General features: G+C 49.1%; 4 protein-coding genes and 1 pseudogene across 4 annotated transcripts; 3 read left to right on the top strand and 2 right to left on the bottom strand.

Moving 5' to 3' along the window:
• Window positions 1-36,908: 36,908 nt before the first annotated feature.
• LOC149337105 (uncharacterized) lies at window positions 36,909-41,595 on the top strand (annotated as a pseudogene).
• An 82-nt stretch (window positions 41,596-41,677) lies between these two features.
• LOC149337104 (uncharacterized) lies at window positions 41,678-43,960 on the top strand. Its single transcript, XM_089553322.1, has one exon. The coding sequence runs from the start codon at window positions 41,678-41,680 to the stop codon at window positions 43,874-43,876; it is 2,199 nt and encodes a 732-aa protein (XP_089409448.1). The 3' UTR covers window positions 43,877-43,960.
• A 1,698-nt stretch (window positions 43,961-45,658) lies between these two features.
• On the top strand, window positions 45,659-140,402 carry LOC149337101 (uncharacterized). The gene is made up of 4 exons (XM_089553323.1): window positions 45,659-45,921; window positions 51,668-51,739; window positions 126,314-126,419; window positions 137,990-140,402. Exons 1-4 carry the CDS (start codon window positions 45,807-45,809, stop codon window positions 138,201-138,203), a joined length of 507 nt encoding a protein of 168 aa, XP_089409449.1. The 5' UTR covers window positions 45,659-45,806; the 3' UTR covers window positions 138,204-140,402.
• LOC149337103 (uncharacterized) lies at window positions 85,331-99,612 on the bottom strand. Its single transcript, XM_089553320.1, has 2 exons — window positions 99,442-99,612; window positions 85,331-88,548 (listed from the first exon to the last, which is right to left on the bottom strand). Exons 1-2 carry the CDS (start codon window positions 99,610-99,612, stop codon window positions 88,120-88,122), a joined length of 600 nt encoding a protein of 199 aa, XP_089409446.1. The 3' UTR covers window positions 85,331-88,119.
• Window positions 108,838-119,022, bottom strand: LOC149337102 (uncharacterized). Its single transcript, XM_089553321.1, has 2 exons — window positions 113,279-119,022; window positions 108,838-111,692 (listed from the first exon to the last, which is right to left on the bottom strand). Exon 2 carries the CDS (start codon window positions 111,655-111,657, stop codon window positions 111,070-111,072), a length of 588 nt encoding a protein of 195 aa, XP_089409447.1. The 5' UTR covers window positions 111,658-111,692; window positions 113,279-119,022; the 3' UTR covers window positions 108,838-111,069.
• Window positions 140,403-144,179: the final 3,777 nt, after the last annotated feature.

Genomic DNA, 144,179 nt, shown 5'->3' with positions numbered 1-144,179 from the left:
AGCAAAATTTAGAATCGCAGTTTTTGAATCACTGAAAATGAACCGGGCTTCCGTGCGGGTGATAGCGAGTGCAATGGCGGCTTCCTCTGCAGCCTCTGGGGAGGTGTCTGGAGGGAGAGGTAGTGTGATGAGGGCAGATAAAGAGGAGTCCACCACAGCTGCTGTCGCTTCATCACCCGTGCAGGCAGCGTCCACCCATACAGCGTCCGGCTCGGAGCCGTACGCTCGATGGAGTGCCTTCGCACGGGCTCTGCGGCGCTGCTCATGGTTGGACGGGTGCATATTCCTCGGGAGCGGCCTGATGAGGAGCTCCCGGTGAAGGGATCGTGGGATGGCGAAGAGGGTTGGGTCGTTAGCTGGTATTCTGATTCTGAGGGAGTCCAGGATATACCGACCTGTGGAGGTTTTTGTGAGCCTCATGTATTGGGCCTGTCGGAGGGCCTCCACCAGTTCCCCGATCGTGTTGTGGAGGCCCAAGCCTAGTAATCTGTCTGTGGGTGTGTTGAGGGGAAGATCAAGTGCTACCTTGAATGCCTTGCGAATGAAAGCATCCAAAGCGTTTATGTCATGTTTGCATAGTTGTAAGTATGGGGTAGTGTACAGCGCACGGCTGAGAACAAAGGCATGAATGAGGCGACATAGGTCACGCTCCTTCATGCCTCTTTGATGTCCCGAAACCCTGCGGATGAGGTGCGATATCGCGCCTACAACCTGCTTGAGTTTCTTCAGAGTGGTGGTGTTTTTGCCATCGTTCTGGATGTGCAGTCCCAATACACGAAGGGTGCTAACCTCAGTTACCGGTTCACCATTCAGTTATTCTTAGGACGGATGAGGATCAGTTCTGACTTCTCTGGGGAGCAAGACAGTCCGATAGTCCGTGCGTAATTTTGGGTGAGGGTGGCTGCTTCCTGTAATGTGTTCTCTATGTCGCCGTCACTGCCGTGGGTGCTCCACAGGGTGACATCGTCGGCATAAAGAGCGTGCTTCAGGTGTGGAATAGTTGCCAATTTTCGGGCGAGGGGGATGAGGGTAATGTTAAAGAGAATGGGGGAAAGGACGAACCCTTGAGGGGTGCCGATACTCTGAAGCGTGTAGGAGGGGGAAGACAAAGGGCCGAAGTGTATCTCAGCCGTGCGGTCAGTGAGAAATGCTTGAATGTAGGCATACGTGCGTACGCCCACAGTCAATGGGGATAGGGCAGTCATGATCGCCTGATGTTCAATGCGATCAAAAGCTTTGGAAACATCCAAAGCTAAGACTGCCTCAATTGGTGTGACCTGGAAGAAGCGGGTCAAAAAGGTCGTGTGTGAGCTGCAGCATGGCGTCCTGTGCGGATAGATGGGGGCGGAATACCACCATGCTATGCGGGTAAAGATTGTTGTCCGCCATGTGACTTGTGAGTCTCGCTAACACAACATGCTCTAGGAGCTTCCCGAGGCATGAGGTTAGCGAAATCGGGCGAAGGTTTTGAATGGTAAGTGGTTTGTTGGGTTTGGGTATGAATATTACCTTCGCGTGGCGTCACGACTGCGGGAGGCTGCCCTCCCTCCAGCACTGGTTGAAGTATTTCGTAATCTGGGTGATCGATCATTCGTCCAGATTACGCAGCATGGAGTTTGTGATTTGGTCTGCACCAGATGCGGAGTTGGCGCGGAGAATCAGGAGGGCCGCTCTGACTTCCGTCTCCTTGATGTCGGTGTCGAGTGTGGGATTTGCTTGTCCTGTGTAGTGGGGTAGAGGTGTGGGTGCGCCTGGAGAGGTGTACATGGTTTGAGGTGTGTCTACGAGGGTGTCGGGATCGTCAATGTGTTCGTGTGTAAGCCGTGTAATGTGGTGCTGTGTAGCTGATTTGGTGTGTGTGGGGTCAATGAGGTGTCGGAGGAGTTGCCATGCGCGTTTGCTGGACAGGATTCCTGCGATGCCGTCACATATCTGTCCCCAGTTGGACCGGCAGAGCTCCTCAGAGTGTTGTTGCAATTGTTGTCTGCAGCGCGGCCAGCCGCTTATTAAGTGTCCTGTTAAGTTTGTTGCCTTTCCAGCGTTCCAGGAGGCTGTGATAAGCTTCCCAGAGGTGGGCTAGGCGTGTGTCGAGTGTAGGGGTTTCGGTTGTAGTTTCAATGTGTCGCGTGTTGTGGTGAACGTCATGCTTGAGTGATTGCACCCATGCGTCGATGTCCGCGATGGGAGTGTCTGGGAGGGCGGTGCGTAAAGCGCGAAAGGCATCCCAGTTAATGAGTTTGTATGTTGTATTTGCGTGACGGGGTGGTTTGTACGGGACAGTGATTTGTATAATGTAATGATCACTGCCCAGTGTATGTTGTGTTCTGTTCCAGGTAACGCCGCGCATACAGCGGCTCAGCGTGAGGTGCGGACTGGTGTCCATGCTGACACTGTTGCCGACCCTCGTAGGCGTCTGAAACGTGTTGTGCACAGTGAGTTGGAGATTAATTCATAAGTCAGGGTTGTCATTGCTAACTAATCACCCACCCAACCAAGCCTCAATCATCTGCTTTCCCGGTCACCTGGAACTACCAGGAGGAAACGAAGCCGCTCACAGGCATGCCCGAGCTCTTCTATACCGGGCGTCTCCCCCTGATGACCATGAAGGGTGCCGTGACCTGATAGGTTTAGCAGTGTATGCTGAAAATCTCGCGCCATACAGAACAGCCAGAAAGGAGTACCCAACACCACACAATTCCCTCAATAAGTTAGAAGAGAACATCCTTAGGAGACTACAAACCAACACATACCCAACACCAGCTAAATTACACCTGTGGTACCCTACACTATACTCTCCGCAGTGCCCACACTGTGGAGAGGTAGCTAACCTCTACCATATGGTGTGGGCATGCCAATTTAATCCCTTAGTTGAGCCCATTCCCAACCCCTCGGAGGAGCAGTGGGAGGCTATTCTGCTCAGCGATGATCCTGACCGTCAGCACTGGCTGGTGGGGAGGGCCAGCGCAGCAGCAGCAGCCAATGGACTACCGGACTAGGCGGCCCACCCACATGTTCTGAGAATACTGAATAAATAAAGATGTTTTCAATCAATCAATCAATGGAGGTTCTGCAGGAGCAGCCAGAGCCTGCGACCTCGAAGTGTAGTGGTTGTGTATCCCCAGTCAGTATGCTGACTGTTGAAGTCCCCGCCGATGAGTAGGGGATGTTTCCCTGCTAGATGATGTAGGTCTCGCAGAAGTGATTCTAGCGAGGCCATCGGCTGGCACGGGGGTGGTATATGTTTGCTATAAATATAGAAGGAAGTGAATGTGTGTGATGTATAAGTTCAGGGATCACGGAGGGCGTCTCAGAAGTGATGTGATGAGTTTTGTAGGTGAGGCTGCGGTGGACAAGTGTGGACGCCCTGGGTGTGTTAGTGGTATCTGAATGTGTAGATGTCTAGCTGGGGAGGGTTGCCCGGTGTGCAGTCTCCTGGAGCAGAAGTATGTGGGGCGTTTGTGTGATGGTAGGAAGAAGTTGTTGCAGAGGTGCGCACTTGGCCCGGAAGCCGCGGCAGTTCCAAGTAAAAATGGGGAGATAATTAGAGCTCCCCCCCGCCATATTGGATAGTAGGGGGATCGAGGATGGTAGTAAGACGGGTGTCAATTGGTATGTGTTGCTCAGGAAATGTGACTTGTGCTTGCGGAGGTAGGATGGGGGTAGTGGAGGGGGTTTGAAGTTGGGTGAACCGATGGGTAAGATTATTTCCAAGAGTTCCATCATCTTGGTAAGCATAGCATCCATACGCTGCTCAAGTTTTTCGGTGAGGGTGGCGGCAAGGTGATTGAATTTGGCCTCGAGGCGGGCGTTTAGGTCTTTGAGTTTGCGGTCAAATTTGGCTTCGATGGCTGCTAATTTAGCGTCTATTTCTCAGGGCACGGGAGGGGGTGTGGCGTCTGAGGTGCGCTGCTTCTTTGCAGGAGGGGTGTTCGAAGCGTCAGTTGATGATGAAGTCGGGTTAATGACAGGGGGCGCGGGTTGAGGGGGCATGGAGGGGGAGGGGGTGATTAGGAGGGAGGAAAGGCGGCTTACCTCGTCACGCAAGGCCTTGAGTTCCTGGTCTCTCGGATCTGCCCGAGAGGGCAGAGGGTGGTGGGGGTTGATGGGTGGTTTTACCGGAAGCACGGTCTGCCCAGGTGAGACGCGAGGCGTTCTTGCTGCCATTCTGCCGGCTTGTGGAAGGTGACCGGGAAGCCGTCGAGCTGCGTCCGTAGGCTGTGCTGGGTTGATCGCATCGGGAAAGCCGCGATGTATTCGGAGGAGGGAGAGCGTTCCTCGGGGACGCTAGTTTGCCGCCCCGTGCCTTGCAGTTCCCGGTGCCGGTCATATGAGGGCCTCCGCAGAGAATGCAGCTGGGGGTGCATGAGGGCACATCTACTTTCGGATGGGACTGGCCGCAGCGGGGGCACTTATTTGATCTTGGCTGGACACACATATCCGTCCGGTGGCCTGGGGCGCGGCAGTTCGTGCAGGCGTCTATATGCCCTCTGTAAGGGGTGCAGCGGAGGAGGGCTCCTCCATAAAGAACGGCGCGTGGGACAGGGCCAGCACGGAACGTGATTAAAATGGAACGCGTGGCGCCCATTCGGCGGGCGTCCTTGATGAGAGCGTCTGGGTTGCCGTTGATAAGATCTTGCAGGGGCTCTGTTGGGGTATCGTTCCAGTACGCGTTGGAGATGACTCCGCGTACCGCTCCGTCCGGCGGGGCTATGTAAGGTGCGACGGCGTACTCCGTACCTTGGTGTTTTATTTTGGTCACTCGAACCAGAGCGAGCGCGTCATCTTTTAGGAGCGTACTCAGGGTGAATGTGTTGTTGAGTGGGTGTACCCCAAGTTGGGTACGCGTTGTTTCGTGGTGCTGGGACGCCGCTTGGAGGATGGCCTCCCGTAGTAGTCTGGGTGGAAGCAGGTCGAGCTGCAGCCCGCCTCGTAATCTGAACACGACCTTGTAGTCCGCAGCAGGAAGCGGCGGCTGCTGCCGCGAACGCTGCGCAGCTGAGCGCGTTGCTTTCAGGTGCGCCGACTTGTCAGGGCATGCAGGCTTGGGGGTACTGGTAGCTGAGGCTGCGGCCTCCTGGCTTGGGGTTGCTGAACGAACGTCCCTGGCGCGGGCAGCCACACCAAGGATGTGAGTCCAATCGCTTGGGTCATAGTCGCGGGGGTTAATAACTTCTCCCTGCACCTGCACCTCCATGCTGGCGTTGGTGGTGGAAGCGTCCGTCGGAGTAGGCCTAACTCCCAGCGGAGCGAGGCCTAGCTCAGGAGAAGCGGTCACAGAGGGAAGAAGAGGGGGCCGTGGGTGCCCGAAAAATGCCATAGTCGGGCCAAAAACTGCTAGCGTGCGGTGCTCCCCTTCACAGATCAGTGGGTGGTGAAATCTGTGCCGATGATGCTCAGCTCAGCCACCCTCGTCCCAAATGCCTCTTAATCCCCAAATCGCTGTGCCGTGAACAAATCCACAAAGTAGCCGCGAAAGACACCAGCGATGTCTGCGGGAGCGGAGGACGTTGTGCTGTCCTCCAAAAGCACCTCCTAAACGAGGGCCGGGTGATCGCTTAGGCGGCTAGGACTAGGAGAGAAATTCAGAGGGCACTTTGGCTCTCTAAAGTGCTGCAAGACGGAAGCCTTTCCTGGTGTACTGTTTCTGTTTTTTACAGATTTTATTTTTTATTTTTTATTTTTCTTTCCTTAATTTATTTTTTATTTCTTCATTCTTTCATGAGACCATTGCACTCACTAGATGCGCCTTTATTCATGCCGAAACCCTGAGCCTTCTCGGTGGAGTGGTAGCGTCTCCACTTCAAATGCCAAAGGCCCTGGTCCGATTGCCAGCCTCGGAACAGTTTCTTTTTAAGTAGTGACGCCAAAACGCGGACACACTTGCTAACATTACTTAGTCACGACAGTAAGATGCGAAATTCAGGGGCACTTTGTTGACCTAAAGTGCGGTGAGGCGGAACCCTTAAGCGCGGTGTTGCTGCTTGTGTCACTGATGTGTTGTTAAGATGTTGAAACGCAACAGCGTCTTGCAACGCTGCCAGGGAGTCCACAGAACGCCATCGCCCGTTCGGTTCTAAGCCCTTCCTCGTCGGTAAACTGTTTTTTGAGGTCACCGGGCGGATGTGTGCATCCAACCAAGATCTCAGAAGTGCCCCCGCTGCGGGCAGTCCCATCCCAAAGAAGGTGTGCCCTCATGCACCCCCAGCTGCATTCTCTGCTGTGGCCCTCATTTTACCGGAACTGGCAACTGCAAGGCACGGGGCCGTAAACTAGCGCCCCCGAGGAACGCTGTCTTTCCCCCGTCTTCATCGCGGCTTTCCCGCTGCGACCAACACATCACAGGCAACGGACGCTGCTCGACGCCTTCCCGGTCATCGTCTAGAACCAGACGGAATGGCAGCAACAACTCCTTGGGTCTCACCTGGGCAGACCGCGTTTCTGGCAAGGCTACCCGTCATACCCCACCACCCCAGTCCTCCCAGGCAGATCCGAGAGACCAGGAACTAAAGGCCTTGCGTGACGAGGTAAGCCGCCTTTCCTCCCTCCTAAGCACCCCCGCCCCCTCTATGCCCCCTCAACCCGCACCCGCTGTCATTAACTCGACTTCAACATCCACAGACAATTCGAGCACCCCTCCTGCAAAGAAACAACGCACCACAGACGCCACACCCCCGCCTGTGCCCCCAGAAATAGACGCTAAATTAGCAGCGCTCGACGCCAAATTTGACCACAAACTAAAAGAGCTAGACGCCCGCCTCGAGGCCAGATTCAATCACCTTGCCGCCACCCTCACCGAAAAACTGGAGCAGCGCATGGACGCTATGTTTACCAAGATGATGGAGCTCTTGGAACATAATCTTACCCATCGCTTCACTCAACTTCCAACCCCCTACACTACCCCCATCCTACCTACGCAAGCACAAACCACCTTTCCTGAACAACACATACCAATTGACACCCGTCTTACTACCCTCCTCAATCCCCCCACCATCTAATATGGCGGGGGGAACACTAATTATATCCCCATTTTAACTTGGAACTGCCGAGGCATCCGGGCAAAGCGCGCACCTTTGCAACTTCTCCTTCCCACCATCACACCCAAGCCCCACATACTACTCCTACCGGAGACTGCACACCAGGACACCCTCCCCTGCTACACATCTACACACTCGGATACCACTAACACACCCAGGGCGTCCACACTCATCCACCGCAGCCTCACCTACAAAACTCATCACATCACGTCTGAGACGCCCTGCGTGATCACAGAACTTATACATCACACACATTCACTTCTTTCTATATTTATAGCAAACATATACCACCCCCCGTCCCAGCCGATGGCCTCGCTAGAATCACTTCTGCGAAAGCTACACCATCTACCAGGGAAACATCCCCTAATCATCGGTGGGGACTTCAACAGTCAGCATACTGACCGGGGATACACAACCACGACACATCCAGGTCGCAGGCTCTCGCTGCTCCTGCAGAACCTCCAACTCACTGTGCACAACACGTTTCAGACGCCTACACGGATCGGCAACAGTGTCAGCATGGACACCAGTCCGGACCTGACGCTGAGCCGCTGTATCCGAGGCGTTACCTACAACAGAACACAACATACACTGGGCAGTGATCATTACAATATACAAATCACTGTCCCGTACAAAACAACGCGTCTCGCAAATACCATACACAAACTCATTAACAGGGATGCATTTCGCACTGCACGCACCGCCCTCCCAGACACTCCCGTCGCATACATCGACGCATGGGTGCAGTCACTCAAGCATGACGTTCACCACAACACACGACACATTGAAACTACAACCGAAACACCTACCCTTTACACACGCCTAGCCCACCTCTGGGAGGCTTATCACAGCATCCTGGTACGCTGGAAAGGCAACAAACTCAACAGAGCGCTTGAAAAGCGGCTGGCCGCGCTGCAGACACAAAATCCAACAGCACTCTGAGGAGCTCTGCCGATCCAACTGTTGACAGATATGTGACAGCATCGCCGAAAACCTGTCCAGCAAACGCGCATGGCAACTCCTCCGACACCTCATTGACCCCACACGCACCAAATCAGCAACACAGCACCACGTGACACGCCTCGCACATGAACACATTGACGATCCCGACACCCTTCTGGACACACTTCAAACCATGTACACCTCTCCAGGCGCACCCACACCTCTACCCCACTACACAGGCCAAGAAAATCCCACGCTCAACACCGACATCACGGAGACGGAAGTCACAGCGGCCCTCCTGATGCTTCGCGCCAACTACGCACCTGGTGCAGACCAGATCACAAACTCGATGCTCGGTAATCTGGATGACCAATCGATCACCCACATTACGAAATACTTCAACCAGTGCTGGCGGGAGGGTAGCCTCCCGCAGTCCTGGCGCCACGCGAAGGTAATATTTATACCAAAACCCAACAAACCACTCACCATTCAAAACCTTCGGCCGATTTCGCTAACCTCATGCCTCGGGAAGCTCCTCGAGCATGTTGTGTTAGCGAGACTCACAAGTCACATGGCGGACAACAATCTCTACCCGCATAGCATGGTGGGATTCCGCCCTCATCTATCCGCACAGGATGCCATGCTGCAACTCACGCACGACCTTTTCGACCCGCTTCTTCCAGGTCACACCATGGCAGTCTTAGCTCTAAATCTCTCCAAAGCTTTTTGATCGCTTTGAACATCAGGCGATCATGACTCTATCCCCATTGAATGTGGGTGCGCGCACGTATGCCTACATTCAAGCATTCCTCACTGACCGCACGGCTGAGATACACTTCGGCCCTCTGTCTTCTCCCTCCTACACGCATCAGAGTATCGCAACCCCTCAAGGGTCCGTCCTTTTCCCCTTTCTCTTTAACATTACCCTCATCCCCCTTGCCCAAAAATTGGCAACTATTCCCCACCTGAAGCACACTCTTTATGCCGACGATATCACCCTGTAGACCACTCACGGAAGTGACGGCGACATAGAGAGCACCTTACAGGAAGCAGCCACCCTCACCCATAATTACGCACGGACCATCGGAATTTCTTGCTCCCCGGGGAAGTCCGAACTGCTCCTCATCCGTCCTAACAACCACCGCTGTCCCCGCTTCCCCATTGCCATTGAACTGGATGGTGATCCGGTAACTGTGGTTGACACCCTCCGTGTATTAAGGCGAAAGCCTTTAATGTCTCATCGTTGTAAGCAGCAGTTGTCGACAGAAATGTCACGCTTTTCAGTTGGTTGAAACGGTCGTGACATCACAGTGCGCCAATTTCAAACGGGGCCAATAGGTGAGGTGCGTTTCCGCCGTCAACGCAAAGAGTCATGGGAAAATCGTCTGCTAGCTACTTCCGGTTCCAAATTGCTCAGCTGATTGCATGTTTCGCCCTATTCACCGCGTAAGTTGACATCGTTTATGCGATAAATAACTCTTGGTACTAGTCACTGATTGCACTGAAGCATCGAAAGAGAAATTCAACTTCGCCTCATGAGCAGTCTGCAAGTTGATTCGCCTTGTAGCCTGCCGCAGTTGTGATTTTAGGGTGACGAAAGGAGCCTGGTACCTAACGCACTTTTCGCTCTAATGTGGTACGTTGCGCAGCGCAGGGCTAATCACACATGCGATTGAAGTAAGTAACGTGGTGACCTTGACTTCATGCAACGTATTTCCAACGGATCACTGAAAGCAGTAAGTACTCGATAAAATATTTCTGCTCCAGAACACGCGGGCAAGCCATTTCATTTTATTCACGCAGCTCCGTACAACACAGCATGACATATATAATCTAACGCATCTACTCTCCTTTGTGGCGTGTTCATGCGTGTTCTCACATGAAATGCCACCTGCACTGCATCTGGAATAACAAAAAGGCGTCAAGGCGATTTATTAATGCACCATGCGATGTGCTGAGACGCGCGCCGCGCGCAGTGGCATATATGGGTCGTCTGCTAGCACAGGCTTAGCACAGTTCTGCTAGCACAGAAAATACGAGCATCGTCTAATCAGCTGCACAGATTGCAGTTTACCAAAGTGCGGCAAAAAACGGCTGTATAATGACTTATGCGCTAAACATGTAGAAACGCACACGAAATAACCCTTAGCGCATATGCACAACAGACATGGACTACGGCAGCCGGCATATATCAACCATGAAAAAATGCGCTTACCTCTCTAGATTGTCCATTTCTGCGTTCAGGTCCTGCAGATACGTAGTACGGGCTTCTCGTTCGATGCTTCAGTGCAATCAGTGACTAGTACCATGAGTTATTTATCGCATAAACGATGTCAACTTACGCGGTGAATAGGGCGATGCATGCAATCAGTTGAGCAATTTGGAACCGGAAGTAGCTAGCAGACGATTTTCCCATGACTCTTTGCGTTGACGGCGGAAACGCACCTCACCTATTGTACTTTGGCTAGTAACCATGGAACCAATTGAAGGGATCATATAGTGATGCTCCAAGTAAGTGGGACTCAGCTTAGTTAATTGCTTAATTACCTAATTAGCCTAATTAGCTTTTCTAGTCAGGCCATCTAAATAAATAAAACCGAGTAAGAAACTGCTCGAGCTCTGGAATCGAACCCCGGTCTTCGGAGTGCGAGACGAGCATGCTATCCACTCCGCCATGCCAGCTCGATGGTTTGGAATGAACAAAGGCGCGTCTAGTGAATACGGTGTCTTCGCTCACTGCCATCCTCCTCCCTTCCATTCTGGAGAGGTTTAGGTGTCCACCGAGATATGAGAGACAGATACATTTCCTTTCCTCAAGAACCAATTTACCGACGAGCGAGGCGTAGAACCGAATGGGCGATGGCGTTCTATGGACTCCCTGGCAGCGTTGCAAGACGCTGTCGCGTTCCACTCTTACCCCCGTATTCACAAATGTTCCTTTCCTTAAAGCGTTAAGTGGGCCTTCGGCAAGGACGGCCTAAGTTGAAACGTAAGATAAGGCTGAAGTCAGCCTCAAAAACCAACCTTACGCGATTTTAAGGGCGCCTTACGAAAAGGGGCTCCTATCCGAAAATGTTGGTGAAATGGGAGCGAGGCTACTCGCGTTTTTATGTTGGAATCATCTGGAGATACACATATAATTTATTCCTACGACAAAAAGTGAATAAAAATTTCTCCTAGCACGCTTGCAAGTAAGCATCAGAGATTTTAGGCAAACAATTTTCCAATTTTGCCATTTTTTCTTCTTTTGCAGGCCACCCTGTAGTGTAGCCGTCACAATAATGTGCTTGTTGATTTCACGTCGCCCGCCTCTTTTGCGAGTGTTTGCTTCTCGACGTCGGTTCGACAATCATGTTCGACAATCGAGTTACAATCCGGGAAACTGTCGGCTGGGACACGTTTACAAGGTCTCCGGACGCTGACCAATTCCGAAGCGCCCTCAGCTGCGGCATCGATGAAAAACAGTTAGGCTTAGCGACGACTACGGCAGCCAGGGAGAAACGTTTGCCGGGGGGCAGCGCAGTTCGTCGCTCGGCGTGTCCGCGGGCGGCGTCGTTGCCGAAAGCTCGACTGTCTCGCTGATTGGTTCAGCGGCTTGCGTCTCGCAGTCGCAAGGCTGGAAAATCGAGCAGCGAGCAACTTGCCTGCGCGTCGTCCGCCACTTCTTTCGTGAACGGTAGGGACAGACCAACGTTTTTAGAAACGTTGGGACAGACTCACTGGCTCTCCGAAGACCGCGGCCGCATACTCGCGTGTTCACGGAGAGTGTACCATCCTGTACATACGCTTTGGTTTTGGTTTTACATTACGGCCTTCGTACTACCTCCTTTTTGTTTCGCCCAGACGGAGTCTGTCAACGCGGAGATCGCGCCTCTCGAAACTCCTGTCGCACTCGAACACGAAGCTAGCAGGGCGTCCGCTCCGGCGGCGCGCCTAGTTTCCGCGGCTCGCCGCTGCGGCGCTGGCATCGCGCTCCCGAGGGAGCACTGGCATTCCAATTGCAAAATGGGAGGTGGCAAATCTACGCGCTCCGACGCGCTCCGTATGCGATCCGACGGAGCGGTCTCGATCTGCCATTGGAATTCAGCATCACTGAAGTCGTCATCGTAGCACGCCGCCATGTTGAATTGTGGTAAGGAGCAGTTTAAGGTGCCTGGGTTGGCACCTTAAATGGCTCCCTTTACCTGAATTTTAAGTTCGGCTAAAGGGGACCGTTAAGGGTAAGGTCTGTTTCTGAAACGCGTTAAGGAGCAGAAAAGTGAAGGGGCGCTAAAGATAAGGGCAAGTGTGGTTTGTGAATACGGGGGTTAGAGGCGAAGCTTAACATCTTGACAACACATCAGTGACCGCACTTTAGGTGAAAAAAGTGCACCCCCCCCCTGTATTTTGACGGGTTTCCACCGAGATATATGAGACAGTTACTGCGTAATTTCCTTTCCTGAAATACAATTTTGATTTTATTCATTACGGGCCATCTTTGTCTTTCTTCTTTCACTCCCACTTCCTCCCTTCCTCTACGGTGCGGTTCAGGTGTCCACCGAGATGACACAGAATTACTGCGCCATTTCCTTTCCTCAAAAAGCGTTGCGTTCAAACTGTAAGGCATCGCGCCGAAGGGGTGGTGGCGTTCCTCATTTCCTTTACGGTGCGGTTCGGGTGTCCACCGAGACGACAGTAATTAGCTATTAATTAGTGATTTGTCATGAATTAGTAACTAGTACTCAATTACATGTGACGCCACCAGTGCCACAGAAGCAGTCAAAGTGGTGCGGAAAACACTTTCGCCTCTACGCACTTTAGACAGTCAAAGTGCCCCCTGACTTTTGGGCCTGCACATCCAGAACGATGGCAAAAACACCACTACCCTCAACAAACTCAAGCAGGTTGTAGGCGCGATATCGCACCTCATCCGCAGGGTTTCGGGACGTCATAGAGGCATGAAGGAGCGCGACCTATATCGCCTCATTCATGCCTTTGTCCTCAGCCGTGTGCTGTACACTACCCCATTCTTACAACTATCAAAACATGACATAAACGCTTTGGATGCTTTGATTCGCAAGGCATTCAAAGTAACACTTCATCTTCCCCTCAACACACCCACACAAAGATTGCTAGGCCTGGGCCTCCACAACACGAACGGGGAACTGGTGGAGGCCCACCGACAGGTCCAATACATCAGGCTCACACAAACTTCCACAGGTCGGTATATCCTGGACTCCCTCGGCATCAGAATACCGGCCAACGACCCAACCCTCCTCGCTATCCCACGACCCCTTCACCAGGAGCTTCTCATTAGGCCGCTCCCGAGGAATATGCACCCGTCCTACCATGAGCAGCGCCGCAGAGCCCGTGCGAAGGCACTCCATCGAGCGTACGGCCCCGAGCAGGACGCCGTATGGGTGGTGGTGGTGGTGAAAACATTTATTTCGAATGAACTGGAGGTATGTTTGGATCAGCCCGTAAGGGACCGATCCTTACAAACACTAGGTGGAGGTCCCTAGTATGGGACCCCAGTGGCGGTTGCCGCCGCCCGGGCGCGCCCGACTAAGGCTTGTTGGGCCTGTAAGTCGTGGCAGCCGAGCAGGGTCGCCTCCCAGTCCTCCCGGGTTGGGTTGGGGATGGGGGGAATAGCGGGGTTGGAGGGGCAGGCCCACACCATGTGATAAGTGTCAGAAGACACTGCACTACAGTGTGGGCAGCTGCCGCTAAAGGAGGGGTCAAAATGTTTTAGCGCTGCCGGGCACAGCAAAGTATTGGTGAGAAGGCGGAGAAGGAGCCGCTCATCCGCCTTCTTCAGGCCTTTACATGGGCTAGGGTAAAGGCGATGACAATTTTGATAATATGTTGTAATATCTTTGAATGTATAGACCGGATTAAAATCGGGTTCCTGATCGGATGGGGAGGAGAAAACAGCCCGGTGAGAGAGCGCGCGGGCGGCTGCGTCTGCTGCCTCGTTTCCTGCCAACCCCTGATGAGCAGGGGCCCATATGAGGTAACGGTGTGCGGGGTCCGTATCCCGTATGCAATTTTGGTATATTCGATAGGCTAGGAAGGGAGTGCAGCCTTGTGCGACGTTCCGACAGGCCCCTCGCGAGTCGGTGATTATGTATTTTGAATTGGAATGTGAGGCCGCGAGAGCAATCGCGACCTCTTCTGCTTGTGTTGCACTGCGAGCTCTAAAAGTTAGGCCGTTAACTATGTTGCTGTTGTGAACTACCGCGGCCGTGTACCATCCCCCGTGGTGAGGGCCGGAAGCGTCCACGTAGTATACACCTGTTTTGTTGCCATAATATCGGGCTAGCGCTTCCGCTCGTGCCAGGCGCCGACCATTATGGTCTTCATGTGACATGTTTGCTGGAAGAGGCCGCACGTGGAGGGCACGTCTCCACAGTTCCGGGATGCGAAACCTGTCTTCCATTGGAGGGGTGTGTTGGATATGGAGTCGAGCAAGAAGGCGGCGACCCGACTCCGTTAGCGACAAGCGCGTGTACTGGTTTGTAAGGTGCGCCTCCCGGAGCTCCCGGAAAGTATTCACCACCCCAAGAGGCATAAGCCGGCTGTTTGAAGTAGTGATAGGGAGGTCAAGGGCACTTTTAACAATTTTGCGAAGGATGACCTCAAGGGCGTCCTCCTCTTGTTTCCGTAGGTGGAGATAAGGAGTCGAATAGAGAATTCGACTAGTTACGAAGGCGTTTGCCAGCCGCAAGGCATCCTTACTTCGTAACCCTCCGCGTTTGTTGGAAACCCGGCGGACCATGCGGCGCACCTGGTCCCCCACCTTACGGAGTTTGGCCAATGTAGTGTCTGGCCGCCTGTGTTTGTGGATGTAGAGTCCGAGTACCCGTATCTCATCACTTTCGCGTATGGGACCACTCTCAAGAGAGAGATATATTTTAGTTGTGCACTTCTGTGAGGGGCGGAGGTGCACAAATTCCGATTTTTGAGGGGAACATTGAAGACCGCAGCGGCGGGCGTAGCGGTCTACTATCGTCGCCGCTGTTTGCAGGCTGGTTTCAATGTCTCCTGTGCTGCCCTGCGTGGCCCACAGAGTGATGTCATCAGCGTACAGGGCGTGCTGCACGCCGGCGACACCACTCAGCTGGGCCGGCAGGTGCATCATGGCCAGATTGAAGAGCAGCGGGGAAAGTACCGCGCCTTGAGGGGTTCCCCGCGTGCCGAGTAGGTAAGGACCATGGTCTCTATCTTGAATTCGAATGTAGGATTGACGATCCATTAAAAATTGGCTTATGTATTGGAATGTGTTGAGGCCACAGTCGGTCTGACTTAGGTTAGTGAGTATGATCTCATGTGTTACATTGTCAAATGCCCCTTTAAGATCCAAGGCGAGTACTACCCGGTCATTATGGGGGCATTCGAGGGGGTCAAGGACTTCCCGATTGAGTTGCAGGAGGACATCCTGTGCGGATCTGTGTGGGCGAAATCCGAACATGGTGCTCGCAAAGACTTGTTTGTGTTCAAGATATGTAGATAACCGATACCGCACCATCGTCTCCATTAGTTTGCCCACGCATGAGGTGAGAGAGATGGGGCGGAGGTTATCTGTGTCAATTGGTTTGCCAGCTTTAGGAATAAATGTGACCAAAGCCGTTTTCCATCCGATTGGCAGGGGGGTGTCCCCGCGCCAAATCGCATTTACGTATTCCAGGAGGGACTGGTATGCCAAGTCGGGCAGGTTCGTCAAAAGCTTGACGGTGACCTTATCCCGTCCTGGCGCAGTGCCCCGTTTCATTTTGGCAAGAGCCGCCCGCAGATCATGGAGCTGGAAAGGTTGATCCAGCTCCGTGTTCTCTCTGCCTGCATAAGAGTACGCAGATCCACGGGGGTCTTGGGCTGTACACAGATACTGGTCCCGAAGTTTCTGTGCCAGTTGAGTCGTGTTGCCAGGAAAAGCGTGCAGTGCTCGCTGCAAATGTTTTTGTGTTTCGGATCGTGTTTGGGTTGGGTCGATTAGGGCTCGAAAGAGACGCCACGTGTTTCGGCTGGACATTTGTCGCGCGGCCGTGTTGCATCTATCTACCCAGTTGGAGTCGGCGAGTTGGGCCGCGTACTCTGCCGCTTTCTGGGTAAGCTCGGCAATTCGAGCTTTAAGCTTTCTATTGTGTTTCTGCCGTCGCCAACGGCGGACGAGGCTGCGACGGGCTTCCCAGAGGTGTAGAAGGTGGTTATCCACGTCCGTGACCGCCTCTGAGAGCTGGATGTGTGTTTCATGCGAGGAAAGGTGTGCCAGCAGCTGTTGGGACCATGCTGTGTAGCCTTGCGCGGAAATGGGTGTATTATCAAGTGAGTTAAAATTTTGCCTGAATTTCGTCCAATCTGGGATATGGGCTTGTGTTCTTGGACGCTTGAGGGGGCGTGTGCGTAGTGTAGTGTTAATGATGCAGTGGTCGCTACCGAGGGTCTCCTCGGTGTTGAGCCAGTCTGCGTGTCGTATGTTGCGAGTGAAGGTTAAGTCCGGACACGTATCCCGTGTCACGGAATTTCCTAGCCGGGTTGGGTGGACAGGGTCCGTGTGGAGGGTGAGGCCCAACGTGGACGCAAGCTCCGCCAGCTTACGCCCGCGCGACTCCTCCTTGCGATACCCCCACTGCTGACTGGGAGCGTTAAAGTCGCCCACAATCAGCAGGGGATCGCGGCCCGCTACTCTTAGCGCGCGGCTAAAGAGGTCCGCAAAAGTCACCCGCTTTAGTTTGGGAGAGCAGTACACGTTGAGTATATGCAACGGTGGGTCCCTGCGGCGGACTGGTAGGAGGGTCACCATTACATAAGAGTACTCTAGTTGGAGGTCGAGATCCACTAGGTTGGCTGTGTAGTTTTTGTGAACGAGAAGACAAGACGCGGGGTCCTGTTGGAACGTCGTGTAATTTGAAATTGTGGCGCCCAGGCCTGGCTCTTGGAGGGCAACCACGGCTGGTAAGGACTCGAAAGTTTCAAGGTAGAGGCGGAAATTGGCCCGCTTAGTGCGGTCCTTAAAGCCTCTACAGTTCCACTGTGTTATTGAAGTTGACACGGCCGAATTGGATATGGCGGAACTCCTTTGATTAAGGTGTCTCGCCATGATTTAAAATTCTTGGGGGGGAGGAGGAGGGATTGGCTGCCTCAGAGCCAGCTACTTGCGCCATCAAGGGGGTGATGACGGAAGGAGCGGGGCAGCTGTCCTCATTGTCCGAATCAATAATCAGACGGTTGAATTTTGAAGGACGGGATACGTCCCTAATGGGCCCCGTCCGACGGAGGAGGCGGGGGTTGTCCAATATGTGTTTTGATACTACCGCGGGGATGGCAGATTTGACCTTGGTCAAGATTTGGTCCATGGCGGTCTCGATCATAGATCGTAATTTAGAGGTTAAGCGCTCCTCCATCGCGGAGATGGCTGTCACGAGGGCAGGCGAGATCTCCGCGTCGCTCTCCATTGCGTCCGAGTTCTGCGGGCTCGGAGCGGCGGACGCCAATTTTGATTCTAAATTTTGAATTTTGTTGAGCAAAAGCTCATTCTGTGCCCGGAGCACGTCGATCTGTTTTTTGTATTCCGCATCGAGTGCGGAGACGATAACTGGGGAGGAGGGGGAATGGGAGGAGGAGGAGGCGATCTCAGCCCAGCTGCTCACCTGTTGTTTGCCGTGTTGAGACGCTGATGCCCGGGCGCCGGCAGCGCCATTTGTCTTGAGCGCCGGGAAGTGGCCAGCGTCCCTGCCGCTGGGCGGTGGCGGTGGGGGCGTAGTCTTGTTCCCGGGTGGTGACTTCACCGAGGATGATGATGATGACGTTTTGTTGTCGATGCCGTCAGCTCCACGCGGCGTTCCGCCACCGGCACCTGAATTGGGATGACTTGCCTGCCGGCCAGGTCGCTGTTTTCCAGGGAGCTCTGGGCGCCTAGTCTTGCGGCCGGGCACCTTGAGCTGCCTGAATTTCCCCGTGCAGTCCCGGGAGTTGGTGGCGTGGGCTTGCCCACAGACTGCACAGGACGGTGTGCACTCATGCGGTGTCTTCACCCCGTCGACGGTCGACACCGCACTGCCACAAAGGCCACACTTTTGATCCGGGCAGGGGCATGTGTCCGCTCGGTGTCCCACGGTGCCGCACCGCACGCAGGCCGGGATTGTTTTCTTATATGTACGCACAAGGGTGACTTCCGAGTTGTAATGAACGTATCGCGGCACCACTTTGCCCACGAAGGTGAGCACCGCGACGTCTGATTTTCCAAGCTTGCGGATATCGGCAAGCTCTCCAGCACGCCACTGGATCTTGTTTTGCAGGGACTCACTGGTCTCGTGCTTGGCCACGGTGATGACGCCGCGGCACACGTCACCAGTGAGCTTCAACTGGCCGTACATAGAGAGCTGGCCTTTCGGTGTTGTTAGTTCGAAGTCCCGCAATAGCTTGTCTGCGACGTGCGGCTCTCGGGTGCCTGCCACGATCAGGTTTTGCTCCCATGTGGGGAGCAGGCTGAGCGATGCTGCGGCCTTGGCGCCCAGGTAGGCCGCGAACGCTGCTCCCAGCTCACCATGTTGAAAGACATCCTTCAGAGCGACGGTCACCCGGGGCTTCAGGATGATAACGATGTCTTCGGGATGAAGCCGCGGCAGCGGCTTTGGTTTCCAAGCAGGTCCCTGGGGCCCACCGTGAAGCGCTGCAGCGCGCGCAGCAGCGTTGTGCCGTGTTGAGCGGCCTGGCGACGTGGCGTCCGCTTTCTTGGAAGCGTTCCGCTTGCGGGAGCGGCGTTCCACTAGCTTGAATAACTTCAAGTTCTCGATGGGCGCAGAGGCCGGGCTATCAGGCGCTGGATTTGCTGGAACCTCGGACCAGGCCATGGCGTCCGGGTCGTAGCCACGTTGCAGGTTTGGCGAAGCCATCTTGCCGCGGGTGGGCGACTCACTCACGGCCGGGCGCCGCCGTAGGCGTTAGGCCTAGCGCCGCCGCCACGATACCTAAGTGAAGATCGGCCCTAAAAGGCCTAAATTTTGCCCCACCTGTGTGCGAGAGGTATGCACAGGTAGCTGACGACTTCGGGAAGCCAGACGCGGCTGTGTTGACGGGGTTGCGGTCGAAGATACGTGGCTCCAGCCGAAACTTGGCGGAGCCGATGCACTGACGTTCTCTCGCTCCGCGCGCTCACAGCGCCCCCCATCGTATGGGTGGACGCTGCCTGCACGGGTGATGAAGCGACAGCAGCTGTGGTGGAGTCCTCTTTATCCGCCCTCCTCACACTACCTCTCTCTTCAGAAACGTCCCCAGAGGCTGCAGAGGAAGCCGGCATTGCACTAGCTATCACTCGCACGGAAGCCCGGTATATATTAAGTGACTCCAAAACTGCGATTTTAAATTTTGCTCGAGGCCGAGTTCATGTCCCTGCTTTTGGCATACTGGACTCGCCCGATGCACCCCCGACCCGCCATGTGGAGCTGATATGGGTGCCTGCGCACTCCGGGAATCCCGGAAACGAGGCTGCCAACCTTTTAGCCCGAGGTTCTTTAAACCGGGCTCAGGTGGCCTCGGATCGCCGATTCACGAAGGAGGGCATGCACACATTCAGTGAGCTGACCCAGGCATACAAAGCCTCACGCCAGCTCTACCCCCCGCCCCACCACTCCCTAGATAACAAACACGCAACACTCTGACGCAGACTACAGACACACTCTCTCCCCTCACCGCTTACCCTAGCCCACTATCATCTATCTTTCCCTCTCCCGCATGTGCCCTATGCCAACACCACCTAGGTGGTGTTCCCTATGCCCAGAACCCTTCGCTTCTTCCCTCCACATCCTTTCCCTCTGCCCGGTGGACCCTCCCCCGCGGGACCTAGAGAACCTCAAGACCTGGGAGGACTGGGAGATCCTGCTGTGCTCGGAGGACCCGGCCGTGCAGACCATCGCCACGGGCCGTGCTGCCAGTGTTATGGACCTCAGGAACATAAACACTTGAGTGCAGTGGGGTCGTGCGGGGACCCTGGGGCGTGCCCCGAATTCCTGTGTAAATAAAGTTTTTTTTCTCACTCTCTTTTTGAGGAAAGGAAATTATCTGTCTCGCATACCTCGGTGGACACCTGAATTTCGCCGCAACGGGAAGGCAGGAAGCTGGGAGTGAACGAAGACACCGTATTCACAAGACGCGCCTTTGTTCATTCCAAACCATCGAGCTGGCATGGCGGAGTGGTTAGCAGGCTTGTTGCGCACTCCGGAGGACGGGGTTCGTTTCCCCAACTCGCTGGCACCGAAAAACTTGAGCAGCGCATGGACGCTATGCTTACCAAGATGATGGAGCTCTTGGAGCATAATCTTACCCATCGCTTCACCCAACTTCAAACCCCCTCCACTCCCCCCATCCTACCTCCACAAGCACAAAACACCTTCCCTGAGCCACACATACCAATTGACACCCGTCTTAATACCCTCCTCAATCCCCCCACCATCCAATATGGCGGGGGGGGAACACTAATTATCTCCCCATTATAACTTGGAACTGCCGCAGCTTCCGGGCAAAGCGCGCACCTCTGCAACTTCTCCTTCCCACCATCACACCCACGCCCCACATCTTCTCCAGGAGACTGCACACCGAGCAACCCTCCCCAGCTACACATCTACACACTCGGATACCACTAACACACCCAGGGCGTCCACACTCATCCACCGCAGCCTCACCTACAAAACTCATCACGTTACGTCTGAGACGCCCTGCGTGATCACGGAAATTATACATCACACACATTCACTTCCTTCTATATTTATAGCAAACATATACCACCCCCCGTCCCTGCCGATGGCCCCGCTAGAATCACTTCTGCGAAAGCTACACCATCTAGCAGGGAAACATCCCCTACTCATCGGTGGGGACTTCAACAGTCAGCATACTGACTGGGGATACACAACCACGACACATCGAGGTCGCAGGCTCTGGCTGCTCCTGCAGAACCTCCAACTCACTGTGCACAACACGTTTCAGACGCCTACGCGGATCGGCAACAGTGTCAGCATGGACACCAGTCCGGACCTGACGCTGAGCCGCTGTATCCGCGGCGTTACCTGGAACAGAACACAACATACACTGGGCAGTGATCATTACATTATACAAATCACTGTCCCATACAAACCACCCCGTCACGCAAATATGACACACGAACTCATTAACTGGGATGCCTTTCGCGCTGCACGCACCGCCCTCCCAGACACTCCCATCGCAGACATCGATGCATGGGTGCAATCACTCAAGCATGACGTTCACCACAACACGCGACACATTGATGGATGGATGGAAAAACTTTATTTTCGTCAGAGAGCATGTGTGGACGATTCCGTGTTAGATGGCCATCAACCCGTGGCTGACGGCGACCTGGGTGGCCCACTCCACGGCCCTGGTCTGGACGACCGGGTCTGAGCTGGCCAGCACGGCCTCCCACTGCTCGAGGGAAGGATCACGCATAATGTCCGCCGGTGGCGGTGCTATGCTACAGCTCCATAATACGTGGTCATAGGTTGCCAATTCGTGACACCATTTGCACTCCGGCTGAATGTCCGGGTAGATTTTGCTCAACACGTATGGGTTGAAGAAACATCTGGTCTGCAATCGGCGCCAGACGCATTCCTGCGCCTTCACCAATTGCTTGTCCGGGGGTGGGTAAATCCTCCGGTTAAGTCTGAAATGAGTAGTAATGTCATGAAAGGATACCAGCCCATCTCTCGTGGACCTTCCCGGGACGTCCGGCTCACCTACTCGGCTGACGAAACCTCGAGCATTCATGTGAGCCGTCTCGTTCCCAGGGTTCCCAGAGTGTGCAGGTACCCAGACAATTTCCGCCTCTGTAATCCCTCGCTCCGTGGCCCGATTCAACAACCGCGCCGCTGTGACAGATATTCTGCCCCTCGCCAAATTTCGGATGGCTGTTTTTGAATCGCTGAAGATCAGGTCAGCATTACTACTAGTCATAGCTAGTGCTATTGCCGCTTCCTCTGCAGTTTCTGGGGAGCGGGTTTTGACTGATCCAGAGGCGATCAAGTGGCCCCGCCCGTCCACCACCGCAATTGCAAATGCATCCTTGTTCTTATACTCGGCGACATCTACATAGACTGCCCCGTTGTACTTCCCGTACTTAGCATGTAAAGCTTTGGCTCTTGCCTTCCTGCGGTCCTCGTGATGTATTGGATGCATGTTCTTGGGCAAAGGTTTTATGTACAAGCCCTTGTGCATTTCCCGCCTCACCTGAATTTTCGTGTCACCGGCTGGAACGTCAACTCCAATGCCGATCCTTTCCAATATGTCCCTTCCTGCTTTTGTTTTTGAAAGCCTACCGAGCTGCATCACCAAGCGCGCCTCCCGTAGTTCTTCTAGGGTGTTGTGCACCCCTAATCCCAGCAGCCTTTCGGTAGACGCATTCTGAGGCAACCCAAGGGCCGCTTTATACGCCTGCCTAATCATAGCCTCCACCTTTCCTTTTTCCGCCGCGTCCAGCTTCAAATAAGGCGTCGCATACACTATTCTACTGAGCACAAATGCCTGCACTAGCTTACACAAGTCTTTTTCCTTAACACCTCTCTTACGATTGGCGATTCTCCTGATTAGCCGCACGGTAGCATTGACCGTATTTTTAAGCCTTTGCAATGACTCGCTATTCTTCCTGTTAGTCTGCAGATACATACCCAGGATCCTGATCGTTTGGACCTCGAAACTACAACCGAAACACCGACCCTTGACACACGCCTAGCCCACCTCTGGGAGGCTTATCACAGCATCCTGGAACGCTGGAAAGGCAACAAACACAACAGAACGCTTAAAAAGCGGCTGGCCGCGCTGCAGACACAAATCCAACAGCACTCTGAGGAGCTCTGTCGATCCAACTATGGACAGATATGTGACGGCATCGCCGGAAATCTGTCCAGCAAACGTGCATGGCAACTCCTCCGACACCTCATTGACCCCACACGCACCAAATCAGCAGCACAGCACCACGTGACACGCCTCACACATGAACACATTGACGATCCCGACACCCTTCTAGACACACTTCAAACCATGTACACATCTCCAGGCGGCCCCATACCTCTACCGCACTACACAGGACAAGCAAATCCAACACTCGACACCGACATCACGGAGACGGAAGTCAGAGCGGCCCTCCTGACTCTCCGCGCCAACTCCGCACCTGGTGCAGACCAAATCACAAACTCCATGCTCCGTAATCTGGATGACCACTCGATCACCCACATTACGAAATACTTCAACCAGTGCTGGAGGGAGGGTAACCTCCCGCAGTCCTGGCGCCACGCGAAGGTAATATTTATACCAAAACCCAACAAACCACTCACCATTCAAAACCTTCGGCCGATTTCGCTAACCTCATGCCTCGGGAAGCTCCTCGATCATGTTGTGTTAGTGAGACTCACAAGTCACATGGCGGACAACAATCTCTACCCGCATAGCATGGTGGGATTCAGCCCTCATCTATCCGCACAGGATGCCATGCTGCAACTCACACACGACCTTTTTGACCCGCTTCTTCCAGGTCACACCAAGGCAGTCTTAGCTTTGGATCTCTCCAAAGCTTTTGATCGCATTGAACATCAGGCGATCATGACTGCTCTATCCCTATTGAATGTGGGTGTGCGCACGTATGCCTACATTCAAGCATTCCTGACTGACCGCACGGCTGAGATACACTTCGGCCCTCTGTCTTCCACCTCTTACACACTTCAGAGTATCGGCACCCCTCAAGGGTCCGTCCTTTCCCCCTTTCTCTTTAACATAACCCTCATACCCCTCGCCCGGAAATTGGCAACTATTCCCCACCTCAAGCACACTCTTTATGCCGACGATATCACCCTGTGGACCACCCACGGCAGTGACGGCGACATAGAGAACACCTTACAGGGAGCAGCCACCCCTACCCAAAATTACGCACGGACCATCGGACTGTCTTGCTCCCCAGAGAAGTCCGAACTGCTCCTCATCCGGCCTAAGAACCACCGCTGTCCCCGCTCCCCCATTGCCATTGAATTGAATGGTTACCCGGTACCTGAGGTTGGCACCCTCCGTGTATTGGGCTTGCACATCCAGAACGATGGCAAAAACACCACTACCCTCAAGAAACTCAAGCAGGTTGCAGGCGCGATATCGCACCTCATCCGCAGGGTTTCGGGACATCATAGAGGCATGAAGGAGCGCGACCTATGTCGCCTCATTCATGCCTTTGTCTTCAGCCGTGTACTGTACACTACCCCATACTTACAACTATCCAAACATGACATAAACGCTTTGGATGCTTTGATTCGCAAGGCATTCAAGGTAGCACTTCATCTTCCCCTCAACACACCCACAGACAGATTACTAGGCCTGGGCCTCCACAACACGATCGGGGAACTGGTGGAGGCCCACCGACAGGCCCAATATATCAGGCTCACAAAAACTTCCACAGGTCGGTATATCCTGGACTCCCTGGGAATCAAAATACCGGCCAACGACCCAACCCTTCTCGCCATCCCACGATCCCTTCACCGAGAGCTTATCATCAGGCCGCTCCCGAGGAATATGCACCCGTCCCACCATGAGCAGCGCCGCAGAGCCCGTGCGAAGGCACTCCATCGAGCGTACGGCCCCCAGCCGGACGCCGTATGGGTGGACGCTGCCTGCACGGGTGATGAAGCGACAGCAGCTGCGGTGGACTCCTCTTCATCCACCCTCCTCACACTACCTCTTCCTCCAGATACATCCCCAGAGGCTGCAGAGGAAGCCGCCATTGCACTTGCTATAACCCGCACGAAAGCCCGGTATATTTTAACTGACTCTAAAACTGCGATTCTAAATTTTGCTCGAGGCCGAGTTCATGTCCCTGCTTTTGGCATACTGGACTCGCCCGATTCACCCCCGCCCCGCCAAGTGGAGCTGATATGGGTGCCTGCGCACTCCGGGAATCCCGGAAACGAGGCCGCCAACCTTTTAGCCCGAGGTTCTTTAAACCGGGCTCAGGTGGCCTCGGATCGGGGATTCACGAAGGATCGCATGCACTCATTCAGTGAGCTGACCCAGGCATACAGAGCCTCTCGCCTGCTCTACCCCCCGCCCCACCCCTCCCTAGATAACAGACACGCAACACTCTGGCGCAGATTACAAACACATACTCTCCCCTCGCCCCTTACCCTAACCCACTATCATCCCTCCTTCCCCACTCCTGCTTGCGCCCTATGCCCAGAACCCTTCGCTTCTTCCCTCCACATCCTTTCCCTCTGCCCGGAGGACCCTCCCCCGCGGGACCTAGAGAACCTCAAGACCTGGGAGGACTGGGAGACCCTGCTGCACTCGGAGGACCCGGCCGTGCAGACCATCGCCACCGGCCGTGCTGCCAGTGTTATGGACCTCAGGAACATAAACACTTGAGTGCAGTGGGGTCGTGCGGGGACCCTGGGACGTGCCCCGAATTCCTTTGTAAATAAAGTTTTCTCTCTCTCTCTCTGGCATGGCGGAGTGGTTAGCATGCTTGTCTCGCACTCCGGTGACCGGGGTTCCATTCCCAAATTCGACCAATTTCCTACACGGTTGTATTTATTTATCTGGCCTGATTATAAAGGTTTATAAGGCTAATTGGGTAAGTCAAGCAATTAACTAAACTCATTCCCACTTACTTGGAGCATCACTGTACGATCCCTTTAATTGGTTTCATGGTTACTAGCCGAAGTACAATTATCCCCTTTTCAAATTCGCGCACTGTGACGTCACGATAGTTTCGACCAATTTAAAAGCGGGACTTTTCTGTCGACAACTTCTGCTTACAACGATGAGGCATTAAAGCCTTCCGCCTTAATAAAGGCTTTCGCCGTGTCCCCGACAGGCAGGCGGAGATCGGCGTCGACGCGGGATGCACGTGAACTGTCCTCGAAAACGCGGTGGTATCGGATGCGCAGCGTCTTTATCCCGCAAATCAAGGGTAAGGTCTTCGCCCTCCCTAACAATGCGCATGCGACGCGGATTATCGTTGAGCGCGGCGGTGCGCCTGACGCGCCTCTCCTCTCAGACGCGCATAAGGATGTGACGCCACTCCACCTTAAAAGCGTCCCACACGTCGGTGGGTGAAGCACCGTACGCCCCGCAACAGGCTCGTATGGACAGTTACCGCCGTAAGACTTTTTTTTCCCGCCGAAATTCAGTGTGTCCTTCCACTAATACCCGTCTTGCAAGCGTCAAAGCCGATCCGCGTAGACCAAAAGTTCGTGTAAAATTCGTCGAATAACCGTTTGCCGCAAAATGTCTCGGATGTTATCATATCATCGAGTGTTTTGGGAAGCATAAACTTCGTAGTTAAGTTAGAGCCCAGCTCACGGCAGGGATTCCAACTGGTGACCTATGTACCCCCCAAATCCACGACTTTACAAATCTTCATATGACCGGTGCGGCTCAACCGCTTGTCGCAGTGTGTTCGGCATGAAGAAAGGAAAGAATTAAGGAGAGGCCCTGACGTAACATTTAAGGAAAAAGCCTTTATTGGCTCATGCTCATCGCAAAAAAAATGGCTGAGGCTTAGCTAAGGTTAAGCCTAGTCAGATGCGAAGCATATTGATGGCTAGGCTTGGTAATACATGGCTTTCCTTGGTTGAATACTTGCTCATTTTAATACAACCATTAGAAGTGTAGCAGGTCAAATGTTTAGGGGAATCCCCCAAGGTGGAGTAGATTTCCTTTGCAGCCGTATGGCTGCGCTCGGGTGGATGCCAATGAGTAATTACTCCCTTATTACAAATCTACTCCACCTTGGGGGATTCCCCTAAACATTTGACCAACACAGTTCCCACTTCGAATTATTGATCAATTCGCTCTCGCCCTACCATAAGCTTGCCGTCCTGGTTAGCTCATACAATAAGGAAAAAAAGTCCTGGTTAGCTCAATTGGTAGAGCGACTGCTCCGGTGAAGCGGTGGTCCTGGGTTCGAACCCCGGACCAGGACGAATTTTTCTTTACGAAGTTTCTGAGAAAGCTGTATAGCTTTCCTTTGTAGCCGTATGGCTGCGCTCGGGTGGATGCCAATGAGTAATTACTCCCTTATTACAAATCTACTCCACCTTGGGGGATTCCCCTAAACATTTGACCAACACAGTTTCCACTTCGAGTCATTGATCAATTCGCTCTCGCCCTACCATAAGCTTGCCGTCCTGGTTAGCTCAATTGGTAGAGCGACTGCTCCGGTGAAGCGGTGGTCCTGGGTTCGAACCCCGGACCAGGGCGAATTTTTCTTTAACTACGAAGTTTCTCAGAAAGCTGCATAGCTTTCCTTTGTAGCCGTATGGCTGCGCTCGGGTGGATGCCAATGAGTAATTACTCCCTTATTAGAAGTGTAGCAAGGATTGCCGTGGCAGCTATATACGGGATCATCGGTGAATTCAATGCAGAGTGTACAACCGCTGCCCCAGCACCGGCTACAACAGCATTCTTGGCACCCATGGAAAGTACATTGGAAACACCCTTAGTTATTCCACCACCGCCACCATTCCCTATAGACTGTATGGATGTACCCCCACCAGCAGCAGGCAGCGCCTCTGATGTGGAGCCTCCACCGCTGCTGTTCATGTTGTGTGAGTGTAGACGTGAGCGATCTGGACCAGGCGTCGTATCCCGCCTGGAGGGGGTCTACAATAGGTAGAGAGGTGCGGAAAGTCGTCCAGTCAGGGATACGAGCTTGTTTTAGTGGGCGTTTCAGGGGACGCATGTAAATGGTTGTGTTGATTATACAGTGATCACTACCTAGAGTGTCCTCTGTATTCAGCAAGTCGGCATGTCGTATGTTGCGTGTAAATGTGAGGTCCGGGCAAGTATCTCGTTGAATGGAATTGCCGACACGTGTTGGGTTGGCGGGGTCAGTGTGCAGGGTGAGTCCAAGTGAACAGCAGATACAGCTCACAGAAACACAGACAGACGTGGACAACCACCTTCTTCACCTTTGGGAGGCCCGTCGCAGCCTCACGAGGCGATGGAAGAAACAGAAACATAACAGACGCCTAAAGAACCGCATCCTCGAACTCACACAACAGGCAGCGGAATATGCTACTCAGCTAGCCGGCACTAACTGGGTGGACAGGTGCAACGCGACTGCTCGCCAGATGTCTGGCCGCAACACGTGGCGCCTGTTCCGCGCTCTCATCGATCCAATACAAACACGCACAGAAACCCAACGCCAATTACATAGGGCCTTGCACAACTTTACAGGAACGACAAAACAACTAGCGCACACGCTCAGGGATCGCTACTGTGCACCACTAAGGACCCCCGGCAGGCGGCGTACTCGTATGCAGGCGAAGAGAACACGGAGCTGGACAAGCCGTTCCAGCTCCACGACCTCCGGGCGGCCTTGAGCAAAATGAAGCGGGGCACTGCACCCGGGCGCGACAAGGTTACGGTCAAGCTCTTGGCCAACCTTCCCGACGCAGCCTACGCCGCGCTCCTCAAATACATCAATAGCATTTGGGACGGAGAGACTCCTCTCCCTCTCGATTGGAAATCGGCTCTCGTGACCTTTATTCCGAAGGCCGGCAAACCTATTGATGTGGAGAACCTTCGCCCCATCTCCCTCACGTCTTGTGTCGGCAAGCTGATGGAGACGATGGTGCGCGACAGACTCTCCGATTTTCTCGAAACACAGCACACTTTCGCGGACACCATGTTCGGTTTTCGCCCTCACAAGTCTGCACAGGATATACTTCTGCAGCTTCACCACGACATCTTAGATCCTGTCGAATGTCCCCACAACGACAAGGTGGTCCTGGCCTTGGATCTTAAGGCGCATTCGACAACGTCAAACACGAAGTAATCCTGGACCACCTCAGTAACACCAACTGTGGCCACAAAACATTCAACTACATAAAACAATTTCTTACAGACCGTCAAGCCTACATACGCATACAAGATGCGGAACACGGGCCATACACCATCGGCTCGAGGGGAACACCTCAAGGCGCGGTCCTGTCTCCCCTCCTCTTCAATTTGGCAATGCTTCATCTTCCCTCCAAATTGTCCTCTTTGCCCGGGATACATCACGCTCTTTATGCGGGTGACATTACAATCTGGGCCACGCAAGGTAACCTGGGCCACATGGAATCCTGCCTGCAAGCAGCGGCGACCCTAGTCGACGACTACGCGGCCTACTGCGGACTCCAGTGCGCCCCGTCTAAATCAGAATTTGTGCACATACGTCCCTTCCTTCGGGACACAACTCCGCTTTGCATCAGTCTCCCCTCGGGACCGATCCGGGAGTCCAAGGAGATCCGCGTCCTTGGTCTCTTCATACACCACCAACGCAGAGTCGACACCACCCTAGCCAAACTTCGCACGGTGGGAGACCAGGTGGGCCGCATGGTCCACCGGGTCTCCAACAAGCGGGGCGGATTACGAAGCAAGGATGCACTGCGGCTTGCCCATGCTTTCGTAACGAGTAGAATCCTCTACTCAACCCCCTACTTGCACCTGCGCAAACATGATGATGACCAACTGGAGGTCATCCACCGGAAAGTCATCAAGCGGGCTCTCGACCTCCCGGTCACCACGTCCAACCAGCGACTTCTGGCCTTGGGCGTGGTGAACACATTTCGGGAGCTTCGAGAGGCCCACTTAGTCAACCAATACACGCGTCTTGCACAGACCACGTCCGGTCGCCGCCTCTTGGACCGGCTACACATCAAACATGACTACCATATTGAGGAAAGGGAGAGAGTGCCAGAACCCTGGAGACGCGCCCTCCGGGTCCGACCCCTTCCCCGCAACATGTCCAGAGAAGACCATAGCGGTCGTCGCCAGGCGCGCGCGGAAGCGTTGGCGCGATACTATGGTAACCAAGAACATGTTTATTACGTAGACGTTGCCGGCCCACACCACGGGGTGTGGTACACGGCCGCAGTCGTACACAACACAAACACAGTCAACGGGCTCACTTTCAAAGCCTACAGCGCAACACACGCGGAGGAGATTGCCATTGCTCTTGCTCTCACTACTCCCAAGTCGAAACACATCATCACCGACTCGCGAGGGGCCTGTCGGAACTACGAGTTGGGCTGGGCTCCCCCGCTTGCCTGGCGCATACTGGAATATAGCTGTCGATCTGAAGATCCAACTCCACGCAACCTGATTTGGGCCCCCGGTCACCAGGGACTCCAGGGAAACGAACAGGCCGATCAGGCCGCCCGCGCACTCTCTCCCCGGGCTATCTCCCTGTCCTTGGAAGGGTACTCCCAATCAGACAATCTGGCCATTACATTCAAACAAATCACCGATTACTACAAGGAGGAGCACCGGCGCTACCCGGCCCCTTGTAAGGGTCTGGATCGCGCTGACGAGCGCCTCCTCATCAAAATTCTTACTAACACTGTACTGTGCCCGGCGGTGCTTAAACATTTCAATACATCCTTTGATGGCGCGTGCCAGTTCTGTGGGGAGGTGGCTGACACCTTCCACATGGTTTGGGCGTGTCAGTCAAACCCATCTATCCCCCCCAACCCCAACCCCACCAGAGAGGACTGGGAGGCGGCCCTGCTCGGCTGTCAGGACCTAAAGACTCAAAAGGCCTTGGTTCACAGGACGCGGGCGGCGTTGCTTGCCAGTGGGGCCCCGGAATAGGGGCTCCACCTAGTATTGTTAGGGGAAAGGGCCAATAGGGCCTACCCCAATCACCTCTCTGTAAATATTTATTGTATTATAAATGTTTTTCACCACCACCACCAGCACCGCTGCGGCCGACCGCGCGAGCCGGCAGCCCATCTCTCCTCTTCTGTGACGTCATGTTGTCACGTGGTCAGCCGCCGCGCCTCTGATGTGGAGCCTCCACCGCCGCGGCCGACCGCGCGAGCCGGCAGCCCATCTCTCCTCTGCTGTGACGTCATGTTGTCACGTGGTGTCACGTGGTCACGGTGGTAGCTCCACCGCCGCGCTCGACGGGCTGTAGTGTAGCTATAGTAATATGCTTCGCATAAAAAAACGCCGCGCTTGGGCGCGGCGCGATCGGACGCGTGGCGCAGTAGCTCCGTCGATTTTCGGCTAGTGTCACAAAATTTTGTTCATTTTTAAACAACGATACAAAAACAGCGCCCCAAGGACGCGTCTCGCCAGCGCGCGTCGTAAAACGAGGGAGAAGGAAGCCCCGGAGAGCTTGGCTGCCCCCTCCAAAACCGCTCACGTCGAATTTTCGAGACTATTCGAGTCATTTCAACGCGATGTTGACGGAGAGGGCGTAGTCTTGCGGACACTAAGAGATTCCCTCCTCCTCTTCACTCGCGCGTCGGCGGCGGCGCCACGAGAGAAAGTTCTAAATGTTCCTTGAAGACACTCCCGGCTTTTGACCAATCAGGGTCGCGCGCCCGGCGCGAGAAGGACACTCCACATCCGATACTGTGTGTATGTGCGCGCCTGTCTTGGCACATAGAACAAAGAGACGCGGTTCAAGCCTATACAGACTGTTGCGCAAATCAGAGAAAATCGAAGAAAAATTCTCTCGGCTTAACCGCGCGTTTGTTCAGGCTCAAATTTCGCACAGAGGTTGCATTTAGTGGTCAGTTTTGTTTTATACTACATTTAGGTGGGGTACTTGCCTGATTCGGGCAGAATTATTTGGAAATCCCCATCGTCTGTGGCGACGGAGACCCAAAATCGAAAGACTTCGCAGCAATGGTACGCGTGGCGCCATCTCGCAGCCATCGGAGAAACGAGGTCTCCACTTAGCACAGCTGGGTTTTTCCGGTGGGTGCGAGATGGCGCTACAGGCACCATTGCTGCTACATTAGTTGGCTACATTGCTGCGATGTCTTTCAGTTTTGGATCGTCGTCGCCACAGACGATGGGGATTTCCAAATAATTCTGCCCGAATCAGGCAAGTACCCCACCTAAATGTAGTATAAAACAAAACTGACCACCAAATGCAACCTGTGTGCGAAATTTGAGCCCAAACAAACGCGCGGTTAAGCCGAGAGAATTTTTTTTCGATTTTCTCTGATTTACGCAACGCGCGATACAAAAATTGGCGGGACTTAGCTTTGGTTAAGCCTGGTAGGTTGCGAAAGCGCGCAGCGCCTCCAACTGAAGGAACGCAGTGCGCCGCGTCTACGGGTCGCGCGTGGCTACCGGCTTTTTGAGGAAAGGAAATGGCGCAGTAATTCTCTGTCATCTCGGTGGACACCCTAACCGCACCGTAAAGGAAGGGCGCAACGCCACCACCCGTTCGGCGCGATGCCTTGTGGTTGCGACTGAAAGAAAGAGAACTTGTAGAACGCCGCCGGGCTCGCCATTCTGCGGAATAGGCGCGTTGCTTAGCCAACCGCTCTTGCCTTTCTCTTTCTTCATCTGTCTCCTCGGCCAACACCACCTAGCACGGCGCCTGCCAGCGACGCCTTGTACAACTCCTCAGACATGACTAAGCGGAGCACGCCTGCGGCGCCCCGTGTATCCTCTCCTAGCGAGCGCCCTCACGCGGCGGACCGAGGAGGCCGCCACCGCCGCCACGGCGGGCCGAGGAGGCCGCCACGTCGACCCCCGCCGACGGCAGAAAAGTGCTAGCAATATTGCTTTCGCAATAAAAACGGCGTTTACCACTGTCGGTTAGTCCGAGCCACCGTTTAAGCTTCAGTAAAGCGCGCCCACTCGACTCCTGGGACCACACCACTCGCACAGCCGCGGTTCAACGAGGCAGCGCGCGCCAGTCTACGGGACGGCATCGTCATGAACTCCTGCCCGTCGCACTGTCGCAATGCCCGGTGAATAAATTATTTTGTTTGTCTCCCTCATGTGTTAGTGCATTTTAGGTGCAATAGTTTTTATATTAAGGAGAAAGCCTTTAATGCCTCATACTGTCATTAGCAGCCGTGTCGGCAGCCGTATCGGCAGCCGTGTCGACAGCCGCGTCGGCAGATTTGTCCTCGTTTTGACGGCTGTCCACCGAGATAAGCGAGACAGTTACTGTGTAATTTCCTTTGCTCAAAATACAATAATCAGTTCCTACGTTACGGCCCCTCTTTCTTCTTTCACTCCCACTTCCTCCGTTCCTGTACGTTGTGGTTCGGGTGTCCACCGAGATGACAGAGAATTGCTCCTCCATTTCTTTTCCTCAAAAAGTGATGCGTTCAAAGGGCAAGGCATGGCGGCGAACGGGTGGTGGCGTTCCTCCTTCCTTTACGGTGCGGTTCGGGTGTCCACCGAGATGACAGACAATTACTGCGCCATTTCCTTTCCTCAAAAAGCGTTGCGTTCAAAGGGCAAGGTATCGCGCCGAACGGGTGGTGGCGTTCCTCGCTTCCTGTACGGTGCGGTTCGGGTGTCCACCGAGATGAGAGAATTAATGAGGTCGAAAATTGTGTCAGCCGTAGGGGCTTGCAATGCTCGCCGCAGAAGTGTGAACTTCTTTTTTATCGACCTCTGCATCAAGGGCAAACTAGAACCATCCCTAACATCAAATTACAAACGCAAGGGGCAGAGATTCCTCATGTTGAAAAAATCAGAATTTTAGGCATGATTATACAAGGCAACGGGTATAAGGGTGATGCAATAACTAAGATAGAAAACTGCGCGAAACAAACGATGCGACTCATAGAGCGGATTGCCAACAGGAGACACGGCATGAAAGAGCAGAATCTCCTACGGCTGGTACAGGCGTTCGTAGTTAGCCGTATCTCGTATGCTGCCCCCTTCCTTGATCTTAAAATTTCAGAAAAGGAAAAGATAAATAGAATTATCTGGCGGTGCACGAAACAAGCTCTAGGATTGCCCATCCGTTCACCCACTCACCGCCTCCTAGAGCTAGGCATGCATAATACCCTTGAAGAAGTTACGGAAGCAGTGAGAACGTCCCAAATCGAACGCATAGCCGGGACCACAACCGGCAGGGCCATTCTGGAAAAACTCCATCTGAGCCGAGATAATAGAACAACCGCCAAAGTTGACATGCTCGAAGGTGTGCCCTCATGCACCCCCAGCTGCATTCTCTGCGGAGGCCCTCACATGACCGGAACTGGGAACTGCAAGGCAAGGGGCCGTAAACTAGCGTCCCCGAGGAACGCTCTCTCTCCCCCGTCTACATCGCGGCTTTCCCGCTGCGATCAACCCAGCACAGCCAACGGACGCAGATCGACGGCTTCCCGGTCGCCTTCCGCACCCCGGCAGAATGGCAGCAAGAACGTCTCGCGTCTCACCTAGGCAGTCCGCGTTTCCGGCAGCGCCACCCGTCATCCCCCACCACCCCAGTCCTCCCAGGCAGATAGATCCCAGAGACCAGGAACTCAAGGCCTTGCGTGACGAGGTAAGCCGCATTTTTTCCCTCTTAAGCATCCCCGCCACCTCTATGTCCCCTCAACCCACGCCCCCTGTCACTAACCTGACCTCATCAACCCCAGACACTTCGAGCAACCCTCCTGCAAAGAAACAGCGCACCACAGACGCCACACCCCCTCCCGTGCCCCCAGAATTCGACGCTAAATTAGCAGCACTCGAAGCCAAATTTGACCAGAAACTAAAAGAGCTAGACGCCCGCCTCAAGGCCAGATTCAATCACCTTGCCGCCACCCTCACCGAAAAACTTGAGCAGCGCATGGCCCCTATGCTTTCCAAGATGATGGAGCTCTTGGAACATAGCCTTACCCATCGCTTCAACCGACTTCAAACACCCTCCACTCCACCATCCTACCTCCGCAAGCACAAACCACCTTTCCTGAGCAACACATACCGATTGACGCCCGTCTTACTACTCTCCTCAATCCACCCCCTATCCAATATGGCGGAAGGAGCACTAATTATCTCCCCATTTTAACTTGGAACTGGCGCAGCTTCCGGGCCAAGCGCGCACCTCTGCAACTTCTACTTCCCACCATCACACCCACGCCGCACATACTTCTTCTCCAGGAGACTGCACACCGGGCAACCCTAACCAGCTACACATCTGCGCACTCAGATACCACTAACACACCCAGGGCGTCCACACTAATCCACCGCAGCCTCACCTACAAAACTCATCACATCACGTCTCAGACGCCCTTGCGTGATCACAGAACTTATCCATCACACACATTCACTTCCTTCTATATATATAGCAAACATATACCACCCCCCGTCTCTGCCGATGACCCCGCTAGAATCACTTCTGCGAAAGGTACACCATCTAGCAGGGCAACATCCCCTACTCATCGGTGGGGACTTCAACAGTCATCATACTGACTGGGGATACACAACCACGACACATCGAGGTCGGAGGCTCTGGCTGCTCCTGCAGAACCTCCAGCTCACTGTGCACAACACGTTTCAGACGCCTACGCGGATCTCCAACAGTGGTAGCATGGACACCAGTCCGGACCTGACGCTGAGCCGCTGAATCCACGGCGTTACATGGAACAGAACACAACATACACTGGGCAGTGATCATTCTATTATACAAATCACTGTCCCGTACAAACCACCACGCCACGCAAATGCAACACACAAACTAATGAACTGGGATGCCTTTCGCGCTGCACGCACCGCACTCCCATCGCAGATATCGGCGCATGGGTGCAGTCACTCAAACATGACGTTCACCACAACACGCGACACATTGAAACTACAACCGAAACCCCTACCCTCGACACACGCCTAGCCCACCTCTGGGAGGCTTATCACAGCCTCTGGGAACGCTGGAAAGGCAACAAACTCAACAGAACGCTTAAAAAGCGGCTGGCCGCGCTGCAGACACAAATCCAACAGCACTCTGAGGAGCTCTGCCGATCCAACTGGGGACAGATATGTGACGGCATCGCAGGAAACCTGTCCAGCAAACGCGCATGGCAACTCCTCCGACACCTCATTGACCCCACACACACCAAATCAGCTACACAGCACCACATTACACGGCTTACACACGAACACATTGACGATCCCGACACCCTCGTAGACACACTTCAAACCACGTACACCTCTCCAGGCGCACCCACACCTCTACCCTACTACACAGGACAAGAAAATCCCACACTCGACACCGACATCACGGAGACGGAAGTCAGAGCGGCCCTCCTGATTCTCCGCGCCAACTCCGCACATGGTGCAGACTGTTACGACTCGCCTTCGTCCTGGGGAAGACGACGACATGGCAGCAGCGAAACGCCGACAAACCCCGAGACGCGCGTTGGGTGAACGCCTGGATGGCCACGGAAGCCGCGTCCGTCTGCCCGGTTGAGCGAGCGTTTCCCGTACACCGAGTGGGAACGCGCGTTCGAAATGCGCGCGAACGCCGCTCATGGACATTTCGGCGTCTGCGCTACGTGGTTGGCATCGTTCCCCTCTCCCAGCGCGTGACGACGGCGTTATCTCTCGGGAGTGAGTGAGTGCGTGCGTGTCGGTGATTGGTGCCAGTGAAACCCGGCCCCCATCTAGGGACCCTAGGGAAGAGAACTCTTAAAAAGCCGGCAGCGGCACGGCCGAAGAGCTTTTGTCATCATGGTCTCCTGTTGAGCTGTCGTGATGCAGCGTTCCTGCAGCTCACTTGTAAATATTCATGTATAAATTCCTCTTCATTGTCTTTTCCCAGCAGCCTCGTCACAGGCGTCCCTCATTTTGCTCTCCGGGGCACGTCCATGCTACCTCGTCCGTAACAAACTGGTGGCAGCGGTGGGATGTTGCTTCCTCGTCCCTAACAAACTGGTTGGCAGCGGTGGGACGCGAATCGTCGGACGCCGGCGGAGAGTTGCGGACAACGGGACGCTGAGCAGCAGAACGGCGAGTCGGGGGCAGTGCAACGAGCCCTGTGTGTTGACTGGTTGCCTGCAGCGGACCGACTGCGCTGGATTCTTGGCTGCGAGGTTTGGTGAGTGCGGAACTTTCTTCTGCTGAGTTTTGCCAGGCTTTTGTTAGTGTCGGGAACAGAGCTGGTAATTCGGTTGTCGTTGCTGCTGGGTTAGTTGCAGCAAGACAATAGCGGGCAGTAGAGAAGCAGTACTCGGAGCAGCCATGGATTGGAAGACGCTGCGCAAACCAAAGTTACTGGAGCTTGCGAAAGAGTTGGGTCTGGAGGTATCAGACAAACTCAGAAAACCAGAACTGCTGAAGGCTATTCTTGCGTTGGAGGCTGAAGATGACGAGCTTGCGGAATGCCTTGAGGCCATTGAGGAGAGGGAATTGGCAAAAAGAGAACAAGAGGAACGCGAACGTAAAGAAAAGCAAGAGGAACGCGAACGTAAAGAAAAACAAGAGAAAGAGGAACGCGAGTGTCAATACGCTTTGGAAATGAAGCGTCTCGACATAGAGATGGAACGCGTTCGTGGGTCAAGTCAGGCACACGGTGCAGGAGAGCGGGTATCGTACAAAATGACTGACTTAATGCGGCCGTTTCAGACTGGAGACGACATTGGTTTCTTCCTTGTTAACTTCGAGCGAACGTGCGAGTATCAGCGGTTTTCTAAAGAAACGTGGCCACGGCGTTTGCTCACTTTGTTGCCCGCTGAGGCGGCCGACGTAATCGCTCGCCTGAAGAAAGAGGAGGCGGAGGATTACGATCTTGTGAAATCGAGTCTGCTTAAAAAGTACAGGCTGTCGGCAGAAGCGTTCCGTCGGAAGTTTCGCGAAACGGAGAAAGACAAAAACGAGTCATATCCGGATTTCGCCTACAAGCTTATGTCAAACATGCAGGAATGGCTTAAAGAAGAGAAAGCGTTTGGCAATCACGAGAAAGTTCTGCAGTGCTTCGGGCTGGAGCAATTTTATAGACGATTACCGGAAAACGTGCGGTACTGGGTCTTGGACAGGCCAGACGTTAGTACCGTGGCGAGAGCCGCTGAGTTAGCAGAGGAGTTTGTGACTCGTCGGGCTCGCGGAGCCAGGGACGGTCAAAGGGGTGAATTCGGCTCGAAGTTTGCGAGGCCGAAGTTCACGCCCATCAGACCAAAGGAGGGCAAACATGGTGCGGATGCGAGTAAAAATGATCCGACCGAGCGCACAGACACGGCGGCAGCCGACAACGAACGCAGAAAGAGGTTCGAGGCGAGGCAAACGCGCGTGTGTTATACTTGCCAGAAGCCGGGACACTTTTGGGCGCAGTGTCCCGAAGCGAAAACTAAGCTCGTATTTTTGTCAGTATGCAGTAATGACGAGAACATGAAGCTTCTGTAGCCGTACATGCGAGACCTCGTCGTGAACGGGAAAGAGTGCCGAGTGCTTCGTGATTCCGCGGCGACGATGGATGTGGTTCACCCCTCTTTCGTAGAACCCGATATGTTCACGGGCGAGTGCGCATGGATCAAGCGAGCCGTGGAAGCACATAGCGTGTGTCTGCCCGTTGCAAAAGTGCGTATTGAAGGACCTTTCGGCGCACTTGAGACAGAGGCCGCGGTGTCATCTATGCTCCCCCCTCAGTATCCGTACCTATTTTCAAACAGGTCCGATCACCTCCTGCGCGAAAAGGGACTCGTGTTTGGTGAGGGTAGCGTTCAGGCCTTGACCAGTTCGAGAGCTCGGGAGCTTGCTGCAAAGGCGGTAGTTGCAGAGGCAGATTTGGAAGGCCAAATTGACGGTGGTAAGCTACACCGCGATAGTGTCAGGGACCGAGTTAGAAGCCCCGCTCAGTCGCCGGATGACACGAAGGCTGTGCAGAAGTGGCGGTATAGGACAGGTTTGGTCCAGGAAAGAAAGGCCACTTCGGCAGCGAGGACCGATGAGTTCGGTCGAAAAGCTAGCGAAGAGTGCAGATCCACAAGCCGTGAGGGCTCGGGGGATAATGTAGGCACTAAGGCTAGTAATGAGGAAGAGTGCAGATCCGCCAGCCGTGACGGCTCGGGCGATAATGTAGGCACTGCTAAAAATAAGGAAAGGGGCAATGCGTTGGTTTTGAGCCCAGAGAAGCATGCACTTTCCGGGACGGAGGCGGATTCCTGCGGTCGGGAGGATAATACCCAGGAGAAAGACGCCGAAGGTCTCCGTGACCAGGAAAAAGTAGTCCTTGGGTTATTTGAGGAAAGTCATGATGAAAGTTCTGTGAAGGCCGAGTTTAATGGGAATGAAGAGCAAACTGTGAGTTGCAGGATTCCCACCGAAAACAAAGCCGAGCGATCTGCTTCGTTAGTGAGCACAGACAACGCTAATAAGGGAGAAGCGACCGTCTCTAGCCCTGAGGCAAAACCTGCTTTGACAAGCGAGATTGATGCTTCTGCTCAGGAAGAGACTAGTGAGCTTGCGGGCCAGAGCAGTCAAGGAATCAAGGGAGACCCTCCTTCGATGCGGCTGGCGAACCTTAGTAGCCAAGTTTTGGACACAGCGCTTTGCTGTAAGGAGAGCGGCTGCGAGTCACCCGAGTGCACCGCTGAAACCCAAGGGCAGATCGCAACGTTAGCCATCGAGTGTGGTTTAGATCAAGTTGCAGGCCAGGGAGTTAGGGTCGCAGGGTCGATTAGCAAGCCTCAGGAGAGCAAGTTATGCTCAGCAGGAGATAAAGTGCTGTCGGAACAGCTGGCTACTGCGACCTGCGGTGACTCACCGAAAGCACGAGCCGATAATTCGAACTTAAGGGTGAAATACGGCTCGGTGCTGCGTCAGAGAAAAGATGCGGAGGGTGAGGACACCGCGAGCAAGGGAGGCGCGCAGGGCCGTTCTGCGAAGGCAGTTTTAGGAAAGCGGCCGCGCTCAGAGAGAGCCAAGCCAAGGGGTAGACCGCGGAAAAAGGACGAAGGACGGGCCCAAAACATTGTAGGGGTTAAGGCCGGTCAACAACGTAATCGTCGGATACTGCCACCGCGGTACTCCAGACGCGACAGGCGCCGAAAAAGGGCCAAGCTGACTAGGCGTTTACAGACAAAACGAAAGCCACCTGTCCCATCGCGGCGACCCCGCGGTAGTTCTTGCAGGACGGGGGAACCTCACAGCGGTTCGCAGAGAAGCACGCCCAGCTACCGCATGAAAGAAAGCCGCAATACGGGCTCCAGTCGAAGAACATTGCTGAATCGAGAAAGGAGTCCTCGTAGGCGTTTCTTTCATACGCGTCCGTCAACCCCTCGCATTCAAATGTTCAGACGCTACTTGGGTGTTGGAGACACGCGGCCGGTGTGCGAAACAAATCAATGTCGCGTGGCGTCTGAGGCTCGCAGGTGTCGAAGCGCAGTTAAGCCCTTCGAATTTCGTGAATTGTCGGCTGCTAAAGCCACTGTTGGTGTGCGTCCGCGCAGGGCGCGGTTGAAGAATAGGCGACCCCTTTGAGCCGCGGCGCGGCTCGCTAGCAGCGGATTCCGAGGATGTCTCTGCTGTTTGCTTTTTCTTGTTTTAAACCATTCCTGCAGAAAAAGCGTTTTGCAGAAAAAGCGTTTTGCAGAATAAAAAAAGTGAAAAAAAAGAAGTTTTGAGCAGGAATAGGTTTCGGACGCGTTGTTTGCATTGAAAGCGTTTCTTTTGACAAAGATTTTGAAAAACGCACTAGTGGTGCCCATGTGTAGCAGCGTCCGCTAAAACGCGAAGTGCAAGCCAGACGGGCCATTTAGGCAACTAGCATAAGCGCCTGGAGTCGCTTGATTTTATGGCATTAGGAAAATTACTGTGACTTTGGTTTGGATGTTGAGCTAAGCTTTGCATGGTTATGCAACGTCACGGCAGTATCCTCCCATGCAGAATGGAGTGGAAACAAGTGCGTTCGTAATTGTCATGGTCATTACGAATCAAAATCATCACAAAAAGGGGAGTCTCAAAGGTAATGCCGATAACTTTAATTGAGGTCCCTAACACAAGAGTCAGCATCACAGTTGCAGTTTGCTGGTGATTTTTCTTCCTGATGTAGGATTTTGCACCTATTGGTTTTGTTTATTGTTTTAAATTGAGATGCGCTTTGTGGTATAATGTGCCGATTTGCGGGCATTTTCTCAGTGCTGCGGAACTACTCCCAGGGATTGATTGGGTTGGTAAGAGGGAAAGAGCCTGGCATCGCTTAGTGGGGATTGTGTCGTGCTTGCGGACTGAGCGGTTGGGTTTTCGGCGTGGTTCTAACGCTAGCGGAGCACGAGTCACTTTGCAGTGCCCTTTGGGAACCTGCACATGCGAAGGCAGACTTCGGGGTGCGCTGAGCTCCAGAACCGCCGAGAGAGAACCGACTGCAGTTGAGACCAGCCTCAAGCGACATCCCTCCGGACAGCGGATGCTGTCCCCTGTCCATCGGGATCTCCTTCCCCCGGCGGGGCAGTCTGTTACGACTCGCCTTCGTCCTGGGGAAGACGACGACATGGCAGCAGCGAAACGCCGACAAACCCCGAGACGCGCGTTGGGTGAACGCCTGGATGGCCACGGAAGCCGCGTCCGTCTGCCCGGTTGAGCGAGCGTTTCCCGTACACCGAGTGGGAACGCGCGTTCGAAATGCGCGCGAACGCCGCTCATGGACATTTCGGCGTCTGCGCTACGTGGTTGGCATCGTTCCCCTCTCCCAGCGCGTGACGACGGCGTGATCTCTCGGGAGTGAGTGAGTGCGTGCGTGTCGGTGATTGGTGCCAGTGAAACCCGGCCCCCATCTAGGGACCCTAGGGAAGAGAACTCTTAAAAAGCCGGCAGCGGCACGGCCGAAGAGCTTTTGTGATCATGGTCTCCTGTTGAGCTGTCGTGATGCAGCGTTCCTGCAGCTCACTTGTAAATATTCATGTATAAATTCCTCTTCATTGTCTTTTCCCAGCAGCCTCGTCACAGGCGTCCCTCATTTTGCTCTCCGGGGCACGTCCATGCTACCTCGTCCGTAACAAGACCAAATCACAAACTCCATGCTCCGTAATTTGGACGAGCGATCGACCACCCAGATTACGAAATACTTCAACCAGTGCTGGCGGGAGGGTAGCCTCCCGCAGTCGTGGCGCCACGCGAAGGTAATATTCATACCCAAACCCAACAAACCACTTACCATACAGAACCTTCGCTCGATTTCGCTAACCTCATGCCTCGGGAAGCTCCGCGAGCATGCTGTGTTAGCGAGACTCACAAGTCACATGGCGGACAACAATCTTTACCCGCATAGCATGCTGGGATTTCGCCTCCATCTATCGGAACAAGACGCCATGCTGCAACTCACACACGACATTTTCGATCCGCTTCTTCCTGGTCTCACCAAGCCAGTCTTAGCTTTAGATCTTTCCAAAGCTTTTGATCGCGTTGAACATCAGGCGATCATGACTCTATCCCCATTGAATGTGGGTGTGCGCACGTACGCCTACATTCAGGCTTTCCTCACTGACCGCACGGCTGAGATACACTTCGGCCCTCTGTCTTCCCCGTCCTACACGGTTCAGAGCATAGGAACCCCTCAAGGGTCCGTCCTTTCCCCCTTTTTGTTTAACATTACCCTCATCACCCTCGCCCGAAAATTGGCAACTATTCCCGACCTGAAGCATACATTTTATGCCGACGATATCACCCTGTGGACCACCCACGGCAGTGACGGCGGCATAGAGAACACCTTACAGGAAGCAGCCACACTCACACAAACTTACGCACAGACGATCGGACTGTCTTGCTCCCCAGAGAAGTCCGAACTCTTCGTCATCCGGCCTAAAAACAACCGCTGCCCCCGCTCCCCCATTGCCATTGAACTGAATGGTGACCCGGTACCTGAGGTTGGCACCCTCCGTGTATTGGGCCTGCGCATCCAGAACGATGGCAAAAACACGACCACCCTCAAGAAACTCAAGCAGTTTGTAGGCGCGATATCGCACCTCATCCGCAGGGTTTCGGGACGTCATAGAGGCACGAAGGAGCGCGACCTATGTCGCCTCAGTCATTGCTTTGTCCTCAGCCGTGTGCTGTACACTACCCCATACTTACAACTATCCAAACATGACATAAACGCTTTGAATGCTTTGATTCGCAAGGCATTCAAGGTAGTACTTCATCTTCCCCTCAACACACCCACAGACAGATTACTAGGCCTGGGCCTCCACAACACGAACGGGGAACTGGTGGAGGCCCACCGACAGGTCCAATACATCAGGCTCACACAAACTTCCACAGGTCGGTATATCCTGGACACCCTCGCAATCAAAATACCGGCCAACGACCCAACCCTCCTCGCCATCCCACGATCCCTTCACCGAGAGCTCCTCATCAGGCCGCTCCCGAGGAATATGCACCCGCCCCACAATGAGCAGCGCCGCAGAGCTCGTGCGAAGGCACTTCATCGAGCGTACGGCCCCCAGCCCGACGCCGTGTGGGTGGACGCTGCCTGCACGGGTGATGAAGCGACAGCAGCTGTGGTGGACTCCTCTTTATCCGCCCTCCTCACACTACCTCTCCCTCCAGACACGTCCCCAGAGGCTGCAGAGGAAGCCGCCATTGCCCTTGCTATAACCCGCACGGAAGCCCGGTACATTTTAAGCGATTCTAAAACTGCGATTCTAAATTTTGCTCGAGGCCGAGTCCATGTCCCTGCTTTTGGCATACTGGACTCGCCCGATGCCTCCCCGCCCCGCCAAGTGGAGCTGATATGGGTGCCCGCGCACTCCGGGAATCCCGGAAACGAGGCCGCCAACCTTTTAGCCCGAGGTTCTTTAAACCGGGCTCAGGTGGCCTCTGATCAGGGATTCACGAAGGAGCGCATGCACTCATTCAGTGAGCTGACCCAGGCGCACAGAGCCTTACGCCAGCTCTACCCCCCGCCCCACCCCTCCCTAGATAACAAACACGCAACACTCTGGCGCAGACTACAGACACACACACTCCCTTCACCCCTTACCCTAGCCCATTATCATCCCTCCTTCCCCACTCCGGCATGCACTCTATGCCCAGAACCCGTCGCCTCTTCCCTCCACATTATTTCCCTCTGCCCGGCGGACCCTCCCCCGCGGGACCTAGAGAACCTCAAGACCTGGGAGGACTGGGAGACCCTGCTGCGCTCGGAGGACCCGGCCGTGCAGACCATCGCCACCGGCCGTGCTGCCAGTGTTATGGACCTTCGGAACATAAACACTTGAGTGCAGTGGGGTCGTGCGGGGACCCTGGGGCGTGCCCCGAATTCCTCTGTAAATAAAGTTTTCTCTCTCTCTCTCTCTCCAGAAGTTCACCGCCTGTGTCTTGGCCACTCCCCCGTAGTGGGTATGTGCCATTCTTATTGCGAAAGCAATACTACGCTCAAACGGCATTTCACGTAGCGGCGGCCGGTAGCCACGTTTGACATTTAGAATGACCTATGACGTCATGACATGCGTAGTGACGTCATAGCGTGACGTCACACAAGGGTGAGAGATGAGATACCAAGTCGAGTCAGGGCTGTGGCATGTTGCAAGTTGCGCGTCCGCGCCGAGGGTGGCGCCACGGTTGAAACGATTGCAGCGATCCTGGTATCGGCGGTAAACGCGGCTGCAGTTAAGCCTAATAAAAGTGAAAATTTTCGACCACTGTCAATAATAAAAACATGCTTACGAACTAAATTATAACCAGCCATAGGTATTAAAAATAAGATATCAAAGAAATTAGTTGCGAAGATGACGACGCGGGTAACGCGGCAGCAGACGTCAAGCAGACGACGCCCGGGGGCGTGTTCGCCAAATGCAGCCGGTACAGCCAGCGATGACAGCGCCGCCCACCGGCAGGTAGCAGCCACATTAAGGCTGGATATAAATATTCATTAAGAACGCCGGCTTGACATCGCCACTATGGCGCAGTGTCATGACTGCGCAGTGGCGCAGTCATTCTGCTTCCGGCAGCCGAGCTGAACGGATCGCAGGGTCATGGGCTCCAGCGGAGCAGCGATAGCGGCCTTTGACGGCCGCGGAAACAGGATCGATGACTGCGGTGATAAGGATTACCAGATTATTTTGCCGACACTGCCAACAGGACGTGTTGTTTTCAACACCGTTTTTCTTCACGGCGACGTGCGAGCGAGGCCGTTCCGGGTCGAGGATTTCCGTGACGCCCTGGCCGAGACTGGTACGCTCCCCGACGTGGTCGCGTTGGGGGCGTACCAAATCAAACACGTGTGGGCGGTTACCCTGCGGAACACGGAGGCAGCAAAGAAGTTGCTCGCCTTCAACGAGCTGCAAGTTAAGAAACGCCGCTGCCTCATTATCGACCCAGAAGACCAGCAGGTAAAGCTGCGGCTACACTGGATGCTTCACGGTGTGGCCGACAACGACATCAGGACGGCATTCGCGGCGTTTGGCAAAGTGACCGACGTTACGCGTGAGCGGTGGCGGACACAAGGCGTCAATGACAAGAGCTCAACGACAAGAACGGTCCTACTGAAGTTGAAGCCCGGCTTGAAAGTGGATGACCTGCCACACCAGGTACGTGTCGCCGGAGAGTTGGCTCTTGTCGTAGCGCCTGGGCGTCCAATGCAGTGCTTGCGCTGCCATGGTACAGGCCACGTGCGGCGTGAATGCAAGGTTCCCCGCTGTACGAAATGCCGGCAGTTCGGCCACGTGGATAATGAGTGTGTCCGCACTTATGCGGTGGTTACGGGCGGGGCGTCGAAAGACGACTCTGCGGAACTCCTGATGGATGTAGTCGAGGCTGAAGAATCTGCGAAAGGCATAGAGGAACCCGAAACGCAAGCAGGATCGACGGGCTCTTCGATGCCGGACGCAAGCCGATGCCGGACGCAGCAAGCCGATGCCGGACGCAGCGATGCCGGACGCAAGCCTGAAGGGGCAGAACCTACTAGAAAGGAGACGGAGGCGTCGAGCGGTGAAGTAAGCGTGCCAGCGCTCCAAGAAACCGAGCCAGCGACTCTGACCGAGGAGAACCTTGACCAGAGCGGCGCCCGCACGACCGGCGTCCCTGCCCCAGCGAAGCGGCCACACGCCCAGACCGGAACCGAAGACGACAAGGCGGAAGCCCCCAGCGTCGAAGAGCCGCCGGCAAAAACGACCCAAGGACGGCGGTCGTCCATCCGGACACGATCAAATGTGCCGACGGAGAGGAGAGCCCGTGACAAGCCGCCCCCGCTGCCAGGCCTGGCACCAGCACCGGATGGCTCCGGTGTCAATGATGTCGTCTAGCCAAGCGCTAGACGTGAAGGGTAAGCACCATGTTCCCGGCCTCTTTCTTCTGCATTAAAATGGCTCATGCGTTCCCCATGAAAGTCGGTACACTTAATGTCAGGGGAATGGCAAGTAAGAAGAAGCAGAGCCAGGTGTACCGCCTTTTAACTGAGCACGACATTGACGTCCTGGCAGTGCAGGAAACGAAAATTGACGGGGAAGAGGAGACCGGGAGCATGGTGAGACGTTTCACGTCTAGGTTTTTTGCAGTTGTCGCCCACGCTGTAGGAACGTCTGCGGGTTGTGTCATCTTTGTAAAGAATGTACCGGGACTTGAGGTTCAGGCATATACGGCGTGTCCTTCGGGTCGATTTGTTTTGGTTGACCTCCTGTGCGACAAAACATATTGGCGCATCATTTGTGTGTACGCCCCAAATGCGGTGGATGAGAGGACAGCGTTTTTTCAACGCGTACAAAAGCACATCAGTTGTGAGAAATGCCTGATCGTAATGGGTGACTTCAATTGCGTCCTGAGGGGCTGTGACAAAACCAGTGCAAGGGCATTTAGGGACAGAAGCACTGAAGTACTCTCAGAAATTATAGACACGTGCAACCTCGATGATGTGGCCGAATGTTTAGAAGGCGAGCGTTGTGTGAGACTCACCCATTTTCAACGGTCAAGCCATGCACGGCTAGATCGCATTTATGTGTCACAGAACGTTATTTCAAAATGCAGTAGCTACAATGTAGTACCGGTATCATTTTCGGATCATTGTTTAGTGAAGTGTGGGATAGGGACAAAGAAACGAGGATATCAGTTTTCTTGGGAGATGTGGAAATTAAATAATAAGCTCATTACAGACGACATCTTTAGCAGGAAAGTAAACGAAGAAATCAGTAAATTAAAGCCGAGCGGGGAACTGAAAGTATGGCAGCAGTGGGAACTTTGCAAACAACAAATAAAAATAGCAGCAATCGAAAGGTCAAGCTGCATACGACAAGAGGAGAAGCGTGAGGAGGACAATTTAAGATCTTTACTAGCTAGACTTCTCGAAAGAGAAAGCGAAGAGCCGGGCAAATGGATGGATGACATTAGGAAAATAAAAAATAAGATTGAACTCTTTGAAGAAGAACGCTATCGTGGCGCACTGGTGCGGGCTAGGGCGCAAGATATAGCTGATGGGGAGACACTTTCAAAACGAGCGCTAGGAATGGAAAAAACGCATGCTCAACGAAACCACATTGAACAGATTGAATGGGGCGGGGCGTTATCTGGAGAAAGCGGGCATATCCAGCAGGCATTTCTTGAATATTATCAGGCGCTGTTTGCAAAGCAAGAAGTGGATGTGAGCGCATTCAAGGAAAGTTTCTTGGCGCTTTGCCGCGATTAGATGACGAACAGAAAGAAATGCTGGAGCTGTCGATAACTGCGTCGGAGGTCGAGCAAGCGATAGAAAATTTGAACCTGGGAAAATCTCCTGGACCTGATGGGTTAAGCGCCGCTTTTTACAAAGCATATAAACACGAAATAGTGCCAGTACTGACAGCAGTTTTTAACGAAGCCTACAAAGAAAATGAATTGCCCCCGTCTTATGGTAAATCCCATACAGTGCTAATCCCTAAATCCGATGACGCAGAAAAGTTAAAGCAGGTCACAGCATATCGTCCTATCGCCCTCACAAACGTGGATTATAAAGTGTTCATGAAGATTTTAGCCCGTAGACTACAGTCAGTAATTCAGGATATAGTCGGTCCCCACCAGACGTGTGGGATCAAGGGACGCTCTATTGTTTCCAATATTCATAAAGCGAGGTGTGTGCTAGAATGTTGTGATTACACAAATAGCTGTGTAGCCATCCTTCAGCTAGATCTTGAGAAGGCATTCGATTGTGTTTCGCACGATATCCTGTTCTGCATACTCGACCATGTGAATTTAGGGTCCATTATTTGTGAGGGAGTGGCCTTGGCGTACCGGAGCTGCACGACAAGATTAATTGTAAATAAGAGTTTGGGGGCCCCCATTAGCCTGCAGCGGTCGGTGCGCCAGGGTTGTCCCCTCAGCCCTCTGCTATTCTGCATTTACATTGAAGCGTTGTGTTTGAATATCATGGAAAGTGAAAAAATTCGAGGATTCCAGCTACAGGCAGCAGAAGTTATGCTGATGGCTTATGCGGATGATGTCGCGGTGTTCACAGTGAACCGGGAAGGTATAACCGAGGCCGTGGCATGCGTAAAAGAATTCACCAAGATCACCGGTAGTAAAGTGAATTGGTCAAAGTCCCTGGGGCTTTGGCACGGAGAATGGCCAACGAAGCCCGGCATTTTTGCAAACGTGTCCTGGGTGACGACCCCAGTAAAGTACTTAGGCGTCCCACTGGACGGTTATCGCGATAGCGATTCGTACTGGAAAGCACAGACGCAAGCCACGCGTGAAAAGGTGGAAAGGTGGAAAGGGCGACACCTTTCAATTTTCGCAAGGGCCACAGTGTGCAATCTGTTTTTTATGTCTAGGCTGTGGTACGTGATGCAAGTGTTGCATTGTGCACGGATGAACGTACAGAGACTGCACCGGATCTTTGCCGTTTTTGTGTGGGCTGCGGACTGGGAACGCTGCAGCCGGACCAATTTGTTTAGGCGGGTGAAGGATGGCGGCCTGAGTCTGGGACACTTATTTCTGCGGCAGATTGTAAGCAGATTTTGTTTTGTGCGCGATGTAAGCGATCCGTTTTTGCGCACTGTGTGCCAATTAAGGCTCGGAAATGCACTGCCGGACTTTGTTGTCACAACCGAAAGTTTCTCGGGACGTATTTTTGGTTACTTTAGAGAGGTTGTCGCGAGTGTTCGATTCCTGACTGTTCGATTTTCGTATGAATATTTATCTTCTGTTAGCAGGAAGAAGTTGTATAAAGATTTGTGCGATGTAGTTCTTCCACAACCTATGTACAGGGCCTTATACAATGGAGGCCAGGGACGCGACGTACTTAAGCGTGTGAAGGCGATGCAGGTGCCGCCAAGTGCAAAAACTTTTTTCTTTAAATTACATACCGGAACACTACCAGTAAAGGAATTCTTGGAAAGGAAGCAGTTATTTCTACCTTGGGGATCACATTGTTTAATTTGTAAACAACCAGAAACAATAGACCACGTTTTTTTGCACTGTTGGGAGGGGGTATACTTTTGGGACATCTTGCAACGGACTTTAAAAAAGGAATTTCCGCTCGACGCTCATGGTATTCGGTACTTGCCTGTAGAGAGTGAGGATGGGACACCATTCGACCTCATTATGCTAATGGGCCTCCATTGTATTTGGCGCTCCAGAATGGCAGGATATCATTGCGATCCTGATGCACGGCCAGCACGGATCTATTTTCGGGAGTGCAGGCATAAGTATATTGAAGTTCAGAAACTTGCTCCTGAAGCTCCCGCGTGGCTCGAAAGAGTCGAGCCTTTGGTGACGCTTAAGGAGTTTTAATATGATGTAGCCACGCACCCCCGGACGGATAGTGTTGTTTATTATTGCTCATTGCGCTCTGTAAGTGTATTTGTGTACTGTGGTTCTTGCCGAAGTCAGGCAATAAATAAAAAAAAAGCCACTATGGCGCAGTGGATTAGTCGCACGTGTTGCGTATGGAAGGTCGGCCGTTCGACTCCGCTCTCTGTACTGTAATTTTATTGTTTTTTTAATTTTTTTTCTCCATTTTGTCCCTTTTAGGTCGCAAATCGTGATGCATAGTGGCATATAACGCCGTTTAAGAGGATTTGTTATCCCTTTTAGGTAAGCCGTTGTGACAATCTTCAGTCACCGTGATCAATTCACCGTGGTTTCATGCCTTGTGGCTGTACAGGCTGCAGTTGGCGAATACGCCGCCCGGGGTGGTATTCTCCCGGTGTCGCCTTTTGCGACATGTCGCATTCGCTCTTCGCTGATTGGCTCGAGCCGCGGGGACGGCGGCGTGACGACACGGACCCGCCTTCCTGCTACGTCATCGTGACGTCGCCCCAATTTACTACGCTTAGTCGAACAACGGAATGCGCTGAAGCGATTCGCGCTGGCGACGGGCTACCGTTAGCGTACGAACGCAATCGGCAGTTGCGGCTTTTGCGCCCTTGGCGTGAAAACATGGCGACCTCCTTTCAAGCGAGAGCCGCCCGCTTCAGCCAATTCAGCAGTCCTTGCGATTCCGGTCGGCATGTTTACCGGCAACTACTGGTGTTGTTACTTTTCGCTATGACTTACCTTGCTTCGACTATAAAGTCTAAGCTGCAATTCAGCCTAGTTTTTTAGATACGCTCTCGATTCTGGAGCGCGCAAGCCTAATGGGACCTCCAGCTACACTGCTACCGTCTGCAACTGCCCGAAACGCAGCCGAAACCTAGCACAACCGTCCGGAACGAAAGAAAAATAGATTTGGAGCTTTTTCGCGGTGTTTATAGACTTAAATGAAGTAAAGCGAGTTTATATTAAATTTGCAAATGTTTTTTTGAACATTAGACGTCATGTGATGGCAAATATTCTTGCTATAAAAGATACGAAACTGCTGCTGCTAGTGAATCAGCAGTGGTAAATTGTCGCTTCTCGGAGTGAATGAATGCACCGCAGACGAAAGTGCCGGCGGCTTTTTCCGTTTCTTCGAGCATCTGTAAGCACTTTTTTAGGCCCCGCCCATATGCGACATGTCGCAAAAGGCGACACCGGCAGAATACCACCCCCGGTCAGCCGCGCAAGCGAAAACGGCGACGTCGGCGACGTTCGCACTGCAGCACCGTCATTGGCGGCATGTCGAGTCACACAGTGAGCTTTTCTTTTACTCTTTATACTAAGAACTAGCACTGCAGCATATTATGTTGTCCCTAGCCTAACGCACTGTGATTTCCTCTACACGAGTCAAAGGTTGAAAATTTTCGCTGCCTTTCTCTGCGTGTGTTTATTCATAGCCTCAGACTGATGCGTTTCAATACATGTCAGATGTTTTACTTCCCTGCTATTTACCTAAATCTCTTACAAAGTCGCGTACAAACTTGTATTCAGTCATGTAGCATTTTATTATGTATACTGTACCTACCTTGATACCTTTTTTTATCCCCTATATATTCTCTGTGCGCTCATGTCTTCTAGGTTTACATAATGGCGTTTTTTTTATTTTTAGGATGCTTGTTACTGATACTGCAATGTCACTGATGCCTAAAATCACTTTTTGAACATCGACTGTCACTGCTGATGTTCTTTTAATAAATTGTGCTTTGTACAAAACCATTTACGCTTTTCGTTCTCGAGCGAGCGCAGCTGCTAAGCAGTCGCGTTGTTCGCCACCAGGCACCATATGCTACATCAACAGACACATCGAAATGCAAAAGCGAGTGAGCAGATTCCGTAAGTACTTAGAAAATCAAGCGTGAATGCAGCGCAGGAGCAGTTAATCACTAGCATGTACAAAGCTTGGATCGAGCTAGCGGCCGCCAGCACCAGGAACGTGCGAGTACAGTGCACTGTAGCGCGAGCAACCGGCCACAACCATCCGCCTAAAAGTGCGCCGCCATATTGGATTTTTGATGCGTTTACCGCCTCTCCCAGGTGCCGCCACCATCGCCTTCGAAAAAAAAACGTTCCCATTGGCTCTATGAGAATGTCACTCCCTTGGTCGAGTCGTCGCCCAGCGGCGGCCGGTAGCCACGCGTGACCTGTAGACGCGGCGCACTGCGTTCCTTCAGTTGGAGGCGTTGCGCTTTTGCTTTCGCAACCTACCAGGCTTAACTAAAGCTAAGCCCCCGCCAATTATATTTCAGGCCACCCAACGAACGGTCGATTATGGATGAAGCCGGTCCTTCGACAGATTGCGAAGCCGAACGACGTGCACGGTGAGCTGAACATTGCAAAACAGCAGTGCGCCAACACGAGTCAGTAAGTCGAAACGATTTATCGAGGCGGCAAGACTAAGCAGAGCAGCGAAGACAGTGTAACCTTACTATAACTAGAAAGAACGTCCAGTCGCGAGGTGCGTAAAAATGACTCGTGATCATCGAACTGACGGAAGGGTGACTTGAAACGCAACGAGCGGCTCAGGCGGCTTATCACAAGACGAAACCCCATAAATGACGACAAGTACCATTGGGTGCACCTAGATAGGTTACTTGCGGCGCACAGTACGGGATGCTCCTAAAGAAGCAAAATTGCTCATGTACAAAACTCTAATTCGCCCTATTCTTGAATACGCTTCTAATGTCTGGAATCCATACAAGCAATGTGAAATCGATCAAATAGAATCTGTGCAACGTAAAGCTGTAAGATTTATTTTTCGCCGCTACGACTTTCATTTTTCACCCTCATCTGCGATGTCTTCCCTAAACATAAGCCCGCTTGCATCCCGCCGAAAAACTGAGTCCTTAAAACTTCTTCACTCCATAGTCCATTCTGCTAATTGCCTTTCAGAGGGTAAGCATATCTCGTTTTCAAAACCATCTGCAACCAGGAGCCATCACGATCTTAATATCCAACCTTTTTTTGCCCGCACTAACGTTTTCAAATACAGTTTTTTTCCGCACTGTGGAGTGTTGGAATTCTTTGGACGGCAACATTCGTGCACTATCAATCTCTGATTTTGCGTCGGCAATTGAGTCGTTGCATTGTATGTTGTTTTTCTAGCGTTTATATTTGTAATGCTTGTATGTACTCTTGTATGCGTGGAATTGTTCCACATTTTTGTACCCACTCCTGCTATAGCCCCTTGAATAGGGCTGCAGTATTTTCAAATAAAATAAATAAATAAATATTTTAAGCTTATAAAAAGGTAAATAAAAATAAACTAAGCAAAACGAAGGCAGGTCGTCGTAGCGCACCAAGTTTCATTTATCTTAACCAGGAATATCGGGGACAAGTTGTCCTGCTGGATTAAAATCCGACTGGGTGAAGTATATTCTTGCCGAACACTCATGTGGAGCCTAAGAACGTTATCGGAAAATATTGGTTATTGAAGATGCACTGGAAGCGGAAGAAACAAAATTGCCTGTGATTACGTTGCACCCGCCGCGGTGGCTCAGTGGTACGGCAGATAGAGAGTAAAATTGTAAATTGGTTTTTGAGGAAAGGAAATGGCGCAGTAACTGTCTCACATATCTCGGCGGACACCTGAACCGCGCCGTAAGAGAAGGGAGGAAGGTAGGAGTGAAAGAAGAGAGAGAGAAAGAGGTGCCGTAGTGGAAGTCTCCGGAATAATTTCGACCAAACTTGATTTCAACAGGAATTCGGAGCATGCCCCAGGGCAATACCTCCTGCCCAGGGTCCCCGCACGACCCTACTGCACTCAAGTGTTTATGTTCCTAAGGTACATAACACTGGCAGCACGGCCGGTGGCGATGGTCTGCACGGCCGGGTCCTCCGAGCGCAGCAGGGTCTCCCAGTCCTCCCAGGTCTTGAGGTTCTCTAGGTTCCGCGGGGGAGGGTCCGCCGGGCTGAGGGAAAGGATGTGGAGGGAAGAAGCGAAGGGTTCTGGGCATATAGAGCGCATGCCGGAGTGGGGAAGGAGGGATGATAGTGGGCTAGATTAAGGGGTGAGGGGAGAGTGTGTGTCTGCAGTCTGCACCAGAGTGTTGCGTGTTTGTTATCTAGGGAGGGGTGGGGCGGGGACTCGTCTACCGAGCCGGAGTACCCGGATCCGAACCCGACCGCGGCGGCCGCGTTTCAATGGAGGCGAAACGCAAGAGGCGCCCGTGTGCTGTGCAGTGTCAGTGCACGTTAAAGATCCCCAGGTGGTCGAAATTATCCCGGAGACCTCCACTACGGCACCTCTTTCTCTCTTTATTCTTTCACTCCTACCTTCCTCTCTTCCCTTACGGCGCGGTTCAGGTGTTCGCCGAGATATGTGAGACAGACACTGCGCCATTTCCTTTCCTCAAAAATCAATTTACCTACGATTACGTTACATCCTAATGCGAAATTTGAGCGCAGCTCATAAGCACTTTCAGCTTTGCGGTAGATTGAGGCAAAGAATTCGAGTAAGACGTGTATGTACAATTACAGACAATTTCTTATTGTTGTGAAAGCGACACTACGCTAGTCGCTGAGCCATTTCGCGGAGCAGTGCAAAGGCCAAGCTGCGTATGCGCGAGGACAGGGTGACGTCACACGGCGCACAGTGGTCGACGGCCGCGGTGCCCCCGTATCGGCAGCCACCATTAGAAGCCGCAACGCGGAAACAGCTGAAGTTGCGATAGCGCTCGCTTGCGCTGGAACGGAAGCCAATTTTATAATTAGCGATAGCAAAACTGCCATCTATAATTTTGGAAAGGGTAGGATCTCGCCGGAAGCGGCAAGGATTCTGGCCAGTAGACAGCTAAACAGAAAAGTTAGCCTAATTGGGACTCCGCACAGGCGTCCATTCCTGGCAACGACGCGGCCCACGAGTTAGCCCGAGCTCTCTACTTCCGGGTAGCTGTGGAGCCGCCCGACTGCCGGAACATGGACGAGCGTCTGCAAAATTATACGGAAATTGTTGAAAATTATAGGTTACAGAGGAGACTGGTGCCACCACCGGATTAAAGCCTAAACAATATGGAGGCAATCGCATGGCGACGCCTCCAAGCCGGGAACTTCGTAAACCCGGTCTGGGCCTATCATGTTCATAGAGATAACAAAGAAAACGATCAGTGCAAGCCCTGTGGGGCGACAGGGACCCTCGACCACACAATCTGGGAATGCGCTAGCTCCCCAGGGGCTAACGAAAACATAAATTGTAGAGAAACCTGGGAAGCCCTGCTGCGGAGCGAGGCCCCTGCTTCACAGCAACAAGCCATCCGCCTGGCGGAAGAAGCCACGAGGAATCAAGACCTCTTCGCCCGCTTCTAACCGCGGAGGTCCCGGACCCTGTCACCAAGCCCTGTGTGCCGGGGACGGGGAGTAGGGGGCTTCCATATCTGGCGGAAAATAAAGTTGATATCATAATCATCAGCTGGCGCGCCGGGGCCGCCGCCGGAGCCGCCGCGCGCTCTCCATCGCCTGGCCGACAGTCTCCCACTCTCTCTCTCCCTCTTATTTCCTCAAATACAATTTTCATTTTCCTCATACCGGCCACTCTTTCTCTTTTCACTCCCACTTCCTCCCTTCCTCTAAGGTGCGGTTCGGGTGTCCATCGAGGTGACGGAGAAGTACTGTGCCATTTCCTTTCCTCAAAAAAATTCAGGGCACACTTTGTCCGAAGTGCGTAGAGGCGAAAGCGTTTTCCGCACCACTTTGCTTATGTGACACTGGTGACGTCACCACTGGATGACGTCACACAAATTGATGACAAAGTAGTGACTAATTACTGATTAATCACTGATTAATCACTTGCTGCTAATTAATGGCGCTTAAGCTTCGCTTTTAGGAGTGGAACGCGACAGCGTGTAGCGCTGCCAGGGAGTCCACGGAACGCCACCATCCGTTCGGCGCGATGCCTTGCCCTTTGAACGGAACGCTTTTTGAGGAAAGGAAATGGCGCTGTAATTCTCTGTCATCTCGGTGTACACCTGAACCGCACCGGAGAGGAAGGGAGGAAGTGGGAGTGAAAGAAGAAAGAGGGGCCGTAATGAAGAAACTGAAAATTGTATTTGAGGAAAGGAAATTACACAGTAACTGTCTCACATATCTCGGTGGACCCCCGTCAAAACGCGGACACATCTGCCGACACGGCTGTCGACACGGACACCTGAACCGCGCCGTAAGGGAAGGGAGGAAGGTAGGAGTGCTTTCCTCAAATCTGTCAACATGAACGCCAATGAACACAATGAACGCCGACTGCCTATAGCTTCGGTGGCGCTTTTCTGCCACAACGCTGTCAATTCAAACGCATGCAGCGCACATCTGTCCAGGAGGGGGCTGTCCCAGGAGGTGGTGGTGAAAAACTTTAATCAAAGAGAGCTTGAGGGTTAAAAAAAATAATAAATAACCCTGCTGCATGGTCGGTATCCTTAGTTCGGGACACCGCATGACGAGGCCCCGTCTCGCGCCCGCTTGACCAGAGCCCTTTGGGACTCCAGTGTGGAGCAGTTGAGGAGGGCAGTCTCCCATGCCTCTCGGGTGGGGGTGGGGGAGGGGGGAAGGTGAGGATTCTGAGTACATGCCCACACCATGTGAAAGATATCGCAGATCTCTCCACAGTGCGGGCAGCGCCCATCTGTGTTCGGATCGAAGTGTTTTGCTATTGCAGGACAGAGAAGGGTTCCTGTCTGCAGGCGCCGCAGAGTTCGCTCCTCCGCCTTACTCAGCCCCTTGGCAGGTGCCGGGTAGAGACGGTGGCTGTCGCAATAATAAATTAGGATTTCGCGGAACCGCAGAAGCGGTTTATGAGCTTCTGAGCCATGAGAGCTAGGATGAGGAGCCCGGTGTGTGAGCGCTCGGGCGGCCGCATCAGCGGCCTCATTGCCTCGTAGACCCTGGTGGCCAGGAGCCCAGATCACTTTTGTGCGAGTTGGATCGGCGAGAGCGCGTCTTAGAATTTGCGAGGCCAGAGGTGATATTTCGCCTGCAAGATAATGTTCACAGGCCCGGCGAGAGTCTGTAATAACCGTTTTCGATTTTGGATCGGCGGCAGCGAGAGCTATTGCGACTTCCTCCGCTCGTGTTGAATTTGGGGCCCGAAAAGATAGCCCATCGACATTCATTCCCCGGTGGACTACGGCAGCCGTGAAGAATCCCGCGGGCGACGGCCCTGTGATGTCCACGTAATAGACGCCCTCTTTATACCCATATTGCCTCTCAAGCGTGCGAACCCGCGCTTGCCGTCTGCCTTCATGTGAAGCCATGTCCATGTTACGCGGGAGCGGAGCGACCAAGAGCATGTGGCGCCACAGCACCGGGATGTTCTTCGTCCCCTCTGGTATGCATGTGTGTTGGATGTGTAAGCGGTTTAGCAGGCGGCGCCCAGGCACCGTCTGCGATAGCCGCGTATATTGGTTCACGAGGTGGGCCTCCCGCAACTCCTGATAGGAGTTTACCACTCCCAACGCCTTCAGTTTGGCGTTGGAGGTAGCCACCGGAAGGTCCAGTGCTCGCTTTGTTGCCTTCCTGATGATGGCGTCAATGCGCTCGTCTTGTTGTTTGGTGGTGCGTAGGTACGGCACGGCGTAGAGGATCCGGCTGGTCACGAAGGCATAGGCGAGCCGTAGCGCGTCCCTGCCCCGCAGACCACCCCGCTTGTTGGAAACACGGCGGATCATGCGCCCTACCTGTTCACATATGCTCTTGAGTTTCGCTATAGTAGAGTCCGGCCTAAGTTTGTTATTGATGAACAGACCCAGGATCCGGAGCTCCGCCACTTCTCTGATGGGACCGCCTGACAGAGATATGTGTAGAGATGTGTTGTCCTTGTGGTTTGTCCTGACGTGTAGAAGCTCTGATTTGGCGGGAGCACATTGGAGACCACAGTCGGCAGCATATGCTTCGACTATGGTGGCGGCCTGCTGAAGGCGGTCCTCTATCTCCCCAAGGCTCCCCTCGGTGGTCCAGATTGTAATGTCGTCTGCGTAGAGTGCGTGTTTTATGCCATCTACCTGAGCCAGTCGGCCGGGAAGGTGCATCATGGCGATGTTGAAAAGGAGCGGTGATAACACCGCCCCCTGTGGTGTACCTCGTGTACCCATAGCGTACGGGCCGTACTCCTCGTCCTCGATCCGGAGGAGTGCCTGACGCGCAGAGAGGAAGTCTCTGACATAGGCGAAGACCTTCGCCCCGCAGTTAGTGGTGTTCAAGTTAGAGAGTATGGTGGCATGTTTAACATTGTCAAACGCCCCCTTAAGATCGAGGGCGAGAATGGCCTTGTCGTTTTGTTGCATGGCTGTGGGTCGTATTATGTCCCTGTGTAGTTGGAGTAGGACATCCTGTGCAGACATGTGCGGGCGGAACCCGAACATAGTGTCTGCAAAGAGGCCCTTACCCTCCATGTATGGAGAGAGGCGATCCCGAACCATCGTCTCCATGAGCTTAACCGAAGCGTGGCCTTGTGGTAGAGCATCCGCCTCGCATTCGGGAGGTGCTGGATTCGATCCCCAGTGCCGCCGGGTACCCACCGGTTTCTTTAATGGGTACAAGGTTTCCCCTGGCCTGGTGCTCGGCTCTTCTAGGGTGAAATGCTTGGGAAAAGGGTCTTAGACCAAACAGTTGCCTTGGCGGATGAGTGATAAGTTCCCCTGCCAAGCAACCATAAGTCCGCCTCGTGCGGCATAAGCCCAATTTGTGGCCCTTTTTGGGACCGAAGCGTGGCCTTGTGGTAGAGCATCCGCCTCGCATTCGGGAGGTGCTGGGTTCGATCCCCAGTGCCGCCGGGTACCCACCGGTTTCTTTAATGGGTACAAGATTTCCCCTGGCCTGGTGCTCGGCTCTTCAAGGGTGAAATGCTTGGGAAAAGGGTCTTAGACCCATCTCATTAACACACGAGGTTAATGAGATGGGTCTCAAGTTGTCCGTAGTCACGGCTTTACCTGCTTTGGGGATGAACGTTACAAGGGATGTTTTCCATTCGAGTGGGAGCGGACACCCATCCCAGATCTGATTTATGTATTGTAGCAAATGGAGATATGCACAGTCGGAGAGGTTCGCCAACAGTTTCACTGTTATGCGATCCCGACCCGGTGCCCCACCTCGGCGCATTTTAGCCAGGGCCGCCTTAAGGTTAAGGCCTTAAGGCCTTAAGGCCCCTTTTGAGTTGGCCCAGGAGGGGGCGGACGTGGTTGTTGCGGCGCGCGTCTGTTCTTTCATCTTTCCTCTCACATCTTTCTCACTCTCCTCTGTCTGCACGTACCAGCGATTGTGGCTCAGCCCGAGCCAGTGGGCAGGCCCGTACACTTTCCTTTTCAGCCTTCTTCAGTCGCAAAAAAAACCACTGTCCCCGGGGGCCAGTTATGCCCAGTACTTTGCCTTCGAAGCTCCCGCTCTTCATCGGTTTCAGTTGCCCGTTTAGCGCGTTTACGCTCCCTACCGATTGCTAAATCCCTAGCACGGTTGGCAATGTCGACCGGATGATCAGACTCGGCCCGACGTCTGCGAGTACCCACTGTCGAGGACTTCAGCTCCGGCTGACTTGATTCGTCCATAGAGAGGCACTGATAGGCAGCACGCGGCTGCAGCTGCTGCGAGTCAAGTGGTCCGCCACGTGGTTACTTAAGCAGCTTCGCTGCTCTTGTTCAAAGGCATTCGTGCAGACACGGCGAAATCGGCGCCACTAGGCCAGTAAATCTTTCGTTTTTTTTAAAAAAAGGAGAAGATCTAAGCCTACCACTTAGCACAATCAACGAAAGAAGATTGGGATTAGTGGTGGACAGTTATGGAGTGGTAGACGCGTTTTGAGAGGGGGTACTGTTGCAAAGTTTTGAAATGTTTTGCTGATGCTGAAAGCCGCCGGCAAGCGGCTTTATCACTTCCTTTGTGACACGAGATGTCGCTAGGTTTAACTCGTCTTGGAGCCAAGCGCAGCTGCTTCTAGATTATTCCACGCAGTAGTATTTGCTTTTGGCGCTTTATTTAAAAGGTTATTAAGTCATTTGTGCCTTAAACTGAGCTCGGTCGAGAGCAGCGACGATTTTGTTAATCGTCGACCACCCAGCACATTTGCTGCTCTCGTTGCAGCCAAGTTGTTTAATTACTCGTGGCCGAAAGTGGTACAAATAAAAAATTATTTTCAGCATTACTTTGACGTGCCCGTCCATTTCAAGCGGCTTGTCTCCATCAAGTATTAGTACGAACTAACATCTTCGAAACATGATGCTTATTACGCTCTACGTTTGGCGGGACGAGCACAGAACAAAGGAACTGCGCTGAAAGGACGGAGCACGTCATGCACAGCCGACTAGGTCCCGTCCTCGCCCTCATAGAACCAAGGTTTGGAGGAAGGCAGAGCGTTGTACATGGGCGACCATAATGTACTCCATGTTCAAGTCGTTGATTCGTTTCCATTTGGCGCCCACATTATCTGTCCTTGTACTATGTAGTGTTGTTTTGAAGCGAAAGCCTTCAATTGCTCATACTAGCTGTCGCCCATTTCAATTCAATTCATTTTATTTTCCAGAAAAATTCTGGCGGATTTGCAGGCAAAAAGCTGTTCCTGACAGCTTGACAAAAGGCCTACAAAACCCCCAACGAGGCAGTAGGTGATGACCTGATGATGCAAAGTGCGTCCCACGCGTTTAACTCAAGAACTAAAAAAAAGAAAACCAGTGATTGCTTCAGATAGTGGAGGAAAAAATGAACCTAGCAGCCAAGTTTGACGACTGTAGGTTAAGTGGTTAATTAATTATAGGCAAAAATGTCGAAATCGCTTCGAAATACCGCGGACGTCGATACAGCCATGGGAACGGCGTGACGTCACATGCACCATCGTCACGGCATAGTGAAAATTAAGGCCGATTCACACGACGGACCGTTCGCCCGCGGCCCGCGCACTACGTGTGCATACGTCAGCACTTTGAGGGGCGCGCTGTCGGCCGCCATCCATCCATGCATCCAGCGCGCCTCTCAAAGTGCTGACGTATGCACACGTAGTGCGCGGGCCGCGGGCGAACGGTCCGTCGTGTGAATCGGCCTTTATCAACGAATGGTCGGAAAAACGTCGGATTTGTGTCAAGTTAGATCGAGAAATGTGTAATTAAAGATAATTAACAATTCAGATCCACGAAAGATGTACCATTTGGGTATCGATATGGCCACGGGAACGGTATGACGTCACATCCACCGGCCCAGTGTCCTTGGCTTGGCTATTCTTGGCTATTTTCGCATATAACCCAGTGAGACTTGAAGCCCACAGTTGAGCAGTCTGCCGGTGTTACAAGAGTGTGCAGTTTACCAGCTCCAGGAGAGAGCAATGCTCTCGACGGCGCTCATTACAACAACCAGGTGTCTATTCATACTGCATTTTTTAGTGCTGAGGCGCTTCTGTAACGATGCTAGAGGTTTATGGTACCCGGTAAGTAGTTTAGACGTGAAAAATTTAGGCGGAAAAACGAATATTTAAGCCAACCAGTGAAGGCTTTAAATACGCACGGTTAGTAAATAAATAGCGCAATCAAGAATAGGCACAGTGTGTGTCCGATACGTTGAAAAAAGAATAAAAAAGCAACTTTTTCCAAAGCACTTTTAAACAAATGTCAGTGCCGCAATCAGCTTTGATTTCTTAAGCATAAGCCTAGTATGCTATGACCAGCTAACCTTTCTAATTTCATGCACGTTCCATGTGTCCGTGTCATAGTCCATGCGCAGATCTAATGGGCACCAGTGGATTCCGAGAGAAGGCAAGCGTAGCGGGGGCCGTCAGAATGTTACGTGGGCGGATAAGGTTAGTAGGGAGGCGAGCTGGGCTAGTTGGTGGGTGTTCATCTTGAAAGGGAACGCCCACAACATAAGAAGTTTGTGGTGATAAGGTGGCGCGTCTGGCAAAGGACAGCGTTAATTGCAAAGATATGGGAGAGGCCTTTGTCCTGCACTGGCCGTAGTTACAGTGATAATGATTCTGAAGACTAAACCCGATTCACGTGCAATGGCAAAGCGACATAGCTCTATTTTAATGCGACTTCGTGTTATCAGTGCGTTAGCATTACATGGGTCCGTGCAACCGGGCATAGCAACTGCCGTCACGCGTGACCGCCCTGCCGCGGCAGGTAGCAACCTGTACACCGGATTCTGAGCAAATTGCCCACCGTCGCACGTAGAAAAATCAATGATTGGTCGAGTGAGGTTGCTCGGGGAGAGCAACCTGGGTTTCACAAGCTCCACCGGGGGCGGTGCTTGAAACTGCCTCCTTCCGGTTCAGTGGCGCATCGTTTAACGCTGCTCCACTGCGCCAGGAGTGGTGGATCCCCAGCGATCTATATGAATGTACAGCGGAGACTGACCGATTCCGCACATAACGGCATAAATTTATTACTCCCATCGCGTAATACACTTAAAGCGGAGCTACTACGAAATCAGCACCAATATAAAATGCCAACGATAACAATCAACCGAGGATCGCCTAAGAGTTATTTTTTTTTTTTGTAGTGAGAGCTACATTACCTGCAGTTTAGCCGTTTCGGTGTGGGCCTTCGGCGCCACTTGTGCGCATGCGCGAGGAGCCGAGTGACGTCACAGCTGCCGGCGCCGCGCGCCGACGCCGCTCGCCTCCGACCGAGAAAGAGACTGCGCACCTCTCGCTACGCATATCCTGGCATAGCCGAGCTAAGCCACTGCCAATTTGTTTTTGGACGCAGGTGACAAAAGCTCATTTTTCACCTTGGTGCATTCTTTTTAACGTTTCGGTAATGCTGGTCACAGGACTATACAAGCCAGCACAGATTTCTGTTTCGCAATCGCGCAGCGGTAGCATTTTCTGTTGCCAAGTTTGATCTGCACATGCAGTGAGCCGCAGTACTCTCTAGTATTTCACAGAAGCTTCATAGCTTAGCAGCGCAGGGGCCTACACCTGTTCTCTCAGCGCAGTTGCACTCCTAGTGTGTACACAGCTGTGCGGGACTCGTTTTAATTTTCATCGCATAGCGCCTTGCCCAATATATGCATACCGAAGCTTACCGTATTTTTTTCAGGAAGGCATTTTACTAAATCGTTATGATGTGCGCCAAACAATATTAGGAGGAATAATGATAACATAAGGCCCTGAGAAAAATAATTTCACAGACTAAGTGTGGCTTTACGACGCTGCACTGAGCATTTGTTCGTACGGAGAGGAAGCAGTGAAAAAAGGAACGTGTTTTCTATACAGGGTATAGCTGGCATAACGCGGTAACCACGCGGCCTCCGCAAACGCCAGTCGACACAGGTTCCCTTCAAGGGCCGGCATTCCTCAGCAAAGCAGAAAAGCTCGGCAGGAAGTCTGCTCCCTGTAGGGGCGGTCGGCACTGGTAGAGAAGCAAAAGAAAAAAAGTGAAGGTGCTCAAGCTCATTACCCCAACATACAGAGCATCCTCTTCGGCGCGCGATATCTTGCATCTGTCAAAATAAATGTACTGTGGGAAAACTGCAAAGTTCATTTATCTTCCCTTAATCAGCCATTTCCCACCACTTCTGCAGTCACCCTATAAACATAATTTGTGGTGAAACCACTCGTCTTCCATCTAATTCTTTCCACCTTTCGTACCTATAACGCCACTCATCTGTTCTCTGCATTATATCACATGTTCGTTTCCCCTCTGTTTTCTATACTTCCCCGTAGCTACAGTACTCCTGCTCGCACTCATCTCCTTGCACCCGTTATTTTATTCCTTTATATGATAGTATTTCCCTGTCGACTAAGGCTACGCTTTTCATAACATTTCAAGTTTGGTTACTTATGTTTTGTAATTTAGGAAAGCTTTTGCCATTTGTTTGGAAACCAAATAATTCATACGTGATTACAGGGCAGTGGTCAGGATGAACACTGGAGCCCCAAGCATCCTTTCCTACAGTGCTCAATGCACTCGGTAAGCAATGGAGGAATTTTTGGGCACACATTTAGCCTTTCCTGGTATGACCATTCATCTGTGTCTGCGTATTTGTATTTTGTGTGAACCGGTATTCTTATGCCTTGCGCTTTCGCCCAGTAAACCCATGCGATGCATTTCTCTCCCCGCATACATACATTGCTTTTAGTTTATTTCCATAAACATTACGGAGGAAGTAAGGCACAAAGCTGCGACAATACTTTTACTAATCTGTCTACCTCTTACAAGCGCAAACAGCAGTGACACTACACAGCACATGAGAACATTGTGGGCGGTAATAAACAAATTTTCGCATACATGGCGGAAAACAACACCCACCGAAACTTTCCATAGATCGGCAAAACCAGAGTGAAGCCCTGGGTAAGCACAGGTGAAAAGAGCAACAGTTAATTTAAGTTAGTACTCTTTTATGAAAATTTATGAATTCGATCCATTCCATCTTTTGACTAAGGTATTTGTTTGGTCTAGTCGGTACATTGTTAAAACTGAAGGCACAGCGCACGAAAGACAGGACTATATATAACGTAGGGACAAACACAGCGCTGACTTGCGATTAAAATCCAGACCACATCCTGCGCGCTATAGCGGAGAAGATTCTTGCCGAATTCAGGACGAAAACAACGAGTTCCCTTGTTGCAGAAAACCGAAACTTCGCGGTGATACCTTATGTGCACAAGGTGTCACATAGCCTGAAAAGAATTGCCGGGAAAGCCGGGGTCAGAGTCCTCTTTTCTGCCCCTAACAAGCTGCAGCGCTTGTGTAAGACCGTCAACCGCGAAGGACCTCCGCCTGCCGAATGTGAAAAAAATCACGAATCACCATATGTGCAGTGCCGTAAAAAAGTTGTGTATAAGATTGAGCTATCCTGTGGGCGGTGTTATATTGGCCAGACAGGGCGCTGCCTAAATGATCGCCTAAGTGAGCATAAACGCTCCCTAAAACCACCCCCCAAAAGCAATTTGGCTCTACATTGGCTTTCTTGTAAATGCACCCCTTTTTTCAACCGTACTACAATAGTGTATAAACATAAGGACCAACGTACGCGGGAAATAGTTGAAGCTCTTTTAATTCACCGGGGTCTGGACAATTGCGTCAGCAAGCCTTCCGTCACGCTAACACAAAAATAAATTGACTATCTTAGCAGTTAAGTACGCTAGTGTAGGGTACGATTGTGTGCTTTTGTTTGTTGTGTTTCTTGACAATCATCACTGATGCTGTATCTGTTGATTGTGCTCCTTTTTCGCCTATTTATTGCGTGCGAGCAATACAGCATTTTCGTCGAAAGTCAGCGCTGTGTTTGTCCCTACCTTAGTCTTGTCTTTCGTGCGCTGTGCCTTCAGTTTTAACATATTTTGACGCTTCCTTGTGGAGGGCTGAGATAAGAGCGGTTAATTATAGAAGGGAAATTATTTCATTCAAAAACCAACACGCGCAAGATCCGAGCACTAAAAAAACATATCCCCACGTTAGCAGTTATAGCATTAACCAGGGACTTATTTTTTGGCGCATTCAGCCAAAATTATTCATGAGGTATTGTTAAATGTGCTGTACAGCCAGCCAAATCTTTAGTTGGCGTGCGTGACGGCCGCTTTTTCTGCGCTCTTGCACTTTGCGACGAATAAACTTGCGGAAAGCTCAATATTAAGCACGGGCTTAGTGAGCCTGTGCTTAGAGTTGTTATTTTCGCAAGTTTCCTCCCTCACAAACTGTGGGAGCACGGGTAACGTGGCCGTCACGCACGCCAGCTAGAGATTTGGCCGGCTGTACCTCTGACAGACACTAACGTCCCAGTGAGAATGCTAACCCCCAAATTTTCGAAATAATTGGGTACGTAAACGACCTCTCATTATAACTTCATTATTATATTACGACGGCGCAAAAAAGAACAAAAGGCAAGAGAGAGCAGAGTTTCCATGCATCACATCATTGTAGTCTTTTAGTAGTGGTGCAATATAACGACTCATAATACATTCACTTTCATAGAGAGAGAGAGAGAGAGAGAGAGAGAGAGGAAACCTTTTAATGGAAAGCAGATAATTTAGAAGGTGCTAAAAATCTCTGAGATTCTACTCAGCATGAGGAGGGTAATTGGGAGAGAAAGAAGAAAGAAGAATGGAGAAATATGTAAAAGCGAGAGAAACCATAAAAAAACGTGAGTCCATTGAGTTTGGTCTGAGATGCACGAACGAATAATGTTAAAAGATAATACGACGTAATTGGTGTAAGGCAGTGTCCTAAAAATGGGGTGAGACAGTTCCTTCTATGACGATTGCATAGTCATGAGATACAAGGAGGTTTTCAAGTTTTTCTAGTCGAGGTCGTCATACTAGTAAGGCAAGCTAAAAGAACTAATACACAGTCCGCTGTTCGAGGCAGGTGGGTGAGCGACTCGATACGATGTTCGTAGTACACACGTCTGCATACGCTAGGCGTTCAAAGAGAATATGATTAATTGTTTCGATTGAGCCTGACGTGTTTGGTTTTTGGGACTTGAAATTGCGTCTGCCAACACAATCAAACGAACCCTCATCTGTTTAGTATACAAGAATCGAAGTCGGCCTTTTCTTACGAGTAAATCTTTTTAAAAACACCAAAAAGGGCGAAGTTTTAACCTACGGATTATCGTATCTTCACCCAAGCGACGCCTGCTTCCTAAAATAGGATCGAGTCGAAAAATCAATCCTAAAATTCTTACACCATCACTTTTTAGGCGTGTTTAGAAAACAAGGGCCTTATATAAATTTAATAGGTAATAAATAAATGATCTACAGCGATCTCGTACTTTTGAGGCAGCGATCATGAAGGCGACGGTAGATGGGGCCTTTCCCTGGGAAGCCTGCCCTGAAGCAAAAGCAGAATCAAACCAGTTAGGGAAGCAAATTCACTTTGCAGTCTGAAAGGCTAGCATCACTCGAGCTGCAAGAGAGAAGCACTAACGCTTGGCTGTCTGCACGAAGATGAATCTAGAAAAAAATACCTGCCTGAGTGACCTTTCATGACGCTAACATTTTATCATTGCAAATGTGGCGGTAAAGAAGGTGACAACGCTTCACATCCCACTTGCCAGTTCGCAAACTGCGGTCCCCGAGTCGTACGTTTTCATCCTTCGCAAGCTTCCAGCAATTCTTGCTCCCAGAAAAATGTGTGCAAGGCAATTGAGACAGCTGCTATTCTTTAACAAAGGCGGGACTGTATAAACTTGACTGTGCAGCAGTTAAGGTCGGCGGAAACCTGGCATAAACATGTAATACGCACATACCACTGATGAGACGGTTACGTTCATTTTGTTTCTAGAGGGCCGATATGCGGCATCAAATACAGAAAAGTGGAATGTGTGGCTGCCGACAAATAGCTACGGTAAGTTGCTTATTTAAATGAAAATTCCAAGTTGTTTATTCCACCATCAGTCTTACAAATGTTCAGCCACTTTTTTCCACGACGTTCCTCTTCTTTCAATTACATCACATTAAAGAAAGAGAAGGTGAAAAGAGGAAGATACAGTTTGGAATTTAAAAAATTAAGGTCTGCGTGCAAGATCTGAACACAGATGAATTACTGAAGCAGTGCACACTAGCGCGGACATGATTCCAAATGTTCAAGATGCAAACGAAGAACGATCGCTAACATTTAGTCATAAGAAGCCGTGGCGAGCTTTTCACGCTAAGACGAAACGTAATGCAACGAGACGTTCTGTCCACGAGTAGACACAATACTAAAGCGCACTTCGTGCAGGTTTTCGCGGCAGTAAATCGATGTACCCTCTGCACGGTTGTCGTGGTGACCCCATGAAGAACAGCAGTACTCGCATCCGTTTATTTGTATCCGCGCTGGGGTATCCATACAGGTCTCCGAGGGACCCAGTATGAAGCATAGCCTAACTATGTAGTCGTAGTGAGTGTTTGGTCCGTGTGCCGCCAGGGAGCGAACGTGTACTGCGAAAATCAACATGGTTTTCCCAAATTATGTTCATGTGACCCTAAGACTGTGGTTTTTTTCTTGACTTGCAACATTTAATTGACTAAAGCAATTCTTTTAACGCCAAACTATTGGAATATGGAAGGGAATTCGATGAAGTCCCGCATATGCGCTTACTTTTTAAACTTTCAGGTATTAAGCTACTTTAATCAGGATTGTAATGAATTCGAGGATACGGAACTGGCCGCCAACAGCTTGTTTACGTATATTCACATTCATCCCCATTCCCCCTTCTTTTCTGTTTGCCCCAAGGATGTGCACTCGGTCCTATCCTCTATCTAAACTATTATAATGGTCTGCCTAATAATATGTCCTCTAAAATTGGCCTCCTCGCCGATGATTCCGTTATGTACTGCAAAAAAATTATTTTGATGCTTCGTGCCTGGTTATTCTAAGTAGGACTTCCCTGCTACCGTTTCTCCGTCTCCGTAACTAAGTGGCTCCTTTTTGTTTTCTTAACTATAATCCCGTCGCCCTTGCCGGCTCCTGAATATATTGCTATGGACGCTGGGAGGACGACGAAGGGTTTTTGAAACGAAAACGACGCTGTGGTGTGCGCTTCTCTGCTGTGCGATTCTTATTACCTCTCCTGCTTATAGCCATAGACGCTGCTTATAGAGGTTCCCTCTGCTGCTTATAGCCATCACGTAACAATACATTAGATCTTCATATTTCGGATTATTTCTCTTCTATACGTCTTCTGAACGTTATGAGCACACCGCCCGATCGTTTATTAAGCTTTCTACGCCGCAGTTTATCACTTGCAGCAACTTATTTTAATTGCCTCTTTACAAGACCCTTTTCCACCCTGAACAAGAGTGTTCCAACGCTATTTTCGGTCCTCATCATGATAATCTGATCACAACCTTCGAATCCATTCATAACCATGCCGCTAGGTCTGCTTTCACTAGTTTTTCTTACACAGCCGTACTACATTGCTTAAAATACAGCTTGGTTCATCCACACTGGCCTCTCGTCGTAAAATATATCTAGTCAGTCATTTTATAGCTTTTATCAAACACTGCCAGCGGGTCACAAAATCATGAGACTACAATAGTACTAGCCTCGCAATACTCACCCCACTACTTTTTACTCCCAGGCACACATGAAGCCATGTAACCAAAATGCATTTTTCAGCCTCACTACGACAGACTGCAATAACCACCCAAAACAAATTGCCCCTATCAGTGACCCCTCCTGGTTCAAGTCTGCACTGTAAGAGACACCATCCAAACCTTCCCAACTTACAACGTTTCAGTCATGTTTACGTTCACATCTCATGTATTGCCCCGGCGAGGATCCATCAATTTATAGTAAATTAAACGCAGCAGTGTAATCCGTTCTGTACTTAGATTGCCGAAGTCATTTTCCTGGAAGGACATGTCATAATGTTGGTTCGCGCTGTGCGTGCGCTTACCTTAAAAGCGGAAAGCACAAGCTGGGCTGCTCTACACGGCCCACAACACTATCAAACATGCAGCACAGAACCTGACATATTCAACAAGACAAGAGTTAAAGTCCTAATAAAAGCAGAGAAAAGTCCGCCGCGGTGGCTCACTGGTTATAACGCTCGGCTGCTGATCCGAAAGATGCGGGTTCGATCCCGGTCGCGGCAGTAGAATTTCGATGGAGGCGAAATTCCACAGATCCGTGCACTGTGCGATGTCAGTGCATGCTTTAGAACCTCAGGTGGCCGAAATTTTTGCACTCCTTCACTACGGCGTTCTTCATTGTCTTACTTTGTTTATCTGGACGTTAAACGCCCATAGACAATAAACCATAAAGACGAATTTCCTCGTCGAAAACTGAACCACCATCAACATGCTGTAATAGTGAGGAAATAAATTTGTGCCCGACACGATGAAAGACCTTCGCAAGGTGTGGGGCAAAATTGGTAGTTTAATACGTTCTCCCCGGTTAACCGCGGATGACACAGTTCAAAACCGCCGACCTCACCCCGAGATCACGAGTGCACGCTGACCTTGGTCTGTGGAGGTACAAAGTAACGGCACTCTGGCTGACACAAACAAGGCATTTATGTCTACTACAACAATAACGCCAGCAACCAACAAAATAGGCTAAGCAATCACAGCACGGTAACGAGCGAACGTTTGGCCACGCTATGGCAAGAGGGAGAAACTCCGAGGCCGGACGGGGCGAGCTGACGGGAGATTGCTCCCACCAAGACCTACTGAACTACCGACCTGCACACATGGCGGGGTCCTATGGAGCAGCGTGCGCCAATTTCGTTAGCTTTTTGACCGTTCAGGGCGCTCGGTTGACCTGTTCGTCTGCTATGATCATCATCATCGATATTTTTGTCTTTCTCTGCTATCTTAACATCAGCAATGAAAACAGCCATAATAACGACTTTTTTTCGCTCTGGAAGAGCATAAAACGCGTCTTTCTTTTTGTCCGCTTTCTTTTCGTCGGCACCACCTTGCCTAGCATAGATAAATGAATGATAATGTTTACGTGCACAAGCGACAAAACTGCCCTGTTTGAAATAAAATGATGGAGGAGGCCATTTTCTCAGCACGTATATATTAGCGCCACGCCGCCCGTAATGTTTCTATCCTAGCGGCAAAAGGCATGAACTAGAACGTGCGCGCTGGAGCACCGCCATTTGTGCAGGTCTGTAGTTCAGCAGGTCTTGGTTCCCACCACGAGGCCTCGCCTCGCTGGCGGAAGAAAGAGCCGCGCCGAAATATCCGCACACGACGAGTTTCCGAGCCAGAGAAAGAATTGTATACCAGGCACGCGCACAACAATCACGCCCTCAGTGGCGCTCGTGTGGCTGCGACACCGACGCCCTCCCTTGTTAAAGTAACAAGAAAGGACACCGCGGGGAAGCAAACCCTAAAGGCCACGAAGCGGGACCGGGTCCCCACAGAAGTCAATTTTAAGCAATGTCAGTTGACCCCGATAGTCGCGGCTAACTGCGCCAGGACTTCTGTTCATCGCTTTCATAAAATTTTTGTAACTTTTATTCGGAGTTCTTGCATGGAACCCATGCGACGTGGTTACCTTTTCCGACCTGGCAGCTCAGGTGGGCTAGGTTTAGTCCATCTTTATGTGCGGCAGATTGTTGCCCGCTTTATGTTTTTACAGCAATGCTGTTTAAACCTGAGGTTGTTCCGTTAGTCGCAAGCAGCGGTGGCTGTGTTCGCAGTAATGAGGTCACCCACGGACGCCTTATGCCCTCTATTGGAGCGGATGACAACTATTGTATTTGTTGTCGTCCGCTCCGAAAGGTGGCGTAAGGCGTCCGTGGGTGGTACTGAAATAAACGCTTGTTTGTTTTGATGACTGAGTGTTCGTTGATTTTTTTTTTTGAGGAGGGGGGGGGGGGTACTATGGACGACAACAGATAGAAATGACGAGTATAATGACAGTTAACTTAGTCGAACCAAACTCAAACAGCATCGCTGTGTCGCCAGTCTTACACGAGAGTAATATGCCCTACAATTTTTTTTCGCTACACTTCTCACCCAATACTTAGAGCGCCTTTGCAGACAAATTCATTTAATGCTTTGCACGCACTCATTATGTGCTCTACTTTCGGTGGCCGTCCTTGTTTATGGATGGTAATGCATAAGGCATGTTTTTCTGCGTGTTCTCTGGCAGTCCGTTTTTCAACAGGTTTCTTATATTTTCAGTGTTGCGTAAACGCTTGTACAGAGACGATCTTGGTGCTCTTCCCTCCTCCTATTTACCGCTCGATGTACTTTGGATTGCCAGGACGTCATGTACTTACGCGGGTGCGGAAAATGGTACATTCACCTTGCACTAAAACTTTCCTCTACAAGCTACACACGGAAACATTGTCCATGAAGACTCGTCTTCAGAAAAAGGGCATTTTGTGTCATCTGTGCACTGCCGCCGCCTCTGTAATCTTCCTGAAACAACTGAGCATTGCTTTAACAATTGTAAGAACGCAATTCTCTTTTCGGACGCCTTCCACCGGATCTTGAAAAGTCGGATTTATTCAACTTCCCATACTATGCGAAATCTCACCGCAGTGCAATATGCTCATGAACGTTTGATATATTTTTTATCATTGGACTACACAGCTTATAGAAATCTAGAATGATTGACCGGCATTGTGAATCAGTTGTTTTGAAGAAATCTCATTTCTGCGAAATGGTTGTTCACCTGAGGGAAGTGTATGAACAAACCGACTTTGAACCGGAGTAGCATTTTTTTAAGCCATGTTTATTGCCTCAGTCTTACCGTAATCCAGTCTATAGTGCTCCCTTACTGTCTTTTTGAGATGTCCTTAGTGGTGCTTCTTAAAACCTTTGTAAATAGTTCATATAAATATAACATATTTTAAGTCTAATAAATACCATGTTTTAAAAAAAAATGAGGCGACGGCACAATGGTCTAATATAGTGGCAAGCAAAGCTGATCTCTCGGAGCAGCCACAGGCTCAAATCGCGTTCGTTTCAATAGCATGCTTTATTTATTTATAATATATTACGTCCGCCCACATGACAGACTGACACCCTTCTACGTTTGTCGTCGCCGGCAGCGATGCCGATAGTGCCGTAACCTTCCAGCTACTACAGTGGTGATGATTTTTAAATTTGGCGACATCAGGTGATGGTTCCTTGATGTCACGTGACCTTGAGTATGTCAAAGCATTCTCGGCCATTCAGGGCATTTCGTGATACAGAACGCGAGGTTTCCCCCTTGACGACAGTTTAAATGTAATCGCATTAATAGCTAGCTGTAATAAATATACTATTGCGCTAATCTACTGCGCTTTATTGGCTGTGCTGCACTGTGCACTGCCCAAAGAGACCGGCACAAGTTCACTCCTCTGAGAGTTTTCTCGTTCACCAAGCCTCATTTCGGAATTTTTTTCTGATTGACAAATTCCAATCTCGTCAGCCTTGATTGGGTAGCAGTTCATAGGTGCGGGGATATTACAGCAAAATTTGGAAATTTTTGACAACATTTAAAAGTTTAGCGACGCCAAGTAACGATTCTCTCGTTTTCTCCCTTTCCTCAATTCTCGCCCGGCTCCTCTTCCGCGTGGCCAGCCGTTAGCATCGTCATCAGCCTAACTAGGCCCTCTGCAGGACAAAGGCCTCTCCCATTTCTCTGTAGATAAAAGTGTCCAGTGCCTGCAGCGACTACTTTAATCCCGCAAACTTCTTAATATAGCTCACCTACCTAACGTTCTGCCGCCCGCTGCTACGCTTGCCTTCTCCTGGAATCAACTCCGTTACCCTTAAAGGGGCTGTGAAAGTGGGTCTAAACAAAGATAGATATGCCCAGGAGGCTAAAGCACGCAGCCATCACAAATATCCTCCAGCAAATTTTTTTTGTGCGTTTTGCGGAAGTTGAGTTATTTGAAGTGAAAATATTAATTCCAGCGTCTTCGCGCCTTTCCTTCTCCTCTCGTCACTTTTTGCACGCTGAAATGTCGGTCCGCCGGCTCCACGCACTCGGCCCCTCCGCCGACCGCCGACGCGCGTGGGAATTCCCCAGGGGGCGGAGCCAACGCCTCCTAAACTGGTTTGGCGTCGACGGCGCTGGCACGGCGGACCAATGATGGCATTCCGCTGCTGACGTAAGGAGCGCTACATGACGCAATGCGCGCGGACTCTGGCGAAAGCTCGGCACCGCAGGTCGCCGCGAGGCGCGGAAGCGGGAATTCTTAAAATTGTGTTGTAAATTATCGGCTCGTTTTCGAGGTCATGTACGAGGCATGAACGCTCAGTGGCCTGTACTCTACATAATGAAAGCATATTATAGGTAACCGCGAACAATCTTTTCAGGGGCCCTTGAAGGGCCAGCGGTAAACTTGCCTTCGCATTACATGCTCTGCCCAAGCCAGTCAGTTATTCATTCGGGCGGATTGAGTACGCCTGCCTCATGCTTTTAGGCTTTTCAACCACCAGCTTCGCATGAACTCCCAGCTGCTTGGACCTACAGAAAGGCTTGCAGTATTGTGTCAACGAAAAATAAAAATGTGTTCCGTCCATCCGCATGTCGTAAAACCTTTTCTCCGTGACTCTGCACTGAACAGGCTTTTTTTTTTTGCGGTTTGGTAGAAGCATGTGCGAAATGGGAACTCCATGCCATATCGCCATCGAGAAAAATCGCGAAAAAATGTGCAGACGATGCGCACTGGATGACGGAACAGTCGCAAATAGGAACTATGGCAGGTAGGCCAGTGTATGAGAAACGGTCTAACAAAAGGAGCGGATTTCAGAGGACCGAGGAGGCAAAACAAGCTGTCTCTGAATAATTTTAATCATGCGCATTGTCGTCGTAAAAAGCCACAAGTTGTTGAGTCTTCTTGAAGCTAAAAAATTACCCATCGCCAGGAAATCGAAATACCAAAAACGTAGCATCCACGTTCTGGAAAACACTACAGTGAGCAGGTTTACTCTTTCGAAGTAATTATTCAGAAGTAAATTTGATAACTACTTGACTCAGATTTGTGCGTAAATTTTCATTTTATCCATAGGCACGTATAATTGCGCACAAATGAAATCTTGACCTCCACAGATCTAATGGCGGGAACGGTGTCCCTCGGTGTAAAATCTTCACTGCAATTGTACAGAAACCATTCACTATGTTCCGCTCACGTTCATTTTACGCAATTCCGAACTAGTGCTGACGCAGGCTTCATTCATAAAACAAGTTTTCTTCCAGTAACTTCAAAACAATGCCCCTGCGTCACACAACAGCAAGTTTCTGCGGCTCGTGTTTAACGTTTATTCACTTTATGTCCGTTGGATGGCGCTATCTGCCTTAGATTAATCGGCGCGATTCGTCGTAGGCGTACGTCGTCGGCGAAATTTTTGCGAAGAGGCTCCTCTCCTCCTCTTCCCAGCGGCTCCTAACGACAGCTTGCTACTCGTCCCGTGTGTACCACCTCCACGACGGCCACGCTTGGTCTCAGCCTTCAAGGGGGGTCGAGTGCCATGGCTGCGCTCGTCCTTGCTCCGCTGGCCTCCGTGATCCGTTCCCTGGGGCCGCAGCGGTGGTGCCGTGCCGTTCCGCCCTTGGGCGACGGCAGCGTAGTGCAGCGCGCGCTTGGCATTGAGGTCGAGCACGGGGTCTCCACGGCGCCTCCTGGTGGCGCGGGGCTGCCGGGCCGCGTTGTCCAGGCGCAGCATGGCCTCGGTCCTCCTGCGCATGGCGGTCTCCCCGTCGTCCACCGTCTCGTCGACGCCCCGACGGGAGCGCACGTACGTCACAAGGAAGGCGGACGTGCAGCCGATGCACAGGCAGATGGCAACCAGCAGCAGGAGCACGGGCAAGCTGCGGCGCTTGCGGCCGCCGCGTCCGACTCCGGTGCTTGTCAGGAGCGTCAGCCTACGCTCGTCCACGCTCAGGCGACGACGCCACGGAGACAGGACGAGGCGCTGCGCCGGGGAACGCAATGCCGGCCACACCATCCCGGGGCTGCGTGGATGCAGGGGAAGCAAGTGGCCGCGCGACGCCATTGCAGGAGACCGGAGAAAGCCGAGGTGCCCTGGTGCTGACGTAGCGCGGCCGAACCCGGAACACTGGCTGCCTCGGTTTCTTCTTTCTTCGTAAGCGTATTTCAGATGAGACACAACAAATGCGCACTAGGAGGAGGAGAAAGAACATTTATTTCCGCCGAATATGGCGGGATATGGCGGCTTAATGGCACATACCCCTAGCCAATCCCCCGCCATGGGTATGTGCCATTAAGCCTGAGGACATCATCATCATCATCATATGGCGCGGCAGCCACCTCCGGGTCCGCACGCAGACATCCGGGGAGGCAGTCTGTCGCACCGCGGCCGGAGGACATCCGACCCCGTCTAGGAGAAGGTCTTGAGCCTCGGCCGCCAGGCGGACGGTGAAGCGCTGTTTTTTTCGACGGAGCTTCTTAGCGTGGTCTCCCATTCATCGCTAGTTTTAATCGTGTTCCGCCCTGGGGCACGAACGCATCTCCATATTATGTGACCTAATGTTGCCACATGGCCGCAGAATTTGCAAATTTCGGTTTCTGCACCGTCCCTCTTCCGCCCTCTGGCACCCGTCCAACTCCTCCACAGGGGCGAGAAGAAATTTCGAGCTTGGAGTCTTCTCCAGTCGTACGATTTCTTTTTACTCAAGGATGTATCCGGTGGCTAGGATTTTTTCGCCCAAGTGCTGCGAATCCAGGAATTTGATTGCAAAAGGAGCCAAACAAAACCTAATTAAAATCGATATAGAAGAAGCGACGATACTGGCAAACTATACGTGACGATCTCGTAAGGACGCATTCGCGATTGTATAAGGAATCAACTGCAAGTCTCGAAGTGCTAGTAAAGTAGAACTAGTGCCTGACTCTGAAGATGAGTATAAACTATCTGCCAGCGGGAAGGACATCCATCCCTGAATGGATGCCGATTTCTTTTTGCCGAATAAACATGCCGGCTTGCCTCTGCTCCGACGAAGACGAGGCACGGAAGGACTCGGACCAGCGCGAGCTTGCGTTGTGGATAGAGGGCTGGCATTATCGCTCGAAAGTGGGTGGTTTGGTTTGGATTATGGGGTTTAACGACCCGAATCAACTCAGGCTACGAGGGACACCGTAGTGGAGGGCTCCGGAGATTTCGACCACCTGGGGTTCTTTAACGTGCACTGACATCTCACAGTACACGGGCCCATCGGAGGACCAAAACCGATGTCCAACCATAATTAACCGTGCCCGACGACACGAAGGCGACCGCCAAATTTGGCCCGGGTCATTTCAAAAAATTTTGCCCGGACCACCCCCGAAATTTGACCTTGGCCAAATGTGGACCAAAAGCGCTGTCAGCGACAACTGAGCGTGCCCGACAAGATGGCAACCTCCAGGTTTGACCCGTGCCATTGCCAAAATGCGATCTCTCTATCTTTGGGTGTAACCGTGATTAAACCCTGCCTAACTATTTTATGGCCCTGTTCGGTAGAGGGCCCGTGGTGGCATCCCCTGTTTTACCCGACTAGTCGTGTGATAAAAATGATGTGCCTCTCGGCTCCCGGCCATCAGTGTGAATGTGGCATGAGCGAAGAAGGTGACACCCTGCGCATCCCTCCATGCACGCCAGGATCCCCCGTGTGAATATATAATGCGGTACGTTACGATGAGGAAAAGTTTGGGGGAGAGACGAAGGTCTAAACTATCTCCCATTCAGTAGGAGCTCGTTTATCCCACCCCCTCGCGGATGGAAATATGGGAAGTGAAGATAAGGGTGTGTTCCAATTATCTAGACGTCCGATAAGACGTCTAGTGTGACGTCTAGGAAGCCGTCTACATTTCTACACATTGGAACGCGTCTACTTCACGCACCGCTTTGCGGCATACAAACTGAACTAAAATTTACGAATAGCTGCACTCCTATGTTCTTAAAAATTGCTAATAAAACAAAGACAGAGAAAGGAGTTTTAATCAGGAATAGGTGGAGAGGTCGGCCGGTGGTAACATGGCTTAATAAAACAAGTTAAAAACGCTCTGTTAGCAGTTTGCTTGTTTTGTTTGTTTTTTGCTGCAATAATGGTGCGTTCATCGCTACCGCTTTTGCAGATGATCTAAACCGCACGATTTCCTCCCGCGCGATTCACACATATAAGCTGCTACAGCAATCGTAGGTCCACAAAGACTGCTTTATTGGCCTCCAGTTCTTATATAAATCGTTAGGACTGATGCTTAGGCGAGTTGGTATGCTATGTTCAAGAAGCGCGAAAAGACTAAAGGACTAACGAACTAAAGGAATAAAGACAAAGGAAGAAGAACTAAAGGAATAAAGACAAAGGAAGAAGAACTAAAGGAATAAAGCGCCTGTCTGTGTGTATCTTCCTTTAGTCCTTGTCTTTTCGCGCTGTTCTTCTTGAACATTATAAGAATCAACTTAACGGAATGACTCACTCTTGAAAGATGGTGTGTCTCCCGGCTCCAGTGCCCGCAAAGAGCACGGCTGGCTCAGCTCCGACTGCGCCAACTTCCCCGCCATCTTTAGACAGGAAGTTAGCCTGCGTCGATGTTGACTTCGGAGAAGCAGTCTTCTTGAACGGCTTCGTGAAAAATGGAACGCGTCTCAAAATGGCGACTGTCCGGCAAGACGTGTGAGTAGACGTCTACTCGGGAGTATTGGAAGGCACCCTACGTTTGAGGGGCGAGAAAAGAGGACGATAGAGAGATGGACGAGAAAGAGAGCAGAAGCCGAAGGTGAGGCGAGGAGTAGTGCCACCAAAAAAAAATTAGCGGTGCTTTAGCTTTGGTTGAGGGAGGAGGATTTGGAAGTAAGGAGCATGTGTCGTGTCTCCAATGGCTACAATGAGTCGTGCTCTGAGCACTATGTTCAAGGAGTCATCAGAAAGAAGAAAGGGAAAAAGAAGGACTTGGAAGGAGGATAAAGTTTAGTCCACGACCAATGACAAGGGACAGAACCTCTGGCTTAGACAGAACAACTCGGATGATGCAAGTGTCAACGAAACGGCGTACCCACAAGAAGAATGTGGTAGAAAGTGAGAAGAAAGAGAAGCGAATTGGACACAGACCGATGCAGGTGAAATCGAACAGGACCAGTCATGGAGAAAGGTTAGGAAGAAACTGGAAAGAAAGAGAGCTAAGTTGAAGAAAACTGACTCAGGAGCAACCAAACACGACGAATACCGCATAAAGTTGGAAAAGAAGCTGATACCAAAGAGCCCAGTTTCCAGTAGGGACTCAGTCTGGAGGCAGAAGCGCAAAACGAAGAGCGCACACCGAGGAAGAAGACAGGAGAAGCGGAGCCGCCATAAGAAAACTGGCGTTAAATTTGTTTGCGATAGACGCGCTAGCCACAGGGACGGAAGAAGGGCTCGAAGTCTGGGCGCAAAACAAGACAGTAGTACGAATAGGAAGCGATGAGAGAACCGCGTAAGCAATATCCTCTGTAGAAATGGCAAAAAGAGCATGACGCGCGACAGGAAGAAATCCCAGAGCCGCGTTGGAAAGCGAGTCATGAGTGCTTTCTAAATCTTGAGTGGGTCAGGTAGGTCCAGAATGAACTCGCAGGCAGAATGTGCAAGTACAGGCTGTAACAAAATTCGGCGCATTTCTGAAACAAAGAAACAAAAACAGCGCCGCGCGGACACATCTCGCCAGCGCGCTCGTAAAACGGGTGAGAAGGAAACCCCTGCAGAGCGACTAGCCTTTTGCGTGTGTGGCTGCCCCCTCCACCACCGCTCTCCGGAGGGAATGAGTTAGACACGACGTCGATTTTTCTAGAATGTCGGAGTCGTTTCTACGAGTTGTTGAAGTTGTTGACGGAGATCGCGTAGCCTTGCCTGCACTAAGACATGTCCCCCTCCTCTTCACACGCACGTCGGCGGCGGAACCACACCAGAAATTACGAGAAGCTCTTTTGACCAATGAGGACGCGCGGCTGGCGCGAGAAGGAAAAGGAGACTGCACGGCCGTTACTGTGCGTATGTGCGCGCCTACTTTGGCGCGTAGAAGAAACAGACGCGGACCAATCCTATATAAAAAGGGCGTTGACCGCTGTCAGTTTAGTCCGAGCCGCCGTTTAAGCTCCAGTGAAGCGAGCCCGCTCGACACCCGGGACCACACCATTCGCCCAGCCGCGGTTCAACGAGGCAGCGCGCGCCAGTCTGCGGGACGGCATCGTCGTGGACCTCTGGACGTCGGACTGTCGCGGTGCCCGGTGAACAAATTATACTTTGTTTGTTTGCCTCTCTCGTGTTAGTGCACTTTAGGTGCAATATCCCTTTTGTATTGTAGTCTCGAGTTTAACTTTGCACGAGTTGCATTGTTTTGTTAATCACTTTGTATGTGTTTTACTAGTGATTGTGAAATCCTCTGTATCGTCTGGTTTCTGTATAAACGTTGTTTTATTTGTGAACCCTTGGCTCCGGCCAATTCTCTGGCTTAGGACCGGCGAAAGCTGGGCACCAAACGGCCAAAAACCTCTTTTGTCACTTGGTAGCTGGTCTCTGCTGAGCTTGCCACGCTGAGTCGAGGGCATCTCTTTTGAGTCCGAGACCGCTACACCCACACGCTGCAAGGGTATCGGAACGGCACGCAAAAGCACGTGCGTGAAGTTGGGTGACACAGGCGCAAGCAAACCTTGTAGTTGACTGATTCCTGTTCAGAACAATTGCGAGTTGCGGCGTGTTATGAAGTGCATTTTGACAATTGTCAATTATTAGTGGGTGGGGGAACAGCGGGAACAGGGGGAATTAGTGGAGTCGGTGAGGGAACAAACGCGGGTTAATGACATCTCAGTTGAAATCAAGAGGAAGAAATGGGCTTGGACAGGGCACGTAATGCGAAGGCAGGATAACCGCTGGTCCTTAAGGATAATGGAGTGGATTCCAAGAGAAAGCAAACGTAGCAGGGGACGGCAGAAAGTTGGGTGGGCGAATGAGATTAAGAAGTTTGCGGGGACACTGCGGCGGCAACTGACAAAGGACAGGGTGAATTGGAGAGACATGGGAGAGGCCTCAACCCTGCAGTGGGTGTAGTCAGGCTGATGATGAATTATTATGTACGTGACAAGATCATTGTATTGATGTATGTGGCCTTTGTCGTCCAAGTTTGTGAGAGCATGCATGTGCGCACGACTGTTGTGTTTTGGTAATAATATTGTACAATACTGCCGCGTCTACAACAACAGCCCCTCGGCGGCTGTTCGGCATGCAGATCGTGCGCCACGCCATTCGCTTCTGAAGAAGAAACTGGACGGTCCACCCTGGCAGTCTCGGTGTGCTGTCGCATCTTCTCGGTGTTGTCGTTCCTCTGCTGTCTAGACGCGGTGCTACCAGTACCAACTGCTATGTGACACTGGTGGAGGTTGCGGGCTCGACGTCCCATGTCCAGCACCTCTTCAGACAGCCGCTTATCGAGTCCCGAGCAACTACCGCTTGTCTGCACGCGCGTTCACCGCAGCAGCCGCCGCCTCCTAGAAGTGGTCCCAGAATTTAGTCTCCTCCACAAAGAGGCACGCACTCATCTACCTGGTGAGCATGCCACCATGGCGCAGGCTAGCGCTTCACACTTGACGCTTCAGCAACTCCGCATGCCAGCCAGCTTCCGGCGCCCCTTTCGAAGACGTTGAACACTGGCTTGACCTGTTTGAGCAGGTCGCCGATTTCAACCAGTGGAGCCCTACGCAGAAGCTGCGGAACGTGCATTTCGCCCTCGAAGACGGAGCCAAGACTTGGTTCGAGAACAGGGAGGCTGATATCCAAAGCTGGGATACCTTCCGCCAGCAGGTCCAGGACACGTTTGCTAGCACGGAACGCCGGATTCGTGCACGGCGCCTACTGGACGCTCGCGTAGAAAACCCAAATGAGAGTGTTGCCATGTTCGCAGAGGACATGACCCGTCTTTGTCGGCGCGCTGAACCAGATATGGCGGAATCCACGAAGCTCCGAACCTGATGCAAGGAGCTCTTCGCTGGTTTGGTCCGAAATCCCCCGCAGATTGTAGCCGACTTCATCAAAGAAGCGACCGCCATTGAGCGGGCCTTGCAGCAGCGCTGCCGCCGAAATGACTCCTTGTGCGGTGAGCCAAGTGCCAGTGCGGCCGCTTTGAGCGTGTCCAGCGACAATTCGTCTTTGCGTGAGCTCATACGCGCGGTGGTCCGTGAAGAGCTCCAGAAACTGACCCTCGCCTCGTCTGACCCGACAGCTCCGGCTCTTACCGAAGTTGTGCGCGGCGAGATCCGCCAATCATTTTCACCGCCTCCTCCAGTCATGCCGGAGCCATGCCCCACGAGCTACGCGCCGTGGCTGCTGTCTGTTCCGAGTTGCCGCTTGTGCAACGTTTGCCGTATCATCCGCCGCCATCATTCTACCAGCGGCCGCAGCGAGGACCTGCCTTAGTTAATTCCGCAGTAAAGGACCCGGAGTAGGTTCATCGATGCATTCATGCTCAAAAGTAAAGGTTTTCTCAAGTTGCGCGACTTTCAGCTGTCCGATCTTTGTTTACTGAAATGTCGCATCCTCACTGCAACAGCTAGGGTTGTCTACGACGTGCGCGGTCATATCTACCTTGTGTTCAGAGCATGTAAATGTCAGGCGATGCTTATCAAACATTTCGTTGATGGTGAGGTTGCAAGCTTGGCAGTGGTTTATCGCTCAAAAACTTGGGAAGTGTTTCCAATAGAATACTATACATGAGAAGGGCATCTTGATACTCGAGCTATAGATAAAAGATAAATATGAGCACAAAATCACAGATTACAGAATGCAGTTCTATATACATATATCTATTTATGCATAACATTGCAACTAAGGCATTCAACAACATGGTGGCTGGAACAAGAAGAACGAATGTTAATTGCTATGCATCTAATTATTTGTCGGCTTATGATAGCATGGCATATGCACTGCGCATGTCAGGTGCATTTTTCTTCTATACGCCGACGTATATACAAGTTCACAAATTTTAAAGATTGCTGGTGGGGTTGTGGGAGCGTACTAAAGTTAAAATAAAATGACTACCACTTTAAACAGAGACGGAAAATTCAGGGGGCACTTTGACTGCCTAAAGTGCGCAGAGGCGAAAGCGTTTTCCGAACCACTTTTGCTGCTTCTGTGGCACTGGTGGCGTCACATATAATTGAGTACTAATTACTAAGTGATGATAAATAACTGATTAATGGTTTTATTACTGATTAATGCCTGAATAGTAATTAACGGCTAATTAATTACGCTTAAGCTTCGCATTTAGGAGTGGAACGCGAGAGCGTGTTGTAGCGCTGCCAGGGAGTCCACGGAACACCACCACCCGTTCGACGCGATGCCTTGCTCTTTGAACGCAACGCTTTTTGAGGAAAGGAAATGGCGCAGTAATTCTCTGTCATCTCGGTGGACACCTGAACCGCACCGTAGAGCAAGGGAGGAAGTGGGAGTGAAAGAAGACAAAGTAGGACCCGTAATGAAGTAAATGAAAATTGTATTTGAGGAAAGGAAATGACACAGTAACTGTCTCATATATCTCGATGAACACCCGTCAGAATTCAGGGGGGCACTTTTTTTACCTAAAGTGTGGTCAGTGATGTGTGGTTAAGATGTTAAGCTTTGCCTCCAAGAGTGGAACCCGACAGCATCTTGCACCGCTGCCAGGGAGTCCACAGAACGCCATTTCCCATTCGGTTCTATGCCTCGCTCGTCGGTAAGTTGGTTTTTGAGCAAAGGAAATGTGTCTGTCTCTCATATCTCGGTGGACACCTAAACCTCTCCAGAAGGAAAGGGAGGAGGATGGGAGTGAGCGAAGACACCGTATTCACTAGACGCGCCTTTGTTCATTCCAAACCATCGAGCTGGCATGGCGGAGTACAATAAATAAAAAAAAAGCTGGCATGGCGGAGTGGATAGCATGCTCGCCTCGCACGCCGAAGACCGGGGTTCGATTCCCGAGCTCGACCAATTTCCTACTCGGTTTTATTTATTTATATGGCCTGACTAGAAAACTTAATTAGACTATTTGGGTAATTAAGCAATTAACTAAGCTCAGTCCCACTTACTTGGAGCATCACTATACGATCCCTTCAATTGGTTGCATGGTTACTAGGCAAAGTACAATTGGCCCCGTTTGAAATTCGCGCACTGTGACGTCACGGCCGTTTCGACCAATTGAAAAGCGTGACATTTTCTGTCGACAACTGCTGCTTACAACGATGAGGCATTAAAGGCTTTCGCCTTAAAAAGTGGGACAGTTCAGTTTAAAAGGTAGCTGGGACAGTTGGGAAAATGTCTGGAACTGCATCCGATGAAAGAACAGCACAACTTGTGCTGGCTAACACGACACCATCGCGCACTGCAGACGTCTTGCTGACGTGGAGAATGTCTGCAGAGCTCGGTGACGCGTAGGCTGTGAAAACGGGCGAGTCCTGTCAGTTACTCATACCATCACCTCGATAGACACGGTCGGGAAACCAACTTTAGGATGCAGTTGATACGCCTGGTCGATTTAACAGAATGGACAGAGCTATACATACCAGGTAGTATCGCACGGCTATTGATTGTACTATCAAAAGTACTATCGATACTACTATTGAAAGCACTAACTATCGATAGTACTATCGATAGTTTAACCATCGATGGTTTTATAGTGACTCAACTGTCGATAGTATATCGACAGTTTTGGATCACTACTGCCGGGCGGCTTCACGCTAAGGGGACGTGTGGGCGCAGTAAAGTGAACTAGAATGATCTAGCCGTGGTCTTTTGCCGTTAGTGTGAGCACAGCATCACAGTGGTGGACACCTGTACCGTGGCATTTTAAGTAAGGGATGGATAAAAGAGCACGCAGATTGTTTATGCTACCTATGACTGCTTTGCAACTTTCACAACAAGCATAAGCATGGTAACTTTTTACAGCTGCAGCTGTTACTGAGACGTCTAGGCGAAACATGGCGTCTCACCTAAGACTATTTTAATCAGCACGCTGGACAGGAAGAGTGAACAAAGAAAAATGTTTTTCACACAGTGTGCTCGCTTTCTGCTCGTTCGTCGCAGCTGTGTTATCGCACTTTCTTTGTTGCAGTTACATACATGATCTTGAGAATACAGCATATTACATTATTCTTATTTATGACGACAATAAATAATTTTTCTATTTTATTAAATTCTTACAGTAAGGGTACGCTCTCGCATTTTATCTTTATCACCACCAACACTACAGAAATTGAGCAAACTTGCATTCGATAGCGCGCATAGTTTGACAAGTTTTCACCAGATAATTAACACCCCATACAAATGAGCTTCATCTGCTGCCCAAGGATCGACAGCGGTGATAGGGACACACTGAGAACAGGCAATGCAACGCGGTCGCACAAGGAGAAAGCAGTACAAACAATGTACAAAGCAATGCATGAACAAGCCTGCTTTAAATGAGTGCTTAATTATTATGATCAAATTTTTCTCGTGCTGCTTCAGTTTCAACAGCGCTGTGACATCCAAGTCACACAAGGCAAAAATGAACTGCAATATAACCACTGCTCTATTTGTTGTCATTCCAACTGTTGAGGAAGGCTGGCTTTAACGTTGTACTGAATCAAAACAATGAAGCAGCAATTATATTGCTGCACGCGCCTAACGCGCCGCGCGGCCTCCGCGCTGAGTCGAAGACGACGACGAAGCGGCGGTGGGCTCTCGTGGCGCGCGGCTCTGTTCTGTGTTGTGGAAGCTGGCTCCATAATTAAAAGAAGGCTCCCGGTCTTGGGTTCTTCCCGACGTCTACCTTCACTGCTCCTCTGGTCGTGACACTGGTGGAGGTGCGGGGTAAGGCGAAGGCCCAGAGATGGGGCCGTGCGGCGCACGACGTCCGCGTATGTGACTGGCTGGACAGGAGGCGGGTACGGCGCGGGATCGTATGGGGTCGGTTGCGGCGCCGGCACAGCTGCAGCGTCTTGTGCCCTGAGTGCCTGTCGGACTTCCTCGCGGATGACGCTGGTGACGGAATCGACGCGAGGGGCAAAGGTGGCTTGAAGGTGCTGCAGCTCCTCGCGGACCACGGAACGGATGAGTTCGCGAAGGGAGTCCGGATTCGTCCTGGGATCATGGTCGAACAGGTCCAACGTTGATAGAGTCGACGTTTGGCGCAGTTGCCGGTCGTACTGATGGGATCTTTGCTGCAGCAATTTCTCCATGTGCACGGCGTCGGCCAGGAATTCCGCGACGGTGTTGGGAGGGTTCCGCACGAGGCCGGAAAAGAGCTGGTCTTTTACGCCGCGCATCAGGTGCCGCAGCTTTTTTTCTTCAGGCATGGCCGGATCGGCGCGATGGCAATATCGGTTTCTTCATGCCCTGCGCAACCTTCATGCACCTTTGACGGCGCAGCCATCATTCGGCTTTTGAAACTGAAAGTTTGAGAAATTAATTAGGTCAGAGGTAAACAGCACGTGCTGATGCACGTATACTAATGCATCACGCAATGTTACGAAGAAAACACACGCCCAAATATTATGTGTCAATACACCTTCAAGGCATAGCTACCACGATCATTTGCAGCACACTTTGTGTGATCCTTGTGTGTAATTTTTTTCATAGACAGTTGTTTGATTTATGTTCTTTCATTTTATTAATTCGCTTTATTCTATGTACATTAATCAGAGCAAAGCCTGAACTGGGCAAAGGCTCCTGTCTTTTGTTAGGACAGGAGCAGCTGTCTCTTTATTACACGAGCATAATAAAACCACAAGTTTCGCAAGACAAGCCATCAAACCAGCAACACAAACTGGCACCAACACATAGCTGGGTAAAGTCAGTCAGATCTTCCAGCATGCCATGTATGGTACAGGTGTAGATGGTGCAATCGAGAAACAATTTTATTATAACAGCTAGCTGCTCTTCAGAGTTGTTTATGACAGTTTATGGTGGATTAACGTCCTGAAGAGACTCAGGCTATGAGGGACGCCGTAGTGGAGGGCTCCGGAAATTTCGACCACCTGGGGTTCTTTAACGTGCACTGACATCGCACAGTACAGTACAGCACACTAATATAATAGCAAAGACTTTCACCGTGTCACACATTCACCTCTGCTGGGCAGCAGTCCTGGCTTTTTCTTGCAAGGCCTGCGTTCCAAGAAACTTCTACCATTTCAGCACCTACTCTAAACACTATGAGCACTTTTTTTATTTCCTGTACTTTCAAATGGCAAAGCATCTCAGAAGAGAGCAGTTGAAACAGGGTACTTACAGGAAAGAAACACGGATATACATAGCAAGGATTTGCATGGAGAAAAAAAAAATGCTTGCCACAAATCATTCCAAGAACAGAATCAAGAACTGTGGTGCAACAACGTTAAGTTCAATAACTGTAACATAAAAAACAGGATATAGGATATATCACAATACACAAAAATTTTTGCAAAAATGCCAAGCAACAAACAGCAGGCTCAAATGAAAAATTGAAGGAGTGCACCCGACCAAATCTTTAACTGGCTTGGGTGTTGCATCGCTGAATGCACCTTGTAAAAGGTTCTTTTCGGCTACACCACTGGCATATTTATGCTATAATTTGATGCGTGAGATGGCGTTTCGTGGTTCCTTTTTGTTAATATAATGTTTGAGTGGAGTACTTGCGTGTTTAGATCAAAGTTATCAGAAATATTCATCGTCTGCCACTACGAAGAGCCAAAACAAGCGGAACACACAGCAATAGTTCTAGCGGCGCATTTGCGTTTACTCTGGGTAGATGTCTTGTCCGCCATGAAATGAGTGGCATAGTTTATGCAGAGGAGGAGGCCATATGGACCAGAACCATTGCTGCGTATGCCACTTGTTTTGGCTCTTCATAGATGCAAATGATTCGGATTTCTAGTAATTTTATCTAAGCAGGCAAGTACTCCACTTGAATATCATGCGAAAAAAAAAAGACCTCCTAATGTCACTTCACGCGTCCAATTACACCAAGAATATGCTAGCGGTTTAGCCAGAAGCAACCTTTTACAAGGTGCATTTATCAACGCAACACCTGAGCCAGTTAAAGATTTAACCGGGTGTACAACAACATAAGGCACTAAAGTGCAAATGGAGATATATGGCATTATTTAAAGGAAAAAAATGGCGCAGGACAAACACAGACAGATAGAGCTTTATTTTCCAACAACGATGGAGGAGACAAGGCTTAAAGCTGCAAGCGCAGCTCGACTGGCCTGCATGAAAATGATAGGAGACATTCGGCAGCAAACCTGTGAAATAACGCAACACCAAAATTGAAAATACTGACAAACTCTATGCTTTGTAACAGAACTGCGACACAACATCAGAGGGCAAGTATATTCGTGAACCATAAAAACTATGTGCAGAAAAAGATAACGTCAGTTACAGGTGCAAATCAAAACATGAATCACCCCAAAAGTAATATAAAAGTGCAAGGTCTGGATTTCATTGAAAGAAAAATGCCGTTGAGCTGCATTCCATTCAGCTGTAAGACATCGGCATTTTTAGACAAATGGAAGTTTAACACACATATTCCTCACTAAACATGACAAAATTAGTAAATGACCAAAGACTATGTCCTCAATTACGCCAAACACATACACTAAAATTAAATGCAGCCACTAAAAACACTTTGGCAATGTCAAAGGGAAAAAGCAATTTTTCAGAAAAGAACATAGTTACACACGCGATGCTAGCCAGGAGCTCGTTCCGTAGTTAACCCTTTCAGGCGCTTTGTACACAGTTGCGTAAGCGGCAAACTTACAGCTTTTCTTGAGAAAATGAAGCACTTTACAGTGATTTCATTATTTCAGTCAAATTGAGCACCCTTCTTGTTACAAATAAGTTGCTTTTTTTGTACCATGTAGAGAACACAGTAAGTAATATTTCACATAATAGTGAGCTAGGTAGCACTTTGTCCGCCGTTTTTATGCAGACAGATTTTGCCACGAGTGATAAGATCGATGATTTTTGCTCAATTTCCAGCGTAATCTGCATCTTCGAAACACAAAGTGATTCCGCGATCCCTAGGGTGTTTACCTGACACACGAGAACATTTCGGCGGTACTATTTCTAACAAATCTGACACTTTGTACAGAATTCTCCACATCACTGTAAAAACTTACCTGCTGGTCTTTCCCGTTTGAAAACTAATTCCCTTTCTTGAGGCCTGAATATACTACTTAGGTGAAAAAATAATTCATTTCAGTCAAAACAAAAAATGACACCTGAAAGGGTTAGGACACCAGTTGAAAGAATGAATTTTTAAAAAAATGCGTTCGTCCCACATTATACGGTCTGGAGGAAACTGTCCACACAGTGTGACAGCCATGCTCTCAGAATATGATCACTAACTGTAGGATGCTCACCACAGACAAGCACTACGTACTGCACTTCAGCACTTTAGACGAGCACTACGTACTCGCCTGACCATCGCTTGACAGTTGTTGGACGGTCGCTGCACAGTCGCCCGCAGTGTCTTCAGTCGCACAGGCATGGGAGCGGGCCATGTGCTGGGCAAGGTGGGCGGGCCTCAAAAAGGACTTGGGGCAGCGGTCGCACCTGCAGCGCTTGATGCTCTTGTGCCTCTGCAGGTGGTCGGCCAGGTAGTTGCGTGCCACAAATCTCGCCGGGCAGAGGTGGCAATCGAACGGCTTGCGGCCCTCATGCCACAGCAGATGTGTGCGCAGGTCCCGGCCCTTGTGGAAGCTCTTGGTGCACAGGTGGCACTTGTGGCGCTTCTCCTTCTTGCTTTCCTCCTTGCCCAACGCGTTATGAGCCGGAGCCACTGATCCTCTGGTGACTGTCCCAGCAACGGATGGGCTTGTATGTATCTCAGCCTGCTGCATTAAGATTTGGAGCATAGAGTCAGATGGACAGGAGCACCCACTCGTGTACATTATAATGCATTTGATACAGGGGCGTAGCCCCCCCCCCCCGAAATTCTTTAGACTGACGAGCACGTTTGTTGCTTATGCTGCCGCCGAGTGATTCAGTTCTTTTGCGGGCGCAAGTCGGTCCAAATAAAGAGCTTCGTTTCCAAGTTTTGTTGCTGTCTTCCTGACTGCTGGATTGCCGTCACTACAATGTGACATCTGGTGGAGGTGCTGGGATATTTAGATTTAATGGAGACGTACGTGTATTTAAATATCTTGCTGCGAGGTTTTGTGTACACATACAGAGACTTTGTTTCCAGTAACACTTTTTTGTCCTTTACCAAGTTGTATTTTCGCATTTGTAATAGTCCATTTTATCTTCGCACTTCTAATTCATATTTTGCAGAACTCCTCTTTTGTACATGTGCTCGCTGTTCCGACTAAAATTTCAGTGCAATTACTCGCAATACATGACCGGTAACAGCTGCTGCTGCGCAGTACACTGGAAAAGAGGACAGCGTCGTTGAGATGTTTTCCTGGCCGTTGCATATGCACAAAAATGAACGACAAAGATTCATTAAAATATTTGTCCTCTACTTGCTAATTTTGTGGCCTTTAAGTTTTTCACCTCAGCGGCATGCACTGCATTGCTGGTTTCGGACTGATATAGTTAGACTTCGTGTGATATTTTCTTTACTCATTAAATACGCAAAAACATGGAAGCATTGGTATCAGTCATGTATGCCACGATTTTTAAGACATACGAATGCATTCTTTTATTTTAAAAAAACATATCTCACTTGTCTAGACAGTGCGTGGCGTTATCTAATACACAGTGGCATTGTCAATGGCAATGCAGTTATTATTTTTGCATTTGATTCCTCCACAAATTCTATAAGGAGGCTGCGCTGCAACATGAGCCCCCCCCCCGAACAAAATTTTTGGCTACGCCACTGATTCTGCTCTTCCCTTCCCTCGTATCCCTGATGCACCTCTGTCCCGTTTACCACCCTCTTCAGAGACACATCTGGTTGACATGCCCCTTGCCAACATTTTTTTTCTAAGCAAAGTGCAACCACGAGTGTCAGTCGGGGAGGTGGGAATATTCCGCCACTGGTTCTGGATCAATCACAGCGCCATCTATCATGTGTGCTCTAAAGCTTCATCCCAATGAAGCACTAGTCGTGAGGTTTTTTTTTTTCAGCGTAGTTGTTCTCCCGTCTATTCTGCTCCATGATTTGGAGAAAGACATAATCACAAAACCTAAGGAACTTGTAAAAAAAAATGGTAAGACACTTAAGTTTCGCCTTAAGGAGCAGAACGCGACAGCGTGCTGCGGTGTTGCCAGGGGGTCCATAAAACCTCACCCCCCGTTCAGCAAGATGCCTTGCCCGCTGGGAACGCATTTTTGAGGAGAGGAAATGGCTCAGATCTCGGTGAACACCCGAACCCCACCATAAGGAAAGGGAGGTAGATGGGAGTGAAAGAAGAGACAGAGAGAAACAGGCACCATAATCAAGGGAACGAAAATTGGATTGCAGAAAAGGAAGTTGCAGTAACTGTCTCACACATCTTGTTGGACGCCCACAGCCCCGATTAAAGGTCCCCAGTTTGAATTCCTCCCGCAAGCTCTCTAACTTAACTAGTAAGTTTATGCTGTTCGAAAGGCTGAATGGTATTACATCATCTAGAACATTGTGCGGCAAACAGTCGGAATGTTACGATTTTTTCCAACGAGCAGTGCCGGCAACTACGACGCCGACGGCTTTTCGACCGAACGAGCTGTATATGCTGGTGCGCAAATACTATGTGTGAGATACTGAAAACAACTACACAGATAATAGGCCGAGCTCATATTCTCAACCACAACATATCGCATTAATAGCTGTCGCTGAATATCACGTTGACACGTGGTGACCGTCATGTCCTTGGTGGATTTGTTACCTTAACCTCTGACAGAGATATGCGGGTTTTGAGGCATCACACGTGAGCGTGGAGTGCTAGCTTTCGATCGCAAGGATGCAGATGAGCCGTGGAAGTAGGAATTAAAACATGGCCGGGGCACTCACGTGTGCTTTACATCACGGCGCAGGGGCGCGAGTGTGCGAAAGCAACTGGTTGAAGCAGCAGTGTGTCAAGTTTCAACGGTTGTGTGCTTGAATCGCTCGAATCATTCCCCCCCCATTATTCTCGCCTGGCAAATGCAGTAGCCGCATTTCCATACCGACGGAAGCCTGCATGACAAGTTTTGTATACGACAGGACAGTCTTGGTAGTCAATGCACTAGATCAGTTAAAACCTTGTAGACTTATACCAACTACGACCTGAAAAAAATTTTATATATTGATGCTTCTGGGATTTCTCGCTCACGGCCAACGGCGCCGCCGACGACACCGGCTTTTCTGCGACACGGGGCTCTTAACACTATCGCGTTAATAGAGTGAACCTGGAGTGAAGCTGGTTCCTCGCGAGATGCAACTCACGAGATCAACAACTCATCATCACCAATGTTAGCACAAGACGACATGTTTAACATGAAGAGCATGAGCAGTCCCATGGGCAAGACTTACTCAGAATGCACAAAACCTATCATTACGGCAAACCATCAAGCATAAGAATTACGGCAAACTATCAGGCATAAGAATGCCGAGGAAAACTGTGATAAGCTGGTACGGTTAATGCGGATGCAAAATGCATTATGTTCAATGGCCGGTGAGTTGGGGACTTTACTACTTTTAAAATGAAAGTGCTGTTTGAGGGGGGAGCTCGGTCTTGAAAAGAAAATTTTATTAATGAAGCCACAGTTATAAAACTTTCAAGGCACATGTATTTTTGTGCACTGATTCTTGATATGTCATTTACTTTCATGTAAAACAATTGCTTGAGCAGTTGTGCAATTTTTATGCAGGTATTTTGCAAAGAGTTTTGAAGAAAATCTGCAGTGGGAAACTCGCTGAAATGCACGACATTTGGTTCTCTTGATACCAAGGAATGCAATAAGGGTAGAATTATTATCCTGGCTATCAGAGAACCATAGGGTATTGAAGCTGCCACTTCAGAAACAGGAATACACACTTCTCTACTCATTTCTGAAGCGACAACTTCAAAACCCTATAACTTAAGTTCTACGATAAGCAGAAAGACAATTTTACTCTTATTGCATTCCTTGATGTCAAGAAAACCCAATGGCATACATTCCAGCAAGTTTCTCATAAGAAATTTCTTTCAAAGCTCTTCACAAAATACATGCATGAAAATTACATAAGTGCTCAAGGAATTGTTTTACGTACAATTAAATGACATATTTAGAACCAGCACAAAAAAATACATATTCCCTGTAGATTTCTTAACTGTGACTTCATTAATAAATTTTTTTTTCAAGACCAGGTTCCCCCCTTAAGTGCGTATGCTTTAACAAGGTTGTACTGTACTACCATATTTACTCGCATAATAGGCACACTCGCATAATAGGTGCACCCCTAGTTTGGTCGCGAAAAATCAGATTTTTTTATTTCCGCGCATAATAGGCGCACCCCGAACTTGGCACTGTGATCAATACCGTAGTTACACGATTGCAAGCCGACGCCTCGCCACCCCCCGCCACCAAATCTTTATTTTAACAAAGTTTTTGCTGAACTGACTACTCGTCCTCACTAGTGCTGCTGCTGCCGTCGCCGCTGCTGTGGACCCACAGCACGTACAACGACATCGCGTAGAAGAGCCGCACACAGTTTTCAGGGATGCTCACTTTAAATGTCTGTTTGGAAAGCTTCATCTCCAGCCGGAAACGTCACGTCTCGACTTAGGCTCGCGAAAACCTCGGCGCCTGGAGTCGCATAAGAAAATTTAGGCATGCCGCAGTCGTAACTGCCGCACCTCTCGGCCACGTCGAATTTCCGACCTGCCGCACGCTTGCCGTGTTCGAGAGCAAACTCCCAGCCATGTAGCTTAAGGTGCTTGCACATCGTGCTAAAACAGCAACGCTCAGCGGCAAAGCCACAAACAAACCACGATGAACTAACACGCTACTGCAGATCCCGGCAGTTGACAGCAACAAAAAAAAACTGGAGTTGGTGATGCTGATGGCGATATGGATAGCGAAAGCTCGCGGCGGAGGTAAACGTTGATGATGATGATGACCTTGGCCTCGGGCGCCCTCCGTGGGTGGTGTCTGGAAGCTCCTGTGCGCGTGTTTGACCTCCGCGATCAAGCGCTCATTGCGTGCAGCCGGAGCTCATCGCGGAGGCCTTGGCGCGTGCATTTCGAAGGCTATTCCCACGTGGCTCGTGGAAATTCGGTGCGGCCCTTACACCGATTCTTTTTTCTAAATATTTTCTTCGGGAAAACGGGGTGCAGCCTGTACACGAGTGCGTTTATGCGGTATGTTCAATTTGGCGAGTCGAAAAATTTCCGGAAATTTTACCCCACATAATAGGCGCACCCCGAACATTGAGCCGGATTTTCTGGAAAAAAAGTGCGCCTATTATGCAAGTAAATACGGTAATTGAGAAGAAGCCGAAATTATGTGTGGGATTCGCAACGACCTTTCCACCCCAAAACTGTGCATTCTGAGCACCTTTAGAGGGCCATTACGGCCGAACAGTTCGTTGCAGGGGGTTCTGGATGCTGCCGTTGTGTTGTGATGCACACATTTATAAAATTTATTAACTGGTATAACGTGAAAATAAACCAGATATAGCGAAGGTGCCTGTAAATTGCAATGGTAGTGCAAATCCATGCGGTAGATGGCGCTGCCTGTGTCTTAGAAACGATGTCTCCGGAAAGGAAACATCAATGATGTTTGGATTTGGTCTTCTACATGTTTGCTGATCACACTGATGTAAACACTTCAAGCTCCCATAGCCAAAGGTCTTAATTCGAACGCTCAGGCAGAGCTGGACGAGAATTCTTTTTCACTGATGCTCACAGTATCATATAAGTGACCTGAAAAGTGAAGCTTGCTATGTCCAAAGTTTCCAATGAATTCTGACGAGTTTCAAGCACCGTTATCAATTTCGTAACACGGGTTCATAAATTCTATAACCAACCTTTTCTGACCCCCCCCCCCAAAAAAAAATCAACCATTTAAACTCCACCACTAATCAAGTCTGTCATCTACTGGCAAGCTGTCCCAGGAGACGAAAGACACGATCAAAAAACGCCAAGGTATGAAAAGCCTCACTCCCCACAGACAGGTCAAAGCTGGCCGAACTGTCAACACTAAGTACAGTCAATTCCTCTAGCAACAATATTGAAGTGCCACGGAAAAGCCACTGTTATAACCGATAATTGCTATAACAGGGTTGTGCTCACAAAAATGAAACATGACAAAATTTAAACACTTAATAAAAGGAAAGACCTGCAGAGGCTTGATCGTTGTAATGCCTGCAAAAGCTCGTTAATTCAAACTTCAGGGGACCGGAGAAAAATGTTCGAATTATTGAATGATGCCGAAAAGATAACAAGAACCAGTTGCATCAAGGTATATTTATCCGGTGAAAGACTGGGCAGCGGTTGCTCACTTTTGAGATGAGAGCGGCACTACAATGATTATTTTTCACATTTTCATAATTGCTCTATTGCATACACTCTGTCGGGACTGTCGAAGCAGAATTGTTAAAAGGTGGTAAAGGCATTCAGGGCAACCTTCACGGTGCGGCACAGTACCGCTGGAACTCCACTGTTACTGCGTCACACCCCTCACAAGCGTCAGTGTTGCTTCATTGCACAAACAGCGAACGGCACGACGTGTGCGCAGTTTCGACGCACTGGAAGAACTTAAGAGAAAGAACCACGCGGACTAATGTGCTCGTGCCAATCAGCGCCAGAAACGGTGCGCAGCTGTGCTCGTTAGCTGTCTCAAACGAGCTTTTATGAAGCTCAGAAAAGTGAAACTGAAACTACGCGGTCTGACTGACTCTGCAGGATAGAATTCAGGTTGGTGCCAGACTATTTGAATGATCACTTGCTGCGCCTGCCATACCTGGACGCAGCCTCCCTTCTGGAGCCCATTCCAATTAACCGCAGTGAGACCCGTAAGTGCCCGAACTAGTGAGCGTACGATGCCATAGACATCCATGGGCATTGGCCAGGACAGTGCTGGCAGTTCCAATTATCCGGATTTCAGAATTAATGTAGGCCGAATTAATGAATGTTTACTATACACCACAACTTTAATAGGTTCCTGTTCATTGTTGTCCGCACAGGGGATAGCTGCCATAATTGCCTCGTCAGCGACGTCTTCATTAGTCATGGCTGCTTTGTCAGGGTGAAAGAATTCTTCGACACGTTGCAGTCATCACTGTTTACTGATGACCAAAGCACCTTCATCACTGCACCAGTGGGAACTTCGCAAGCCTCCACGTCCCTGGCATCTAGCTCGCTTTCCGGAAGCAATTCGTGACAGTAAATCCAAGAAGCTTGCAGAACTGAGGGAACCGTGTGAGCTGACACAGCTGACAAGTGACTAACCACGCTGGCCACTTGCGCGCACCGCACTGATTGAGAGTATGCACGGCACATGGCCGGTGTTGCAGCCCAGCAGCTTGCCTCATGCAGTGGGCCTCTTCAATTTACCACGCTCGGGCAGCCCGCTGGCTGCCAGGAAGTTCGTCTCTGACAGGAAATCGCATCATGGTCACATGGGCTGGCGGCCACCGGAACCAGCCAACCGGCAATCACGGTGGCAAGCCAGACGTGGATCACGAAGGGCAGATCCTCTCCGTAGCCCCGTAGCTTTGCGTTTGGCTGTCTCTCATTACTACGCACACGTACGGCAGAAATAGGCTGCTTGGTATTGAAAACAACGACCTGAAGTTATTGAGGGCTTCCGCCGACTGCAGAAGAAACAGCTGATCGTGCTGGCACCAGTATACATCGGCAACGACTATGCGAGCGTGTGCCTTCGGTGCACAGTGTGCTGTGTAAGCTTCGAGAAATCCACAAAAGCATGCGATGAGCAATCGTAACCTAACGTGTTTCACTCGACACGCCATCGGAGGGAAAAACTGCCTGTGCATTGCTTATCAAACAACACGCCGTACTCGGCACGTGTTTGTTTACTACACAGTAAGTATGACTGGTATGACCGCAGACGATCGACCCTGCATGGCTCTGCTGTGGTCGTTGCGATTTATATGCTCGTGAATTGCTTCCTGTAAGGTGTAATCAGAAAAGAATCGGGATACGTTCCATTCAACTGCAGTCTGTCGACCGGTGACTTTTGCTGCGGGCAAGGAATGCATGCATAATCTTGTGAAACGTGCATATCAGTTTGTTGAACGTTGGCTGCGTATTGTACCTGTAATACCGCAGATTTACCGCAGAGAACTGGCACTGGAATGAAAGGCGCTACAATCAAGCCCTGCATGTCGGCGCCTCAAGTATGGCGTGTGCTTGCATGATCGGCACTGGAAGATCTCTTTAATGAGCTAAACGCGAGGAGATGCATGCCTACACGGTACTTCTCAGATATTTTAAAAATATGTGGATCAAGCGAGGATCAAGCTGTACAACAGTTGGCGACAACAGAATCAGCACTCGCCTCGATCGGCTGTCGTAAGTAACTGTGTGGCCACATATATGCCCGCAGGAATGCCTCGAGCAATGTGCTCGTGAGGGCTTTTAATAAAGGACATGTTTCAGTCAAGCGTTTCTCAAAGCATATCCGCCTCTGCACTGCACCGAACGCAATGAAGACCATATTGCGCTCAACTATAACACGCCGAAAAAAACACGTTCAGCACATGCATGCACATATGCGCGCGTCTGAGCGCGTAATCGGACCTGAAATCTGCGGCTGCTCTCGTGAAAGGCCTCGAACACCACTGCAATATCAGCCGGGTGCACGAAATCAACAGCCGAAATATTATGTGAATCAGAAGTACGCGATCGTAATATACAAAATGGCGAGTCTGGCTGCCCGCTGGTAGCCCGAAACCGGCCAGCCAGAGAAAAATGAACGCGTTCCGGGCAGCCACCGGAAATGCGCGAAGCAGCTCGAGAAAATCGAGCACCTGGCACCACACTCTGGCAGCCTACAGGCAGCCTGTGGGCTACCAGAAGCAGATAATCAAAGAGGCCCCGTAACACCTGCCTTCAGGACAACTGCAATCCACGAAGTTACCGAAGAAGGGGAGAAGATAGACACTGCCCACGCTCCCGCTGTCAGCCGTCGCGCAAAATGCAAAAAAAAAATAATAACCCTGCAGAAGCATTTTCTACGCGCGGTTAGCACCTTGAACGTTAATAACGGACTGCTCCACCAGGGCTCTTTCTTCTGTGCCCGAGCCTTTTGCAAGGGGAAACGCGTCCGTCTTGTCTCCTCCCTGCGTCGCCGCAACATGCAAGGATCCTGAACGCGCCCTGTGTCTTCAAGTGCGTGTCACAGGTTGTTTCGCTTTCACTGAGTCGCTGCACCGGCTCGGTCCGCTGGTCAGCTCCATACGTACGTGCGTGCATTTGCTCTGTAAGCGTGTTTTGGCTGGTGCGGTTGTAGCACCTCTATGTTTTTGTTTCTTTCAAGGTTGACTCTTACCAACCAGATTTCATAACCAATAATGTCCCATGACAGCATTGCTATAAGCGGTTTATTTTACCACAGAACATAAGAAAAATCTGACAGTGCCGCAATTGACCACTGTTACATCCAATACATTGTTATAACCGGTTTTGTTATAAGTGACCGTGAAGGTGAAGGTTGCGCAAACACGGGACGAACCACAAATAAGAGACACAGAGACACACACACAGGCGCACTAACAACTGGTTTTTTCTTCTTGGGAACGCATACTTATGCACCTGACCACGCATGCTCAAACGCTATCTCTAACCACAACAGTCATGCCAAGGGCTGTTAACGCAGATGCGAAGGCAAAAAATTGATTTCAGCTGCGTACAGAGCCACAGACGTATCACTAATATAGTCTGTTGAAAAATTTGAAGAAGTCAACATGTGCCAACTAGGCCCCACCGAAGTTTTATTGTTATAAGTGGGTTTGACTGTAATAAGCATACGGAAAAAGACATAAGGAAGTACAATATCGAGAGGAGTGAACAGGTTCTAAAGGTGGGAGGTAGGATAAAAGAAGTCAAGAGGAAACTATAGTTATTGCCGAAAATAGGATGCATATGCCCTAAGAGACACGGAGGCCAATGTCATTACCTATATGGATAAGATAGCTAAAATAGTGGAAGAACCTTACACAAATCTGCACAGTAGCCGAAATCATGAGGGTGCTAATGACACCAGTGGTGTGAACTAACTGAATAACCTACCGGTAATGAAAGGAGACGTAAAGCAGCCTTTCAAGCAATGCTAAGGGTAAAAGCTGCAGATGAGGATCGGGCAACTGCAGATCTGTGTCTCACGAAATAAAGAGTACCGGAACCTTGGGAGAACACTAACCTCATCGTAATCCATAAAATGAGAAAAACGTTAAGGATCTGAAAAAAATTAGATGAATCAGCTTACTGTCCATGGTTTAAACAGCACTGTGAAACCTCGTTATGGCGTACATCACATGACTGTGGAAAAGCTATGCGCAAAGCAGCTATACGTCGTAACTGAGAACACCAGTACCGTGACTTTTCCCATATGTGCAAGTTGCTGCCAGAGCTACAGCACTTCACGTGCTAGCTTGGTTGGATGCATAAGGGAGCACGCATGTCTAGGCGTCAGCGGAATTTTGTTTGTTAGCAGATTCTACGCTTCAAGAGAGTCCAGATGATTAAATTTTTCACGTTTCCATTCTTCTATCATTTCTAGTAATTTCCACAACACCAATATAACATCAAAGAAAAAATAACGACTCCTAACACACAATTCCGCAAGAAGCAATAAAATCCACAATTTTTCGCGCAATTGCGAGAAACTAGAGGTCTTACACGTAAGCTAGTGCAAAGGGCAGGAGTTGGGGAGAGTTCAGGTACCTTTCTGATGTGATGACCATTTCTTAAAAGATATCATAAGTGCATCGTTTTCCTTTCAAGACCAACCATGCATCCACCACAACATTTGTGTGTCGCTTTTTGCCTGCATGATTATGATGACGGATTTTAATGGTGCAAAGACAGGTATTGCCCAGCAGTGCCATGGCACAAAGTATGTTTTCTGCTCAAGGCGAAGTTTTAGACCCACTTCCCAACCATTTCTCCCCGGATAAGATGAGTACCGGGCCAGGGGAAAATTTGTGCCCGTTGTATCACCTGTGGGCAGCAGACGACACTGAGGCTCAAACCCCCACAACTCCCTCACGCGAAGCAGATGCTCAGACCTCCAGCCCACCGCTGAAGTGTGTTGTGTCTGCCTGTATAGGCAGCCCAAAGAAGCATTATACCGAGAAGGTCGTCATCATGATCATCAGCCTCACTACGCCCACTGCAGGGCAAAGGCTTCTCCCGTGTCTCTCCAGTTAACCCTGTCCTTCGCCAGCCGCGGCCACCGTATTCCCGCAAATTTCCTAATCTCATCCGCCCACCTAACTTTCTGCCGCCCCCTGCTACGCTTGCCTTCTCTTGGAATCCACTCTGTTACCCTTAAGGACCAGTGGTTATCTTGCCTTCGCATTACATGCCCTGCCCAAGCCCATTTCTTCCTCTCGATTTCAACTAGGATGTTATTAACCCGTGTTTGTTCCCTCACCCACTACGCCCACTTCCGATCGCTTAACGTTACACCTATCATTTTCCTTTCCGTAGCTCGCTGTGTTGTCCTTAACTTAAGCTGAACCCTCTTTGTTAGCCTCCACGTTTTTGCCCCATAGGTGAGCACCGGTCAACTGCCACGTTCACTCTCTTCAAATGGTAACATATGCGTGCCACTACTCAGCACTAACAAATATGAACAAAATTTCAAAAAACCTGGATGCTTTGCTGCTCAGCCGGCTCCAGCTTTACACGCCAGACAGGCAGATATTGGACACGCAAGTTGGTGGCAGGAGCCAGGACGACCATAGTGCCAGTCGGACCAGCACTGACACGTGCACTAGATGGTGGCGCTGGGAGACGAGGATTTTCCATGACTGCAAGCATCAAGAGATAGTGCAAGGTGAAGGACTCGCATGTAGCACATAATTCAATGCAAGCACCTCATGACCACACAATAGAAGCTTCCTGTCCTACACCTAGGACAATAAAACTCTGAATGAAATCTTCGACAAAAAAATGATGTGGGTGTTTCCAGTCCCGACATATACCATGCTGACTGGAGAAGCACTTAAAATGGAAGAAGTCCCATGTACAGTACGGTCCACTGTTAAAGGGAACATGCAATCGCGTTACCTCCGCGCTTCGCGAAGCCCTGCTGCCTAGATGCGGCCAGAATGGGCAGGACCAGACGCATGCGCGGAAAGACTAGCTGCCACGCTTACTGCGCATGCGCCTTGTGCCATCAATTCCACAAGTCCTGGGTGGGAGTGCACCGTCAAACGTGGAGGCCACGCAATCGCATGTTCCCTTTAACAGTGGACCATACTGTACCCAGGACACCAGCCTTCTGGTAAGTGGTAAGAGAAGCAATGCTTTGTTTACCATGAGGCATGGGTGGGGCAATCGGCAATGCAATTTTTAACAGGCTAATCACACCTGCATCTTAATCACAGCACTGCCAACCTCACTCCACATAGCGGTATTTCATGTGTACACATCTCTACACATATGTACAGAGACCCCGATGTACAGCCTTTGTCAAAAGTTTGGAGTCCAGGGGGTTTTCTTTTGAGCCACACTGTGTCGTTCTTAATGGATCTCTAGCACTCCAAATTTCCTGGACATGACATTTCTGGTACTGCCTCCTGCAATAGGTAGGACTTCCATGAATGCTCCTGGAGTCCAAGTATAAAGCTTGGAAGTGAACCCCCAGGGCTCTAAACTTTTGACAAAGACTGTACATATGTACAGAGACCCCGATGGCCCTATTCGGCCCAACACAGAATAAATTACGCCCTTACTGAATAACTCAATAACAAGCGCACAATTTAGGGCCCAGACAACTGCTGCCCCAAATTCCCAGGTCAGGTCAGGTCCTTGCCTTGCTTGGCTTTCTGGAAGCAAGGTTCATTGCATATTGTAACGTACTTGTTGACGAAGGGGGGCTTTAATAACAAGTGCGAAGACAGACAAGGCCACGCAAGCTGGGGCAGCAAGGGCGACAGATTCCACACGGCGCGAGCCCTTCTTCGTCGTCGTCAGCAGCTATGCGCCACCTGGCAATGCTAGGTGGCATTATTCCCCCCCTTATGAAAAAAGAGCGCTGTCGACGAAACAAAAAATAAACAAGAAACGAGCAAAGTTCCGCAAGTGAACCGTTCCAAGACATCAACACGTCTGCGTCACCGAGTATAGTGCGGCTTAAGCCGTACAACGTGCACAATGTCAGAGCTGGGCTGTCGGCGTCGGGGTTGCGCAACACCGTCCGGAACCACTTCATAGTTTACGTCACTCACACGCCGGATCACTCTGTAAGGGCCAAAATAGAGGCAGAGCAGTTTCTCGCACAAGCCTTGGCGACGGACAGGAGTCCATACCCAGACTTGGTCACCGGGTTTGTAGTCAACCTGTCGGTGGCGAAGGTTGTAACGGCGCGCGTCGGTGCTCTGCTGTTGCCCGATGTGCACACGGGCCAGCTGACGGGCTTCTTCAGCACGTTGGGCAAATTGTTGGGCGTCTGGGTCGAGTTGGTCATCCTCTGGGCACGGGAGCATGGCATCAAGCATGCTCTGAACTTCACGTCCGTACACAAGGCGGAACGGTGTAAAGCGCGTAGTTTCCTGCAGGGCGGTGTTATAGGCGAAGGTGACATACGGCAGGACCTCATCCCAAGTTTTGTGCTGGACATCTACGTACATGGACAACATGTCCGAGAGGGTCCTGTTCAATCTTTCGGTCAAGCCATTGCTCTGCGGATGGTAGGCTGTGGTCTTGCGGTGCGTTGTGCAGCTCAGCCGAAAGATGTGGTCGATTAGCTGCGCTGTAAATGCCGTCCCCCTGTCGGTAATGACGTGCGATGGGGCGCCGTGTCGCAAGACGATGTTGTGCATGAAAAACTCCGCGACTTCGGAAGCTGTGCCACGAGGGATCGCCTTGGTCTCGGCGTAGCGAGTCAAATAGTCGGTAGCAACTATGATCCACTTATTGCCGGCGTGCGACAAAGGGAAAGGGCCGAGGAGGTCCATACCGATCTGGTCGAACGGAGCGCGAGGGGCTGTAACGGGCTTGAGAAAACCCGCCGGCTTAAGTGGTGGCGTTTTCCGGCGCTGGCATTCTCGGCAGCTTTTAACGTAGCGTTTGACATCTTCAGAAAGTCCAGGCCAGTAGTACATGTTCCGCACTCTGGCGAGCGTACGTGAAAAGCCCAAGTGGCCAGATGTGGGCTCATCGTGGCAGGCGAAAAGAACGTCAGCTCGGAGATCGGCTGGAATGACCAGAAGGTAAGGTCTATCGTTGCCTCTCGAGTTCTTCTTGTACAAGAGGCCTTGCAGCAAACAGAAGGAGCCAAGACGTCGAGAGAAGTGGCGAGGTATAGCCGTATCGCTACCTTCAAGGCCGTCAATGAGAGGGCGAAGTTCCGAGTCCGCCCTCTGCCGGGTCAGTAGGTCGGAGGCGGTGAGCGTACCAAGGAATCCGCTGTCGTCATCGGGCGCTGCGTCGCCAGGATCAACTGGTGCGCGCGACAGTGTGTCGGCATCTTCGTGTCTGCGGCCGGACTTGTAGACAATAGTGATGTCAAATTCCTGGAGCCGTAAGCTCCAGCGTGCCAGGCGTCCAGATGGGTCTCGCAAATTTGCCAGCCAGCATAGGCAGTGGTGATCGGTTACGACTTTGAATGGGCGGCCGTATAGATAAGGGCGAAACTTCATGGTGGCCCACACCACCGCAAGACATTCTTTTTCAGACGTGGAGTAATTGCTCTCGGCGCGGGAGAGAGTACGGCTAGCATAGGCGATAACCCTCTCAAGGCCCTCTTGGTGTTGAACAAGGACAGCTCCAAGACCGATGTTACTGGCGTCGGTGTGAACCTCGGTATCGGCATCTTCGTCGAAGTGCGCAAGAACGGGAGATGTTTGAAGGCGCTGGCGGAGCGTAGAGAAAGCGGTCTGTTGCTCAGAGGTCCAGACAAAGGAGGTGGTATTCCTGGTGAGACGCGTCAACGGCTCGTCAATCGTGGAAAAGTCCGCAATAAAGCGCCGATAGTACGCACAGAGACCCAGGAAGCGCTGGACAGCTTTCTTGTCGGTTGGAACGGGAAAGCGCGCGACGGCGGCAGTCTTTTCGGGGTCTGGCCGCACTCCCTCAGCGCTCACAACGTGACCCAGAAATTTGAGCTCTTCGTAACCGAAATGACACTTCTGGGGCTTCAGGGTAAGGTCAGCCGAGCGGAGAGCGTCGAGGACAGCCCGCAGGCGCTGGAGATGTTGATCAAACGTTTCCGAAAAAACGACGACGTCGTCCAAGTAGACAAGACAGCTTTGCCACTTGAGGCCTGTGAGGACGGTGTCCATCATCCTTTGAAACGTAGCCGGGGCGGAGCACAAACCGAAAGGAAGCACTTTGAATTCATAGAGGCCATCTGGAGTCACAAAAGCGGTTTTTTCGCGGTCCCGTTCATCTACTTCAATTTGCCAATAACCGCTCTTCAAGTCAATAGATGAGAAGTACTTAGCGCGCCGTAATCTATCCAGCGAATCGTCAATGCGCGGCAACGGGTAGACGTCCTTTTTGGTCACACTGTTCAGTTTGCGATAGTCGACACAAAACCGGAGAGTGCCATCCTTCTTCCTAACGAGGACGACAGGCGAAGACCACGGGCTTTGGGGAGGTTGAACAACGCCATCATCAAGCATTTCCTGAACCTGGGTTTGAATAACTGCCCGTTCTTTAGCAGAAACACGGTAAGGCTGCTGTCGTATAGGGCGAGCGTCGTCTTAGGTGATGATGCGGTGCTGCGTGATGGGTGTTTGACGAACCTTCGAGGAAGAAGCGAAGCACAGCTTGTATTCCTTCAGCAGAAGCTCCAAAGCCAGTCGTTGTTCCCGAGGCAGGTGGCAGTTTATGTCGACGTTTTCAAGGGAGGGCTCGTCAGTTCCGGCTGCCGCGGAAGCAAAACAAACAGGAGTATCGATAAAAGGTTCGGCAGAAGCAATAGCGGTTCCTGCAAAAAGATGTCGGTACTCATTAGAAAAATTTGTGACCAGCACCGCAGACCGGCCACTACGAAGCGTTAATAGACTGCGAGCGGCACAGATGCCTTGAGTAAGCAGGAGTGAACAGTTAGCCTCGGCGACTGCTTCTGCGTCATGCAAGTCGTTGCAGGCGACTTCAACCAAAACACTGCTCCGTGGCGGCAACGTGACACTGTCAGCAGAGACACGAAGGGCGGCACTGCGGTGGCAAGAGTCGGCGAGGTGGGTGGCTTGACTGGTCGAAAAGCTGATGATTCGGTGGCGGAGGTCGATCACAGCACCATACTCCCGCAGGAAGTCAATGCCGATAATGAGATCGCGGGAGCAATTGCACAGAACTACACAACTGATGACGAACGTAGATCCATGAATCTGAACGCGAGCCGTGCAAATGCCCTTTGGGGTAACGAGATGACCACCGGCTGTACGAAGATGCACCACAGAACATGGAGTAAGCACTTTTTTCAGAAGAGTCGCCAATTTATCACTGATAATTGAATAGTCGGCCCCGGTGTCCACTAATGCACTGACTCTGTGACCGTCGAGAAGAACAGGTATGTCCAAAGAAACGGGGCTGTCTAGGTCGGATGACGGTGCCATCTGTTCACGGTCGGAACGTAGCGGCGGCGACGGGAGGTCTTCAGCGCAGCGACTCCCAGCGACCTCGCCCCCGAAGGTCGCCGGTCTCAGTTTTCCCGACGAGGGCTGGGCGAGCGACCCTGTGGTGCTCGCGAGGAGCTGTGGGGGTTCGGGGAAGAGCGCCTCGGAGACGATGAGCGCGGCTGATGCGGCGTGCGGGCTGAAATTCGCTGTTCCGCTAGGAAATCTTCAATGGCAGGGGGCCGATGGCCAAACCGGGGTCTGGATGAATCGGCTCGAAAGCCCTGCAGACCGAGACGTCGATAAGAGCAGTTACGGTAGAGATGTCCTGGTTCTCCGCAGTGAAAGCAGAGTGGCCGGTTATCAGGTGTGCGCCAGATATCGGCCTTCCGCAAGGGCGCTCGGCGATCGTCGAAATACTGCACTGGTGGCACGGAGGACCGCGGCTCAGGAGGCGTTACCGGAAACGGTGGTGGCGAAACCGCAGCCGGGCGCCTCGCAATTTCAGCATAGGTGGGGCGGTGACATTCTCCTGGTAGAGGAGGTGTTTCGACAGCAGGAGCCCTGAACGCCTGTTGCACTTCCTCGCGAACAAGAGCAGAAATCGAACCTAGCGCTGGCTGCGAAGGGCTGCAAAATTTCAGGACCTCTTCACGCACGATGGTGCGAATCAGTTCACGCAGATCGTCAGGGTGGCTCCCGGAGGTAGCAAACGATGCGGTGACAGCAGCAGCATGCACGGGCCGGTCGTAGGTCGCAGAACGTTGTTGCAGCACCTTTTCCATCGTTGTGGCCTCTGTAAGGAATGCAGCAACGGTCGATGGTGGGCTGCGCACGAGGCCTGCGAAAAGCTGCTCTTTGACGCCACGCATCAAATGCCGGAGTTTCTTGTCTTCCGGCATGGCCGGGTCAGCTCTTCTGAATAGGCGCGTCATGTCCTCGACGTACATCTGGACAGTTTCGTTCGGCAGCTGGATGCGAGATTGTAGTGCACGCTCAGCTCGTTCACGACGATCAGCGCTTGTGTAGGCCTCCAGCAGCCGACGACGGAACTCATGCCACGAGATTAAAACGTCCTCTCGGTTCTCAAACCAGGTGCGAGCACCATCCTCGAGGCTGAAGTAAACGTTCCGGAGTTTGGCTGCGTCGTCCCATTGGTTAAACGCAGCTACGCGCTCAAAATGAAGGAGCCAGTCCTCCACATCCTCAAAAAGTTCCCCACGGAACGTCTTGGGAATCCGCGGAGTCTGCAGGGTGTAGTGAGATGGCGCGGCAGCGGCAGTTTGCAGAGGAGAAGGAGCGGCTGTCTCCATGGCGCCGCTCTCTACTAGTCCTACCTCCAGAGGCAGCCCCTGGATCCTCCGACTGAAGCGGTGTACCGGGGTGTCGAGTGGTACAGGGCTGGCGCGACGGCTGCCTGGAGGGGTCTCTTGCATGGGTTCACGGGTACCCGGCACACTCCACCAAACTGTAACGTACTTGTTGACGAAGGGGGGCTTTAATAACAAGTGCGAAGACAGACAAGGCCACGCAAGCTGGGGCAGCAAGGGCGACAGATTCCACACGGCGCGAGCCCTTCTTCGTCGTCGTCAGCAGCTATGCGCCACCTGGCAATGCTAGGTGGCAATATACTGCATCTCCACAGCGCGAAGCAATGGCTGCATGTGTACGTTTCAATAACAGTGAGCTGCTCCCTCTGCTTCTCCACTGCATCCATCACAAGTGCAATCCTGCCACGTCAGTTTTATTCTGGTCGCATGATGATGAAATTTTCAGGAAGTCTGGCAGTTTTCCAGAGATCCAGACTCTGCAACTTCTGACCACTACAAAATGGTGACAAAGAGCACAGTCCTTGGAGAAGTACTATGCATACACTCTGCTTCCTTATTACTCCTTTATTACTCCCCGAAATTGCACCTCTCGCCTTTCTTACACGAAAGAATAAAAAGCATTTTGCTGACACAATCCCAATGAGCACTGAAACTGCCTTGGACATCCTGTGGACGTTTAAAACATCTATGGCGATAATGCAGCCAGTATCTTGCTAACTTCACCTAGTTGTGCTTCCTCACACAAAGACACACTACTTGGATTTGCTTCGCAGTGCAAGACATTCTTGTCCAAAGTGTTCAAGCAGTGGGCCGCTTTGTTTGCAAGCACACAACCACAAAGACAGCAATGTACCAATTTGTTTCTTTCATTCGGTCACGAAAATCATACACAAAGGTGCATTTGCATGACACAAGTTGATGCAGCTCAGCGTCAGCAGTGTCTGCGAGTTCTTTCCTTCAGTTTCCATTCCATCAGAGTACAACTAAAACAATTACCCGACCCTGAAAAGCCTGGCTTTCAGTTCTTTTGGCACCACTACAAATTCTGCCCAAACCTTGAACTAAAGTCTCGACCTACCTAATCTACATGCTGCAGAAACCAAGAGCATGCACCCTTCGGCCAAGTTGACCAACTGCATTCTTCAGATTTCTGCGGAACTGCCATTCGAATACTGTGCGTTCTGCAACTACATTTAGGAAATACTTCACAGCTTTGTGGAGACCTAGGTGCACATACTATAACCAGAGAAGTATGTCTATAAAGGATGCACATAAAAGCACCCAAAAAAGACAGCCGAGATAAAAGCGACTTCCATCAAGTGAAAACAAAAACTCTAAATGACCTGTTAATGCTGGCATGAAAATTTCAGAGCGCCAATGAAAAACTAAAGGACATTCAGCCTCGCAACACTCTAAAAAGTAAGCAGCGTACTCAGCATCATGCAATCAGTTTGCTCTAAATAAATTTGAAGCATCACGTGTGAATGTAGTTATAGCAAGCATGACATCAGGATGACAAACATAAAAACCAAGTAAGGTATAAAATAGTAGCAACACAATGCCTGCATCAATACACAAGCTACAGCTTCATAAAAAAGCATAAGCACATACCGCCGCCACAAAAATGATAACTTAAAAGGATAGAAAGAGTTGTCTCCACACGCCATTTTGCCCAAGAAAACATGACATTAAGTGCACAGGCATTTTGTCAAACAACACACGCTTCCATGAAGCTGGATAGCCCTGGGTTTGCACAACGTTCACACCTGTAGAGAAATTTGATAGCACTTTTCACCCGATGTACCAAATTCATGGGTGCTAATTTATTATTCACCGGAGTGGTTTACACAACCTCTTCTTCAAGAGGTTCCAGCGAAACTGTCCACAGCACATCGCTTGAGGCAACTCGCACATACATACAGTGGTATAAAGAAGCACTGAAGTGCATAGCAAATAGTGCAGATGATGGCAACATCAGGTTCTAGACACAGTTAGGCTTACCATCACACGCATAGCATAATTATGCCACTCATGCTTTAGAATAGAGCCAAGAAGCACACATAATTGATCCAATACACGCAATGTTGGAAGTGAAATTAGCTTGAAACACCAAGAGAATATTCACGACCTTTTTTCTCCCGAGTGTGGTGTAATGTGCCATGAACAAAGAAAACAGTCACACAGATTCACCATTCACTCTATCCGAAGGAATTTATGCCCGTCACAAATTGGTTGCCCCCTCCACAAATGAATAATGAGAATGAAACCAGCCTCTCGTGCAGACTATTCACAAATAACGAAATGCCACCACATGACAATTTAAAGCTCAGTTAATTCTGAGCAACTTAATCTCAGTTCTAGCTCATCAGTACATTTTATGTGCCCCATTAGCACAAAAGCTGGTGTCCGCTGTCTATGCCAAGAAATTTGGAGGATGTCAGAACGCCGGTGTACGATGTCATAACACATGTAAGTGAACATGTATAGTCATGAATGATGAAACATAACAAACTATGTCTTATGAAAGCCAAGAGTTGTAGTCATAGTCATTCTGCAACATATTATGACTCAGCACTTTACAAGTAACGTAATGTAAGGTATCCAGAGTTCGTGCAAAATCACGTAGTCATGACATGTAGTCATAGTCATGACTCAATAATTTTGAAATGTAGCATGACTCAGTATTTTACTTATGCAATGTAGCATGGCTCAGCACTTTACAAGTAACATAATATAAGGTGTATAGAGTTTGTATGCACAAATTACGCACAGTCATAGTCATGACTCATTGTCATTCTGCAACATAGCATGACTCAGCACTTTAATGTTTTCGCATTCTCACATGTAGGCGGCCTTAGGTGCCTCTGCCAAATTTTTGAACATCAATAACAAAAGTCCTCACCTTAGGGGCCTGCTAGCAAGCATTAGCAGCAACACACTCCCCCCCCAACCCCCACCCCCCTAGACCCAGCAATGAAAAATTTGTCCATTTAAATTGGTCAACAGAAATACAGGCTGGGCAGCCATGGAAAGAGGTTTGGCCGCATAGAAAGCTGTTTACATCCAGAGAGCATGGTCAAAGTTGCATCATTTCCAGCCTTGAGGTGCTTTCAAAAATGCAGGACTCAATAGAGCACATTTTATGGGGGGGTGCTCACCAAAAGTATGCAGGTTCATATGCATTTCAACATGCAATATAGCACTTCTAAGTACTTATCAGCAATCACAGTGCAACCAACACACAGGAGCATGCAAATGGTCAAAGATCACATAACTTCCAACGTACTAGACATATCCCAGCACCCAGTAGAAAATTTGAAATGCGCCGAAACGCATTTCAAACATATTTTTGAGTCAAATTACCATAACTCCAAAGTTTTAAAAAAATCAACGACACAATTTACACGCTCAGTCTTATATTAGGATACAACTTAAAAAAAAAAAACACAGCTAGCACTGGGCCATGGTCTGAGGCATCCTGTATTACTACTAGCCAATCAAAACAGTAAATGAAATCAGTTTTTTAATTATTGCTTTAATTATTAAACAAGCCAGGTGTCAGAATTCTAAAGCTTATAATTTTTTCTCGTTATTAGCTTTTTGTTAGTTAACAAGAAAAGTACTAACAACCAATTACTTTTTTGTTGCGGAGGAAAAGGAAGAAATCTGTGTGACAGTCCTGAATGTGGGCAGAGCTTCATTGCAGACTTAAGCTGTATCCTACAGTCTGATACAGCTTTCACCAATCGAAAAAAAATGACACTTAAATGGCATAATTATTTAACAACCTACATCCTTTTTTGCACGAATATTTAAAGTCATCTAGCTTGCAAGAGCTGGAAAGCCTCCAACACAGCTATCCGCCAACTTAATGGAATGATACAGTGTATAAACTGCTAGCTAGAAAGCAAAAAAATGTCACCTCCATAGTAATAACTTCAAGCATAAACTGTGAACGACCATAAAACAATCTCTGAAGCATTTTTAGTACAGTTTCTGGCTTCCCAGATACAATCTAGCCACTTTTTCAGTGAAAAGCCGTTAAAACAACTATGCACTCACCCTTTCTGTAGAAGCAATGCAAGAAACTCAGAATAAAATAACGATAACATCGGTATGCGTTCAAGCATGTGTTGCCAAGCTCACTGCTTTAAGAAATCTTTTCTGTAGTCACTAACGCACATACAGAAAGATAAACTCAATTCCAATAACAGCAGATTTGGTTTGGTTTGGTTTATTGGGGTTTAACGTCCCAAAGCGACTCAGGCTATGAGGGACGCCGTAGTGAAGGGCTCCGGAAATTTCGACCACCTGGGGTTCTTTAACGAGCACTGACATCGCACAGCACACGGGCCTCTAGAATTTCGCCTTCATCGAAATTCAGCCGCCTCGGCCGGGATCGAACCTGCGTCTTTCGGGTCGGCAGCCGAGCGCCATAACCACTGAGCCACCGGGGCGGGGCATAACAGTAGCCCTGAATAAATTTTAAAAAAGAAATCAGTGCTAGGCTTAGTGCAAATTGAATTTCAATAGCAGTAGCCCTGAATTAATTTTCAAAAGTAAGAAATCACTGCTGCTCTTAGCACCAATTCAATTTTAATAGCAGCCAAATTAATTTTTCAAAGAGAGAAATCACTGCTAGGCTTAGCGCACCTTCAAAAAAACCTGCGAGTTTGCTGCACCCTCAACCACTGTGGCAGTATTTCCCTAGGCAGAGACATGAAAGTATTTTTTGAAGCTGCATAATGTGCACAGCAAGAATGCTGCTAGTCCTGCTGAAGATGAAACAAGCTGTGCACCTTTGTAGCTGCACTCCCTGGACCTCTCTACCCAGCACGAGACATGTATAAATTAGGGCACACACAATCAACACCAGTTAAATTACGTCAAATGCAGGACACAGGGCTCTTGCAATGACCTGCAGTTTCCCAGTCCTACACGAGTGATGGAAGGAAAAACACAAATGAAACAAATGAGCACATTATTTTGAACTCTAAACTGAAACTACGACGGTTTATTCAAACTGACGTTTTGACTCTGTCAACACTCAGTGGACTATAACAGCTGCCTTTAACATGGACTCCAAGTTATTTAAACAAAGTTTTAGCAACCTTAAGTTCAAGTTATCAAAAACCGGGTATATATTTATATGCTCACTGCCTTAACACTGCTTTGACAGTCCTTAGCTGCCTAACCAAATCATGAGGCCCAGTTGTAAACAAAAAAAAAACCCACTGTATTCATTGGAAAATCAGTCAAGGAAAATCACCACAAACTCAGCAAAGACGGAACCCTCATTCAAAAGTCGCTTCGGTGACGAATGTCGCAAGTCAGCGAATAAGCTTCCGGACATCGCGGAACAGCCACCCGAACCCATTTCAAGATGGCAGGCTGCTCTCGGCCGCATGGCGGTAGTTGATGTGGTCGCGGAGCACAAACTTGCGCGTGAAGCGCTTGTTGCAGAAGGTGCACTGGAAAGGACGCTCGCCCGTGTGCGTCCGCATGTGGTTCACCAGGGTGCCCTTGGCGGCAAACGCCATGGGGCACACCTCGCACTTGAATGGCTTCTCGCCTGTGTGCGTGCGTATGTGGCTCGCCAGGTTGAACTCGGTGCTGCACGTGACGGGGCAGACGGGGCATGCGTGCCGCTTGCGGACCGCATGCCTCCGCATGTGGTTCGACAGGTTGAACTCAGTGCTGCACACTATGGGACACAGCTGGCAGGGCCAACGACGCTTCAGAAACGGCACCGTCACGGTTGAAGACTGTTCTTGCCGCGGAGGCCGTTGATGTGCCGTCGACGAGTCTGGAAGACCCGCTGCCTGCCACTTCAGTCGGAGCTCTTCGGCGGGGTTCACAAAGTTGCCCTGTTCTAACACAACGCTGTTCTCTGCAGGGGCGCTGGGCATGAGGTGTCGAACCAGTTCGCTGCGGCCACTGTGGTGACCTTGACTCACTTGGTCCATACCTTCGGAGAATGTGACGGGTTCGGGTTCCCAGCCTGCGAGGGAAAAGAAACGTTTTTGCAATGCTTTCAACCTTCCAACGACACCAGCCTTACCCTGCCCAAGTGCACACAGTAATAGGGCCACGAGCAATCAGAAACCGTGGATTCTCGTTAACTCGCTTAATTTGAACACCCAGTTTATCTGAACTGCACATAATTTAAACACACTCTTGGTCCCCTCTCAGTTCAAATCATAAAGAGTCAACTGGGAAACGAGTTATGAGAAGTTTGCAATGCCTTCCAGTTTCCAACGATGCCAGCCTTACCCTGCCCAAGCGCACACAGTTATAGGGCCACGAGCAATAAGAAGAGGTGGATTCTAGTTAAATCAAACTCGCTTAATTTGAACACCCAGTTTATCTAAACTGAACAACTCTGAACTGCACATAATTTAACACATTCTTGGTCCCCTCTGAGTTGGAATCATCAACAGTCCACTGTAAAACGAGTTATGAGATAGAAAAAAGGCATGCACGTCGGCTACATATAGAGCATGCAGAAAAAAAAAGTTTCAAACATACTTAAGTAAAATACTGGAGAAAGCAACACTAAATACGATATGGCACTCCTCCACGCCACATGAAACACCAGTGTGAAACATAAATTCTTGCATTCTGCACAACAGTTCGTACGCATGATTGACTGCCTGCAAAGCACACGAGTTACGGACAGAACTCCACAATGAGCCAAAAATAGTAAGATGCGAGTTCATCAAAGAGAAAAATAGTGTATAAACACAATACAGCCAGACAACACGCTGAGAGAATTGTTCAAATGTTGGTTGGTTGGTTTATGGGGTTTAACGTCCCAAAGCGACTAAGGCTATGAGAGACGCCGTAGTGGAGGGCTCCGGAAATTTTGACCACCTGGGGTTCTTTAACGTGCACTGACATCGCACAGTACACGGGCCTCGAATTTCTCCTCCAAAGAAATTCAACCGCCGCGGCCGGGATCGAACCCGCGTCTTTCGGGCCAGCAGCCGAGCACCATAGCCACTGAGCCACCGCGGCGGCAATTGTTCAAATGTAGTGACTAAAAAATGAGCAAATAAGTGAAGGATTATCAAAGCAACAGTATTAGTTTACAGAGAGAAAAGCATATGTCACCAGTGGTGCACTGACAAACAGACAAAAGTCAAAGTTTATACAGTAAGAATAGCTGCTTAATAATGAACTCAGCATCAGCAATAGAGTAACAAACTGACAACTATTTCAATTTTCAAGCAGGAACTTCCAGCTGCCTACAATTCTGGAACTCCCACATTTGAAGAAATTTCTCGAAAAGATACTCTTAAGGATTCAAGAATGTGGTTACCGTCTGCAGATTATTCGCGGTCAGCGTCAGTTATCCTCAGGAATAGTCAGGACTTCCTCCTTGAATAGCAATGAATAAGCCCAATGAAAAATACAAATGCATTTCATCATTTCGGGTATCTGGGTATCAAGCTTTCCTGACACAATTCTACAGCCACATCTGATCGACTCCTAGATGTATGTTGCACTTTGTCCATTGCACACAAAACATTCTACCGCATACTTTTTATACTCTCAAAGAAAAGCAAGAACAAATAAAACATTTACTTGACTTTCAGTGTCGTCTATTCTTTACACACCCAATCTGGACTACTCTATGAATGAAGGTTAAATCTGAAAGGTGAAGGAAGAACAAAAATACTTTGTAAAGAGTAGCAATTCAAATACATAAGAACGCTTAAAAGTGTTGAAACTTGACAAGCATTTCTTGTACAATGCAGATTGAGGCCATGATGGGCCAAAAATAAAAAAAGACTGCAGAAGTGAGCGATCAGTATCTGGGCCATCATCCATGTACCTCACGTTTGGAGCAATTCCGATCAATTCTTAACGGCTGCCTCCTTTAAACTATGTGACTTTTATAAAGCACATTTTTATCAGGATAATGAACACACATCAGCATAATCAACATGATCTCAAATCTCAGTATTTGATTATCTGGCATATGAAAAGATTTTCCCAATACCTCATAGTTGTCTAAAAAAGTGTTTGAAAAAAAAAAAAATAAAGGCTGAAAAGTGGCAAGGACATGAACTTCTCAGGCCTGTTTCTAGCTGTCAGTAAACAAAACAGCAATGGGCCAAGAAAAATTGCCGTGTTCACGCTCCCTGAGCTCACAAAGTACAAGGGCCCCATTTAAGCATTCTTTATAAATAGGACACTATTTATCGAGTTCAACGGCATTGCACCAAACATGCTACCCGCTAATCTGGGAGTAGAAAAAGAAAAGGTGTCAACTGCACAAGCAACAGCCCAAAGAAAAATTGTGCCCAAGTAATGAGTGAACCAATCAGAATGTAAAAATTTAATGGATAAAAATTCATCAAGCCAAAAACTACTAAAATAGTAAATAGGCTATGTGCACTGCATGCTCCAATATTTTCCACAAAAAAATATGACAAGCAGTGACATTTTACGTGCACAGGCATACTTCAGCAGCAGTAAAGTGTCAAAAAATATGAAACTCTACAAATATCAATAAATAAAAATCTGAATATACAATATAAGCAACTGAAAAATATCACATTAGCCAAAGCCAGGCACAAGAGTCCCTGACTAGGATGTTTATCACAATTTTCATACCAGAAAAATAAGACTGAAACTTATTAATAACAACAAAGCAGCATGACAATACTACTAACCAGAGCTGCTACGATCTAAACCATTGAACTAATCAGCAAAATGTGCTGAAGGTATCTCCCGATGAAAAGGAAATGTAAGCACAATCTTCATGAAAACTGCACCAAATCATGAGTAGTATGATTTAAGGATAACACAGAGCTCAGGTAAGAAATAATACTGGGAGTGATCAAGTAAACACAATTTTTGAGGCCAGAACTCACTCATGCAGAGGTATACAAAAACACACAATGCGTGCTAGAACAACTGCTAGAACAAGCTGGTAGAACAACTAGAATTAAAGAATGAAGACAAACCAACTATACATTTGTTTAAAATGTACACTAAACACAAACACACCAATAAAAGCGCTAACCAACAAAACCAAAGCAGCTGAACCCGTGCAATGCAAAAGGTGTCTCAACATTTCAAGTCAAGTTTGAGTACTCTTAAAAAGCATGCAGAATACCAGTGGTCAAAATACCAGTTAAAAATCTTCCTGCAGCATGTGCAGATCTGACTGAAGGGAAATAAGATGAAAATATGAACAATATTGCAGACCTAATATTGCAGCCCTAATAATGGCTAATACACACTTTGAAACAAATTTTCCCACCAGTATAGTCATATCAATCATCTAATACTTCAATCAACGCTAGGCCCGACCCAATTCCAGGCTTTTGACTGACAAGACGTAATACAGCAAACAGACATTTTCATTAAGGAAAGCGAGACCACAAGCATTCGGCAATCCAACTTCTTCACGTAACAAATCACTAATCACCAGCCTCGCAGTGGGATATCACATCGTTCACATCCTGGTACAGAGCAAACAAGCAAGGCGAATGTCTCCATCATCACTTATGATACTCCCTAACATGGCTTAGCAAGTCTTTCAACTGGCTAAACGACTCCGGGCACATCTCACAGCCGTAGTGCTGGACGTCCAAGGGTGTTCTGGCAAAGCTGGACTTCTGTACTTCACTGGCAACGCGAGAGAAACGACAGTCCGCAAGCTGAACGGCCGGTTTCCGTCGAGACAGACAGCTACTTGGCCGATGTTCAGTGGCTGCACCAGTGCTCAGCCTCGTGCAGTTCCCGCGCTGCTTAGCTGGTACGCTGGCAACTACACCTGTAGCCAGCCAGCTATTCCGACGAGGCTTGAACGAACGACTGCTGGGCTCGGTGTGCCTTCTGATGGAGCAAGCTTGAGAATAGCGGCCAGACTCCAGCACTGCGGCAAAGCGTGGGAGAGAAGTTGTTATATGACCGCCATTTGGAACCTCGAAAATGCGCAAAATGTGCCAGCAACCATGGAACAGGAGCTCGTCTCAAGTCAGACACCCCTCAACTTCGGAGGCCGACCAGAAGCTTCACCAACCTAGCCTGCCTGCACTTCTCGCAAGTAGAGGGACCAATACTTCATCGGCCATTGTATATTGAGCAGGAGAAAGTGAACAACGAAGTTGAAGAAACATACAGTTGAGGACTATGCTGCATTGACAACTGAAGAATTTATTTGAAAAACCGCATACCTATCCTGAAGAACAGGCATAACTTTGAAAGATAATCTATCGTCTTCTTCAGTTGTCACTGGAGCAGCGTCCTCGTCTGTATGTTTCTTCAACGTCCTTGTTCACTTATTGCTGCTCAATTATACGATCATGAACCAACTAGCTCACCAGTCCACCTTATTAATGTTCACCAGCCGCTTTAAAAATGTCTCTAATTGAGCAGGACACAGTGAAAAACTCAGTCCCCCATCACCAAACTACATCAATTTCTCAAGCAGCAAGGCTAGTCTTACCAAGTTGCACTACGCACACAAGAGCTGCTTAGCTAACCCCATGAAAACGGGTGCTTCTGGGAAAGGATGCATGCTTCTTCTCCTACCAATATAGCAGTGTTTTGCACAAAGCGTTGTAATTCGGATAGCCAAGCGGCACCCAAAAAACCCTGCGAATGCCTGGCATTCTCCCGCACTGCTCCCAACTCTGTGAGTGTTTTGCAAGCTCAAACAAGCCAGGCTACCAATTTTAAAGGATGCTATCTATACCTGTAGCTTCAGAGTACTACCCAGTACAACTTCTCAGTCACTAAACAAGGGCTGCTTAAGCTTCAACGACAAAATTCAAAGACAATACAGATTAAAAAAAAAACGAAATGTCCCCATGTAGAACAACGCCAATGCAAAAGGGATTACGCAAGACACTGCAGTAGCAAATCACATTTCATTGCACATTCAACGAGATCATTATCATACTCTAATGCTGCTATGCAAAAGGAAAATGCATTAGGCACTTTGTGCAGGAGTCACACACTTCAATGGAATGCACTAGGAGACGCAGGTGATAAAAGCGATATAAGTGGATGCACACAAGCCAGAAATATTGCAGAGACATCGCATCCCTCATATGGAACACTAATAGAGTGAGAAAAATCTTCATTGAACAATACAGCAATAGCAAGCACAAAGTGTGCTCATAACCACCTCTCTGTCTCAATCAAGAGCAATTACAGAGAGAAAGCAGTCAAAAACCACGACATTCATTTCTTAAACATACTTGTACCATTTTCAAACACTTTTAATGCACATATACCTTGTATTTAAACATTCAATTTTTAAGCTGCAAAGCACAGGCAAGAAAGAGTTGACACATCTGTTCCACTGTGGACACACTTCCAAAATCTTCTAACCAAAACATTGTTTTGCACATAATGCAGGTAACATTAACTTTGAAATGAGGGTAAAATGCTTGGCATAAAGAAACTAGTCACTTCAGTGAAATCGATCGAAGCAGCAACAAATTAAACACGAACAAGACAAATGATATCACTAACTGCAAAGTGAGATCTGGTCATGTCCATGAGAAACCACACTAGTGATCACTACCAGCCAGCATGCACAGAACACGGGTTTGGCAAATAAATTTAATTTCCTCAGATCCAGGGCACACTGCTCGAGACGTAATGATGCATAGCATGAACCACACAGTCAGAAATAATCTACATAGATCCATTCCAGGCTGCTTGCAAAGACAGCATGAAATAAAGTTCTTTTGCCTCCACGGATTTTCCTATTCGGACAGACTCCGATGGATATTTTTTTTCTACGAAAAAATTATTGCCATTCCTCCAAAACCACTCTGTCATGGCTGTCGTAGCTGGGTGCAGCTGTCCTGCTTGAATGGTGCGCCAAGGAGACTTCGATTTCTGGCTCCAAAACTGCAAAAATGACAGCATTAGCTTACCAATATTTTCAATTAGTAACAACACCAGCAATAAATTCGAACATATTGTAAGACGTGCATGAAATCTTGGTTTAGCTGGAAGGTCACTTAACTATTGGCCATGACAGAGCACCAAATCAAACAACCCACTGCCTAATTTGGTTGACAAGCCACACAAAGAGCATTTTGAAACTCCCAAACCATGTCACTTTATAAGGTTTTGTATTCAAATACTGCAATTTAATCGGTTTTAGGCTTTATGGGGTTTAACATGCCAAAGTGGCTCAGCTCAGGCTATAAGGAATAGCATAGTGGAGGACTCCAGATAATTTCAACCACATTGTGATCTTTTAACGTGCACTGACACTGCACGGGCCTCTAGAATTGCACCTCCATCGAAATGCAACCAGCACAGTCAGGACCAAACCCATGTCTTTCAGGTCGGCAGCCGAGCGCTATAACCACTGAGCCACTGCGGCGGATCTCTGCAATTTAATGTTCAAGGCTTCCACAGATAGAGATAAAGCAAACACTCAGAGCGTGCTATCATGGATTATGATTTGGTAAGCTAACAAGAACACGTCAAACGGAAGATACAATAAAATAATCTACAGAGGACTGCGATGACAACTGACACAAAGAGAGAGACAACTAACATGCACTTAGACCTGAATCTGTTGCTAGGGCTTTCAGCTATTTTATAAAATGTTAACAGCCCTTTTAGCCAAAACAGCGATGGTCTGAAATAAATCTCTTTCACTAACACCATCTGCTGTGGATGCACTTCCTTACAGACCAAATTCTCCTTACTTGCTACAGCTTCCAGTTCCACAAGCACAACAGCCCATGCAAGCTACAAGCAACAATGAGCATTCTGTAATACTCGTAAAAAAAGCACATCGGGCTGGCAGTTTAGGTCACCCTGATTACCCTGAGTAAACACTTGAATGCTGAAAAAATGCAGTAGGTTTGTTTATTGGGGTTTAACGTCCCAAAGCGACTGAGGCTGTGAGAGACGCCGTAGTGGAGGGCTCCGGAAATTTCGACCACCTGGGGTTCTTTAACGTGCACTGACATCGCACAGTACACGGGCCTCTAGAATTTCTCCTCCAAAGAAATTCAGCCGCCGCGGCCGGGATCGAACCCGCGTCTTTTGGGTCAGCAGCCGAGCGCCGTAACCACTGAGCCACCGCAGCGGGGCAGATGCAGTAGGCTAGCAATCACAGCACACACTTTCAAAAAAGCCCTGGACTGCTATCTTGCCCTGGTTGCTGCATTCATGCCAACCACACCTTCACAACTGCCGTTTACTAGTCGCTCAGGTTTGTTGCATCCTCTAACTTTTGACGTAAAAGTGAACCAGCAGCAACATTTTCCTGGCAAATAAAAGGTCTTTCCAAAGTGTTAACAAAAAATAAGTTAAAAGTGGGTGCAGGGGTAACTCTGTGAGCTTTATATGACATTTCTTACATTAATATTTCACAACTGAGCCACCACGGTGGCTCAGTGGTCATGGTGCTCGGCTGCTGACCCGAAAGACGCGGGTTCGATCCCGGCCGCGGCGGCTGAATTTCTTTGGAGGAGAAATTCGAGGCCTGTGTACTGTGCGATGTCAGTGCACGTTAAAGAATCCCAGGTGGCCGAAATTTCCGGAGCCCTCCACTACGGCGTCTCTCATAGCCTTAGTCGCTTTGGGACGTTAAACCCCATAAACAAGAAATTTCACAATCAGTTAATGGCAATGCAGAAATAGGACCAAAAATTGAGTACTACACAGTGGACTTACTTTAAACTTAATCCTATGTATTACGATAATTCATGTGTTTATTTTACTCAAGGACCTCTAAGGGTGCTTCAGGGCTGGCTTAGACAGTTATACAAGGTTTGGTTTGGCTTCCTGGGGTTTAACGTGCCAAAGGAACTCGGGCTATGAGGGACGCCATAGTGAAGGGCTCCAGAAATTTCAACCACCAGGGGTTCTTCAACGTGCACTGACATCGCACACTACATAGGCCTCTAGAATTTAGCCTCCATCGAAATTCGACCGCCAGGATTAAACCTGCGTCTTTTGGGTCAGAAGCCGAGTGCCATAACCACTGAACCACCACGGCAGATATGAAATATAAGACTAATTCTGCATGAAGCAATAAAGCATGAAGATCGTTACTGAAAAGGCTGGAAGATGTAATTCAAATCAGGCAACAACGAAAACTTGCAAAAACCCAACAAATGCACATGAGTGATTCTGCTCAGGCTGCACTCGACAACACAATGCAAATTTTGTTCCACTGGTTACGCTACAGTCACCCGCATAACTGAGTGACAATCTAACGCATCCAGCACTAAAAAAATACAACAAAATTAGCATCAACAATCACAACAATGCGTGCACATGGAGCAGAGCAACTGCAAAATCTATGGCAACTTCAGGCCTCACACAATGTGACAAGTGTGACAAAGCTCAATCCACTCAGGCCTGCTATGAGAAACTGCAAAAAGCCTATCCTAAAACAGTTGTACTGCGGTTAAAAAAAATTCGATCTTGTAAGCATACAAATAAAGACTGCATTTCTACTGATCGTTAAAACTTCCACATAAAATGAAACAAAATGTCAAAAAAAAAAACATTGCATTGACTTCAGCAAAGGCTCTTCAAAGCTACCAAGAGAGCAGAAAAGCACAAAAGGATAACAAAGCAGTGATTTGAAGACAGCACTCTTAATATGTGCTTGCCTCTCAAGGAATGAAACACACACATCAGTTTCTTCCTCAAAGCAATATTAAGAACAGTTACTATGCTTGCTAACTGAAGCATGTGAACAGGAAAAACACAGCTGAGAAGTAAAAGTCTCATCAGACAAGGATGTGGAGGGGTGCCTTCCTATAACTCAGAAGCTTTCAAAGCCACAAATCGATCAACAGACTGGCAGCTCCTCTTGATAACTGATGCTGCTGAATGCCTCTGATCAAGAGCCAATATCCTTACGACCAACACTCACCCCACAGCTGATCTCTACTGATAGGGTTCAAAGATAGACAACCTTCTCAAATCTTCCAAGGCTGCTTCTGTGCAGACAACAGTCTTCACTTTCCAAGGCATTCAGGACATGAACAGTGGTCAGGTGCCCTTTTAGGTCTCAATGACTCGGAGTGGCCTCTACGAACTTTCAGACTCACTCTACATCCATGACTGAAACCACTCCAGTGCCATACAAAGCCATTTAAGACCAAAATATCCACTTCAGTGTCACGTAATGCATTTGTCTTGACTGCCAATCCCAGGTACAAAACAATAGTTCAATTGTCAAAAATGAGGGCTCTTCTTCATAGCTTTATTGTCTTCACAGCTGTCACATATTGTCACATATGGAATGTAATGAGCCTTTTTAAAACCAGTAGTGCCCTGTGCATGCACCAATCCACTTTGTCCACTATTTTCGCAGATATTCCCAGAAAAAATGACGGACGAATTCCCTGCACGTGTTTTCCCACAAACAGCGTTTGTACAACCAACAACATGACAAACTGTGGGGCACTAATCAGGTGCAGTATTACTCTCTCCTAGGCCCATACAAACGAGTATGTGGTCCCTGCAAGCAGCGGCATCAATAAAGATGTGGCCTAGTTCACCTGCACCTTTGAGTCTAGGCTTAGGTTTAGGTTTATTGGGGTTTAACATCCCAAAGCGACTCAGGCTATGAGAGATGCCGTAGTGGAGGGCTCCGGAAATTTCCACCACCTGGGGTTCTTTAACGTACACTGACAATGCACAGCACACGAGCCTCTAAAATTTTGCCTCTATCGAAATTCAGCCGCCACGGCCTTTGAGTAGGATTAAATGGATTAAATGCAGTGCTGACAATATACAGTCCGGTGGGTATGTCCACAGATGATTCACGCCCACCTGCTGTGGCTAGAAGAAGCCAGTACTGCCTCCGAACTATGGCCTGAATATAAGCCAACCGGGAAATGGAAAAGGATTTTCGCAGAAAAGATGCGAGGCAGTGTAGCCAGCCGAGCCCAGCAGGCTCAGTTCACCTGGAAGCCACTACAGTACGGTACATTACTAGAAAAAGGTCCATTAAAGATGCTCTATAAACACTTTTAAAGACGCTCCATAAACACAAAACTTTAAGTCATTCTCGAGTCATACGAGGATTCTCAAAGTGGCTGCCATCATTCAAAATGACAGGTTTTGTTCTACTGTATGAATGTCCAAAGGAGCAGTAAAACTGAAGGAATGAAAAAGAATGTGTATAGAAATACTAGTTTAAAATAAGGTACCTAACCAATGCAACAAATTTTGTGATCTATAGAAATGAAGGATGCCTATAAAAGCTGCAAAGGGCAAGTTCATGAGTTCAATGCCATGTCTCGTAAAACAATTTAACATCCAAGCAAAGCAATTCAACATGTAAGCAAGGGATACAGCTTGCACATTATTCTTTTCCTTAACCTCAAGAAAAAGACTCGTCTCTACCAAACACTGCTGCTTAGACTGCACTAAAGGCACTTTAAAGCAGCTCGTAATGAGCTTGATTCCAGGCTGCTACGCTCTCTTCTATCAATGGCATCCTGCAGGTGCTTTTGAAATGCATATACATAAAAATTGAGCAGAGACACTTAAGACTGCTTATGCGTGGGAATGCGAAAGCATTACTTTCCCTGAGCACATTGACAACCACCCAAACACACAGCACACACACACACACAAACGTGCATATGGTACCACCCGGAATGCTGTACAATGAACAGTTGCATCACACTTTTGATAAGAATTTTTTTTTTCTGAAAAGGAAATGGCACCGTAAAGTGTCCCACATCTCGGTGGACACCTCAGCCATGCTAAATTAAGGGAAGATTAAGGGAAGAGGTCAAGCGTTTGTGAGGGCACACGAATGAAAGTGCACATGTCGTTGATTCAAATCCCCGCCACAAGCTAGCTAACAGTCCTCTTGTCGAAACCTTTCTCAGGACGCTGAGGCTTTCTTCTTGCCCCTCCTTCATCTTGTGAAGTTGAGGATTTCACCTTCCGGGTACTGTGGATCCAGCCGAGGACGGAACGGATAGATGAAGTGAAACACACACAAAACTGTAACGAGCACGCACACACACACACAAGCTAAGCTCGAGGACAACTTTCTTGTGCGGAAGTGCCGAGCGCGAGCCGTCAACTTCCAAACTTGTTTGCTATGCTCGTCAATGCGTGGGAAGAGCACGCTTGTCGAAGCCGTCGCCTCGCACTGGTATCTTTAAACGAAGCGCCACAGAAAGTTGTTCTAGAGAACGCAAAGTAGTAGTGCGTTAAAATCCTCGGAAAGCTGCACAGTACACAAAACAGACGAGCGTGTCGCGCATCTCCATTCAAGCAGGCGAAACTGGAGAGTTTCGGTTCATTCAGGTCATAAGCTGTGTAGAAGGGCCCCATGGTTATTTGAACCGGAAAGCCTCAAACCCGCGATAACCCATCTGCCACACCTGTTCGTATGTGGTCCACTCGACACAACAGTAAACATATCTGCGAGAGGTCGCCCTTGGAAAAGGACAAGTGAAATTGTGTATAGCTCTGCGTCTTGTCGTCGTTCACAACTGCGGCTGAGGCTCGGAAAGCGTGCGCCTGTTAGCTTTATCACGACGAATTTCAAATTGCCAGGGATGGTGAAAGTTTTAGCATTTTTTCTGAAGTTCGCAGCCAGAGAAAGTGAAAGCGGCGACGTCTAGCCGGAAAAGAGCCTACAGGCACGCCGTCGTGACAGGAAAATGACCTGTGCGGCGTCCTCCAAGGCCCCACGGCGGCATGTCAAGCTGGCGTCAGGAGAAGAACGTACGAATGTCAGGAGCACTGTCGACTACACCAAGAAAAATGGGGAAAACACGGCAACCACTTGTCACAGCTCGCGCACATCCAGTTCAACAGTTCAACAGTTGAGCAGTAGCATAGCAGTGGACACAACAACAAACATTCTACAGGACGCTTGGCCTGGCTTGGCCGTATTTTACCAAACTTTCTGCCAGGCTCCCTCTAATCAAAAACCATAGTTCATTACACTAAAATATTTTGAACTTAACTATTAAAACTCGCATATATGCTTTTGATTTCGCACCGAAGAAATTTTAAAATGGTACTGGTGGTACTGGGCGCCGTGGTACTGGGTGGTGCAACCGAAAATGAAACTGACAAAACCTGATAAAACTTCTTTGCTTTTGGCGGCTTTGAATAAATAAACAAAAACTAGTCACAGTTTAATTCACGAAATTATTTTATACATTAACGCAGGTGCAATTTCTTGTGCAAAATGGCAAAGTGGCAAAAGTAGAACCGAAACTGAGGTACGCCTGAGGAGCGCGCCAATCGTGGTAATCGTGGTGATTGGCTCGGATAGGTTCGCGGTTTTGGCGTTTTCGGGTGTTCTAAAGCTCTGCGTTCACAGTGGTGTTCGAGCTGCATTCGGAGTGGATAAGATGTGTGCTGATCTGAAGACTACATAATTAATGAGTGTCCACAAGATGTACACGCGAGTCTGTTGTCCTAGTCGTAAACCCGTCATCCTGCAACTGCTGTTGCGTCCGTGAGTTGACGTTTGGCGGTGCCGGTCAAAGGTGCTGGTGTCTTTCGGAACCAAATTGTGCGCGCAGAACGTGGCTCCGAACATCTGCCGTGCTGTTAATCCTCCGTGCTCAGCGATCGGCGGTGCCGTGCTCTTGATGCCGGTTTAATTTTTCCTTTCATGTCCCTTCACGCTTTGCCTCAAAACGTGCACTTCACCAACCCATGTCACCGTTCGCTCATGACTGTTTCATTGTACCGTTCGAGTTTGTGTGTCGAGCTCATATGCTAGCGCTTTTTCGTGCTTTCCTGTATAGCATAGCGTTTTGCATCAAAGCAATGCGTATGTTTTTGTTTACACTTTGCTGCTATACGTGTTTTTCTCCAGTGTATGATGCGCTCTTGTACTATTTTCACAACTGTTTATATATGCTGTATTATTCGGCCCTTCTTTTAATTTAGATCTAAGCATGTTTTACTATATACTACCAGAACTTTTTTATTTTTTATTTTTTATTTACAAATACTGCTGACGCAGCATATGCTACCTAAGCTAAAAAGAGAGGGTTTCAGTTAGAGCTGCAATAACTAGTGAACAAAGGTTTTCGGTTTCAAGTTCCCACAATTAACGCTGGTGAACGGTTCCACTGGTGTGCTGTAAGGAGGAAGTAGTTCTGATAAAGTTTTGGCCTTAGCAAAATGTGGATATACTACCATAGACTAGTTGGGTCTAGCTGTACGCAACAAAAGTGTATCATGTGATGAACAATACTACTTATGATAAAGCAAGTTAAATAAATTTAGCCCGGTAAGCTCACTTTGTACATAAAAGGATTCAGAGTTAGCCATCCTACTATATAATGACTGATAAAGAGAGCCAATAATCAGCTAGCTAGAACAAATCTGGCAAGAAGGTGCTGGATGTACATTCAGGTAGCAGTTTCATGCTATATATATTTCACATTACTTGTTTGTTGGCAGGACTGAAAAATAGACACTTAAAACAAATGCTTAAAATTTTTTTCTTTTTATGTTTCAGGCTTGCAGCCCCCTTCCAGAGTGGCCAGATCCTGTTCAGCTTTGGGCTTTCTTTTAAATTGGTGTCATATGCTGGAAAGCCGCAGATTTCAGTTTCTTAATATGCTGCTCAATTATATATTCAGTAGAGTGCGCAATATGCTATGTGATGGCGTGTTGACAGTTCATGTATGCCTTCTCATGTGATTTATCAACTTTCATGGAGAAGTCGCTCAACTTTTGCTGTTGTCGTACAGTTGAACCTCGTTATAGTGAAGTTGAATTGGGACCCGGTGAATACTTTGTTATAGCTCATGTGACCGCTTGACCGCCTTCAAAGGAAGTCATCATTCCTTCATAATATCTATTATTTCATTATAAACCGTTTCATTATAACGAGGTTCAACTATATTTGCCTCTGTGATGTTTGCAGATGTTGCTAATCCCTATTCATAATGTGACTGACATGCATTTATTTTAAAAGTGCACCATTTATTTGCTTCTAATTTCACTGGTGCCTCCTAATTTTGCACAGCTCACTAATTGTCCCCTTTGAATTGTTCTTCATTATCTTCAGGAGTAGTTAAGGTTACACAGACACAAACCAGTGATGAGTATGGTGATTTCAAGCTTCTGGTTAGAGGCAGTGTTGGGCTTTGCTGCGAATGCATTGTGAAGGTTAGGTTTGTCTCCCTCCGACAAGAAGAATTTGGCCTTGCTCGAAGACGTGAACTGGGGGCAGGATGTTGGCTTGTAATGCATGTTGTTTCCTGCTTAAACTGGCAAGGCATCACAGCACCCCGCTGGGGATGACACTAAGTGCTAAGAGCAGTTTACAGGCTTGGGATGCATGAAAAAAATTTGCCTTACTTTCATGTCATGTGTACAGTGGAAATGTATGAGTGCACTTAATTATGATACACCCTGAACATGTCAAGGGGACAAGAAAATTGGCAGGGACAAAGCATCCCCATCCTGTCTTCTTCCTTTTTGGGTATCCGGACTAGTTCGCTTGCAGATAACGTAAGGTTTTTGTGCATACAAAAAAAACGAAAGCAATGTGTTGTCACAGGTGAGGCATGTAACTTAGGTAAAATTTCATAGTGTCAGTGCGTTCATTGGTTTCTCAGACTGCCGTCAGTGATTTTTGCATGCATTGTTTCCTTTCAGTGATGCTGCCACCGAACATTGGAACCCCTCCAGGAGCGGGCAGACCTGCCAGGGATGCTGACGTGTACCACGGATCTTCGTGCGGTCCCTTGTCGCGCCGTTCAAAGTAGGTGTTACACCTTTCCTGTTTTTTGTTTCACTCTTGTGTCTGTATTGCTTAGTGGCATGGGCAGGGACATGTTATCTTTATTTTTTTGGCCGTCCCATTGTAGTATTTGCCTCACAATGTCATTTCATGACAGCATCATAGCATGATACCCTACTTCAGCCGGTATGACTGCATTTCATTGTACACTGCAGAGCAAGTACAGTTTGCTCCACAATTAAAGTGAACACTGTCTGCATTCAGCCAATGAACACTGTATAAGTATGAGTGGAAAGCACACTTTTGCCTGTGTCCTAAATAGTTTTTCTTCTCTTCTTTTCACTTTATTCGCCTTAAAGATCGCCTTCAGGGGGTATTACATAAGTGGTGGATTAATTTAGTCGTCAACAAGTGTAAGTCATTCCCTTCAAATATATCTTCTTAAATCCTCTAGAAATACAGATGGGGACATGATGGCAGCGATATCAGTGGGGAGGGTGTTCTGGACGGATTGCTCCCTTATTAGAAATCTACTTCCTCGTGTTGGATGTTCCCCTAAACATTAGCCCAATGCCCATGAGATGTTATCAACTCCAGTGTAAAAGTAACGCCAGAACTCATTCTTCTGAGCAAATGGAGCGTTCCTTTTCGTAGTGGATCTACCAGTACATCAAATCAGTGGTGCTTCTGTCTGTTGGCTTGCCTTTGAAACAATATGTGGGGGTGAGCTAGTTCGTAGCCCACCTCTATGGGCAGTGCAAGAAAAAATATATATAAAGTGACCCCCAGAGAAAATTAAGTTAACCAGTAGGAAAGAGATTGGATTCAGTGCCGCATCCTGTCTCTCCTAGTGGTTTAGAACGGTGAACTGCTCGACGAGCGAGTACTTGTTCACAGAACATAAATTGTGACAGACAACGCATGTCGTTGTATTTCTTGCTTTGTGTGCGGTGCCTTCTATATATGATGTTTTCTGGTGTTTGCTTTCTGGTTTTATTCAGTTCAGTTCAATTCAATTTATTTCCCAGAAGGTTCTGGTCAGCTGCTTGGGCTAAAAGCTGTGCGTAAAGAGCTTGACGAGGCCCAGCCAGCCGTTACAAGGCATGACAGCACACATTAAAAGAATATTCATGTACATCGAGAAGCAAATAGTTGATACATGTATAAAACGAAATAACAAATGAGTATCATGAATTCAAGTAAATGCAATGCACGTATAGGTACATTAAAACAACACCAAAAATTTCAATTCGGCAAGTATCACTAACTGCAAGGAAATATGCAAACAATCAACTCAACAAATGACAGCAAATCTTATATACTTTATTAACGCTTTAAATGAGAAATTTGCAAAACAAACTAAGGAAAATTAGAAAGAACTGTTCAGCTAAGAGAAAGAACACCAGGTTACATCATTACAAAATACTGACGTAGTGTAGCTTTGGTAGATTTATTTGTGTCTTTGTATTTGTTCAGAATTTTGGGAAGATTGTACAATGTTTGCAGCCTGTAGTCTGTTTGAATAACGGTACTAGCCATTTGTCTGTGTTGCGTGTGTTTACTGGATGGCTGTTTTCTTTTAGCAACTGACTGCTGGTGAATCTTAGGCGAAAATATGGAGGGAAACGCGTCATATCAGTCATGCTTTCAGGGTCTGCACAGTTTTTGACAGCCGAGATGGTCCCAGCCTGCTTCTCCAGCAACATATCTCACATGAGGCCACTTTAAATTTCAAATACATGCAAATTATTAAATAGTACAGGGCAGTTCTAGAAGGCTCATCTTTTCTGAAAGTAACACAATTAAAATTCTCAGTATTTATAAAGGTCCTTGCTGTTTATCTTAAAAGATGGCTCCAGCTGCTTGTTTTCTAGAGGGTAAGCAGCACAGAAAATTAGCATAGACTGCCTGCTACAGTAATTGTGTGGGCGTAGCTACTCCTGGATGAAAGTGAGATCGCCAACCATTCCAGCTTCACACAAAAAATTCCTTGTACCTGCAGAAATGCATTCATTCTAAACTTATGTCTGGCACAACTAACATGCATTGTGCTGTTTTTGAAAACGGTGAACAATTCTGGCAAGCAGCTAGCAGCCGTAGGCACGGTACTAGTTTAGAAGGCCGCAAAAACTGACAACAGATATGCTGTGACAGTTTCGAGGAGGCCCTCTTTGAAAACATTACGCAGAAAGCAACGTATTGCTTTTAAACTGCAGATGTGGAAATAGATCTTATGGGTGCTTTGGTCCTGCCTTGTTTTCACATTCACCTCTTCTTAATTTCTTTGTGTGAAAATGCTCATATGCCTTCCAACACCGACCATGAATCTTGCATCAGTCTTTCTTGTGCCGTTGCCTAGCAATGGCGACACCAAGTTGAGTTAAAAAGAAGTCAAATTAGTATCCATGACTTGGAGTTGAACCCATGGCGGTGTGAACGGATCATCTTCACCGGCCACTACTCAAAAGCACCAGGCTATCGCCGCAGCCGCTCACGTGAGCCTCGTGTTAAACTGCAACACACTCTCGCGCTGTGCATTGCATGTTGTCATCTTCATCAACTTTCATCCGTGGCACGAACAGATCAGATTAGCCTAACCCTACAGTCAGAGCTTAACCAGAGTCTAATATCAATGCCAGACGTGCTGAGGGCCAATAAAAGCAAAACCATGAGCCAACCAAGCTGAACACATGTTTTTGCACGTCTGATCGGTTTAACTCTGCTAAAGCCCTACCAGTTTTTTATTGTCTATATCAGGGGTTCTCAAACTTTTTTGCTTGGAGGAACCCCAAAAGCCTTCAGGTTAAAGTTAGCGCCTGTGTTGTTGGTGTGTGTTCTCTCCCCTTTTGTCCGTCGTCCTGGTTTTGCGCTACTCTTATGTTATGGCCTTCAATAAGTTCCAGGGAACCCCCCCCCCCGCCTGCTTTCACTTACCAGGAATGTTGTCAAGTGCATTTTTGCAAAGAGAGAGTTGCAAAGGTTATATGTTTATTGCACCGATTAATACAAATGCTAACGTGATGGGTGGTACTGCTTCCCTTTTAAGAGCAAGTCAAAGCGTGGCTCAGTAGCACTCAGAGCCAGTCTCATATCAGCTGCCGGGTCAGGGCCAGTGAGGGTTCTCGCGGAACACGAGAAGACAGCCCGCGGAACCCAGTTTGAGAACCCCTGGTCTATATCTTCACATCCACTGATGGCAGGCTTCGATCCTGGCCGCAGCGGCCGAATTTCGATGGAGGCGAAATTCTAGAGGCCCGTGTGCTGTGCGATGTCCGTGCACATTAAAGAACCCCAGGTGGTCGAAATTTCCGGAGCCCTCCACTACGGCGTCTCTCATAGCCTGAGTCGCTTTGGGACGTCAAACCCCAATAACCCAATAAACCAATCTGCTTCCTTTGTTGGAAAGTTGAGCTGTGAACCTAATTTCTAGAAACTACTTGTAAGACTGTGCACCTCTATCACAAAAGTAATGCTGTTCTTGTTTGTTCATTATGGTTGATGAAATGCTTCTTACTGTTTGCTTACTGTACAGTCCATTTTTTTTTTTTCATGCAGATGGACCAACGGAGCACTAATGATACTAAAGTGTCATTTGCGTGGCTATGCATTTAGTCATTTAAAATCTTTAAGCACACAGCTTCAAGGCTGAATGATTCTAGCCTACTTGGCTTTTATGCGAGCATTTTTAGATGCAGTGCAAAGTTTAAGGGGAGATGCAACTATCAGCAAAAACTTATTTCTTGATGTATTTACATTTTGTTTTTGTTTTTTGAGCATGTAGTAGAACCCTGCTATAGTAAACTCTGGTATAGTAAAGTACATAGACAACTGCACATTTTTTCTTTGGTTATAGTAAAGATTTTTGTTTAAAAAAAAACGGACATAGTAAAGAGCGTCTGGCCGTGGCGACATACCTCTCGCAGTATGATGACTACGCGACGCGCGCGAGGTTCACATTAGGGGGTAAATGCATACCAAAGACAATAAAACGGTGCTCTACGAGATAGCTTCACCACGAAACTTGGAAGCTGTGAGGAGAAGCAAACTTCTGAAATCCCTTGGAGCCATGAGGCAAAGTGCGCGGCGCGCACGGGGGAAAAAAAAAAAAAAGTAAAGCTGGCTATGAACGCAGAAAGGAGGAGGCGCGGGTCGCTGATAAAGGAAAGACAGTAAAAATGCATTGTAGTGTAGGGAAGGGAAGAAAAGGGCGAACATTCGCAACACGGCGCGTAAAGCACAGGGAAGCGGAGGCGAGAAACGTAGGCGAGCGTTTAGCTGTTGCCTCTTAAACGATGCTGCGGCTGCGGAAAGGGACACCGTGTTTACGCCAAACTTTTGTTTTCACATGAAATCAAATTAACATTATATTCATAGCCACATTGTATATTTGTGCACATGTGGCACTTCCTCAAGAAGTAAACAAAATCAAAAGCGTGATGACATGAAATGTGATTACTGAAAATGAATAGTTATCACATAAAAGGGACAATAAGAGCAGGGTGGAAGGTATTTGTGAGTGTTTCTTTTATAAGCAGACTCTGTGTTTAGTAAGTAGCCAATTAATTACCGGAGAGCATCCTCACAGCCATGCCATCACCAACAATATATAGTAAAGACTCTGGTATAGTAAAGACTTTTGCTGTTCGAGTCACTTTGCTAGAGAGACGTTCTACTCTATTAGAAATAATTTTATGACTAGTCTCACAAAATTGCACCATTATGTCTCCAGAAAATTATTTTTTAATATATATACTTCCTTCAGTGAAGAAATGTGGCCGAAAGCTAGTTCAACATTCATTCCATTCCTACTTACACGCGACAGGTCAAGACATTCTTAGAATATTTTTTTTTTCGCTAAACTCAAATTTCGGCTTTAATTTTCGCGATGCAGCGTCTGTTGACATATATCTAGAGTGAGAAGGTAAATTTCATACCAGAATTTTATCATTCACTCATTTAAAAAAAAATAAATGCCTTGACTTGCCCTGTGGTACTAGATTTGCAACAAAAGGAGCCAAAATATATAAAACAGTCATAAAGAAATCTGCTCCGCAAGGTATTTGTAGGCAGAAAACCGTAACGGAGAAGAATGACCATTGTTTGAGCGTTACTCCACGATGCAGAGCCGCCGCGGTTCACAAAACAGTTTTTTTTTTTAGAGTACTTCCTGGTGTACTTCAGCAGTGGAACTTCGGGCCAGCATAAAAAGACAAAGTGTACAATTGGGTGCAGCAATTTTCAAAAATGAGATTTTTTGATCATTTTTGGGGATTTCGGAGCTTTTCAAGGCTTTGAAAGGACAGCTCATCTGTACACTATTGTTGCTCATGTATCCATGTGTGTGTGGGTCGTGGGCTTCTAACTTCCCTATGTAGCATTGAATGGGACAATTGGATGTTGTATGTGCATAGTTACTGGCGCTTTTCAAAGAAGTGCAGAACACAAGTGCAGGGGACTGACACTATCTTTAGAGCTGGCATCATCTACCTCACAAGAACTGTGCTTAGTTACATAACTTCCATCGCAAAACCCAAACATGCATCATTGCTGCTTGACTGACCGGCGTGCAGTATGAGAGATAATCTATCTTGTTCTTTGCTAGTGCCATGTCATTCAAAAATCAGCCAGCCAGTATAGTATTCTCAGCAGGAAATTAAGGTCCTCATATATGCACTGGTCGAACACATAGCTTGTTCCTCACTTCTAGCAGTCTTCTTGGCATCACTCGCTTTGTGGCACATTCTTAGCATCATATCCGAAAACTGCCCCGCCGCGGTGGCTCAATGGTTACAGTGCTCAGCTGCTGACCCGAAAGACATGGGTTCAATCCCAACTGCGGTGGCTGAATTTCGATGAAGGTGAAATGCTAGGGGCCCGTGTACTGTGCGATGTCAGTGCACGCTAAAGAACCCCAGGTGGTCGGAATTTCTGGAGCCCTTCACTACGGCCTCCCTCATAGCCCGAGTCGCTTTGGGACGTTAAACCCAGATAAACCAAACCATATCCGAAAGCTCTCGCCGTCACCTGGGTGGCCACTTCCTTGAAGCGGTGTGTCACATGAGCGCATGGTGCCGCTGCATGCTTTGGTTCGTGCAAGTCATACTGCAGTTACTTGGCTGAGCACCCTTGTATCCCTCATTACCTTTTCGGCAACTGAAGCATGCCTTTTCAATTAGCTTGGTCCGGAGCATCACACTTTCTTGGAACATCTGTTACTGGGACTTGTTGAGGGCACTGCAATCAATGTCGACCTCTTTTCCTTCTTTTACTGCCCCGCTGCAGTGGCTCAGTGGTTACGGCGCTCGGCTGCTGACCCGAAAGACACGAATTCGATCCCAGCCACGGCGGCCGAATTTTGATGGAGGCGGAATTCTAGAGGCCCGTGTGCTGTGCGATGTCAGTGCACGTTAAAGAACCCCCAGGTGGTCGGAATTTCCGGAGCCCTTCACTACGGCGTCCCTCTTAGCCTGAGTTGCTTTGGGACGTCAAACCCCCATAAACCAAACCAAACCTTCTTTTTTAGTTTTTTAGTCCTTGGCTGATACTTCCAGCAAACCAACAGGCATCCTGTAACTGAGGGCTTCCATTGTTCGGTAACTGTACAATGAAGGCAGGGCTGTATGAACATGGTTTAAAAACATCAGGTCGACACACTACTGCTCGTCTTGCGTTAGAAGCTTCATTACAACCGTGTTGTTGCCAATGTCTGAAAGTTGTGGCTCTTTTGTTAAGGCTCGGTGAAATGCATTTTTCACATTGGGCTAAAAAGTTGTTTCTAAAAGCTGGTGCAATGCATGAGCCAGAACTCTTTTCGAAACTGACAGTGGTAGACGAAAGATGAAACATTTCAGAATGCTCAGAAGACTTAACATTGAGAGTGGTGGCATTCTGTAATACAGATGGTGCACTTCATTCACTTAAAACATTTAACATTTTGGGTTGTGGCATGGCATAAAAGATCCTGCATATCTATCAACCAATAAGGCAAATATAAGAGATGACCATTCCCAAAATTGTGCCAAGCATTCTGTATTCTATATTTTTGGATTGGTTTTCTACTTTGACAAGTTTAAATTCTATTCCAAGATTTTATGGAATTTCGCTCGAAAATAAAATGTCCAAATTGCTTCATTTTTTTCAGCCGCAGTGCATTGAGAAGGGCCATCAGTCCTAATTTTTACTTCTGGGGGGCAAAGACGAAGGGGGTTTAAATTTAAAATTCTTTGAAAAGCTACGTTGAGTATGATGTGCCTCTCGCTTTCTGAAATGTCGCCAGCCTTAGCATGGACTGTTTTTGTTTGTTTTTTTTTTCCTTTGGAAATGTTACTTTTGGCCAACGATTTTGAGAAGGATGAACTTCCCATTTGGTCATGCAATGCAGTGATTCTTGGTGACATGATGATAGTACAGTGTGACAAACACATTTCACTGCAGCTGAACAATGAGAAAAGAACACACATTATTTTATGTGTTGAGAAATGTCTGGCAATAATGAAGGTTTTAACATTGGACAACAAAGAGCAGCCATTGGTGATATAGGGGCGTTGACATATATTCGTTTGGGTTTCTTGATTGAAAGTGATTTTGTTGATGTAAAAAACTATGTTCTTGCAAAGTAAATGGTAGTTGTAAGGATAGCATCTGTCCGGTGCAGCCACTTATGATTGTGTGTTCAGCCAACCAACTACTAGCCCGACTTTTCATCCCAACAAAGTGTGCATTGCATTCATATCAGAGGTAGCAACATTACAATACCATACATTGAGCTTATCAGTTTGCTTATATTTTCTTCCAAATATCAGCTTGTATGCTTATCCAAGTTGACTTTCGGCACACACACACACACACTATGCTGTGTGCAGTCTTGAGATGTTGTGTTCCTGTGAGGTTTTTAGCTGTAACGAATTTTAAAAATATCAGATATTAACTGCAGAGAGGCTCATGCTTTTCATGCTTTTCTGTTTGTCTTTTAGGCTCACTGGGCACTACAAAAGTGAGTTACCTTCATGGCCTGAATAGCTAGAAATCACAATTTATTTCCTCATTGCTTTCTTGTGCCCACTGTTACAATGCCAGTTTTGAATGTGCTGTAATTGCAGGTGACCACTGTTCACAGAATATGAAAATAGCCAGCCATTCTTGAGATCTCTGTGGACAAATATGTTCAAAAACCATACATATGCAAGGAACACTGGAAGCATTGGTTCATCAGCTGCCTTTACAAATATTGCTTTAGTGACGTGTAATTGTCGCCACCTTGCCACGGTCCCATTGTAAGCAACTTGCCACACTGGCCTCTGGTGTTGATGCATCTCTTGCAAATCTCCATCATGTGATCTCTCAATACTTGTCTCTTAAAACTTTTAACATTTCTGGTTGTGGTGTGCCATAGAAAAGAACCCACACATTGACCAACATAGGAAAAGTTTTAGGTGAAGATACCTGAAATAGTGCCAGGAATTCCACATTTGATCCCTTTTGAATTGGTCTTCTACTCTAACGGTTTTCAGCTTTTACTGTGAGCCCTTTGTGTGGAGTTTTGGTGGAGAACAGAATACTCGGAGTGCTTAATTTTTCAGCCGCAGTGCCCATGCAAAGAGCAGGTGGGTTCACAAGGAACAATCGCTTGTGGACGCTAAATTCAGCGACTGATTACTGTGCGTGCTAGAACTGAAGGCCCGTGCAGCTGCTTGCGATGTATGCACGATTACGGTGTGAGTCTTCTAACCACATTCACCAAATGCACCTATACATTTGGAACCGCAGCATAAGCATAGTGCAGATGTTTTCTACAGGTCTTCAAGATAGCTGCAGCAAGCTGAGCCATCAGGCTAGGAAGTTGCAGTTAAGAGCCAACCTTCTGATGGTGTTGAGGCTGTAGAGGCAAAGTGGATATGCCACGCATAGGCGAGAAAGAGAGTAGCTGTAAACATGGAAGGTAGGAGTAGAAGTGACATGGGCTATAGGAAAGGGGAAAAGCGGTGGAAGAGCTGTGTGGAGTGGGGAAGAGGAAAAGGGTCGATGAAGCACAAAGTTTTGACGTCGCAAAGGGCCGATGGAGTAATCAGCGACTGTCCTTGCATTCGCCTAAGGGCTGAAACCTACCTTTGCATTGTATTAAGGCCTTTAATGCATCATTGTTGTAAGCAGGAGTTGTCGACAGAAATGTCACGCTTTTCAGTTGGTCGTGACGTCACAGTGCGTGAATTTCAAATGGGGCAAATTGTACTTTGGCTAGTAATCGTGCAGCCAATTGAAGGGATGGTAGAGTGATGCTCTGAGTAAGTGAGACTGAGTTTAGTTAATTAACCAATTAGCCTAATTGACTCTCTAGTAAGACCAGAAACATAAGTAAAACCGAGTAGGAAATTGGTCGAGTTGGGGAATCGAACCAGGGTCTCCGGAGTGTGAGACGAGCACGCTAGCCACTCCGCCATGCCAGCTCGATGGTTTGGAATGCACAAAGGCGCGTCTAGTGAATACGGTCTTCGTTCACTCCCATCTTCCTCCCTTCCCGTTACATTGTTAGGTTACAGGGAGGTTCAAGTGTCCACCGAGAAATGCGAGACAGGTACATTTCCTTTCCTCAAAAACCAATTTAACATCGAGCAAGGCGTAGAGCCGAACGGGCGATGGCGTTCCGTGGACTCCCTGGCAGTGCTGCAAGACACTGTCGCGTTCCACTCTTAGAGGCGAAGCTTAACATCATAACCACACATCAGTGACACAGGCAGTAACACTGCGCTTAATGCTTTCGCCTCACCACACTTTAGGTGAACAAAGTGCCCCCCCCCCCCCCCCCCCCCTGAATTTTTTGTGGTTGTGTAAAGCTTTGCGAGAACGTGGTGCATGGGGCAGCAGCCAAAAAAGAAAGCGACTTCCATGTCACAGGAGCATGATATTTTCAGGCATCATGTCGGTAATGCTTGTGGCATTCTTTCATGTCCAGTTTTTTAAAGCAGAGCGAAGAAAGATTAGAAATCGTTGATAGGTATTTCAGGGAAGGCTGGCACCTTCAAAATTTCGTCAACAGCATTAGGCTGGCTTGCACGCAGTGGCCCAGTTTGGAAAGTGATGTTTAAGCACAGACCATAAAATCAGTAATCTCATTTATGTGATACTGCAGATGCGCTTGGTCAAAGTGGGAAAGACAAAAACAAACAACTACGTGTGCATCACTTTAGAACAGTACATTGTGCAACTTTTTTAGCAAACTCATGAGTGATCTTATGCAGGAAAGAAACAAAGCATTATTCTGAACTTGTCAACAGCATCCCAAAAACTGCAGTTACGAGGAGAGAGCGCAGAAAAAGGAAAGGTCTTTGAGGGCTCTGAAAGGTAGAGCATGTTTTAAATTTTTGCTTGCGCTAACTTCTTCAGGAAATCTGTTCCATTTAAGGTCGTTCATGCAAAAGATAACAACTCGAATAAATTTGCATGTGCATACTAAGTGATAAAACTGTAATTGATTTTGTGTCACTTTTTTATACTACTTTGTCGTTATATGTCAAAATTGCAGGTTTTTCTGAATCATGAACTATAATGTTTAACCATATAATCCGAAACTTTTGAAATTTGAAAAAATTTAAATATTTTTCAATATAAAATGTTAATTTCATTTCAGCATCCTGAATCACCATTTTATTGGTGGAAATATTTTTCTCAGTAGCAACTTTTGAGCCATCCTACAATGTAGGATACCAGGTGAATTCACTACCTGTTAGGTATGGTAACACTTCAAACATTTGAGATAAACTTTGAAATCACATTTCATTCCATGCAGTGCCTCATTACAATACTATACAACTTTAATTTTTTTTTTGCAGAATTACAATGTAATCGATGAAATCGGGATTGAAAAATGGCATCCAGGAAGACTGGCAGGTCTTTCTCAATGCACACAATGCACGAAACTGAACGTATACAACAGAATCCCTGCCCAGGAAAAGTTTAGACTGTCTTGAGCCTACGCTAGCGGGCGCAAGCTTCCACACAATAAACTTTTAGAATTACTATGCAGAAAAGCAGTATCCTACATGTAGGATGCCAGGCATGTGTGTGTTAAAACCCACATACTGTGTCATGCCTTTTCCAGTCGGTTGTTCTTGATAGAGGCAGTCTCGGTAATCACTGAGGGTTGGTCAAATGTTTAGGGGAATCCCCCAAGGAGGAGTAAATTTGTAATAAGGGAGTAGTTACTCATTGGCATCCACCCAAGCGCAGCCATACGGCTACAAAGGAAAGCCATACAGCTTTCTCAGAAACTTCGTAGTTAAAGAAAAATTCGTCCTGGTCCGGGGTTCGAACCCAACTTGGCAGAGCGACTGCTCCGGTGAAGTGGTGGTCCCGGGTTCGAACCCCAGACCAGGACGAATTTTTCTTTAACTGCGAAGTTTCTGAGAAAGCTGTATGGCTTTCCTTTGTAGCTGTATGGCTGTGCTTGGGTGGATGCCAATGAGTAATTACTCCCTATTTAATCACTGACGGCACATGCTGTTTGCTATACATGTACTAAGTGCGTCTCCTGATGCTTTGAGATGTTATTTTCGTGTTGTGGTTGTGCTCATTGAGGTCTTGCCATCGGCTTTCAGTGGCCAGCCACGCAAGAAAGACAGCTTCCGGTGCAGCTACTGTGGGCGTGGATTCGTCTACTGGGCGTCCTTCAGGACACACGAGGCTTCGCACAGGGCCGAACTGCGCTTCCGCTGCTGCTTCTGCCACGAGGTGTTCACCGACCACATGCGCTACGGCATTCACCTGCGCAGACATGGGGACAGAGTGCTGTCCGGTGATGACAGTGTGTAGGGACTGAGGCAGAGTGGTCTCGCAGCAGTGCTGAAACCGTGTGTTTCTCAGTAGACTCCACAAGAGAGTAAACATTTGTTCTTTAGTTTAATATGACTGTAGTTACCGTATTTACTCGCATATAGGTCAACCACGAATATAGGTCGACCCCTATACATTGGGCTCACCAAGAAATGAAAAGAAATTATTTGAATATAAGTCGACCCATATCTTTTGAAAAACATGCACATACGACGTAGGACAAGCGCACACTTCATCTGACTTTAGTCTCTGAAAAGCGAGCAAATATACAGAAACCTAGGCATGCGTAGAAAGAAACCTCATGTGCAAACAACAGAACCATTCAAGAGATGAAATCTCAGCTTTTAAAAAGGTTCAGAGATGTATCGCTGACACAACTTTTTCCTCTTTTTCTTATGTGGTATGCCTCTAACACCTCCTGTGCTTTACTATCACCGCACCTGCCCACAACGCCAAAATATACTGCTTCCTAAGCTGTCTACCACGAAAAGACCACAGAAATGAGCGAAAGAGCAATGCGGATACACACAGCAATTCACTGTGTGCACCTGCATGATGATGATGAAGACCTGCGTCACGAATATAGGTCGAGGTTTTTTGGTCACGAATATAGGTCGATAACTAATTATGGGCAACATTTCTGAAAAACAAAGGTCGACCTATATGTGAGTAAATATGGTAGTGGAACAGATGAGTGTATCCACGTTGCAACATGCTTGTGAGAGGAAAGACAGCTAAGAACATCTTTTTTTTCGCGCCATACATCTTGTGATACATATCATGGTACATGCAGTGTCTTGTTTATTCCTTCCATTTTGCCTCCTGCATCAAAGTAGATGTGAGATTGTTTTTTAGTTGTGTTGTCCATGGCAAGTACTTAACAAGTGAGGGCTTTGTGATGTTTACTTAACTACATGAGGCGTTCTAATCTGGAATGGCCCTCTTTCCATTTTTCACACCATCGCATTGTCTTTCAGAGCATTTGCAGGGCACATAGAGCTGTTATATGTGGTCAGCTTTTCAGAGCTTCCAGCTTAGAATTCGTAAGGATACCCTTTTCTAGTTTGTGCTATTCAGTGTGCGTTTCCTGAAGTCCTTTGCAGAGGTTCGTGCTGCTTTTAAAGACAAAAGCTGCACACTGACACTTTTCCCTGAAGTCTGGGGAAGAATATGTGCTGGACATTTTTACACATACAGACTGCAATAGTCTCTTTTTTGTTGAATGACCTTAGTTCATGTCATGGAGAAGTATCTGTATTCAGTAATGTGTTGCTGTTCATGAGTAAATTGTAGCTGTTGCTGTGCCATGTAAAGGATACAGTTTATTGCTTTCTTTTAGATTGGCAGGCCAAGATCGTGGGGCTTTGTCTACAATTAAAGCACAAGGCGAGAAAAATTTACACGTTATCACTATTTACAGCGAAATTAGAGATAAGAAATTCGTGCCCCAGTTTGCACTATTATATGTTTGAGTCACATGTGATGCTGAACATACTGGGTAACTTGATTAATCTATTGGTTATGAAAAGTATAGTACAGTGAATGTATTTGTGCTCCATTTCAGCATTCTACTGGTAATTCTTGCAGATATTGTGTATTTTAAATTTTCTGTAAAAGGCAGCAGTTGTATGCAGAGTGACTCGTGCAAACTTTGTGTGTGATTTCAGTGTGCTGACTGTGCTGGCCCATTAGTAAAAAAGATAAATCTTGTATGTTTACCAAAAATTCTGTGCACTGCTTTGCTGTGAATGTGTCCAAGGAAGAACTGTTCTGTTTTGTAGACAAGCAGTTCATATTTGAACTAAGTGGTTGGAGAACTAAGCTAGGATTTTGATATTAAAGTTTTCGTAAACGATGACATCTGAGCTAAGGAAGGGGCTGAAAATGCATTCTTTGAGTGGGTTACTTCCTATGCATATATAAACTTAACTTCCTTAGTTCAAGTGACAGAAATAGAGAATAAACTTCATTGAGAAACTGGTCTTGAGAGTTGCTGGCTGATCAGCTCGGTGGGGTCCTTATTACAAAACACCAGTGGCCCATGCTATTAACAAACTGCTGGGATTTTTATTGTCACATGAAAGAACAGTTAATTTGCAGATTAGCTCTGCTCTGCAGCTTGTTCAGAAGTTGTAAAGACCATGTATTTGTAATGAATAAAATGTTTTTTTTCTTGTATCATCTGCTTTAGCACGTTGGGTTGCAATATCACTTTTTCCCCCTTGCTCTTTGAGATGCTCAACCACCAGACCAGTGAGCTGCAAGGAGAAGACAACTTCTCGACGACCTGAAGTTGTCGAGGTGAAACGCACGGCGTGCACTGCCCTAACAAAGTTTGTGGGGTTTTTAACAGGAGGGATAAATACATTCTCCCCGGTTAGCCGCGGCTGACACAGTTCAAACTGCTGGACTCCACCACGTGGTCGCGTACGCTACCAAGCGCACGCTGTCCGCGGCGGGCCTTGCTCTGTGGAGGAACAAAGGAACAACACTGGCTGACACAAACAAAGCACAATAACGCCGGATAACAACAAAATACACGAGGAATCGAGGATGTCCGACTCACCAGCACGGTTACGAGCGAATGTTCGCCCACGCTAGGGCAGGCAGTCAGAAAAAACCATTGGGAATTCCGATTGGATCCAAATGGAACATGATTAGAGATACAACTGGATTCAAGAGAAAATACCGATCTAATTGGTTGGTCCAGTTGGATTATCCAACTGGTTTTGCAGATTCCAGAACTCGGACCATCCACGCGGCTTCAGTATACTCACTCGCTTCCGGGCTCGGCAACTCCGCGGGCGCTAGACCTCGCGCTCGATGCGGACCAAGCGGTTCTCGTGCTGAAGAAACTCTAGAGAGGAAAAAAATGTGCTGAGCATGTCGAAAAGTTCGAACATGTTACAGCGCAATTCTCCTCGCACTCAAGAAAGCATGCCGCAGGTCCTAGCGATCAAAATTCACACTAGGCCTAGCACTTGTCAAGTCCGGACAAAGAGCGTTCCTCGAACCGAACAGACAGTCGTCTAATGTCCCAAGAGCGGGCCCCACGTTGGGCTGCTAGATGTGGCAGCTTTAATAGGAGGGGGGGGGGGGGGGGGGGTAACGTTAATCGCAGCTGAGACAACTCAAAACCGCTAGAACCCCACCCCATGATCGCGCGCGCTACCGAGCTCACGCCAACCACGGCGGGCCTTGCTCTGGGGGAACAAAAGGAACAACACTCGATCTGGATGACACAAACAGGCATTTATTGCTACAGCAATAATAATGCCAGCTAGCAACAAAATGTGCTAAGGAATCGAGGATGTCCGACTCACCAGCACAGTTACAAGCGAATGTTCGCCCACGCTAGGGCAGGGGCACGGTTGCAGGGGGAAACTTCCAGGCTGGCCGGGACGAGTTGGCGGGAGAATTTTCCCACCAGGAAGCCTGCCCTTGAGCAGCGCGCACGTCGTACGCGGCAAAATCTCGAGCCGCGGGCCGTCTCCCCCGCGTGCGTATAGCTATCACGCCATCCATGGCGCTCGCGCCACTGCGACGCCGGCACCCTCCCTTACTAACGCAGAATCCACACGGTCGTCGAAATCTGTGTTTCGTGAACAATGCGCTTTGGTGAGGGGAGTATATGCTGCCCCGCAAGAGCCGCTATCCCCTATCTGGACGCATGCATGTTTGTGCCTCCCAGACTTTTGATGTTCTGGAATGGGGGGTAATGCAGGGGTATGGTGGCCTGGTGTTTTGAGGCGTAAGCATGCTTAAATTTTTCTTTTCGGCACTATTTCTACGCAATAAAGAAAAAAAAACGCGGCGATAGTCTCTGAGCGGTCCTTAAAGGAGATCTGTTTGCGCAGCCACGGGTTCGACTCCCAGTGATGGATATTGATTCAATTTCTTTTCCATGGTTTGACCTCTAACTCAGCTGAAGGTCAAATTTGCGCGGTCCGCGATTGAAGCCCGAGATACAGGTAGTGAAGCTTTCGTTTCAAAATGAGATGCAGAATGACTTGAAATATTCAGCTCACCAGGGTGACCATAAATTTCGCTTGAAGCTCGAGGAAAACGTCATGTATATGCGATCGCATGTGCATCTGCACTCTTAGAACTAAATGAGTGCAGAGGAGTGCCCAGAACACACTTTGGAGCAGTATTCGCTTGTCCCATATTCTACTCCTTTTTCCAGAATAAAATTACTCCCTCTGGACAAAGAGTGATTCAACACCAGCTCATGGAGTACTGTCCTACTCCTGCAATAGAGTAAAGGCACTCCTTCGAGGGAGTAAAGCTACCACATTGAAGCAGCATCCTATTACTCTTTCAGGTGGAGTTCCAGGACTCCGTTTGTTAGAGTGACTGTACTCCTTCAAGGAGTATCAGCCCAGATGTTATTTTACTCCTTCGAAAGGAGCTTCACGTGTTTTCACTGTATCCTACCAATTTTCTTAATTCACATAGGCCCAAAAAAGAGTGCATTCATGTGGGCATTACAGGTGTAGAGACCTCGAATCCTGTCACAAATGCCCATTTATCTAGCTGAATAAAGCAGTTAAGTGCGCTGCGCGCTTCACAAAGTTCCAAAGTATAAATAAGAGATCCCATTTGCCGTACTCAAGGTGACTGTACGACTTAAGCGTCCAGTAGTTTTCCACGATTCTCCGGTATGAAGCGGCTCAGAGAAAACAGGAAGCAGAACTATAAGGTTCATCACATAAAAAAAAGCTACGTCGTGCATCGCATCGATCTACTTAATTCTTGCACTAGCAGTCGGGTATGCTGTATTGGCCCATATGTTGAGAACTGCACACGACTAGTTTCTCTCCATACCTTGTGCTTTCTCAGTTTCATTTAATCAGCCAACGTAGTCGACCGCAGAAGCCGCGCTGTTACTTGCTGCCAACCATGAGAATTTTGTGCTGTTTCTTTTGTTTTGTTGTACCTGAAAATATATGTCCGTTTTTAGTATAACCGATTTTCTTTAGTAATGTTTCTTATAACGACATGTCTTGCTTTCAATATATTTTAGTTAGATGCTCTGTTATTGCAAAGCAATCAGCAATTCTATGTTAGTCTATTTTGTAAGTATTTATGTGTTCATGCATGGCGCAAATCAATATGTAACCAAAGATTGTGTGCTCTTTACCTGCTCGCTGAACGTCATCCGGAGCGAAAGCCTTTGTCAGGCACTGCAGCCTTTAGTTTTCGCTCCGGCTTTCTGTAACGGAAAGGAACAAATAAAGAGAAAGAGAAAGAAGGAAGTCAAAGCAGCGCTCTGGCTAACTGGTTGAAAAAGTTCGGAACTACTTTCCAGGCTTCAACATAAATGTTTCTAACCAGAAGCGACGCGCACGCTGTGTTATATTCGCATACGCGAGTTTGTTTCTAAGGCAGCGTCGGTTGGCGCGGAGTAGACATGGCGGTGTAGGCGCTTTTGCCTACACCTCGCGTCGCTGCCGTCCGCAGCTCCGCCTTTGTTTACAAACAAGTTATGGCGCAGGATCCTATGCGGCGCGTAGTACAAACGAACAGGACGAAAAATTCAGCTTTCCTTTCTTTCTGACTGGTCCTTTATAACGTCATCCTGACGTCATTCTGGAAGCTGCATACCTAAGCTGTTGGGGTCGCGCTAATTTTTTCTTGTGCCGCCGCTCAAGAGGAATTAAGAGGCGGGTTTCTATGGGCTCGCGCACAATGCTACCAAATTATAAGGGAAGGAAAAGACAGGAGATAACGACAAGCATCCAGTGCATTACATCCTAGCGCTACTGCAGCTCGCCCCACATGCCGCCACTGGCACTGGCTTTCGGAAAAGCGTAAGGTGGCTCTTTATGCCAGGGTGGTAAAGTCGTTACCGGTGACAAAGACGGTAGAGCTTTATAGAATACGACCTCTTGGCTGCACTACATTTGAATGCATGTCAGGTCTACTTACATGAGGTACCGGTCTCCTCTGAAA

This window comes from Amblyomma mixtum, chromosome 7, assembly GCF_055824585.1.
Source record: "Amblyomma mixtum isolate Tamu chromosome 7, ASM5582458v1, whole genome shotgun sequence".
Lineage (NCBI taxonomy): Eukaryota > Metazoa > Arthropoda > Arachnida > Ixodida > Ixodidae > Amblyomma > Amblyomma mixtum.
This window is presented reverse-complemented; position numbering and strand designations above follow the sequence as displayed.

What these genes read in the sequence shown, in the direction of transcription:
- LOC149337104 (XM_089553322.1), top strand. Translation starts at nt 41,678, where the DNA reads ATGCTCCGTAATTTGGACGAGCGATCGACCACCCAGATTACGAAATAC.
- LOC149337101 (XM_089553323.1), top strand. Translation starts at nt 45,807, where the DNA reads ATGTGCCGACGGAGAGGAGAGCCCGTGACAAGCCGCCCCCGCTGCCAG. An exon ending in CCAAGCGCTAGACGTGAAGG is followed by an intron (nt 45,922 to 51,667) that starts GTAAGCACCATG and finishes ATTATATTTCAG; the next exon opens with GCCACCCAACGAACGGTCGA. An exon ending in GAAGCCGAACGACGTGCACG is followed by an intron (nt 51,740 to 126,313) that starts GTGAGCTGAACA and finishes GTTTCCTTTCAG; the next exon opens with TGATGCTGCCACCGAACATT.
- LOC149337103 (XM_089553320.1), bottom strand. Translation starts at nt 99,612, where the DNA reads ATGCTTGCAGTCATGGAAAATCCTCGTCTCCCAGCGCCACCATCTAGT. An exon ending in CTGAGCAGCAAAGCATCCAG is followed by an intron (nt 88,549 to 99,441) that starts GTTTTTTGAAAT and finishes ATCTTAATGCAG; the next exon opens with CAGGCTGAGATACATACAAG.
- LOC149337102 (XM_089553321.1), bottom strand. Translation starts at nt 111,657, where the DNA reads ATGGACCAAGTGAGTCAAGGTCACCACAGTGGCCGCAGCGAACTGGTT.